The 144,179-nt window shown below is 29.1% G+C and overlaps 2 protein-coding genes across 10 annotated transcripts; both read left to right on the top strand.

Annotated features, from left to right (window-relative positions):
• Positions 1-4,741: 4,741 nt before the first annotated feature.
• LOC142319368 (uncharacterized) lies at positions 4,742-40,557 on the top strand. Of its 2 annotated transcripts, none has more exons than XM_075356581.1 (7): positions 4,742-5,368; positions 15,774-15,940; positions 19,587-19,743; positions 26,605-26,730; positions 32,811-33,029; positions 36,194-36,431; positions 39,579-40,557. In XM_075356581.1, exons 2-7 carry the CDS (start codon positions 15,811-15,813, stop codon positions 40,230-40,232), a joined length of 1,524 nt encoding a protein of 507 aa, XP_075212696.1. In that variant the 5' UTR covers positions 4,742-5,368; positions 15,774-15,810; the 3' UTR covers positions 40,233-40,557. The 2 variants fall into 2 exon arrangements, with proteins under 2 accessions (XP_075212696.1, XP_075212695.1); XM_075356580.1 differs by having other exon boundaries at positions 4,745-4,959.
• A 32,086-nt stretch (positions 40,558-72,643) lies between these two features.
• Positions 72,644-128,760, top strand: LOC142319365 (fatty acid hydroxylase domain-containing protein 2). 8 transcript variants are annotated; one of them, XM_075356573.1, is made up of 10 exons: positions 72,644-72,835; positions 73,843-73,914; positions 87,740-87,968; positions 99,661-99,764; positions 100,833-100,978; positions 106,117-106,298; positions 114,340-114,475; positions 115,208-115,344; positions 117,176-117,390; positions 126,574-128,760. In XM_075356573.1, the coding sequence occupies exons 3-9, from the start codon at positions 87,769-87,771 to the stop codon at positions 117,330-117,332; spliced, it is 1,062 nt and encodes a 353-aa protein (XP_075212688.1). In that variant the 5' UTR covers positions 72,644-72,835; positions 73,843-73,914; positions 87,740-87,768; the 3' UTR covers positions 117,333-117,390; positions 126,574-128,760. The 8 variants fall into 8 exon arrangements, with proteins under 8 accessions (XP_075212688.1, XP_075212687.1, XP_075212692.1 ...); XM_075356572.1 differs by having other exon boundaries at positions 87,737-87,968; XM_075356576.1 differs by lacking the exon at positions 72,644-72,835 and adding an exon at positions 73,002-73,429.
• The last annotated feature ends 15,419 nt before the right edge of the window (positions 128,761-144,179 follow it).

Raw genomic sequence — 144,179 nt, 5'->3', positions numbered from 1 at the left:
TTTGATCATCAAGGCACGATTCATCAGGATTATGCTTCTCAATGACAAACTGTCAACAAAGAGTAATACATAACTATTCTTTGTCAGGTAGGAGATGGTGTTCAAGACAAGAGACCACAGCTTTGGAAGTATAGCAACTGGGAAATTCATCATGACTGCACTTCATCCCATGTATCACAAATTATCTAGAAATTCTAGGGAAAATGTAGAATCAAATAACCTCAGCAGGCTCCTTACTCATCAGACATGCTTTTTACTATTTTTGGTTATTTCCTAAGCTTAAAATTCTGCTTAGAGGAAAGAGATTTGAAAACAGAGAAGGGACCAAAAGAATTGCGAAAGGAGGACTTACAATACTCATCTAAATTAACTTTGAAAAATGCTTCCAACACTGGAAACATCACTAGTATAAGTTTGTTACATCAGAAGAGGCCTAATTTAAGGAGATAAATCATTGAACTAAATAGGTTAAGTATTCATTTTTATGAACCAGTCACATACTTTCTGATTACACCTCATACCTAAGAAACAAGGCAGAGAATCCATTATCACCTCATATATCTCAAAGTTCTTTTGCATTTCCAGAAATCCTACATTTTCAAATTACTTTATTTTTACATTTTTATAAAATCATATAGATATATTTGTAATTTATGTATGTTGGTGTGGAACAGAGGATTAGTGTTATGTAGAGGAAGGAAAACCATGCTTCTGTTGAAGAAAGTTGACAGTTGAAGCAGAACTAGTTGTATTTAACATTATTCTCAATTGGGTTCTAATTAAAAACATATCTAGACTTGCTGACTCAAGAACATAAGAGCTTCAGATGGTAAATATTCTATTAAATTATTCCAAATAACAGAATAAGTTAATAAATAGATTAAATAATTACCTTTATATGCTGACTATGACCTTATGTTTCTTGTCCCAACACTTCTTAGGGTACAGTTTTTTGTTAGCAACAAAATGGTATTAACATATTTTATAATGATTTTACTAACAAAAAAAAAAAAAATACATTTTTTATTCAGTTCATATGCTTTTTTTAAGGAAATTCAAGTCTTACTTTTTGCCAAATGGATTGATTTGGAAAATTTCCTTTGGTTGTCTTGTTTTCAGTATATAACTTAAGTAGAAGGTCTTTTAAAATACAAATTATATTTTTGTATAAATATTTTTCTTTTTTATGTTATAATTGTTGCTTTTTGCTGATATTCAACTATTTTGTATGAAATTCTAAAAATATTAGTTGGAAAACATGGTAAAACTAGAATTATATATTCCTGCATTCTATATAAAGCTTATGGTTATACTCTGTATCATTCTGTTTACGTCATTTCTCTATCATACTATTATTACTTTCAGACGCAGATTTCTACTTTAACATTTCTGGTAAACATCTTTTTTTTACATTGACTCCATTTATTTTTTTTTTTTGTAACCTGATCTATATTTTACATAAAAACTAAAAAAAATAAAAATAAGATTAACTTTAAAAAAGCAACTTAATAATATCACTGCCTGAAAAGTAAAAAAATCCTTAAATTTTGACTTTTTAATCTTTTAAACTGTAACTTTTAGATTTAAGCATCATATTATGTAAATTGATTTTAATCTGGTGCTGACATCAAACATTTCAAATTTAAATATATCTATTTCTTTAAAAAAATTTTTTAAAGTAACTTTATTTCATATTTTAATAAACTACTTTAGACAATATTTTGGTAGAAATTGCAAGATTTTAAAATACTTTAAAATTAAGTCTCAATATTTACACTAATAATGTACTATTTAAAAAAGGTCGTTTCACAGGAAATTTTGGGCTGGCACTTGAATTCTGTCCAGTTATGGTTTCTTCGTCGGCTACAAGAACTTCATACCATGTTCCATGCATAGAGTTTGATCTTATCCAGTGAAATAATAATTGAAAAAAAATAGAAACTTCTGATTTTATAAATTATTATCTGTTAAATAAAACATAAATATTATTAAATATATATTATACAATAATATATAATAATTATAATTAATATAATGTATATTATAATATAAATGTTATATAATATTATTCCCTCTATGAATCATGAGACCTTGCCAATGGTGAGGGGCTTGAGTGCTCACTGATACAGAGTAGCTGGATCAAAGGTGCAACCTTATTGGAGAAGTATCTGTTGAGAGCCAAACTAAGGAATGATTCCTGAAAGAAGGCAGCAGGCTCTTTCAGAAGTTGTTAAGGGCATAGGTCAGAAGGATTTAAATGGCCATATCAACATCACTCAATCTTCTGAGTACTATGCAGCTGAAAGTAGTGAAAAAATTGCAGCAGTTATTTTAACTTAAATTTAAAGAGGGAAATGGGTAGCTTAAATGTAGATGTAGTTGGAATTAGTGAGGTTCGGTGAAAAGAGGAAAACTACTTTTGGTTAGGTGATTTTAGAATAATTAACTCAGCTTCAAATAAAGGGCAGGTTGGAGTAGGTTTCATAATGAACAAGAAGAGAGGGAAGAGAGAAGAGTTCTTGAAAAAGCTTAGTGATAGAATTTGTAATCAGGATAAAATCAAAACCCAAGCCGACAACGATTGTTAACGTCTATATAACTACAAGTGCCTATAATGATGATGATGAAGTAAAGTGTATATATGAAGCAATTAAACACATAAATGGGGATATGAAAATTTAATAATAGTTGATTGGACTGTAAGCATTGGGCAAAAGGAAGCATTGGGATTGGAATGTAAGCATTGCCATATTGTCATGATATACCAAAGAAAGCAGAAGCACAAAAATATGAAAATTCAGAACAATTAACTACTCATGCATCAAATATCTTAACTAGAATTCTTTACAGAAGAATTGAGAGGAGAGTGGAACAAGTGTTAGGAGAAGACCAATTTGTTTTTAGGAAGAGTATAGGGACAAGGGAAGCAATTTTAGTGCTCAGATTAATAGTAGAAGGAAGATTAAAGATAAACAAACCAACATAAATGGCATTTATTGAATTAGAAAAGCCATTTGACAATGTAGGTCTGAATGAAATGTTCAGCATTTTAAAAAGTTTAGGGTTCAAGAAGTATAGAAATAGAACTGCTAATATTTACAAGAACCAAACTGCAACAGTAATAATTAAAGCGCATAAGGAAGAAGCAGTAATAAAAAAGGGAGTCTGACAAGGATGTTCCCTATCCCCGTTACTTTTTGATCTTTATATAGAACTAGTAATTAATTAGGTTAAAAAAATCGCTTTGATATTGGAAGGATAGGTAGATGGGAAAGATTGTGCAGGAAGGCAACATTTGGAATATGTAAAACAAATTGTCAGGGATATATGATGTAGGAGATACACCAAAATGAAACGACTGGCAGTAGATAGGGAATCTTGAAGGGCTGCATCAAACCAGTCAAATGACTGAAGACAAAAACAAAATAATATTAATAAAAACAAATATTATTATTAGTATTATCTGTTAAATTAGTAATTTATTTAAATAATAAGAAAAGAGAATCAATAAATTTAGCATTATAATCTTTATATGTGTCTTAAAATTTTAAATATAATGTTTGGCACAAAAGCTAGTAGTCTAGAAATTTAAGCTTGAAATTTAAGGTTTTTTTATCAGTTCATCTAATTACATCATTACATTGTAGCACCATACCAAAGTTATAATTTTTTATTTTTTTTTTATTTGATGACATCACTAGATAAGGTTGAAATTTTTGGATGGGATATGAAAATGGAATTTTATAGTGCATGAAAAATGATGCCATGCCTGATCAGGATTCGAACCAAAGACCTCAGATTTAAAGGCCAAAATTCTATCACTCTGCCATGGAGATTGGCGAAGTGGTAATCTCCTTTACTTTTCTGCTCTCAAGGTGTAAACATCACCAACATATAAAATATTTACTTGCTTTTATGTAACTATAAAGAAGATATTTTTAGACATAAAGTCATTTTTTTTTAATGTAATTTTTGGTTAATCCTACATTTTATTTCAGCTTTATTTCACCCAGTTCTATTGAGTTTACAACTTAAGTGAATAAATCCGCTTCTTCAAGGAGTACCTTCACCAATCTGGTCTTTCTTTTCTACATTCATACCTTATTTAGGATTTTTTACTCCACATATAATTATTTCACACCCATAAATTCAGTTACATATCTCTTAATATATAAATTGGTTTTAAAAATATGTTAATTATTGTTAAAAATAATTACTGAAAAGTCAATTTTGTAATTAATCTTTTTAATCACTACCACTCTGAATGAGTGTTTTTTTATACTGTTGGAGCATAATTACATGTACTTTCTGAAGGATTTGTTACATTGCTACTAGTTTTTATTACAAAAGAATTCTATGTTATCAAAAACAAAAATATATAAAGAAATGTTCCATTTTATTAAGTAATTCAAATAATTATAAGACTTCATTTCGTCATTAGTATTTTTGAACAGATCGCATAGTGCTGCTGCAGGAACGTAGTATTTAATAAATGTACTAGCCATTCAACGTGTGCGTAATAATGTATAATACAACAAAAAAGGAAATTTTGAGAACAAATTAATTAGTCGGAAATTTAAGATAGAAAATCAATTTATTATCTAAATATCTGAATAATTTAACAACAGGTTTTTTAATGTAATTTTTATTTTCTGATACCACTAGGTTATGGAATATTCTAAAACTACATATTTAATAATTTGTAAATTTTAGTGTCTATTTTTGCCTAATTCACTTACAACATATGGTCATATTGATATGAATTTGAAACTGACGTTTTAGTATCTGGCCTTGGGACTCGTCAGGTCATAAAGTAAAAAAAAAAAAAAAAAAAAAAAAAAATGAGGGAATAGGGCAGGCAGTGTAAAAAAATGATTGTTGTCTGTCTAATGGGTGCTTAGTTATTAAGTCTGTTTACATATTTCCGAAAGTAATGTTTTTTGCCGAATTGACTGATGTGTAAGTAACGATTTAGGTCTGATACCTTATTGCAAATTTATTCTGCTCTAATTAGATTGTAGTGAAAAGTAGGCTACTGTGGCCCAGTTCAAGCGGCAGACCTACTTTAAGGTATGGTTGTGACACGGTGTCTGGTTGGCCCCATTCCTGACAGTCCTTTGCGAACCTTCCTACCTGGAGAAGGAATGTGGGGCATTATACTTTTTCTAGGTTCGGTGGGTTGCACAGCGTCGTGAGTGTTGTTGAAAATGTTTTAACGTTGTGTTCATTTTTTAGTTTAACAATTTGTGCAGCTACAGGTGGAGAGGTTATCCTGGCGTTTTTATTTTTATTAATCACGTGAAATTTGAAAATAAAAATACAGCGGCATGTTTAGAGGAATTGCGAACAGTTGCTTGTGTATTTTAAGGTATGTGACCTGTTATAGATGAAAATAGACAGTTACAAAATTCTTTAATTTGTTTTTCCGTTTATTTATATTAAAAATATACATTTTACATTTAGTTTGTGTTTTATTGGCGAAATTTCTTTTTAATTTTAATAATGTATTGGAACTATATATTTATTAAAAATAATTGATCTGAAGTTTCTAAGGACGTGTTAATTCCTGACCGTGTATTATATGTAGGATTTTTCCGGGAAAAATTATGTTTACTTAAATGTGTAGATCTTGTTAATTGTGACAGAAGTATTATTTATTTCTTTGAGGTTAACCTACATATTAGATGTGTTGTACCCTAGTTTCTTAACCTTCTGTTAACTGTAAATCCTGTTACTTTTCATTACAAATAATTTTGAAAAACATTTATTAACATTAAGGGAGTCAATGTACTAATACTCTAATCTATTTAGAGGACCATTTTTTAGTGAGTTAATTGCAGCTTGTTATAAAAAATATATATAATTTTTTATTTTACTTTTCAAAAGTTTTGAAATTAATTTGTTAATCACTTTTAATATGTATTATCACCTTTCATTACTCTGATAACATTTTATGAATTCATGGCCAGGTTATAGATATTTATAATATCTACTATTATATATGTAAATAATATCTATAATCTTTATTTATAGTAGTCTTTTTAATTACTGTAATCATTTTGTTTCTTTTTTCATCATAACTGATTTTTAAAATTTTGTTTGATTGTTACTAAAACTATAAAGCTTAAGTCTTTCATATTATTGACTGCAATGTATACAGATCTTTGCGTAGTGATCTTTTCACGTGCAGTGGTTTTGTTTTTTATGTAATTCAGTTTTTTTCATGTAACCACAGTTTTTATTGTTAAAGTTACCCTTTATAAAAAAAAGAAAAAATATGTTAAATATATAATTATTTGATATAGTAATTTTTTTTTTAATTGCATACTTACCATTTTATTATTTTTTTTGTCTTTGGTATGGAGTTTGAAAAAGCAATATGACACTAATGTAATTAAAACTTCTATTATTTCTTCTTTTACTGGGCTTTTAATAGGATTAATGTTGTTTGATAATTAAGTATTACATCTGCATCATTATTTTTAGTTTATTAAATACAAATTACAAAAATTAGAATTGTCATTTGGTAAAGTAAGAATTGTAAGGCATTTTTTAAATTACTCGTTTTATTGCTTTCTTTAATCTGTCTTTAATGGGTGTTACATTTAATTTATGCTAGTAAGCTATAAAAGGAGGGAAACATTTTATTACCAGTGTTTTTTATCCATAAAGAATTCTTTGTGTTTGTACTGTAATAGCAACTGGATGTTCTTGGAGTTACTCTATGTACTGGTTGTTACTCCAAGTTTTGCTTGTTTTGGAGTGTATTTCAAACTTCCAATAACTACTTTTACAGCCAAATACCATTCTAATTAAGAGGATTATCTGAAAAAATATTGTCATTTAAATGGTTTGAACGACTGCTAACCTTAACCAAGTGTACAGTTCTTTACTGGATAAAATTAAGAAGGTGCATGTCTCTTTTATGTAGTATGCTGTTGTCTATTAGTTTGTAATATCTACAGAAAGTGAAGTACACTTTCAGAGTTGTAACGATGGCCTCTCAAAAATTTTGCAGCAGTTGTGTACAGGAGCAAAAATTGTAGACATTGTGGATAAAAGTAATTAAAGGGTGTTTATGATGCAACAGAAAAAAACACAAAATTGATGCTTCCATGACAATAGATATTTGAAGAGTTATTTCTGTAATCTTTTCAAACAGATTCCTTAGCATGATAATGGATGCCGTGTAAACCAAGATTAAGCCTGGATATACAATTTATTTTGATTTTTGGTAAATTTATTGTACCAGTAAAATAGAAAGTTTGTTTCCAGAATCCAAGACGGATATAACTATGGAATGAATAAGTATGGTGAACATATATAAAACATCAATAAGTTTTCAGGAATTTCAAAATTGTGAAACACAAGGTTACAGAAAATCATTTTGATTAATATTTAGTAATATTCCAACGATACCACCTGGACAATACTTGCATAGATATTTGTCATGCTATTAACAATTTTTCTGGTCACTGTAAGTCAACAAATAACTTAATTAAATGTCTAAAAACTGAATTGTTACACATATAATCTTCTACAAGTTACACACATAACCTATGGAAGGAGTCAGATGGACAATACACTAAGTGAAAACTATTAACCAAGGTTTTGGCTATACATTCAGGATTAATTCCATAGCAGTCAGTCCAACTTTAATTTTTAAAAGTATTCTATAAACCTTTTGAAATCAGGTTGTTATACACTGAATAATAAGAGATTTATAAATTAAAATTTTTAGACATCTATTTTTAAGATTATAAATCTTAACTTCCTTTTATTTATATTCATTGTAAATGAAGAATAACTGATTTTCATACACACACTGTGCTTGCACACTTCATACTTTGTTACAGAATTTTGCAAAAATATTAACTGTAACATCTGTTTTTCATGTTTTACCCATAAAAAATGGCACAAATTTATATACATGTATTATTTGTGAAAATTTCAATTGATAATATTATATGTAAATTAATTTTCTTTATATTGAAGTGCATTTCAGATTTTCTGAACGTAACTCGTCTAAATATTCCCTGGTCCCATCTAATTCAGATAAATTGGTTCGATCTATATATAATGACCTTATTTCAGAATTAAATTAGAACTTCCTACAGGGTCAATTCATTTTAAGTGACCCAAGGTTGGTTACTTGACCAATTCAAAAAAAATTGAAACTTACCCACTTGTTTCTTACATGTCTCAGGACCTTAAAACCAGATAGGTGCACACACCTATTTTTGTGATTGTAAGGGTTTACAGACAAAATCATAACTAAAAAACTATTGGTCCTAGAAGGATGAAACAAAGAACAATTTATTCATATTTTCTCAAGGTAAAAGATTGGCACAGTGCTTTATTTATCTATCTCTCTTCTTTCTGTGAGAAAATTACCAATAAAGTTAAATATCAAAATTGGTAATTTTTTTTCAAGAGGCAAGGATGGCATACACAGTTTGACTTATTTTTTTATATGTAATTATATTGTAGTAGTTTTACCATAAGTAATAGTAATGGTGATATACTTACCCCTAAATTTTTATGAATTTTTGAAAATAAATTTTTCTAAATTCACATTTTAGCTTCTAATAACTGACGGGACTGATAAAAATGTCAAATTTGTACAACGTACAGTGTTTTTGTAGATGTTTGTGGCAAATAAAAAATTTTCTTGTGTGTTGTACTAATAAAAAAGTTATAACCTCTCAAAAATCATGAAAAACCTGTTAAAAGCAATACCATTTTGACTCGCTAAATAAGTGCTCTAAGGGGATTTCTTGTCTTCTTGGCTGTTTAATATTTTTATACGTATACTATAGTTGAAATAGACTTGTTTGAAACATTCAGCTGCAGTCTTGATGTTGTAACAGGCGCTTGAAGTCATTTCCAGTCGTCAGGAAGATTCATGTTGCAACATGCTCATTGCATGATTTAGCTTTGCAGTAACAGAATGGTCAGTCTGACATTAGTCAGTGACCTGTTCACATCTTTAGAGTGTGTCAAATTTCATCCAGTGTTGGGAAGTGTTTGCAAATTTTAAAATTAGTTAAAATTTTTACATTATTTTCAAGTAATTTCACATAAAACAATGGAAGAACAATGTTCCTTAGGAATTTATGTGAATGAGTCATAAAACAGTGTATGGTACAGTGCCAAAAGAACTAAATAAAATTTGTGAATTTAGTGATAAAAACTAACGATTTATTTTTTTACAATTTAGATGTCACTAGTGTTGGTAAATATCATGAAAAGTTTTTTTCAAGATTCAGTCATCTGTATGGACAGTACTGTTTGACCCTTTGAGAACTCGCAAAAAGGCAAATAACAGTAACAGCAGATTTAAATTTAGTTCCTAGAGAGTTTCTTTGGTTAACTGTTTCAAAAGTATTTTTTCTCAGCAGAACAAAGAACTATATGAATGTGAAGACCAAGAACAATACACTGCCCCACATTACAATATTGAACAATTGGATGCTGCTTATAGCATTTTAGGTATATACCTCCATCAACTAACTAACTACAGTGATGACACACAGAATTATCAGAAGAGATATCATAGTTGTTGGTTAACCACATTAAATAATAAACTTTCATTGCTACAAAAATAGTTATTTCATTGAAGAATAATTAAAATTTTGCTACAATTTATTTTTTCTTTGATAGTGTTTACAAAAATAAACCAGTATAAAAATAAAAATGAATTCTTGAAAAAGATGTAGGCTACTCATTGAAACCTCAGTTCGGGTAAGTTTTACAAGAATTTTTTAATCAAAATTGTGTAGATTACTGGTGTTGGTTTAGTTGTCATTAAATTACAAACTATCATTAATAATTTAAAAAAACTATTTTAAAAATATTGAAAACTTCAACAACATAGTGGCTAAATATAAAAAATGTAAAGTGCAAAGATGACAAGAAACCCCCTTGGACCATTATTTAGTGAGTCAAAATGGTATTGCTTTTACAGGTTTTTAATGAATTTTGAGAGGTTATAACTTTCTTATTAGTACAATACACAAGTAACTTTTTTATTTGCTATAAACATCTACAAAAACACTGCAAGTTGTGCAAATTTGAGATTTTTATCACCAGCTCCATCAGAGTTATTTGAAGCCAGAATTTAAATTATTTTAAAAGAAAAGTTTTCAAAAAATTCATAAAAATTTAGGGGTAAGTATATCACCATTGATATTATTTATGGTAAAACTACTAACATGTACTACGTACATAAAGAAATAGTTCTAAATTACCAAAAGTGAAATTCCGAACTGTGACAAAAATGACTGCTGCAGGTAGACTGCTTAAATAAAAAATTAAAACAAAATATTTTTAAGGTCCTGAAACATGTAGGAAACTAGTGGGTAAGTTTCAGTTTTTTTTTTGAGTTGGTCAAGCAACCAGCTTATGTTTTTTTGGGACTTCCAATGCACTTTTCAAAGCACTTCAAATGGTTCGACTCTATACAAGGTGCATGCATAAATTCTCATATCGTTAAAACTTGTATTAAATTATTTTTAGAAATTAATGTAATAGCACTGAAGAGATTATACTTTGTTATAAGCATTATTAGAATTTTATGTTTTTTTTTTCAGCACTACCACTTTTCTCTAGTTCCTGATTTCCATCCCAGCTGCATCCTCTTGTCACAATAAGGATCTTGTCTTGCGCCTGCCTTTCCTTGGTTTTTATATTTATTTCCCTCTGCTATTGTGCTTTAGAGAACATATATTGTCTTTGTAGTCAACAAGTTCTACCCCTCTTAATTATTCAATTATGATAGGTAATGATTTCCTTCAGAGAAATCATTTACATGTAATGACAATGTCATTTAATGTATTACATACATTAGATTGGTAATGATTTCATGTAGATGTGGTAATGATTTCCATTACCACATCTACATGCTTTTCTAAGTCTGACAGTTCCTAGCAAATACATTGTAAATTATACTTCCATTTTTAACTCATCCAAGGATTCCTTATAACAACTTCCTTTTGAAAGTAGTTAGCAGAACTAACTATGCATGGTTGCATTCTTCCAGTGTCCATGTTTCACATCTATAAATAAGAACGGGCACATTCTGTGTTTTATACAATTTTAACTAGTTTCCCTACCCATTAAGCTTAATGTATGGCCTTTCAGATGGTTAGAAAGCCCAAAATGGCTAATGTTTGCTAGTGTCTTTTAAAAAAATGTTTGCTAGTCTTTTTAAAAAAAGTTCCTTTTTTTTATTTTACTTCCTGAGTGATATTATTTTTTGAATACATTGACGAAAAACACCACTTGATGAAATACAAATTAAAACACCACAAGACCCTTGTCTTGTGGTATTTTGTCCAATACCACTTTGACCTAAGTCCAAATGAGATTCAATCATTACTTTTTTGATTTATTATATTTGTACCCATATGTGCAGCTCTTACTATAATAATATATAATTCCACCTTAACAAGCTGTATCATTATACAAGCTGTATCAGTGCCATTAGCTTAACAGTGCCATCAGTCCTTACTGGCTTACTGGTGTTAAATCTTTTTATGGAATTTACAATCACTTGAAAATTTATTGTATAATTTTAACCTTTTGTTAGGGATAGATAATCTGGTGCATAGTTTAAAAGTTGCACTTTTATGTATCACTTCCTGAATGTTTCTTAAATCTCTCCAAAACTTGTTAATTACAATTCTATTATACGGGGTGTTTACTCCTTGGTTCCAAAAAATCATAATAAATAAAGGAATCTGTTAAAAGCATCTGGTTTTCATATTTTAAGTTCATTATATTAAGTTTTTCATCACAAATATTCATCTTAGTTAGCACATTGTGTGACCACTGCATATCCGGTCAGCAGTCTTGCTGTCAGTCATGGCAACACCACAGCAGAAAGCTTAGTGCATGATTTGGTTTATTGAAACAAGATCAGTTATAACAGTTCTGCGTAATTATCAACATGAATACGGTGGTGCTTGTCTATGAATAAAACAATTATCCAGTGATTCAGTTCACTGAATGAAGGAAAGAGGCAGTGTCTTAAAGAAGTCATCAGGCAGGCTGTTCATATCTGAACAAAATGTGGATTGGATCTAAGCATCTGTAAAAGTAGCCTGAAAAAGTTATTAAGGAGGCTCAGTTTAGATTTAGGAATGCCTAAAATCTGCAGTGTACAAAGTGGTGTGCAAGAGGTTTAGACTAAATGCATATAAGATGCAACTTTTATATGAAATAAAACTCAATGACAAAGTGAAAAGATTGGTGTTTGCAGCTTTAATGCTTAACAGCATTGATGAAAATTAGGACTACCTCAATGCCATCTTTTCAGATGAGGCAACATTCCACGTTAGTGGGACAGTAAATTGACACAATTGCAGGATTTGGGATCAGAGCCACCGCATGAAATTATTGAACATCAGTGAGAGTCTCCCAAAGTCAATGTTTGGTGCAGACTGATGAATAACCATATTCTGGGCCCATTCATTTTTGTAGAAAGCACAATCAATGGGGATGTTTTCTGTTATCTGCTCAAACTTTACATCTTTATACAGATTGATGATACTGAAGAAAAAAAGGGTTAATTTTTTATCCGCTAGATGGCACTCTGCTGCGTTACAGCAACCATGTCCATGCTGCATTAAAATTCAGTTTCAAAACAGGTGGATTGGAAGGGGAGGGCTTATCGCATGGCCACCAAGGAGCCCAGACGTGACCTAACTAGATTTAGTTTTGTGGGGGCGTGTAAAAACCTGTGACATAAACCACCTACATTAGAGGATTGTTGCTGTGGGTCCATTACAACCAACATGCTAGCGAGTACATGAGAAAAGCTGGATTACCATCTGGACATATGCATGGCAGTGAATGGTGGAACACATCGAAGTGTATTAAACACAAAAAAAGTTTCAGAATTAACCCATTCAGAATATATACTCATGTAAATAATACTTTAAGTATAATGCTGTTTAAATAATACATGAGACTGTAAAGTTCTTTTATAAACATTTTTTACTTTCCTTTGTAGATTGTAACCTTGGTATATATCTCTTGTGCCTAGTATTATTGATCTACAGATTTTTGTTCATTCCGATCTCTCAACACCTCTAATTCTTTCAGCTTATGTTTCTCAAGTTTCTTTAGTTTCCTCTTTGCAACTTTTCAAATTTATGTGTTTCTCCATTGCTTCCCAGGTTCTGTTAGATAGCTACATAATTGCGTTTACCTCATTTTTCTCTTATGTCAATTCACACCCTTTATCAATTCATGTGTTATACTGACTCTTGCCCAGAGCTGTCTGGGTAGCAGACATTGGAACATTTGAGCACATTAATACAGTTGTATACATTATTTTATCAGTTACAAACTTAACAACTAATTAGCTGTTTTTGTATCACTGAAGCTTTCAGGTCATAATTTTATAACTTGCTTATATTAAGATTGATTTGGAGGAATGTTGTGGAGTTATCTTGAAAAAATTACCTGATCCTAAATCATTCCTCGAAGCCAATTTTTTAGAGTATGGATTTTGAAAATTTCCAATTATCTTTTAAACATATTGTGAAATTATCTAATATCGATAATTTTTTGTTTTGTAAGTGGATGTTCATTTGTAGTGTGCATATTAGTCATTTTTTTTAAATTGTAACACACAGATTCTATTATTTACAGTTTTGAAATCAATGACCAAGTCCCTTAATCGACCAAAGATTATGCACCCAGTTGTGAATATGATAACTTTTAATATATATTTTAATTCTGTTTGTTGAACATTCCATCATTAATCCATCTCATTTCCTGAATAGCAGTCACACTGTCTTTATGTTGTTAATTCTTTCAAGAAACTATTGCCATTCATTTTCCTGATTTGTTTTCTAATTTGTTTCTAATTATTAAATCCTCTGTTAGCAATCTTAGCATTAATTTCTATAACAGCTTTTTTTTATACAGTTAAGAGGTCAGCTCTATTTGAAGGACTAGATATTTTTCTGTTAAGATTACTTTGCTCTATCTGAAGACGAGTTTTAAAACACCAAACTATTGTGGACTGTATTTTATACTTCACCCTTTTGTATACAAGATCTTCTGGTCATGAAAACATTTTCTATTCAACATTAGTACTGTCAACAAAATATAATAAGTACCTTTATTCTGTATTTTTGCAGTCTTAGTGGTCACAGGCTACTACTTCCTAAACCAGATATTTCAGAACTATCAGGTTTTGGGGAAATGCAGTGATAACATCATGTGAGAAGAAGAGAAGTGTTTTGATGTGTAATGTGAATATTTATGTTGTGTATATAGAAAGGTGTTTAGTATAGTTGTGGTTCATCTTGTGTATAATGAGAAGAAATACTGAAACCAGCTTGGACTGTTGGGGTTACTCCTGTACTCTCAGAAGTATAGAGCACTAGGGAACATTGTTATTGTTATTTAATTTTCAACATCTGATATATTTATATAGGACTATTCTTAAGAACTAGTTTAAACTTATGAGTTAATTTAAGTTACATAAACAATAGACTCCAGATATGTTAAATTTTTGAATAATTAACAAAAATCTCTCCTATAAGCACACCAAAATAGTAAGCTTATCAATTTATACAAAAATCTTTACAATTATGATGTTTTATAAAAATGATTTTCTGAAATTTATGTATCCATCTAAGAGAGCTGTAAGCTTTTATAAAATGATTTTCTTTTCATGGTCACATAAATAGTTTATTACAATTTATAATGAATCCATAGATTTGAAAAGCTTCTTGTGTAGATTGGTATGTTTTTATTAACTTTGGTGTGTTCATTAGTGATTTTTATTCATTTTTGATGACACACTAGACAGTATTTGTAATGAAAACATTATAAAATCTTTCGGTAACCTTTTAAAAAATTTTTCTAAAGGAGTGGAATGTATTTTCCTTTAAATAATTTGGGAAAGATTTTTTTTTAATAATTGTTTCTCTTTACCATTTTCATACTGTTTGGTAGACCGTTTTTAAGAGGATTGCTCCAGCTATTAATGATGTTTTACTAAATAATGTTAGCTGTGGGCCAGAATATCGAAGTTATTTGCTTATCTGATGTAATAGCCATGATTTAAGCCTGACATTATTTTCACATTAGAATTAATTCATTACGAGTGGCAGTGAATTATGATTTAAGATAATGTTTATTTTATTGTATGATTTAAAATGTTTGGACTTGTTTATGTATTCAAGGAGGTATTGGGAAATTAAGAGTAACTTGTTTGTAATATGTAATACTCTTTTGAAGTCTGTTATTTAAAATACTTTATTAACTATTAAGAAACTTTACAAGAACTTCTTTAAATTTAGAATTTCTGCACTGTTGTTACTATTACTTTCTCTGTAAATGTAAAATCAGTAGTATTTATAATACTCGTACACTGGTTAACTATTATGTCATCTTGTCTAATCCTAGTGGCTGTACTTGATGAAATACAGTGGAAGTTTTTGTGGTTCTAATTTATATAAAAAATCTTCTATTTGTTGGAATAATTTATCTGTTTTATTTAACATATATTTATAATACAGGATTTCTTGTGAATTTTTCTTGCTTGATCTGTGATTTGCTTTGTTTTTCTCACTTCCTTCCCATTTGTGTAATGATAATTAAACAATCTGTTTTACATCTGTATGCATTAAAAATTTTAGAAACCAGTATGGTTTCGTAAAATAAGTACTCGTAAAATAAATAAATATGTAAGTGTTACTTTTTCTTAAAAAGTAATTAGTGATATTTAATTTTGTATTACCAATTTTTAGTTGACAGTAAGACCCAATGTAACGTGGTGGATGTGGAATGGCAGATGCTGCAGATGTTGTGGCAACAGACAATAGTGGTGGAGGTGGTGCCATGGAGGCAGAAGCAGAAACTGTGCTCCTGCCTCCTGAGACTGAGGAGAATGGAGAACAAGACAACGATACTTCAGGTTATTTAAAATATTTAAACAATCTATTTTAGAGCTTAGCTGTTTGAATTCAGATACCTAAGCTAGTTTCATGATTATTTAGATGTTTTTTCTTTCAGTAATCTTTAGTTTCTCTTCAGTTGAAGCATTGTATAAAATGCATTTCTCACAGCGAAAAGGGATCTATAGAGTTCTTTTTACTGTCTCTTCCAGTCTTTTTTATGTCAGTGAGGTGTTAACAGCATCTAATATTGATTGGTACCAGCCAAAGTTGGTTTCCCTGAAATTAATAGTTTTCATAAAGTAGCCAGTTATTGTAGTGAACAGTGAAGTTTCCATTAGTAGAGCTGAATAACACCTATGTTTTGGTGGGATGCTCATAACCACTTGTATATTTAGCTCAATAAAGAAGGAACTACTAAAAGCTGTAAAAACTTATGCCTTAAAAACATAGTCCTAATGACTCATTAATGTGTCATGCTGAATTCTCCCAAGGGACTGATGATGCATTGGAGCTTCAGATGTCTGTAATATTTTATTTTTTTATTATTTGAGCTCAGACAGCTGGCTTGGGTTAGTTTTGCCATCACTCAGAAAGGTTTTTTTAATTGTTATTAAAGTAGTACATGGATATCTCACCCTGGGAATTTTTAACTTATTTTTCGAAGTGCTCATTTCTTCCTTGCAGTTTCCATATTTTTGTGATTATATAAAGATCTTTGTTTCTTTTATATAAAAAAGAATTTATGTAAAATAAATATAAAATATTATTTTGACAGTGCTGATCAGATGATGGCCTACAAAAATAATTCAGTAAGAATATATATGTACTGAAAATTTTATTAATTAATTAAAATAATTGTTTCAAATTGGGCTGTATATTGATATATGATTTTTTTCATAAGATACAAGAACAAGAAATGGATGTAAAAAAATACAAAACTGTTTTATAAAAAAAATTAGAAATAGAAAACATAAAAAACATATATCATCACTTGCAAGTTTTTATAATTGTTTTCCCTCAATTGATTGTATAATAATACTAGAAAAACAAAACAAATTTTTCATGTAAGAATACAAAAAATACATGCAAAAACTGAATTGTTTTATTAAAATACAGAAAATTACGAACAAGACCAAAAAATACAAAATACAAAAATTACACTTGCTGTATAAAAAACAAACATTTTTCATACACTTTTTTATAAATGTGTTTTATCCCGGATAGTAAAAAGAAATTACAAATTTAAAAAGTGCCGTAACATTTGGTTTTATACAAAAATATATAAATACATAAAAAAATACAAATTTCTCTTAAAACACAAATATATTTGAGCTGAAGAATATTTCCGGTTTACACCCATTCTACTGCACAGTGTTACAAACCTTTTGGCTACATTTCAGACAAATAGCGCTGAAACACTATATACACCTATACTGGGGTTTCCCTCTTTTGCAGATGGGTATTTACTACTGATTTTCCACTTCTCTAATCGGTCAAAAGGAAATGCCCTTGGTTTGTTGTCTTCTAAAGCAATCATGATATGATGCTGTGTTTTACATCGTGCTATAGGTTAGGTGTTTCAAGCTCAAGCCTTTGCTAAAGGTGTGGTTTGATCAAATCATTTCCTAAGTCTTTAACAAAACGTATAATCAGTGTAGCACATGTACAAAATAAAACTGTTGATACTAGCAAGGTTGAGAAGCCTATTTAATGCAGCCAGAGGTCAGCACCTCATTCTTCTATTAGACAAGTATATTGCACATTTCATATTCAAGATGTCAATACCTCACTTTGTTTGATTATAAAAAGATATTATTTCTGGCTTCTTTTTGTAATCAGTTGCCATAGAGTGATGTATCATTGAAGTCAGTACAACAGCTCTGTTTGATTTTGGTTTGTACGATAATAGTGTCTTTTCTGAATTAAATCCATACAAATCCGATTCCACACGTCTTTTGGTATCAGGAAGGAGCTCTGGGGATACTTCTCCCTAATTCTTTTTCATAATTCCTACAAAGGTTAGATCTCTTTTCTTAAGTTCATCTAGCAATTGGACACCAGTTGTTCGCAGTTACATTTTTATTATTGCCTATAGGCTTGTGTGATCACAAGATGGTATGGCAAAGTTTTTTTAAGTTTCTGTTAGGTCCATTCCGTTACTTTTTTTGTGTGTGACACATTACCTTGATGCCATATTTGTTCACGTAGGCATATACACCTTAAAAGTACACCTCCCTCTAAAAGGAATGAGCATTTCATCCGTTGTTACTGAAATTGACACACAGTTACAACAATTGGGAGTTGTTGATGAACTGCATAAATATCTCTGAAACAGCATCTGTTTTGTCCTGATTTTTACGTTGAGTATGTGTTGTTACATCATCAAATCTCAAACTATTAGAACTAAGGATATTTTTTTTGACATTGCGGCATGAAAAATAGGCCGAGAAGTAGCATCCTGTAAATAGCAAAGAAATATCTTCATCATTCGATTTCAAAACAGATGACATCAATAGCAACCCAATTAGTGTATTAATTTCTAAAACATCGGTGTTCCTATATGCACTTTTATTTTAGGGCCTAATGTTTGTCTAACTACAGCTAGCCATACATTTGTGTGGGTTACAATTTTATTTAGCATATTATTGTCAAAGAGGAGCTACCATACCTGTAACTTTTCTGGCTGTTACCTAAGGTTTATGCAGGTCCTCTAATGCCAGGTAATCCAACCCATACAATATTGTGGCTGGTGTTCTGACATTTCTCTGAGGCTCATGACTACTCCACTGAAAGCCAGGGTTCTCTACACAATTATTTTTCATTTTAGGCTTACCATAGTAGAAGTCAGGTTGTTGTAAATCTACATTATGCTCATCTTGGATATAATCACGGGTATTTTCTAACAATTTGTCATCAGTTTCTAAAGAAGCAGTCTGTTCTGAGTCTATATCTTTATTTGACAAAACAAAATCCAGATCATCAGGGTCATAAATAAAATGAGACTCTCACAAACTGATTCATCACCTGACAGTTTAATATCTTACAAATGCATTCTACAAATTGTTCATCATGCATGCACACAGACTGACTTGTAGAAGGCTGATCCATTTTTTCGCGGAAACTAACATGACACGTTCACACCATTACTGCAGCTATCCAGTATACAAAACCATAAAGGAACTATATGTTACTGGAGCTATCAGGCACGCAATGCCGGTATAGTTTTAACAGTTGACATGTCACTGCTATATGACTAATCACAACCAAAAAAAAACTTGAATAAGGTGATGGGAGGGGGCGAGTCATGGTAAGAAGGTACTGAGACTGGTAGCAATTGTAGCAAAACAGGATTACCACTGCTGCAAAATAAAATTTACCTCCGGTCTTGCAGACCAGTAGCCCCATTGAAGTGTTAAAATAACAGTTCTTTTGTCTTCTTTTTCCTGTTCAAAGCAGTTAAGCTGAAGTTTTTTTTTTATGTAGTTTGTCCGTGTTATTACAGTATGTATCATCAAATGTAAACTTGGTGTTTGAAGATATATTTTATAAGTACTTGAAAGCAGTTAGTTAAAATGCTGTAAAAATTTTAATCTTACCTTTTGATGAATAAAACTGATTTTTAGTAAATTAATTTTTTCTTTACCAATATTAATCTTTTTTCAGGTGTAAATGAAAACAGTAATAATTTTGAAAATTGTGATGGATCCATTCCAGTACACAGGTGTGATCGATGTGAGACATATGAGACGCTTAGTCATGCCGCATTGTTGAATCATTTATCACATTGTCAAGGAAATATTGATAGTGAAACTAATAATAGGTAATTTTTTTTTACAGACAAGGTTAAACTACGTATATTTAGCTGCATATTTTTTAATGCTTGTTTCCTTATGTGTGTGTTGTGATTAATATCTCATAATATGGAAATAAATTCCTGAATTCTTACCAGTGATATTTTTCTTATATAAATTAGATCTAAAATTTCCTTTTATTTATTTTCTTAAAACAGAAGGAACTCTTGGGCATTCCAAAATATATTTTTACACCCTTTGCGCATATGTGTTGCGCAGAGTCTCTAGTATGGCCTTCAATCACGCCGCATCACTTCATTTAGTTCTGAACACGCAGCTAGCACATACACATGTCTACAAAATAGCATCTCCCGCCAAGTGTGAAGTGCGTGTGGTAATTTAATTTCTTCAGGCTGAGAGGTGTAATGTAGCTGAAATTCATCAACAAATAAGTAATGTGTATGGTGAAACTTGAATGAGTGACAGTAAAGTGTGACAATGGTGCAGGAACTTTAAAGCAGGACGTACAGATGTTCATGATGCAGGCGGTTCATGATGTGCTACTGTGTTCTGGGACTGGAATGGAGTTCTCTTGGTGGAATTCATGGAACATGGCACGACCATCACTGCAGCCTCATACTGCGTGACTCTTCAACGCGTCTATGAAGGGCAATTCAAAATCAGCGGAGAGGAATGTTGTCATCAGGCATTGTCTTTCTCCATGACAATGCTCAGCCGCACACTGCAGCTGTATTAAAGAAGCCCCTGCAGCGTTTTCGTTGGGAAGTGTTTGATCACCCACCATTCAACTCGGACTTTGCTCCATCTGATTTTCACCTCTTTGCTCACATGAAACGCTGGCTAGGAGGACAACATTTTGGCACAGACCATCGAGCTGCAGACCAGTGTAGAAACATGGCTGAAAACACAGGCGGTTCCGTTCTATGATGAGGGTATTGGAAAAATGGTACCACACTACCACAAATGTCTAAATCAGAGTGGTGACTATGTAGAGAAATAGCGTAACTATGTAAGTACTTGTTACAAATATAACATTTTTTATTTTCACGGTGGTTTTAATTTTGTGACCAATCAGACCTTGAAAAAAAACAACCCTCATAGTTATAAGTTTTATTGCAGTACAAATAGGAAACTTAACATGTACATAATTTTTCAACATAGTCCCCTTGCATTTCAACGCACTTGGTTCATCATTGCACGAGCTTCGTGATGCCCTCATAAAAGAAGGTTTTCGATTGAGCTGCCAGCCAGGAATGCACCGCTTCTTTCACTGTTTCGTCCAAAAATCGACGGCCCCTTAATGCCTCTTTAAGCGGACCAAACAAGTGGTAGTCAGAAGAGGCAAGATCAGGACTTACGGAGGATGAGCCAGTACTTCAAAATTGAGTTTCTGGAGCGTTTCAGCAGTCTGGCATTGTCGTGCAACAACACACCTTTCAACAGCAGTCTTGGACTTGGGTCTTGAACTTTTTCTTGCAGGGCGAATTTGGATGTTTCCATTCCATACTCTGCTGTTTACTCTCCGGCTCATAATGATGGATCCATGTTTTGTCACCAGTGATGATTCTGTCTAAGATGTCCTGTTCATTACCATAGCAATCCAAATGTTTATGGCAGATGTCCAAGCGCTTTTGTTTATGCAACTGTGTGAGTTGTTTTGGGACCCATCTAGCACAGACTTTATGAAACCCAGGTCTGTTGTGGATGATTTCGTAGGCAGAACAGTGACTAATTTGCAGACGATGTGCCACTTCATCAATAGTTACTCGTCTCTCTAAGAAAACCATGTCACGTGCATGCTCAATGTTTTCCTCATTTGTGGTGGTAAATGGTCGTCCAGCTCCTTCATTGTGCGTAAGATTTGTGCGACCATTTTTTAATTTTTCAATTATACATAGACACTCCATTGTACCAACACTGTTCCTGTACCGTACCGAAAGTATTTGATGAATTTCGGCCCCTGATTCACCTTCCGACCACAAAAAACGGATCACTGGATGTTGCTCTTCTGTGGTGCAAACAGAAAACGGAGCAGCCATGGTTAATGGCAGGGCAGCGATAATGGAAGTAACCTAGCAGCATCAAACCTGCACAGACATAACAACAATTAAATCACACATGTGTCATCTACACAACACGACAGTACTACCAACATAAACAAAAATATAACTAAATTGTGGATGATAATTGACTTACCCTCGTACTTTTTTAATTTGATAGCAGTTTTTTTCAGTTGAAATCTTAACTACATCTATTATCTCCTGATTTGAAGTATTTATTTCAAGGAACCTGATAATTAATCAGGCTCCTTTTCACAAAATATGATTTTTTTTTCATTCATTCATTCATGCTGCTCTTTAACCTTTTCCCATCACAATGATCTGGGGTTGATTAGTGCTCCGCAAAAATATGTTGGTATCTGATTGCCTCCCTTCATAGTCTTATGCTACCCTCTTGTGAAAAAAATTTCAAAAAATTACAATATATTAAAGAGATTTAACAGATTTTGACAAAAAAACAGTTACGATTGAATATTTTTTATGTCTGTAACAACAAAAAATTTGTAACTACAAAAATTACGATAATTTAATTGCAGAATTTTTTTGCGCATTTCTACTGCGTTTTTTATTAGCAATTTTTTTTTTGCTTTGTGTTTATGAAACATAGTTTGCTGATTTTAAAAACAATACTTTCAAGCAAACCGGTTGAAAATTGGCCAAAATATGATGAAAAACCCATGTCATAAATCACAGATTAGTAACATATGTTAGTATAAGTGAAAGTAGATTCAGAAAACTACCTTTTATAAAAATTCCACCACTCAAAAGGCTATTCAGATTGACAAAAAACCATTTTTACTGTATACTCTTATTCATTACGAATCGATATGTGTTACATGTTTACCAATATCATTTGTCAGAAAAGATATTTATAGACCTCAAGTTAAAGTGACGTATTTATGATCACAAATTCCTTCTTTTTTTTTGTGTGCCATATATCATAATTTATTATGTGTTTCAATACATCGATATGTTGCTAGTAAGATAAGCTATTTTTGTACATAATAAATAAATCCGTAACCCTCATAGCAATTATAATACACAAGTCACACACACAAGCACATTTCTGAGAAAAAATGGTCATATTCTTTCTAGTCTAAATAAAACATTTTACATTGTATAAACATCATTCAAATTGTGTAATAAAACTGATTTTTTTTGTGAATATAAAACAAAATAACCGGCTTTGATGCCATATAAAATGATTTTGTAACAGCATTTTAAAACTGACGCCGTACATAGCCAGTTCCAAGGCTACATGATCTGAAAAGGTTAAAAAAAATACATTCTTTTTACAAAATGCTTTTAATTTACAGGAGGATGCATTTAGATAAGAAACTCCAATAATGATAATGCCAAAATGATTCGAAATAAAAAAAATCATATGAATTATAATAATAGCCAAAAATAAATATTAATCATTTCTTCTTGAAAATAATAGATTTTCTTTTTAATTTTTAATTGGAAATAGGGTTAAGCCCTTCTCACAAAATACATTTTTTTTTAATGGTTTAGTAGCTGAGAATTCATTTTAGCAAAATACATTCCCAATTAGATTCATTTTTTGCATTAATAATTAAAGTGTATAGAATTTCTTAAATTCCAAATTTGTTTTCTTAACTCATTTTGCAAGTACAGTTTTCAGTGATTTACTTTTGGTGGGAATGTGCTTCTGTAAAGATTTCAGGGAGCACAACAAATTAAAGCAATAAAAATTAAATAATTTTCTTACTAAACATTTTCTTGGAATTTTTTAGTGTATTCCTTTCCAAATAGTTAGATTGAAATAAGAACTGGTATCTAGAGGAACATTAGATAATCTAGTATGTGGGTTATAAATGATGAAAGTAATAAGCCAATAACTGAAATCAGCTAAAGCTATGAAATTATGAGAATTAAGTGATTTTATGTGTTTGAATTGAAATTCAATTTTTTTTTATAGCCTAATCATTAGTAAATGATTAAAATAAATAATAAAATAAAATATATAAAGTGTGATAAATTTGTTTAAAACATTCCCACTCTCGTTTTCTTGAGATTTGTTTCAGATTAAGAATTTAACAGATTTTTTAGTTTAAATTACCCTTACCCTTTTACAGTTTCATTGTAATTTTTTTGTTGATATCACTGCATTATGTTAGATTATTCTTTTCTTTTTTTTTTATGAATTATTGATTGTTATTTTATGGATTTATTATTAAAATTTATTGCCTTTCTAGAACAAAAAAATATACATTTTTTTGAATTTCAGACAGTGAGATTAAAAAAAAAAAAGTTTTTTTTTTATTAGTCATATCATTCACTTCATCCCATATTTTTCCTTTTTTAAATGACCTTCACGAATTGAAGATCCATGATGTAATATTGCATTTATTACTTTGTAAGTGTAACCCTAGATTTTTATCGAATCCATAGACACACTATTATTAAATAAACTTTTTTTTATTTCTCCATCAATTAGTTCAAATAGTTCTAATTGTAGAGTAAAAATGTTACCAATTGAATTTATTTCTGTTTTTATTTATTCCTTTTTTTAATAAAACTAGTATAATCTCTTGTAAAATAATACTTTTATTTTTTTTAAGAAGTAATGGGAATTAAAACAATTGTTTCATCTTCAGTACTTTCATTTACATAAGAGCATTTACTATATAAACTAGGTGTACTTTGTTTTTTTTTAAATTTTATTATTTCAAGAACATTATCAAGTTTTTGTACACTACCTAGTACTATCAAGTACTGCTATCTAGCGGCGTGATTTGTAAAGTCACCTTTAAAAAAAGAAAAAGTGACATATTCAAGTCCCTTGGTTCATCTAAAAAACATTGTCTAATAAAATTCAAGATACTTTTTGAAAGTATTCTTTATTACAAATCTAATTGAACTGAAATATGTTTTCATGCATATTTTTTTATTTTTTTCCCCATTTTCATTTCACTTTTAGGTTAGGTCATGTTTAGAACTGTAAACATAGTTTGTTGACTTCGCCATGCTGTCCAGTTCTGTGGACTCTTACCAGCGAAGTTCTGACGAACTTTGTGATTAGTGCTAAAAATTACATATAATATTTTTCTAGTGTTGCAGATCTTTACTATTATTATTTTTGTCTAATATTTTTAAATTATTTTCAGTATTGGTGCATATGTTTATTTCATTAAATAATTTGGAAATCAAAGTATTTGAACAACCTGTTGGCTTATTTTTTTGTGTATTTCACATTAATTTTGAATGTTAATATTTTCTTGTTTCTAATTATAATTATGATTTGTGAAATATTAATTGAAAATGTGTGTGGCATATTAAATGAAGCATCAGATGTTATTGACTATAAACTCAAATGTAGAGATACATAAAAGACTGAATTGCCATGCGTATTATTACTCCAGTATTTCATATTCCTCTTTGTTGTAGCAGTTTTGAGAAATGTAGATTGCCAGATCATCAATAATACTGGGTGGCCCAAGATAAACTGAACTGAATGTTGGAGAGGAGAAACTGTAAAGCATTAGTGTATTTAATGTAGCAACAAGCAAAAACATTTCAAATGCCATACAGCGAACTGTGATGCAGATTGACTTTGAATGGCGAGAGGGGAAAATGCAGGAAGGTAGGAACAAGACCTGTAGTTGTGAAGGAACGTAGTTGAGATAAAGCCAACTACTAGTGCATACACATGAATATGCCACTGATGAAGGATGTCAGAGTATTCATTGTTAAGGAATATTACACACAGAACAGATCAATCAAAGGAGTGCAAGAAAATTTCCATGCAGAGCTCAACAGTGATCTACCACCCAGTCATCTATACATAAGCTCATAAAAAAGTTTGAGCAAACTGGATCTGTGTTTGATAAGAAAAATCAATACTCATCTGTGAAAAGGAACAAGGTACAGAAGGAAGATATTCACCAGTGAACAACATGCCAGCGCATTCTAAAGGACCTTAACCTGAAGCCATATAAGATTACGGCTTTACAAGAGTTAAATTCAGACCGTGATAAACATGTACATTATCGCACATGGCTTCTGCAGGAAATTGAAAGTTATTTACTTGATCCAAACCTCTACTTCATAACAGACAAGGTTTGGTTCCACCACAGTGACTATGTTTATTGTAAAATTTGCGCTGTTGATTAATCTTCGAGATATTGTCAATAACCCACGACGTGGTGCACTGTGTTGGGGACAAGAATCGTTGAATCCATTTTCATTTTCATTCCAACTCAGCATATTACATTGCCGACATCTTCCAGCCCTTTGTAGAGCAAATGACACCAGACTAATGACAGTTCTTGTTTTACCAGCAGAATCGCATGACAGCACATGCTTCCTTAGAAGCAATGCACTCGGTTTTCATACTTGACAGGACTGTCTCGAAGAATCTATGGCCTCCACAATCACCTGATTTTTCCAGTTGTGATTTTTATTTGTGGGACAACCTAAGGGCAAGGTTTATCACAACAATCTACAAACTCTTGACACATGCAAAAAATATGTGTTATGCAATCACCAGCATCCAATGGGTGTGTGGACACACACGTTCAGTGTGTCAAGTCACACTGAATGTGACTCACTGGGCCAAACCGTGCCTGGACCATGGCAGTCAACATTTCCAGTAGTATCTGTATCGACAGAGGAACCCATTTAACTAGATTTTATCCTTGATTTACTTGCATAATATCAACTTACAGTTCTTCATGTGTTCTTTGCTTGCTTTGCGTTTGATTTATTTAGGGCACTCTGTACTATATTACATGTAATACAATTATTTCAAACATTTTTATTGTAATTGGTGTCATTTTGTTTCAGGGATGAAAGAAAGATGTTTGAGTGTGATGTCTGTAATATGAAATTTAGCAATGGTGCTAATATGCGTAGGCATAAAATGCGCCATACTGGTGTTAAACCATATGAATGTCGTGTCTGTCAGAAAAGGTATACAAATTAATTAGTATAGATTTATTATTGTATGTATTGATGGAATTGTCATTTGCTTATTTTAACAAAAAACATTAAATTAATTTTATTTGAAAGCATCTATATAAACACTTTAGTAGGAAGTTGGTGTTGGTCTGCATCAATGTAATGAAATAATCAGAATCATTAAGTTAATAAATTAAAACTGATAATTACACTGATAAATATAATTTTTGTTTCGTAACATGCAATACATGATTTTAATCTGTTTTTTATACTGAAAACGAGTATGAACTCAGAATCTTTCTATTGCCCACCATTTTTGAAAAATTTTTAATTTTAATTATAGGATTGTTTTCATTTTTCAATGTATAGTTAGCATTTTAAGCTCCTATATTGTATTTTGTTAACTCATTTTTATTGTTTAACTTTGTTAACATAATTTGTAAGCTATAAATAAACAATACTAGACAAAGAATTAAATCATATCATAGTCACATATTATGACATAATATCTAATTCTGAAGAGTGAGCCTTCATGAACAAGCTTAATCATGTCTGTGCAGATCAAATCATGTAGCTAAAAACACAGGTGTGTTGTTTGTATTAAGCACTGGATATAGGAATGAATTAACTTTATTCAGTTTTGTTGTCTTAAGTTTGTTAACAGTCCAGTGTCATAATGCCTTAAAATTGTGTAAATGATGTGGATGCCTTTTGTTATATATGTGGTTAGTTTACAACAAAATCAAATAGAAAAAACATTACACCTTTAATTAAAAAAGCATATCATTTTGTACTTTCAGTGTAAAATTGGTGATCAGGATAAGACGTGGGCTCCTCATATAGTATGCATTGATTGTTCTGTATAACTAAGAGGGTGGCTAAAAGTTACATGGAAGGCTTTGCCATTTGGTATACCTATAATTTGGCATGAACCAAAGGATCATGTAACAGATTTTTACTTTTGTTTAACAAGTATGTCTGGAATTTCTAAAAATCTAAACATAAAATATCCTTCATTGCAATATGCAATCAGGTCTGTACCTCACAATGAAATTATTCTAGTTCCTGAGCCACCTGTGAATGTGTTTTGAAAGCAGTGATGAGGAATCAGGCAGTACTGAAGAAGACAACAATGATTTTGATTGTGAATTATCATCCAATAAGCCAGCCACATCTTATATCACAAGGTGAATTAAATGACTTGGTTAGGGATTTAAATTTATCAAAAAATCAAGCTGACCTGTTAGGATCAAGACTGCAAGGTTGGAATTTACTTCAAAAAAATATAAAAATTTCAGGCTTGGGCTTCATTTAAAGCCGACAAAAAGAACTTTCTCAGTACTTTATTGATGAAATTAATTTGGTTTATTGCACAAATGTTGATGAGCTTATGTTGCACTTAGGACAACTTCATAAACCTGAGGACTGGCGCCTTTTCATAGATTCGTACAAGTGCAGTTTAAAAATGGTTCTATTATACAATGGTAACAAATATCCTTCAATACAAATTGCTTATGGTATTAATTTGAAAGAGACATATGATGTGATGGAAGACATTCTTGAAAAAATAGATTATAAAAAACATAGCTGGAACATGGGCTGGAACGTGGGGTGATCTGGAAGTTATAGCTATTTTGTTAGTTATGCAATTAGGCTATACTAAGTACATGTGTTTTCTGTGCGAATGGAACAGCTTAGCTAGGGATAAACATTATGTTACCAAATAGTAGAAGAAACGAGACAACTTAACTCCAAATGGGAAAAATATTATTCATGAGCTCGTAGTTGAACCCAAAAAAATATTATTACGCCCTCTCCATACCAGACTAGGACTAATGAAAAATTCTGTAAAAGCTATGAAGAAGGGTAGTCTTGGATTTTTGTACATCAGGCAGAAGTGAAGGAAAAGTTAAAGAAGGAATATTTGTTGGTTCTCAAATAAGAGAGTTGGTCAAAGATGATGTATTTAACTCTGTATTAAATACTGTCGAAAGCGCAGCTTGGGCTTCATTTAAAGACGTTTGCAAAACTTTTCTCGGCAAACAAAAATCCAACAATTACCACGATATTGTTAATCAACTTCTTACTTAATACACTGCTGTGGGATGTAATATGAAAATACATTTCCTCCACTCACATCTGGATTTTTTCCGGACAACCTCGCAGATGCAAGTGACAAATACAGTGAACATTTCCACCAAGACATTTCAGTGATTGAAAGCCGCTATAAAAGAAAATAGAATACTAACATGCTAGCCGATTACTGTTGAACATTAATTCGGGATGTGCCTGAGGCTATTTATAATGAAAAGCATCAATGAAATCATTGTAACACAGATATGGCCATGCAAAATTATAAATTTTACAGATTACTATACTATATTTTCTCTTAATTTTTTTTTAAGTGTAATTTATCTAAAACTAAGGATGATAGAAAAATTGTATTTACAGATCTGTAATGTACGAAAAAGAGCAATTCAAGAAGTTGTATCACACTTAGAGAAACATTAAAAAATTTATTTTTTCTATCAGTGTATTTGTCATTGTAAATATCAATGAAAGATATATTTTGTGATTGATTTACTAGTTAGTGTTTTCTCTTGTTATACATTTCTGTCATTAACAAATAGGTATTTACAGTGCTATACATTGTATAATAATGAATAATATTTGTATGCGTACAATTACCAATTACGCAATTAGTCATTACCAATTATGTAATTATTAGCCTTCCCTTATCAATTGGAAAGATGATTTGTAAGTCTTTGTTAGTTTTATTTTTTACAGAATTATTAAAAAAGGAGTCATTTCTGTAATTATTCAGAACTGATGTTTTGTGTTTTTTTTTCATATAAATTCAAGAACAAATTGTGATATTTTAATAGAATTTTTGTATGACTTATATTCTCAATGAAAAAAAAATGAATTGAAAACTTTTCATCAGCAAATTTCAAAATAAGTGCAATATTTAACTTTACATCATTAATATCTCTATTTGTTGTTTGTAATTTCTCTTTTTATTTCAATCTTTTATTATGAACTTCATTTATTTAAATGCAGTTAAAACAACTGAATTATGGGAGAAATCATTGCAGGGGTTGACTGAATTATGAGCCATTTTTTTTTCTTCCATTAAGGAAAAACACTAAAATGAGAAAGTTATAAATATTGAATGTTAGAGAAGAAAAATTTAAGTTTTATTATTTAAAAAACAACATTATTAATTACTAAATTAGATATACTACATTTTATAACATTGTCCATAAATAAGTGACTACTTTGAAAACTGATGTTGAAAATGCATTTACAATAAGTGCTTAACATGTCAACCATTTAAAGCAATGCAAGCATGAACTAACTAGTTGTGGGTTCATAACAAATTGCACTTTTCAAATATCTCTGGTTTGTTTCATAGACATCAAAACTATGATGGTTTAGTATTTCTTCATGAACAATTGTCTTAAATACATAAATATTATCATATGACCCAAAAATCAGTGAAGTTAAGATTGGGAAAATTAACTGGCCATGGGCCTTTTCTCCCTACCCATGCTTTTTCACCACATGTGTTGTTCAATGTATTTCCTTACATCATTTGAAAAAATACTACATTCTATAAACAAACATTCTCACACTTGTATTGGCTCAATACAAATTGCACTTTTCAAATATCTCTGGTTTGTTTCATAGACATCAAAACTATGATGGTTTAGTATTTCTTCATGAACAATTGTCTTAAATACATAAATATTATCATATGACCCAAAAATCAGTGAAGTTAAGATTGGGAAAATTAACTGGCCATGGGCCTTTTCTCCCTACCCATGCTTTTTCACCACATGTGTTGTTCAATGTATTTCCTTACATCATTTGAAAAAATACTACATTCTATAAACAAACATTCTCACACTTGTATTGGCTCAAATTAAGAGAACTTGAAATACTTATTGTAAATTCTTGTTCATTGTCAGTTTTTAAAGCATATACGAGGGCTGTCCAGAAAGTAACATACGTTTTGAAATAAAAAACCAACCAAATAAGAAAAATAAATTTTACTATATATAGTTAAAATGGACAATCTTAAATTATTTTTTTACATAGTCGCCATTTAAATTGAGGCACTTATAACGACGCACAAGCTTTTCAATTTCTTCTCTGTAGAAATCTGCCGCCTTAGATTTTTGGCACCCATCTTGTACAAAACTTGTAATAACCAAGCTTCCTCGATGCAATTTCATGTAGTAAACTTAGTGAAATTTTGAGGAAATGAAGCAAGAGTTCTGTAATTGTAATGCGGCAATTTTCATGAATTTTATCATTGATTTTCATTGTCAGTTCATCAGTCACATGGCTAAGCCGACCAATACGGTCCTCATCATGAACATTAGTGCACCACTGCCTCACTCCACTTTCACTCATTATTCCATCTCCATACACTTCACAAAGTTGCCGATGAATTTCAGTTGGTTTGAGGTTTTTTGCCAGTGAAAACCTAATCACTGAACGCACCTCATAACTCACAGGATTTTCTGTTGAAACGCATATTTCAATAATTCACAATGAACAAAGTAGAAAAATCACAGTTCACATGCTACGATGGCTTGATGCGTACTGAGAGAAACATTTTAATCCCAAGATGGCGGCTCTGCCCCACCTATCTCCATGACAGGCACAAATGTAAGTTACTTTCCGGACCGCTATCGTATTTACAAACACTATAAATAGTCGTTTAATCGTTATTTAGCAAGGTTATTTTTTCAATAAAAAACTTAATTTTTTAATATTTTAAGTTTGTAAATTTCTTTTTTTAGTGTTATTTTATAATTGAAAAAGTGAAAAATGGCTCAAAATTCAAATTGACTTATTTCAATGTAACTCGGTTTTTAATCTCATATAATAGGTGATGTGTCATTTACTTCATAATAAAATACTTAAATTTTTCCTAATAAACAAAATAGATAATGAAAAAGCACAGTTACAGAGAAATTAATAATTTAAAAATTAATAGGGCCCCTATTTTTAATTTTCTAACAAAAATTGTAACATTTTTTTCCTATTGAAAATGTTTACTGAAGCAATATATCTTGAATTTTTGTCAGATGTAAAACTAAGCATTTTTGATCATACAATTATAGGAATTTTTTTTCTTATTTTGATCTGAGTCTACTTCCAAAGTTTCTCTGTTATCTCAGGAATGTTCTATATTATAAGTAGACTGAAATGCATATAATTTAGGCTGATTATAGACAATCTATGATTAATAGATTCTGAAATTTATAGAGTTTATTATGAAATGAATGAATGTCCTATTAACTTGTGAGTAAAAGTGATAGTTTACTGAATGTGTTTCTGTATATTTTATATTTCTCAATTTTAACATTATCAAATAAGTATACAAATTAGTGTTTTACAGATTTTAGTACATTATTGCATTTTCTGTCATATATTAAACAATTTTTTTACATTTATTTCTATTATAATAAATTCTGTAACTACTGACTCTATATTACTAGATGAACTCATCTTGCATAACTGAATATTTAAAATTTGAATGTTATTTGAATAAGAATCTTACACATATTGTGAATGATCACTTAACTGCTGTTCTTAAATTTATGTAATTAGTTTAAAATAATAAATAACTAATTTAGTCATATGTTGTTGATATTATGTTAATCAGGCAGAATTAAATTACCTCCTTCCTCTTCCCTTACTACTATTACTTATCACTTGAATAACGACTACAGGAATTGTAATTACTGGCTTGTCACATTGTTGCTGAAGGGTGAGGGTGGCAGCTACTGCTTCTTTTTTATAGGATGTGGGACTGTACAGGAACAATGTTTTTCTCTATGAGAAAGAAGATGTGCTGTGAGTCAGATAAAATGACCTTCTAAACTTATCTTTGCAGGAATTTACTGCTTAGGTAAATCATAGGTCATGTTTTTTTGGAATCTGAAAGGGATTTGCTTGATGATCTTTTCCATTTGGGTCTTAAAACCAAAATCTTTGTTTTGAAATTACTTGTTTTAATTTTTTTAATTTAGAGTGTGTTTATTTGTGTTTTTTTATATTATGTTCTATTGTTTCAGATTTTTCAGAAAGGATCATCTTGCTGAACATTTTACAACGCATACTAAGACTTTGCCTTACCATTGTCCTATATGTAATAGAGGATTTCAGCGACAAATTGCAATGAGAGCACATTTTCAAAATGAACATGTTGGACAACATGATATGATAAAATCCTGTCCTTTGTGCAGTTACCGTGCTGGCTCAATGAAAAGTTTACGTGTCCATTTTTTTAACAGGTCTTTTTTTCATTATTTGTAATTTTATTAATTATAACAAAGTAATTTAATTTAGGAATACAATCTTTAATAAATGTGATTTTTCCATGGAACTTTGGTTAAACCTTGTTTATTCATGCTGAATATTTTCATGCAGCTAATTTATTTATAATTTTATTTTGCTTCTTATATTTCTGTCTTACAAATCATCATCATCATCATTTTATCTATTGTTGCTATAATGGCTAAGGACAATACGTTATTATAACCAAGTTAAGTAAGTCATACAAATTTTTTGTGATAGTATTATAGTTTTCTGATATCTATACAAAAATAAAATAAATAAACACCTTAAGTTGTGATAATGAAAAGTATTATTAAAAAAGTAATAATTTAATGACAAATGTTCCTTATATTTTGAATTTTTGGGATTGTGTGGTTGTATTAACATTTAAATTTATTAATTTTTTTGTTTTTCACTAATCATTTTAAAATTTTTGATCCCTTCCCATATGCAACCCACTGAGAAATGGGGAGGTTGATTATTATGTAAAACTTAGTTCTTTTTTTATTTATTTGTTTTCAAAGTAACAACAGGCTTACACCCAATTATGTTTACTTTATGAAAGATGAATCTCATTCTATATGAAAAATGCCAAGTCTGACAGGGGATTTAAACCCAGTACCTTCTGGATGAAAGGCAGAGGTGCTACCATTTGGTCACAGAGATTATTAAATAAGAGCTACAAAATTTTTACTCCTAAACAGTTAAAAATTAAGGTGGATTAAGGGTCTTCTTGAACACTGAACTGAGAATGTATATGAGGTGAGGCTATTAAATAACGAAACCAATGTTGCTACAGAAGAACTGCGCATATGTCAAATTTGTACGACTGACAGGTGTGTAGCACGAAGCCTTCTCTTTCGATTGTTGCCACTCCAGTTTCTGTAGACATTAATCTGGCCGTGGCCTTCGTTTGGATAACGTCTGTTTTTTTTTGTTTTGCCAAAAAAATAATTGTGTTATTAGAGCAAAAAATTGTCATGAAATTTTATATGAAACTTGGAAAAACCACTACCGAAACTTTTTTTTATTAAAAAAAGTATATGGCAGTGGATTTTTATAATGTACATGAGTTTTTATTTGGTTTTAAATGTTTCCAAGATTTCTGAGAATACATTGAAGATTACATTTGCCCGGGTCACCCTTCCACGTCAAAAACTGATAAAAATATTAAAAAATTGGTAATCTGATCCGATCTGACCATCTGTTAACTATTCTTGTCTTTATTCAAGTCCATGTTCAACTTTGTGAAAAAATAAGAAAAAAAACAACCCGAATTGTAGAAGAATAAGTCATGGGTTCTTCATCAGGACAACGTACCACCTCACACTGCATTGTCTGTCAAGATGTTTTTAGCTAAATATAATATTCAAGTGTTAGACCATCCTGGCCTGGCACCATGTGACTTTTATCTGTTCTCCAAGGTCAAATATGCATTAAAAGGAAAAATATTTCAGACCGTTGAAGCTGTGAAAGAAAAAGCAGCATATGACATGAAAGAGCTCACAGAAGAAGACTTCAAGCACTGTTTTGAATAATAAAAAATATGCATGGAGCATTGTAGGGATAGAGGAGGGGTGTATTTTGAAGGAGATAATAACTAAATATGTAGAAATTTAAAATACAATATTTTACAGCATTAATCTCGTTATTTAATAGCCACACCTCGTATGTAGTCATTTAGTAAGTCAGCATAATATCAGATGCAACTGTTCCCTTTTTTTATTAAAACAAAATATATATTTGTAATATCTGACCTTGTTTCATAGAAACAATAATACTTAACCTATTTAGCTCAATGATTTGCCCGCTTCAAAGTAAGGCTCTTCTAATGTAATGCACCCCCAATGATGTTTCATTATTGAAAGCATTTTCAAAGTTATTTTTAGTGAGCATCATAAGACTTCTTATATCACATTTCTTTTGATTTCTTCTCTGTCTTCAAATCTCTTTCCTTTACACAGAATTTTAAGCTTAGAATAGTGTCAAAATTCGCAGGGAATTTTGACTGTATTTAGGGAACAAGTCACTGAACTAAATAGGTTAAATATTTTTGTTTTTATGACACATCTGATAATTTTTGATTGCACCTCCTTTTCTTTTTCTTGTTTCTTTTTTTTACTTTTCCTGGTTAATAATTGTACTGTTTTAGCTATACAGTATGCTACGTAAAGAAAAGTATGCCAATCAGATCAAATTTTGCACATCAGGGTTTTTCAGAGCTACATTTCATGACCTCCTCACTTAATAAAAAATACAATTTTAGCATTGAGAATTCCAAAAGAATGTATATATTTTGATCTGTTTTTGCATGATATTTTCCAGATTGGATTAACTGATTTGGATAAAATTTGGCATGTTAATTTCTTTATATGGAGCATTAACACCATTTAATTTTTGTTAATAATGGTCAAGGGGTGGTGAAATATGGTTACTTTAGGTCCCATACCTTAAAATTTTGCCCAAAGGATAGAATATGTTTTTAGTTTTAGCAAACTAATAACACAAATGCATACCACAGTTGTAAAAAAAAGTACTGAATTTAATTTAATTTTTTGTATAGAATGGTAGATTGTGGTGGTAGACACGCTGTAACAGAAAAATGATCACAGACATGTAGTAACACACAAAAGTGATTTTATGTTATAGATTTATTACTACTTTTAACTTCTTTATCTGAAATCTACTATATTTTTATTCAAAATATCAACCTCTTGCATTTTCATACATAAAACAAAATTATGATAATGTATTTAAACTACAATTTTATAAAATGTCCCTTTATAACGTCTACAGATCAACAACAAACTGTAATGATAGATTTTTAAAAATATTTTTCTCACTTTTCATTTTCAGCACCAAAAAATCTATTGAAATCATTACATAGATTCCAGACAATTTTACCATTGCAGATGATTACCTGTGGTAATCAGAAACATTTCAGATAAGTTTTCCTAAACTTATTGTATGTTTCATATCATTTAATTATGCACTGATATTTTTACTTGTAACATTTATTGTGTCATAATATTTTGTACATTTAATTCATATTTATGCCCTGCTTTCCTCGCAAATGTGAAATCAGTGTAATCATTTAAGTTCTCGTCTTTGTACTTTGTAGACATGGTATTGATCTGGACAACCCAGGTCCCAATCCTGGTGGGAGATCACTAGGAGGTGCACTTATCGAACAGGATAGAGAAGGTGGAGTCATTGGTGGTGGTTGTAGTGACAGTGGTGACTCTACTGGTGCTAGATCTGCAGATAATGCAACACCACCGATGCATTTCTTGACACCACATGTTGAAATATCAATGGCTGATGGACCACCTGCACCCCCATATTCTCCTAATCATCAGGTCAGCTATCTCTTATTAATAAATTTATAATAATTAAAGATTATTTTTATCATCTGCTTTAAAAACTTATTTATTAAATGTAAAAGATGTATTAACTCTTCTTTTTATTAATTTTTCTTTAATAAGATGTGTGGAATACATTAAAAATCTTTTCTTAGGATGTTTCTACCTTTGAATTTGTTGTGAAATTAATTAAAATAGTGGGTAATCATTCTTCTTTCCTGTTAATCAAATAATGACATATACAATATAAGCATTCAACAAAAACATTTTTTATTGACTTTTCGAAGAAAAGTACAGTATTACTTTTGATCGCATGGTGGGGTTGAGGGATGAAAATTAATTATGAGAAGTACGAAAATACCAAATTATGGTTTCCCTATGTATTTATTTTGTAGGTCTTTTTACAAACTTTTATGGCTGAAATATCTTTAAAACTACTTGAACAATTTGATTAAAATTTAGATCTGCTGTTGTAGTAGTGTATCTGAAGTTGTGCATGTGAATATTTGAAAACAGGAAAAAACAATTATCATGTACTAAGTTAGCATTAAACTTGAAAAAATGCCTAGTCAAATGCTATGTCTGGAGAGTACTTTTATGGATGTTAGATGTAGACATTGCAAAAAAGAAACAGGGAAAGGCTTGAAGCATTTGAAATGTGGGTTGAAGAAAATTAAGTGGATGAACAGGGTGAAAAATGAAATGGTATTGAGTGAAAATCAGAGCCTGATGAAAACAATTTGAGAAAGGAAAACAACTGGTTTGGTCATGTCATGAGTGGAGAGGGTTTAGTTAAAATAGTGCTAGAAGGAATGGTTGAAGATGAAAGGAGGAGAGTTCGTAAAAAGTTGACATTTATAGATCTGAAAGGAGAAAAGGGTCTGTCTACAAATAAAATAAAATGGAGATCAACATGGTGCAAGAAACCTGCCTAAGGGTACATAAGCATATTGTCGCGTGGTTCGATCAGGATATTGAGACATTGACAATTTAGAATGTTTATATAATTACAGTTTATTGTTTTAAATTGGTCATAATTACAACCAGACAAATTAATAATAATAACAATGGTGATAAATACAATAATGATTATAATAAGTGACAAGTTAATTAACACAAATATTAATATAGTAATTACAACCACAAATAATAATCAGGATAATAGTAGTAAACAGTAATGTTGCATGTCAATAACAAACAAATCGATTAATAACATAATCAAAACAGAGCATAATACATAACATAATCAGCAAAGGATAACAATCATAATATTACCCATCAAATAGTGATAAATGTCCATAGTAAATAATAAATATAAATTACACACAAGACAGAGTTCAAAATAAATAATCATTCAGAATTTATTCCAGGTAGATTAATAAAAAACATGAATTCAGACCCATAACAAAAGAAACCGCTAGTCTTAATCCTTTCTAACCACTAGTCTTATATTTACAAACAATTGTATAAAGTTCGCTTGCAAATACCTTTGCTGTCTACTCTAACAGTTTATGAATGAAGTTTATTGCATTATTTCTTTCACTTGTACACTTATAGTTGTACTGTAACTCATCGATAGTATTTCCTGTTTACTGGAATTACTCATGGTGTCATCTTACTCATATTGAATTGGATTCAAGACTCTCCTCGCTGGACTCACGTCTCGGAGACTCATACCTGTGACTCTCCTTACTGGACCATCGTCGTAACATCTCGCTGGACTGGTTTGCAGAACTCCACTGTACCCACATAACTCCACACAACTCTCAGACTCTCCTTGCAGACTGGTTCTAATAGAATCTTTTTTAGTTGATCCTACCCTAAATATTTATACTGCTAGCCTCTTACCTGCTGGACCGGACCCAAGTCAAAGCGTGAGAACAGTTGACTGAGGCTTTTGTTCCCATGAATTCCAAACCTGGTCTCTTCTAACCACACAACAGGTGTTCATTGCATGAACACCTGTATAACAAAGGATGATTGTTAAATTGACCTTTTCTTTACAAAAAGGTTCTCCTTTTTCTCTCTTTCTGGATTCTTCCAATTAAATTTTTTATTACTTTCATAATAATTGGTAGGAATCTGTTACTCAGGCCCGCTATACCAGTCTTGTTACAATATGATGATAATATTAAAATTATTTTTTTTTATTTGTGTATAGTTTCATTTTATTCTAATTTGCTTCTTGATTGTTTTACTTATTTCTGTTTCTTTTTATTTTTAATTCATTTTCTGTAAAATTTTTGATTAGAATGAGTATATTTTTTTATAAAGTAAAATAATGAAGAGTCATCTTTTGCACAAAACTATGGAGGAGTTTATTTACGAATATTTTCATTGTTTCAGCAGTCTATCTTGAATTTGATTTTTTTATTTTTGTACTACATAAAAATAAATATTTTACTTTTTATACTGCATAATTTTTTTCTCTGAATAAAGTTACTCTTTTGTTGAGATAAATGAATTTTTGTTAATAAAAATGGGAAATATCTTTCTTAGTTGTTTTTAGTAATGGATGAAATGAATAAGAAAGTGGGTTTAACTTAGAAGAGAAGAGAAAGGTTAAAGGTTTCTACTGTTTCTAGATGACTTTATGATTTTAGGTAAAGAGAAAATGCTAAATCCTAAAACAATTATAAATATAAAATTACTGAATTGAATTAAAAAGAAGAGGTTAATAAGTAATTGAGAAAAGTAAAGCAATTTCTATTACTACCAGAGGATTGAAAAAGCATAAAATATTAAGTTAAAGAAGTCTTGTAAAGTTTTAATATTTGAGAATAGTTTTGCAGCAGGATGTAAAAACTTGTCTTTTAAAATTATAAAAATTAAGTGTGATTGTAGAGTAATAAGTAGTTTTTTATTTGACCAGCGGTGACTGTAACTTCTGTAGACAAATTACTTAAATCAGTACCTGCTTTTTAGATATTCTGTAAAATGATTTAGTGTCTTGTATTAATGAGATAATAATGTAATTTATCTAGATTATTAATATGAGTGAAAATTTAATTTATAATTTGCAGATTAATAAAAATCATTCGCTTTTAGGATAGTGCTTATAGCAACATTCTACATAATCAGTATAGTATTCAAAACATGCTGTTAACTTTTCAGAAATATTAATTTGGTTTATTATCATAACAGATACGTGACCAGACGATTGGGAGTTGCCTTTCTTCCACTGGGGAAGCTTCACTTCGACTAAATGGAGGTGGTGGTGGTAACACAACATTAGAAGGTAATGGAATGGACTGTCCAGGTTCACCACACTCAGCTGATTCAAACGGTAATCCACCCACCAGTACATTAAGTGGACTCAGGTCTGATACTGAAGTAAGTCCGATTACACCTTCAGTGTCATTGATTCCAATTAAACAAGAACCTGATGATGAAAAACGACCAAATGGTCCTGTAAATTTGAGTACTACTAGAAATGGTCAGTCTGGTACATCCAGTAGTCTAACATCATTAATCAAAGTATCACCCCTGAAGTCTCTTCTTCGAGAAGATCTTAAACGAAGAGGCACGGGACTTACAGTCGGTAGATCTCGTCCAGAAGGTTCAAGCACGGATACACCTAACACTCCTCCTGACTGGCGGTGCTTGTCTGTTAGCAAACGTGTACCATCTTCACTACAATGTATATTCTGTGGTATCGGTTTTCCTGATCAAACTTTATATTTTCTTCATAAAGGCTGTCATTCTGATGCTAATCCTTGGAAGTGTAATATCTGTGGTGAACAGTGTTGTAATGTTTACGAATTTAATTCTCATTTGTTAAGTAAAACACATCAATAACAGTGCTGAATTACTGATATTATTCTGTAACAAAAAATAATCATTTTAAAATCAACCCTCCATTAAATAATAATAATTAATTACTTAACTAGTCATACTTTACAAATATTAGACATTACAATTTTTTTTTTTTCAAATATAAGACTTTTAATATTACACAATGAAATATAATTATTTTTATATTTCTAATCACTCAAGGCTTTTTTTATAGCTCCAGATTAAATTTTGTTACAGTTTATACTATTTTTAGTCACTGAGGTTGTCGTAAAGTATTTCATTTGTTTTCTGTGTTATTGTTTATGATTAAATATACAGTTGAGGCTGATTATGAGGTTATTATTTATTTGTTTATTGTGCTACAATTATTATATTTATTTATTTTTTATATATAAATAGATTTAGGATAATGGAATGGAAAAATAATTGAAGAAGGTTTAAATTAAAAATAAGGTTGATAGGAAAAGCTGGAAGTTACACTTTTTAAATGCTAATTCATTCCGCAATACAATTTATGTATTGTGTATGCAGCCTATTTAGATGCTGTATAAATATAGGATCATATTTAATTATTCAAAAGTATTATTCTTGTTGATTAGTATATCCACGTATAGTGGTTAAAAATTAAGAGGTAAATGGAAAAAAGACATAAGGCATGAAACCATTATTTTAAAAATTGCTAATTTATTTAAGTTGAAATAAGATGAATCAACTTCCAAGAGGTAGGAAACCAGCAGTTTATTGAGGTTAATATCTTGAAACATCATGTAAAGAAGTAATTACTAATAACTTACTTGTCTCTCCATTTGTCTTTTTTTTTTATTGTATAGGTTTAAATTAAAGACATTTTGTCAATGAACATTATGTATTCACTTAATGCATTTCCATGATTTTTTTTGTAATAGGCTATTTGACAGTGTGAAAAATAATGTCGTAAGTATTGATATTTGCCGAGATGGGTTTTGAAAGCGATTTTCTGACTAAAAAATTATTGGATATTTATCCAATTTTTTTTTTTTTTTTTTTAGCTGGGACCATTTGATTGAAAACTGTTGATTGGCTGATGGCTGAATCTATGAGGGTAAATCAATTATAAATGGGATTTTATTTTTTAATTTATTTATTGAAAAATAAAAGGTAAATATAATTTATTTTTCTACATAGTTCCCTGCTTTAGAAATATTTTTTCCCAATGAGAAGGACGGTTTTTTATCACAGCTTCGTAGAATGCCAATCAGGCATCAGGAGCGAATTGCGCACAAATCCCTCCATGCTCTCATCATCTTCAAATTGTTGCCCTCCTATAGCTTCTTTAAGCAGCCCAAACAAATGAAAATCACAGGGCGACAGGTCGAGGCTGTAGGGAGGATGATCAAGTTGAGTCCAGTGCATTTGCTCTAGTTTTGAGACTGTTAGAGTTGCAGTATGGGGTCTGGCATTGTCATGGAGGAGGATGGCCTCTCGAATCGGCTGGTCTTGTCTTTTGTGGCGATATGCAGCCCTCACCTAGTTCAACAGCTTCCAGTAGTAAGCAGCATTGATTGTGCGTCACTCATGCAAAAAATCAATGAGCAAAATACCTCATCGGTCCAAAATAACAGTTGAAAGAACCTTTGCAGCTGACAGTTGAATCTTTGCTTTAACTGGGGCTGCCTCCCCTTTCTTCCACCACACCATACCGGCATGTTTCGACTAGTGAGTGTAGTGGTGGACCCACGTTTCGTCACAGGTGATGATCCGACTCAAAAATGTGCATCTTTCACAAACCTTGCTGTAAGCGTCTGACAGACCTCCACATGTCTCAACTTCTGATTTGCGGTCAAAAGGCAAATCAGGTACACACTTTGCGGTACTGTAGGTCTTTTGTGATAATCACTTGACACACAACTTGCCTACAACTTATTCTGACCTATTCTGGAATTTCGGATACTCTCACCTGTCGATTGTCTTCAAGAATGTCTTGGACCGCAGCAATTTTTGTCTGTAATGCTGATCCAAGAATGGCAATCATGTTCCTGATTTTCCACTCGTTTTTGACCTTCCTTGAACTCTTTATGCCAAGCAAATACATGAGTCCTTGACTCATGTATTGACTAGACTAATTGGTTGGGAGTGTGAAATGGCCAACTCTCTCCACTCCTAATGACCCCACCAAAGCATACTAGAAGTGCGGGCCCAGTCCTACCAACCATAGACACTCAGGAACAAAAATCTCGTTTGTATTTGATTTATCCTCATATGATGACACCACACATCAGTAAATATCATTGACTGCCATTCCTTTGGGTTTCATGGTGTCTTGCAATTTTGAAACTATTAATTATTATAATATTGAGTGATATTTTACGATTTCCATGTTACATTTTTGTATATCCGATTATCAAGAGCAACTTCATGAAAGCAGACAGTGGAAACCTACCTAAAGTTGATGCCATTATGGTCAGAGTTTTCTTTAAAAATAAACACAATTTTTATACTGCTGAGCTTAGAAATTTGAAAACACCAATGGTTTCAATTAACCATTCATCTCAGGAATAGTTGGCCTGACTTTGATCAAGACTACATATTTGCTGGTACAGTTACATTACACTGATAAGTCGCTAATGATTAATTGTTGATGTGACTATAAAAAAAATTTTTTTTTACAAACAGATTGTAAAATAGATCATCCATAATATAAATATTATGTCTTTACAGTGAAATACTCATTAATAATAATATGCTTACTGACATCAAAGTGGTCTTCACAGAAGAAAACAGTTGAATTATCCACTATATCATCAGGATTTCTGTGAGCAAGTAATAACCACTTTTTGTACATTTTGACAATTTTTGGAACACATGCAAATAATTTTTTCAATGTTTTTATTGATTTATTTGTACATGCTGGCACTACACACAATTTGTAACTCATTTTCTTGGGTAAATCACAGTAAAAAATAAAAAACAGCAGAATGCTAACTCAACTTGTGACTTTTGATGTTTATTTACTGGCTTGTGACATCACTGAAGTCAGTGCGACACCATGTTGCTCAAGATAGTGTTTTGGCAGCTTATTTAAATAGTGCATTTTTATTTGCTACTTTTTGAAAAAATACATAAAAGAATTAAAAGTAACCATTTTTTGTGGGCTCGATAAACACCACTAAATAATTTGAGATTGTTTCCAGAAACCAGTCAAATAGCCTGTTATATAAACAACTTTACTTTTACCATTCTTCTGGTTTACAGAAATTTTAAGTTAATTAATGAAACTTTCAGATTAAGAATTTATGATTAATAAAACATAAGCCTAGTTATCAGCTGTACTGATTTTGAATAAGGAGAATTCCATTAAAGTATTATTAATTTCACTTTGTTAAAGCATATGAAAAAATGTAATAAGTTATATGTCAGAAACAATCTATAAGTGAAACTGATTAAATGTGAAGAAGGCCTTGATTTGGTATTTAATATTTTGGTCTTTTGTTTATGCTTACAATGCTAAATGTTATAGATGTTTTATGTTATATTGACTATATAAAGTTACACTGGATTGTTTTATTATTAACTTTTTATCCTAATGCCTTATTTATAGTTGAATGTACTAGTAAATGAGGAAGTCCTTACTTCAGGTTCAGATTGAAGCAGAATCATCAGTTCTGCTGTGTTTTTTGTATCGGTGGTGCATATCTTCAAAAAGAATTGATTTTCAATAATAATATATGCATTCAATCCTTACATTAAAATAGGTGTTTGTGTTTTCAAGTAATATTTGATTTCCATAGTGGAGTGGTAGTGTCTAAAATTAATCCAGAGGTTACGGGTTCAAATAAATATTTTTAATTCTCTCTTTGAATTGGTAATGATTTTATTAATTTGCGTTTGTAGGACGTGATATCATGTAAAGGGCTATTGTATGTATTAAATACATTAATTATTTATTTAAATTTTAGGTCGCTGTACTAATTGAAAACATACACTCTCAATAGTGTATAATCTTTATAAATTACAGAATATAGCTTAATGTTAAATGTACTCTACATTTAATAATATGCATGTATTTCTGTTTTATTAATATATGTAAACATCAACAACAACTACAGTAAATAGCAATCTATACATTATATTCAGTAAGTTCTGTTGACAATTTTATGATTATGCAATCTTTTTCAGTAAGTGTTATTAGTAGAAATATTTTTATTTTGAAATTATTCCTCCTCAGAACAGGCTAGGTTAAGTTTTGGTTCTACTAAACATTAATTGAACCCAGACTTGAACAGTATCAGATTTATTATATGGAGAAAATACTAATTGAATTCTAACAACCTATGTGCACTGGCGTTGGAGATACAAATCCAATTAAAAATAATGACTTTAAATTAATTCTCTTGTACCAAGATACTTAAACACTATTGAACAGCTATAACAACAGCAATGAAGCTTTCCCCTTCTCCCATCTTCAAATTAGTTGGGTAATTATTCAAATTCAAAAATATTAAAATTACGTTAATTTGAAAACAGGATTACCCTCCAAATTGTTTCAAAATTAAAGTGGCAGTCTAGGTTTAGTTTTACATGATAAAAATTAACTTTTTTCAAGCATTATCTTGTTTTCCAATTTATTTCAGTAACTGTTTAGCGTAGTATTTGTTTATATGTAAAAATTATGATTCTTTCTACATGCAATACTTATATCTATTATATTTTTTATATGATGTTGATTATTTTCTTATTTATTTCTTCCAAAAACAATAGCTGAATCCCATTTTCAGTTACTTTAAAATAGATAAATTTTTGTGGCAAATGAAAATATGTTATATCTGATTAGACATAACGACTATTTGTAATGATGTTAACATGAAATAATTATTGTTTTATTTTTTTATAATATATAATGAGATGGTGCTGATGAAACTTAAGACATGTTTATATGTCTTTATGCTATTGATCCATTCACTGCCAAAAAAAAAAATTTAAAACCAGACCAACCAAAATTTTATTTTGTAGTGATGTTCTTAGTTTATCAACTCTAAAAAGTAGTTGTCAGAAATAATTACTAGTTTTTTAATTACTTTTCAATAAATGTATATTTTTTAAATATCTGTAGTTGTAGTAGTTTCAGAAAATTTCATTATAGACTGTGTTCTGTAGTTACCATTAGTGAACAGATACTTTTTCACAAAATGTCTGAGAAACATTAGAAGTACTACAACATCTAGAACACATCACAATGCATACTTTTAACAATACCGTATGTTGAGTCCATTGCTCTTTCTTTTTTGAGTATTCAGTGAAATAGAGTTAAGTACTGTTTGTAGTTTGTTTTAAAACTGAAGAAAAATTCCCTGTTCTGGAATTAAAAACTGAACATTATAAATGATGATTAATATTACCAATATGTAAAGGGATTGATGTGACTATCATTATGTTATTGTGCACTGAGATTTGGATGGTATTGTGTCTATAAGCTCATGGCATTGGAAACAATTTTTGTTTCTTATTACGTATGATTTTTTGCTTATTTAGGTGTCCATGGCAGTGAATAGGTTAAGCCTGTAATAATAGTTTTAGTATGTGAAATACAAATATTTGGAGAGTGTTATTATTTTTCAAAACAGCCAGAAGTAAATTATTTCAGATTAATCACTGGGATTATTAATTGTGGAAAATTTATTTAAAAAAATTATTGACCAGAATAATTGATATATGTATGACTAAAGATTTGTATTTTACAAGATACATTTATAAAATGAGAACTTATAAAATGAGAATTTATAAAAAGCCTCTAATTATTGCTTCTTTATATGAAACATATTTGTCATTTGAAAGAAAAGTAGAAAATTATTTATCTGTACAAATAAATATATATATTTTTAATTTTTTTAATATTTCACTATCAGTAAATTTATGCCTTAAAAAGAATGAATTGTAGTAACCCTATGTTAGATGTTTTAAAAATATTGTATTACTTTTGTTTTATTTATTTATTTTCATTAAAAAGTGACTGATGGGTATGATATTAATTGTTATTTTTATAGGCTTTAATATATTAATGGTGTGATATTAAAAATTAGTTTATAAATTTTAATTTATGCCAGAAATTCAATTTTTATTTATTGAGGGATTTTTATAGAGAACGTTTTGGTACCTGAATTTAAGTAATTAATGGATGTTATTATTTACTTACTAAATATGACTTTTTAAGTGCAATTTTTTTTTACTTAACATTTGTTTGAAAAATATCTAATGTATGTCAACTTTCAAAGTAATTATCATCTTTTAATAAGCTTCTTTTAAGTCTGTTTAAAGAAACTCAAAGGCCCAAAGAAACTCCAAATGAGTTTCTTTGGGCCTGAATATGTGATCTTAGAAAAGAAAATTGCATATTTGATAATAAAACCTTAAAATCTCTATTAAAAGTTTAAGTTTTTCTTAAGTGTTGAAATCTAAATCTGTTGAGGTGTAAACTAGCTTAAGAAATTAGGATTACAATGCGCCTCATAACTAGCTATGAGTTCAGTTATTAATTCTCAATTATTTCACCCCCAATCTTGAGCTGACCATTTTGAACAACCTTACTATTTATAAGTAATTAAGACAGAATATCAACAAAGCATATGAGAATTCAAATACAGTTAAAAATAGACCATTAGTAAAAATTCAGTTAGTAAAAAACTACTTTATACCGAATTGGAACTTGGGTCTTTCAACAATACAGAATAGCTATTGCTGTATTTAAAAGAAGTTTTTTTTTCTTTTAAGAAGTGATTCTTTCTCCGCTTACTGATCAAAGAATTGAATGGTTATAAATTAATGACGTAGACAGAATAAATTATAAATACAACATTACTGTAGACATTTCCATAATCAGTATTTTTTAACAGACTTCAAACTGTAAGATTTAAACAGCTTATTGATTAAATAATTGCTGAATCAATGCTGCAACAGGAATGATTTTATGTTTGCTATTGTGAATCATATCCTGCTGTTAAATAATATTCATCTATATACTGCAGCAATCGCATCAGTTTTGGTAAAGAGATCTCACACATTAATGATTTTTCTTTGTTTTCCCAGGCATGTGTTATTTGGGTTTTTCACAAGCAAATTTGAAATATTAGAATTATTAGAAAAAAAGAAAGTATCTTTTAAAAAGTTGTATTTAATTTGGGTATCTACTAAGCTTCTAGACAGTTTAGGAGAAAAGATCAGCTTAATGCTTTATTTCTCTTTATTACATCTTTTGAATTAAGAAATTATGTTTTTCCTTTTATTTATTGAACAGGTGAATAATTAATATGTAATACATATAAAAAAATAATTTATTTTGTAAAAAATTTATTTTCCGTGAAAATATTACAATGAAAAAATAAATAATAAAAATATTACATTGAAAATATTTACAGTGTTAAAAATAATATTATTTTAAGTAAGGTTAGTTATAATTCACTAATCCTCAGTGTAAATTATCATTTTTATTTATTCATTTATTTGTCTAATTTCTTATAATTCTTGTGAAATATTTTATAGGTAAGTATTTCTTTTAATGTAATTTGTGTTCTGATTTTTCACATCTTTTCACTGGCAGACTTTCTGTTTGACAAATTGTAAGGGTAACTGGAGGAGATAAAAACTCTTCTCTGGTTACAGTTTCAGTCCTATCTGAATCAATTAAGGTGAGAGTCTATTATATTTGTAATTTATTTTTAAAAAATAAATTGCCTCCCTTTTTTTAATAATAGTGGTTGAGATCTGTTAATAGTAAGGTGACTATGAGACAGCTTATAATGTCAATATGTAACCTTAAACTTTTCCAGTTCACTCAGATACAACTGAATATTACTACAGCTGAACATTATTTATTAACTGTATTAGCAAAAAAAATAAAAATTACTACTTACTAAGTTAACGAATTTGGTTTTTCATTTACAAATCTTACATGTATGAAAATTTGTATTTCCAGTTTTCATCTATTCTGTACACCACTTGATAGGGAGCAGTAAGTTAATATTTTCCATTCCATATACTTTTTACAACAGCTTTGTTTTAAGATTAGTTTTCCTAGACTGCGAGGTGGTACAATTATTTGAACAAAGACCTGAAATTGAGAATAAATTTAATTTTACATGTATATGATTTTATAAATAGGTTCTACAGCATAATGTTTACTATTTCCTCTCCTCTTATGTGTTACACTTTATTAATATTGTGTTAATGTATGGTTGTATTCAGAAACTTTCAAAAAATAGATAATCTTATCTATTTTGTAGTCTAAAATTTAGTCTTTAAGAAAATTAAATTTTGTTATGTATTTGGTATTTCTTTCTTTATATATCTAAATATATATAGAATATCAATAATTTATTTAAACTTTAATTAGAAACAAGGTTATATTGTATTGAAGATAAGATGATATACTCCTCTAATTATTAATTTTGAAAGTTGATAAATCTTGTAAGCAGAGTTGGATGATAATTATATAAACATTTCTAAAGTTGTATGATTTGCTTGAATTAGTTTGCAATAAAAAAATTTTATTGTGTTTCCCTCTAGCCAACTGTAGAAATAATTTTAAAAAATGACAGTGTAAGAAGTATCTCTGTAAAAAAATGTTCTCAATAGTCATTTTTGTTAATGTTGAAATTTATTCAAAATGCCTGGATTTGAAATTGTTAATTATATAAAATTATTATTTATATTTATAGTATATGTAATTGAAGTGCATCTACTTCATAGTACTGTTAATTTAATTTATGTAAAATTAAATTAATAGTTACTGTTTATCATACTAATAATTATTTTAAAAGATACAGGTATTAAAAAAAAGGTGGCAAGAACTACAGACCTCATTTTCATTATCATATTAAAATACAAATTGACCTTGTTTTCGGTTTATTGTGCTGATGTACCTTAAAATTTTCTATAGTACTCTTACTAATGAAGTTAATTATTTTTCTTAAAATTCTGTTATTTTATTTTATGCTCTAAAATATTGTATACCATATTGTGCCTTGGACTACATAAGAATTACTGTTAATTTTAATAGTAGTTAAAAATACAGCTTTTGCCTTCAATATTTTAAGTTAATAAGCTGTATTAGCCTAATTGCTTTTTGAATCGATTTTTCCCTCCATTATTGGCCTTACAAATTTTAATTATATAAATAATATTGGTATCAGAATATTATAATAGTGATTAGATTATTTTCTAATTGTACTTGCTTTATTTCTTAATTTATTTAACTATATATTTTAAAAATCTATTGTATGATAACAGAAAAACATCTGATTAACACTTTAAGTTTCATATTTATGGTATGTTCAGACACATCAAAATAGTCTTATTTATCATGCCCAAGTGTAGGCCAATTTGTTGTAATAGCATCCATTGTGAGATCATTTTAGGCAATGTTTGCAATTGCTGTTAAAATATAAAAAATTATTTATTATTCAGCTTTTCCAGTACTCTGTTGGAAATTTTAGAAGCCAAAGTAGAACAGAACAATTTCATTTTTTTACATGAATAGCTCAGCATAATTAAGCTGGTACATAATAACTGAAACTATAATCAGGTTTTATATAAAACTCATAATTTTGAGTTTTATATAATACTCCCTTTTATATAATAAAGATCCCTTTAAAGTAAATTTTAAGTGGCTCAAATAATGCTGTCATTAGCCACTAATAAATATTAACAGCATGCAGTTTCACTGCACATTGTTGATCACGTTAAAGTTAAACATTGTTTAACTTTGGTGAGCTGTGGAAACTAGTTTACTAAATATGATATTGGGCTATTGGCAGTTTACTTTTCACCATCTCTTTTAATTTTTAGAATATTATTTCGTGCATTGAAAAACCAGTAAGGTTGTAAGAAAATGTACATATCTTACCTAGCAACAGTTCTGTATTTATAAGTTGTCTTCAGTTATTTTCATATATATATAAATTCACAGGATCTCACAAAAGTTCTTGCATGAAAAATTAAGTTATTTCAATATTCAGTACTAGGAGGTTTATTTAATAGAATTTAAATATAATTTAACAGTACAGAGAAATAATATAAATCTTAAAAAGATTCATTTCAGTTAAGTAATTTTATATATATATATGTCTATCTATATATGCAAGGCTCACAAATATAATATGTATTATATGTAATTCTTTAATTAAACTAGTGATTTTTTCTTCTCTATTCAATAGTCATAGGTATGTCAAAATATAAAATCTTACAATTACATCGAGAAAACCTTTGAAAACACAAGGTTAAACTTCTGTTTTATGATTGTTTTTCTTATGAGTCTGCATATGTGTAGTAAATAATCCCATTGCAGAGTCTGTGAATAATGATTTGATAAGTTCTTCATCCATTTCAATTTTTTTTTATTTATTCACTTAATTCTTTCTTAATTGTCTAAATTCCTTAAAGTAATGTTAATTTTGCTTATTATTGTATTACTCTTGATAAAAATTAAAGGATATTTATTATTGTACTTGAAAAATTAACTAATCCATTTATATTACCTGTGAAAACATGTTTTGAAATTTATCTCTTGTAAGATCCTGTTTCTTCCATTCTGCACAGTGAGAAAAAAATTGGCACTTAGTCCAAGTTTAAACTTGCTTAATATTCTGCCAAAATATTTTTGTCCTTTTTTTTAACTTAGAATTTATCAGTTTCCTAACACTTTATTTTCCATTATAAACTATTTTCTATGAGAATGTGGGTTATTTTGATATATTTTCCCTCTCCTGCAACTAATCAGCTGTATAATATTAATAAATAATTAAATTTAACATTGTAATCATACCATTTACCTTTCAGGGAGATTGTATTAGTGTGTAATATTAATTGTTTAGTAATAATTTCTTATTACATCATTTTTAATTAAACTGATATATCAATGAAAAGAGATTATTGTTGTTATTATTGTAATAATTTTTATTATTATGTAGTTAATAATAAGTAAACATGAGATATACCTTTTCATACATTTTAATTAATCGGTTATTAAGTGAACCAGTATATATCAATTGTGTCTTAAAATTGATGATATTAAAACAATTAATTAGCCTTTTTATCCGTCCAAATTATTAATATTATTATTAATTATTATTAGTATTGTAAATAAGATAATTAAAAATATATACTATGTATGTATTGATAATTATTTTGGATGTGTGTTTATAAATATATATATATATTATTTTTAACATAAACTTATTAATAAGGGTAATTAATATTATTTTAGTTGTTACTATTTTATTTCAATAAAAAAGTAAGAATAAGGTGTATAATTACATCAGAAAGCTTGTTAAAAGGGCTTGTGCATGCTAATTGTTTTAATAGTTCAGCAGAACACTATGTGAACAGTTATTAATTATTGAAACAATAACATTTCTGTGCCATATTGTTACATTTATTTTTTTTAGTTGATTTTTGTATATGTTATCCGTGGATTTATAAAATATTTCATAGAATAATTAAGCAGCTTTGTTAAATATATATCGTTTAACATTTAAATATTAAAAGTCATTTTTTCAGTTTACGTTGAAAATGTTTACATGCATATGTTTCACTAATTTGATTAATAATTAAGTAGTTTTAATGAATCTTACTATATTCTGTGGATTGCTACCTTACATTGGTAATTTTTCACTTTGCTCAAATTGAAAAATTAAACAATCATGTAGTAACAATAAGTATATTGAGTTATGTAGAGTAACTTGTTATTTTATATAAAAGTATACTACAGTTACATTGTACTAATAGTATTGCTGTTATTCTATGAAATAATAAAATGATACACAGGAGCTGTAACATATACAATTAGAACAAAAGAGAAAGAAGAAATAAATCTTATCTTTGATTGCCAAACATGAATAAAAATTCTTATCATGTATGTATAAATGAACTGTATTTCTGAAGAATAACAATACAATACCTTTTCTTAATAGTGTTGACAAATTTTAGATATATTAAACAGCATTTTTTATATTACAAAACTTTTTATATCCAATTGTAAAAACCTTGGCTATTAGCCTTAATAATAATATATATATATATATATATATATATATATATATATAGTTGTTTTACTTATCTTTTATATCTTTGAAAGTTCATCTCTCCTATCAGACTTGCCTAAGTGTGATTCATATTCTAATTATTTAAAGTAATTAGTGAAGATTATAAATAAATCCTTTCATAATCATACAGAAACTGAAAATTATTTTTTACTTTACAATGTCAATTTTGTTACAAACTAAACTGCAGTTTGTCAACAGCAAATATCAAAGCATGTTGGCAGATACAGTCCACTTTTAAGAAACATTTTTGTTCAGTAGGATGTCTTTTGAAGAATTCCAGGAAATATTAGAAGAATATATACAGCTAATCTGAAAACCGTTTACTATTAAAATCATATTATCCAATAAGTAATTAAGAAGATCCCTTCATCTCTAGTCAAACATTGAGATTTGATTATAATTTTAGAGACATTTGAGATTTGATAACAATTTTATAACATTGATATTTGATTATTGTATTATCATTAAAAATAGTTAAAAAAACTTTTTTGAGTATTATAAAACATTATAATTTATGTAACGGCCTCTTGCTTGAATTTGATTTTCATAGATAAAGTACATGCACCTTGATCAAATCAATGGATCCATCTTAAGCAATAAGTAAGATCTTCATAACTTTTCTAATTATTTTTTTGTTCTCTAGAGGAAAAACATTTTTGGTAGGTAGGTATCTCTACATCATTTCATCAGATTCTTATTTAAAATATTTTTGGCAAGTTAATTGACTTATAATATTCTTAGAGTGATAAATTAACAAAGGTTAACATTTTTACATTTAATGTTAAAGATTGGTTGATTGAATTATAGTTTAATATCATTCCTGTATTATAGTGTCATTGATTACTATAGACATTGTAAACCATAATTGCATGTTTTGTTAAATGATTCACTCAATTAAGTAAAATAATACCACATTTATATATTAATTTCACTAATATTATTTATTGCTAGCTTTAATACCTTTATATTGACATGAAATTAAGTTAACATAATGATAATTCATTTTATTATTAAAATTAAATATTAAATAATTCATAAACTAAGACCCAAATCTGTATAAATCATGTTTAAATTTTAACATATTTTATTGGTGTATGTCATGTTATTGAAAGCAGCTGCAAGCCCTTATGCAATAATGTAATTAATGTAAATTTTTCATTGTTAGATTGATCATTTTATTCATAAATATTTTTTTTTTGTATGTTTTGTAACTTATTGAAAAATTAAAAAGATTGTTTTATAAATTCTGTGCATATTTTATGTAACTTTTTTTTTGTTTAATGATTCATGTCAATCGCTTCAAAGATTGTCTTAGATCAATAGGTACCTTATTAAAAGAAAAGCAACTAAAAAATTTTATAGTTGTCTGTTTTAACATCTTTTTTATTATGTAAAATTGTATTTTATTAGTATTTAGTATTAACAATTATGGTTTTTACTTTCTTATTATTAGTGAAGTTTATTTTTACTTTATACACATAGTTCTTAAAAAAATATTAGATTTTTGTTATTGTTACTTAATGAACTTAATTATTTTAACTTGTAAACAAGGCAACTATTAATTTTTTTAAATTCATACTTTAATGAATCCTTAAGACATATTAACGTTATGAATTACACTATAGTTTATTAATTTTTTTGTTTGGTATAGTGTAGTTGAAATCCATGTATGACATGGAAGTACAACAGTTTAGATCACATACAGGAGAAATATCATGATTTTTGCATTTTTTTTGTTTTAAGTAATGCATACATACTGCACAGTTTTAGACCTGTGATATGTATAAGTATGTAATTTTTTTTAAAAAAATAATATATTTGTAAAAATATAGTAAGTAGTATCAAATGAAAATACCGAATACTTAACGTAATTTCTACATTGAGTAATCCTTACTTTTCTTAGCTTAATATTTTTATCTAATGTTGACATGTTTCTTATTTTACTGGTACTTTTAAATTTCTGTTAATCTTTATATAGCGTTTAGTTAACGCCCCCTCCCTATGTTTGACGTCACACCTTATTTGTCCTTGTTTATTTGTTATTAACAGTTATACTCATCTTTTAATTTTATTTATCTATTTCCTGTATTCAATAAATTGAGATTCTTGAAAAGAACATCTGCTTTATTGTTGATCTGTTCATTTATGATCATTTTATTGTTACTTTTTAATTTAAAGGTTTCTAGATTTTCTAAAATATTCATTCTTCTTTCTTTAACACATTTGTGAATTAATTTGTCAAAGAAGAAAGAACATTTTAGTAAATCAAGAAATCTTTAAATTAAAAAGTAAAATTAAAGCAGTCTTAAATGAACAAATCAACAATCAAGTGGATGTCCTTTTCAAGAACCTCAATTAATTGAAAGCAGGAAGTAGATAAATAAAATTAAAAGATAAGTATAACCATTAATAAATAAACAAGAAGAAGACCAGATAGGGCATGACTTCAAATATGGGGAGGGGCATTGACTAAACACTATATAAAGATTAACAAAAATTTAAAAGCACCAGTACAATAAGTTTTGACAATGGTGGTACAGAAATAGTGATCTTAGCAGAAAAGATAATAGTAATTATCTTAATAACAAGAAACCTAACTTGGTTATTTGAAATTTTCTAGTTACTAAAGCCTAAACATCTATAACATAAAATTACATTCTCAACCTGAATATTTGAAAAATTTCACATAGTTTCCATATTCATTACCAAAAAAAATAGAAAACAAAAAATTTTAATGAGAAAAGTTAGACATTTTTTTGACTTTCGTACAAAATGTTAATTGTGTGATTTTTTACACTGTGTGCTGACTGTTAATTTATATATTTCCATAAAAACAAGAAGCACATTATTTAATGGTATTTGAAGTGTAGATAGATATTATTAAGATTCATGTATGATGTATAAATATCAAATTTTTCAAATAAATAATTTTGCACCTGCATTCAGATTTGTTGCTTCAAAGGGGTAGTGCTGAAGTGTTTCTTTCTTGTTTAAAACATTTAAGGAACACTTCTTTTAAGCTACTTAGTAGCTCTGTTTATAAGTTTTCCTTTTTTGATTCAGTTGAAATATAGTTTCCACATAAATTCATTTTTCAATTGATTATCAGGTGCATTGGCACTAGTGAGTCATCCTTCAGTTTATTATTCAAGCATTAGAAGATCTATTTTTACTTATGTCTGCAAAGTTATTTATCATTATAATTAATTTTGTGTAACATTGCTTATAATTTTTTCTAGCCTGCTTCACAGTATTACTTTAATATAATAGCAAAATATACATCCAACTGTTATTATTTTAGTTACTTATTTTTATCTTTCCTGATCCAGTTTTTATTTTGGATGGCTATAATACATGTAAGCCTAGGAGACAGACATCAATCTTAGTTGCTTTCTCTTTATAAAAAGCAATGTCCATTATTCAGCTAGTTCCTTTGATAAACAGAATGAAGTTGCCTCTTGGCTGAATCAATTACATGAAACAGAAAATCATTAAACTCGCTCACTTTTTCTAGTAACCTGATATGGAAATTTTGTTTTTTGTAATGGTTATGTTATATTTGGGTGTGCCTTGTGACTTAATAGGTTGCCACATTACAATTACAGTAAATAACTAACTGGCTATTTTTCTTTTTCTAGTAATCATATTATGTTGTTTAACAGTAATTAAATTTTATGTGGATTAAAATGTTCAAAAAATATATTACCTTTATATTTTTTCAATAAATGGAATGACAGAACCAATTCTGTCTTAATTTGCATTTATTTGAATAGCATAACTTGTTGCTTAACTTGGGTGATTACAGGAATAGGCATATCAAAATATAAATGTGGCTTTCATTATTGACATTTATCCTTACAAATTTACCCTTCAGTTTTCAGGATATTTTATTGGAATTGTCTCATTGAGATATTAGAAGTGTTTAGTAATATTTAGCTATAAGAGATCTAGTTTACCTTCATATGAGCAACCAAGATGCTAATCTCTTGTGTAGTCAGTCATTAAATATATAACACAATAGTTATATAAGTTTAAACTTAGCATATTGATTTTCAAGAACTAGTTTTTGCAGTATCCTGCATCTTCACTGGGTATTAAACTATTTCTACTGGATTAAAACATATTCTTATCTAATTACTGTGTTTTTGTGGTTTCTATTTCATATAATATTGGATTTTATTAACACAGTGGTCAATATGTCGATGAATTATTTGATTATTAAAAAATATATATATATACTTATTGTAGAATTTTATTATTTTCTTTTAAATAAATTGCTTACTCAATTGAAACGAAGCTGAATATAAAAAATTATTTCATTGATAAAATTCAATATCATTATATTGGTATATAAGTGAAATTCTATATTGTTTCTGGGATTCATTTTTATGTGTATTTATTGTTGTTGCTTTGGCTTATTATAACATAATCTAAAAGCTTAGTTAATCATTAGTTGAGAATATGCTTTTGGCCTTTTTTATTAACATTAGTTTTAATTATGTTATAAGTAATCAAATTAACTACCAAAGTTGATTAAGTGAACATTAAATTAAAGCTATTCAAAAATTTATATAGATTAATAAATTTTATTTATTTCTATGAAATATGATTTTTTTTTTAGAGTTTATAGTTTGATTTATAATTAATTATCGGGACCAACATTATATGTTTACCTTTTCTTTTTATTATTAATTTTAAACAGTAATATATATAATACACAGTATGTAACTTAATACTGTATTTATTAGTTAGTTGGTAATATTTTTTATGTTATAATTTATGTATATAATATTATGCTCAAATTATTAATTAAATACATTTTTATTTTATTATTATATTTGTATATTACTGTAACTATAGATTTTAATTAATAGAATTTTTTCTGTTTTTTTTGTTAATTTTTAAGATAATTAGGTGCCTATAGAATTTGTACTATATTGCCCTAACAATTTATTCTTTACACTCAATGAATAACCTATTTTTTAATATTACTGATATCAAATCAGATGTATATATATATATATATATATATATTTAACAAAAAAAAAAAAAAAAAAAAAAAACATTTCATTTATTAAACATAAAAGATATGATTTAATGTGAATTCATATATTTGTTTGTTTAATGTTAGAAAACAGTACTATTAATATAGAAAAATACTTAATTATATGTATTATTCAATAGATCTGGTATAATTTTTTTTTCATACATTTTGTATTTAAAAAATGTAACCATGTTAAGTAACAAACATCAATCATAATTGAGTGCTAGAAAGTTTATTTTAATGAAGAGTATTTTGTAGAAATTCAGTGAACTGATAGATACAAACACTTGCTTAAATAAATTGTCAGTTTACTGACTCTTTTATTGAAAATATCTGTTGATATTGATTAAATTGATTGTAATATTAAAAACTATTGTTTAAGTTATTCCACTTTCAAATGATGGACCATAAACTCACTTTGCTTACATTTATAAATAAATTTTTAAGGCCTTCAAATTTGGTAGTTATAGTAAAGTATTACTTACTATCAAAGTTCTTGGATTATCTACTTTCATGATTATTTAGTGGTTAGCTAGTTTTGCATTCAGCAGCTATGTAACAAGTAGCATTTGTTGGATTTTATTGCTCTATTAGTGGAATATAGCTAATATAACTAATTTGGTAATGAGAAATGGGGCAGATTGTCTTAAATGATTCTCTTAGGATCAGCAGACATGCTGTTATTCAACTCTGATAATAATTTGGCTGAATTAATTTCAGTGATGAAACTACTTTGTGGAAATTGAATTTTAAAATTTTGTGATTCCATTATATACTTAGTTTAAGTACCTCATATACTCTCTTTGTCTTCTTTTTCATTTATTATGAGAGTAATTTAGTTTTGAAATTAGAGTAATGTTTTTATGTCTTGTAGATTACAGTTTATTAATTACACATCATTATTCCTTATTTGTCTATGGTTTTAGACATGACAGCCATAGTATGAAATTAAACATTTCATAATTAAAAGGACCCTGTTACTCTATCCAGAATACTTTAAAAGCCCAAAAAGGAATTGAAATAGTTGTTATAAAAGTACAAATAAGAATTTTACTGTAATTTTTTTCTCAAATGTGCCAGTATGATAAATGAAATTACAAAATTATTCATATGTGAAGATAAACTAACCTTGTCGTATTATAGTGATCATTCTGAGTACTGTTTACTTAAAATATCATATCTATTGTGATATTTGTTTTTTGCACTAACTAGCATTAAGCATGGAATATTTTTTCATGATCTTCTTAAAAATATTACATAACAAAAATGTTTTTATAAAAACTTTTAAATTTGATAAAGCTTACTTTTAATTTATAGTATTTGATTGTTATTAACCTGATTTGATATCAGTATATGTATTACGGGTGTGGATATTATTATATTATTAGTTACATTAATTTCTAACATATATATAATAAATGCAGGGAAAGTGTATATTTAGTAATAATTTTAACAAAAACAAAAACTACAGCATTAATTAAAATATAATAAAAACATTTTAACCAAAGTAAACTAATTTTTACAGTTGATATCTTATTTTACATTATTATTATTATATATAAGTTTAATAATTAACTTTTATCATAGTTATTAATTTTACATTTTCTTTATATTTTATTTTCTCTATGTTAGGGTTGTGACAATAATTCTGGTTATCTAAAGAACAAATGTGAGATTTTCTTAGTAGGCATTTGTATTATTTTAATGCTATAGTTTATCTTATTGTTACAATTTTAAGTTGTTAAGTAAGTTGATAATTTACAATCATTTATATATATATTAAGTACATTAAAGTCAATCCCTGTTTAGCTGTTGTTGTAAAGCAGTAATAAAAATTGTATTGTTGCCTAATACTATATGTGAAGTTGTGCATTCACATTTTTGTGAATATTGAGCCCTTAATATTAATAAAGCTGTTGTGTTTAATGTTAAAAAAATAATACTTAAAACAATAGGCCTTCTGTAAAACTAAAAAAAAAATAAATATATATATATATATATATATATATATATATATATATATATATGTATCCTACTAAATTTTGACTAAAAAAAGGTGTATAAATTATAAAAAATATGTAAAGAGCTAGTGTATTTTCTTACATTTATCCTCCTTGTTGCTGGGTGATAGCTCACTGTCAATCATGATTTTAATGCAAGCATTCTCTTTATTCGTATTAAATGTAATAAATTTAAAAAACTATTAAAAATACATATTACTTACAATGTAGTCCTTAAGCCATTACTTACCTTTCTGTAGGTTTTCTAGTTGCAATTAGCTTTTTTTTTTTAAGAAAAATTGTATTAAATGATGTATTAATTTATCTGAAATTATTTTGCCACTTTCTAAGACAAAGATTAGGTAGATTATCTTCTCTTGTTTGCTAAATAAATGGAACACTAACAACTATATTTATTTAATTTTTACTTTTTAAATAAACTTCACAAAAATATCTGTGATTGTCCCTTGTCAGGTTTGTTTATTATTGTATTATACATGACTAACAAGTTAAATTACTCCTGTAATTAATATTGATTTATTCACTATTTAGCCTGGAAATTCTCGATTTTTCTAGGACATCTGGAGATGCAAAATAAAAAAATGACCTGTTTGAGAGTCATTCAATTATAATATCAACTCTTCAAAAACTAACTGAAAAAATATTGTCTATGATTGAAGAAAATAAATATCCTTAGAAATATCATTAAATTATTTGTCAGTGATTAGTTTATGGCCTTTGTGATAAATGTTTACATTCTAATTAGTTTATATTATTTAAATTTACATTTCAAAGATGAAATCAATTCAAAAGAGTTATTTGATTAGTATTATTATACATTAGTATATATTATACTATGTATAATATATACTGTATTATTATTATACATTATACATTAGTATTATTATATTCAGAACCAGATGCCAGTTATCGCCCTCCAATTTTAGTGTATGTACCTAAATTTTGTTTAATATTCTGAAATTTTATGTAAAAAAAACAGCAAAATTTAAAACTAATTACGTTTATTTATCAGAGGATCAGGTTCATATTTTATAAATATGTGGAAAAAGATATGTAATCCATTTCAGTTGATAGATTATTTTGTTTGTATTGTAATAAACAAAAGAAACATTGGTTTAATGTAAATTTCAAGTTTCATTTTTTTATTTCACATATGTGAAATAATCAGATATAGACAGTTTGATTGCTGTGTTCCAATTAGTCATACTCTTAGCAAATATGTAAATATGCTCTTAAAGGATTGCTTGTTAGCTAATTTGTTTTATTTGGTTCCATGTGTTTTGTAGACTGTTTGCGTTATGTAGGTTTATGTATTAGACCCTAGCTCTTATGTTCTTTTCAATCCCTGGGTAAGATAAAAAACATTCCTGGGTTATTCCAGGCAGTGCATCAGTACTAGCTAAAGAAATAATCACACAAAACCAGTGGCACCAATCTTAAGGTAGAAAAGTAAGGAAAGTCTGAATGATCAGTCCATAGAGGAACTGCTTTTGATTAGGATATTTTTTATCTCTCAAACATTGTTACAATATGCATATTAAGTTTAAAAGTTTATCCATAAATACACTTGATAATGCTGTTAGTAACTAAAAAATATTTTTTTGGTTTCTGTTTGGTCATAGTTTACAATGGACTAAATATACAGTAAATATTTCAGATATCTTTTTTTCTATAAAGTCAGTAACTCGCATGTTAAGTAGCATTGTATGAGGATACAAGTACCTTCTTCAAACAGGCTTAATAAGTTTGATAGGTTTACGTATAAAAATTTTGGGTGACATTTGCATATAAAAATGGTATAATCAACAACAGAATATTAAGTAGGGGTTGGTTGTATAGTAAATTTGAACAAAAGTAGATGAAATTGGTGACAATATAGCCTATGCAGTCAAAGAAAAATTTCCTGCCATGCCCTTTTTCCACTCTACCATTCTACTTTATTTTCTTATAATACTCGCACAGTGTGTAACAATTCTCCCCACCACTATTGCATAATAAAAATCTCATTTAAATTTCTTTTACTCAGTAGGCTATATTATAATTTTGTTATGATAATATATAATTTAATGTGTACTATTGATTATTGCTCATAAATCAATATTGATATTATTTTTATCGTAATTTTGTGTATTACCTGAAATATCCTCGTTTTTATTCAGTTATTCTCATGTGTTTAATCTTTATTCATAATAAATTTAAGAATAAAAATGTTAGTGGCCATAATTATTATTTATTACTTTTTTTAATTTATTTTGTTTTATTAATTTTTCTTTTAATGTAATTGTACCATATTTTTTTATGTATTGTTTAATGAAACTGAACAGATTATTATATCATCATTAAGTTATAATTTATTAACGTTTCAGTTTTTTTTTCAATGATTCATGATTTGAATTCTTGATTCAGTGATTCATTTCAGATTGAATTAGCCCCCTATTTTTGTGTTGAAATTGAATACAAAATTTAGAAATGTTTACCCACTATTGGTTTTCAAAAAAGTTGGAAATTTAAAATACCTATCTGAATTTGTAATGGGATACTCAATTTGTTAGTAATTTTTTATACATCAGTTTTATGTTAATATTAAGTATTGTATAATATGAATTTATCGCTGTTGAGAAGCAAATTTTCAGCATGTTAACAACTTTCAGAGTTTTATATAGTCCGATTAGAAATTTAATCTGACATAGATAACTAACAAAAATCAGCTGACATAATTTAAAAGTGTTCCTTTTGGTGTAGAGAGAACAAAATAATTAGTTTAATGTGTGTATATTTTGTTGTTTTCATTAATAAACTGTTCAGTTAATAAGCAGTAATTTTTTTTACAGTGTTAAATAAAGATTGATCTATTGTTTTATTGGTTGTTATTAGCTGGGTGAAAATTTTAAGTTAGTACAATTTAATTATTACATTGAATTGAATTATGAAATTCTTGTAGTAATATTCTTAACAAGTAAAATATGGTTGTTCTTTTTTTATTTATTAGTTATGTATGATGTATTTATTCAGAATTATTTTTAATTATAGATAAAGTAGTATTGCTGTGAGTCTACATTCCAATTTAAGCATTTTCCTTTTATTATTATTCTGTTGTAAAATAGTTTGGAATTGTACAAGGAAAAGTTGTTAATAAATAATTATATTCCTGTATTGTGATTAATATTATTACTATTATTATTTAATAAATTAATTTCATTGTGTTAACTTTTTATTTACATTTTAATAATTTTCTTTAGATAAGTTTTTTCTTTTACTTGCATTGCAGCATTTCTGCAGTTCATATCTTCCTTTCCTAAGACCAAAGTTTTTTATTTGTTTATTTTTTTAATTTATTTGTAAATCTTCTTACAGTTTGTTAATTTCTCACCATTATACTTGTGTAACATTTGTTACACAATCACAATATTTACTAGCTTATTCAAATCACATTATTTATTAATTCATCAGTGTTATTAGTCTTAGTAAATTAATTAGGTAACATTTGTTACACAATCACAGGATTTTAATTTTAAACAACATAGTGATCATTATTTAAAGAGATGATTTAGATGATGGCCACGTATCACTTTTCTGCCATTTATCACTAACAGAAATCAAATTAGTAAAGGACCAATATTATGTGCTTTAAAGTACAAATCTTCCTACCAAATGGTTAAAGAAAGTTTGAAACTTAGTTAGTTGTTGCTGCTGTTGATTATCAAATAACATACCTAAAAAGAGTAATTCTAAAAACCTAAAAAAAACATACCTAATAAACGGTCCCTTTAATATTGAAAAATTAAATTGAAAACACTGTGAAATATCTACTATTCTGTTGGTGCTGCATATGATTTTCAGTAATCTAGAATATCCAGATAATTTTTTATATAACCATGTTGTTTTTCAGTTTTCATTACAATTAAATATTAGCTTTTTATATGCCACAGTGCCTTTACACTATACATTTGTTAAAGTTGTCAGGTCCAAGAAGCTGAGATGTTTGTGATTTGTTACCTGTAGGCAGCCAGACAGCAGTTAGCAACAACCACCTTGAAGGAACTTCCCATATCTCATATGGTAGCATCAATTTAGATGCCTGTAATTTTTTTTTTTTTTAGAGATTTTGCTATATGCTCAGTTCCCTGCACTGAAGAATGAAAATGCATTTGCAGGGCTGACTATAGTTTCCAGTTAGTTTGATTTGACATGATCCACAATAGTTCATTTAACTCAGTAAATCAGAAAGTGGGAACATTGCTACTTATTTTCCATAATATACAGGTCATGTATTGTATATTGTTTTTTTTTTTTTTTTATTATTATTAAGTTATATTCATGAGTGACAAGTGACTTGTTCTCATGTATTCCCTTCAACCTTAAGGTTATACACATAATATAAATCCCTTACTCGTCATTACAATAATAGATGCCAGGAAAAGTACTGATTACTTTGTTTTGTGATTTGTAAAATCATTAATCTGTTCTAAATAAATTGAGGTAGCTCTAGAATACTGAGTTAAATGTATCATTTTCTCTACTTTTTTTATGAAAGTACACTATCAGTAGGTTTATAATATATAAGACATCTCTTGAATTAAATTATTTTTTCATACAAAAAGATAAAACTATTTTATTGAAAGTTAAAATAATTAGTAAATTATAACACCATGGGAAAATCCACCAGTGGAATTAGGATTTTACAGGGAATTCAAGAAATTTCAAACTACATCCTGTTAAATTAAGTTGACTGCACAGATAGCTGTAAATATGTTAACAAGCTTCAGACAGTGAACTTTCTTAGTCAGTTTCAGGTTTCGCTGCAATTGTACAAGCCATGCTTTTGAAAATTCCCAAAGAAAGATGAAAACCATAAAAGCATAGCAAACACTTTTAACAAGCAATTAAATGCCAACAGCATCACATTTGATAAGCATGTCTATTAAAAATCTTTTAATAGATATTTTAAATCTTTTAACTACTTTTCAAGGCTGTTAAGCTATAGAGACAGATTAACAGTTCTGCTATTAAATAATTTATGTGAAATGTTATCATTATTTACTTATGCTTGATTTTATATTTCTGCAATTGATGATAGTTATTTCTCATTTATTCAATACTGTGATATTTTCCAACATTAATAAACTGACTGGCCACACTTCAATGAAAGATATAGTCCAAATTTCATGATTTTGCGATAATTACTTCATAAGATTCAGGATAGTTTTGAAACTAATTTATAATGACTTTATTTGAATCTTAAATTATTTAAACAAAGCCATATTAGTGAAATTATAGAACCTAATTAATAATGCTTAAAATGTATTTTATGTTGTTTACTTTAAACAAGCTGAATCAATATTTTTTGCACAAATTTCAAAACTAAAACCAAAGTTGAATGGAGGGTAAGGTTTTTTAGTGACAGATTTAAAAAAAATCAGATTTTTAAGGAATTATATAGTCTATAGTATGTTATTATCTTAACCAAAAATATTTTTCTTTGATTTTCTCCTTATACAGCCTCTAGAATGACCCTTTTCAGCTTACAGCAGTAATAATTAACAAGCATATTCAGGCTTCATTTTCACTGGTGTGTTTCCATCATTGATATATCCTGGTGAAAGCATTCAATGTGTTCATCAATTGCATCACCTTGATTAAGGAGGAAGAAGCCCAAATAACAATGCAACATTTGTGTTTTTAGATATATTGTATTCCAGTTCTTGGAAATAACATACTTTCTTAGATTCATTCTTATTAAAATCCTTCATTGGTTCATGTATCTGTTGTCCAACAAATATTCCTTGTTTGATTTTCGCTTTCCTAATCCTGGAAAACTGCTTCTAAGGTACTAGAAAATTTGGCCATAACAATACTCTGATTTGACAAAATTTCATCAAACTAAGTTTTATGTGTAATGGAAGAAGATATGCATTCTTTGGATTCTCAGGAGCTTGACAAATAACATTTTTCTGCCCCATTTTGAGTGCTGGTCTCTTTTAATGTAGTGGTTTTTATGCAAAAGATGTAGCACCACATTGTACAACTGAGCTGCAGTTCTAATATAATGGCAATCACCTTAAGGTCACTTGTGTCAAGAATACTTTTTATACTGTTGTAAAAATTTCATGTTGCATACATCTCCATTTGTGTGTAAGCTAGAGAATTGATGGTTTCACATTTCCACTAAAGGAGAATAGCTTTCAAACTTGTTTAAGAGAAACTTATAAACAATCTCCATTTCATAGGATTGTATGCTATCGTAATAAATCCAATAAGAATTTACATCATTGCATTACAGTATATTATCCTTTAAGAACCGGTGCTAAAATGATTGCTTACTAACACAGAAACAATAGAGAAAGTAAACTGACAATTTTCATTTTTACAAGTAACAATTACCAAAAAATTTACCCTTTACAACAAATGTTAAGGTTATATTTGTACTTAGCATTAAAAAAATATAAGAATAAACTAAAATTATCTCAAGGGTAACAAAAACCTTGTTGACCAGTGTAATTAAACTACAATGATGTTCTTATAAATGACGAGAATTGGTTACAACCAACTTTACTGAAGTTTATTTGTTGATACTTGTATAATTTTCTCTCAGTTTATTATTTCACAGCATGTTATTGTGGAATAATAATGTACAGACTGCAGTGTTTGGCATTATTAAGGGATGAACATGAGAAAAAAAGACTTGTCAGTAGATCAAAGTGACTGATTGTTTGGATATATATTTTTATTTACATTGCAAGATATTTTATCAGCTAGTGCAGAGGAAATTGTAGTCTGTAATTTTGGTATTTTTTTTTTTAAATTCTACTCTGTCAATAATAAACTATAAGTTATATTCTTTCATTACTAGTTAACCACTATGTGAAAAGGTTTTGAAATTTAATGAGTGTACTTATGCACATTCTTCACTATAATTAACTGTGTGTATTTGGTTCAGTGCACAAAATTATATTCATCAGAATTTTAGGGCTTAAAAATTTATGTTAATTGAAGCAAATTCTAGAATTAATATAGAAGGCCAAAGGGAGTTTTATTACAGGGTGGGCGGGAAGTCCCTTTACAATGTAATAAAAACAGCCTAATCGGGCTCTACTGTTGACAATTCTCACTGCTAATATCACCTACTGTTGCTGGGGAGGATAAGTCATAGTGCAGAATATCTGGTGTGTTTATTCGTGGTGGGATGAATTTAGTCATAGTCGAGTATAGAATGAAGGCATATATGAGCGCGTTCACTATCAAAGAGTGTTTGTTAGCTTGTATGTGGGTCAATGAACGTCCACACACTGGTAAAACATTGGAGAACATTATGAATGATCTCTTTATGAGTCACCATCATGGCAAACTTTACTGACATCAGTGAAGAAGGCTTTTGCAATGGGAAGTGTTCTTGATGCATCACACAGTGGGAGGCTGAACACTTGAGCTTAGACATGTGCTGCTGTAGAGGCATCAGTTTAACGATCACCAAGGAAATCAAGGCGCAGAGTTAAGCACTCCAAGTCGACAATGCAAGACCATATGCGGAAGGACTTCAAAGTTAAATGTTCTTGTGCAGCTACAGTTAGAGTTGAGCAAACAATAAAAAGGATGTCATTTTCTCAGACGAGTGTGTGATTTATCCAAGCTTTTGCAACTGAAATGTTTTTTCTGGGCAAAAGACAATCTTCATGTTTTTAAGGAAATTGAATACCATCCTCCTCATGTAATAATTTGGGCTGAGATGACGGATAAACATATTGGTCATTATTTTTTCTATGCGCTGTTAATCGTCACAGTTATCTGAGAATAATCAACGTGTGATTGCTTCCAAAATTAATCACAAAAGAGATTGCTGACAGCAGTAGCTTAATTAACTAAATTTCAGCAAGACGGTGCAACAGCGCATTTTGCTTTGAATATGCAGACACCTCAATGAAATTTTTCCAAATCACTAGATCGGCATAGTTACCAGCTGACCTCACCACACCTGACAATGCAGTTTTGTAGAAGAAGAGATGAAAATGCAGATGCACCATCAATGAGCAGCTCCAAGACACTGTTTGGTCGGCATTTGAAATGATCATCCTTGATATGCTATTGCGGATGAACAACCAAACAAGAATGCACATACAGTTATGCTTTGAACATTATAGAACCCACATAGATGTTTTAGACCCATAGAAGATAAGCTGCACCTATCCTAATAATTTTCATAACTAGCGTAAAGGGACTCCCACTACAGTTTAAAGGGCCTTCTCACTGTCTTATACTAACAAATCAATTGTTAAAATAATTTATAAGGGGCTAAAGAGATTCATAAATATTATCACAGAAAAACTTGCTTTTAAATCACGTATAAAGAAAAGTTATACTCACAAAGTACTTTATTTTGATGAGGCGTAATAAATAATTATAAAAAGAAACAGTTTAAACCTTAAAAGAAAAAACCACAGATAAAAATTATAAACTCTAGCTCTCTAATAAGGAATATATGTGAAATGTCAAAATTTGTCTTAAATGTCCAAAAGATATTTTGAACTAATTCACTCATAAATAATTCATAATGCAAAAAGACTACCTAACAATAATTTAATATACATATTTATGATTAAGGTAATAAAGTTGAAAACATGTAGGATATTATTATGTGAAAGTGAAGTTGTTTGAACAACCCCTCAAAAATACAAAAGGATTCTTTTTGTCTTATATCCCTTTGTAGCAGAGGAGTAAAATAAATACATTTCTTTGTTTCAACAGCAATAAATAAAATTAATCCGTTTCAAACAACTTGGAATAATTTTAACCAAGAAGTTTTGACTTGTATGTCAAAATATGAAGAAAAGATATCTGAAATGCAACTATTGTCCTGGAGAAAAATTTAATTAACAAATCTTTCGCCTTCAAATTACCAGAATGTGCTCATAATTAAAGGTCAAAATTTTTGTTCTAGTTGTTTTCCTTTGAAAAGGTACAATTTTATTAGACATCATTATTTTTGAATTCTAACCCAGGAGAGCAGTCAGTTATAGATCATTTTATGTTGATTTAATTTAATCTTGACATGTAATGGTAGTAACATTTTGAAATTAATGTTGGTCAGTGAAGATGTTGTTTATTCTTTGATATACTGTCAAGTTTATATCATTAAATCGGAAAAATAATGCCACTGCTCCAAATTAAATTTGTATAACTCGTCTATATAGTATAAAAATATTTTCATTGACTCACTTACCCCAGTTTTTTCCTTCCCAGATGCTTGAAGTTAAAACTGGCAAAATTATTTGATTAGGGTATCTTGGATAATTATGTAAAAATTATTTTCATAAACTATCCCTAAACAGGATTGCACCAAGGTGATTGACTCTCACCATTACTATTCAACTGCTCTCTGGAAGTAGTAACAAGAGAATGGCTCAAAAAATGTTCCCCAAAAAACAAATTTGCCAAAAAATTAAAACAAACTGCCTTAGTTTCATCAACAACGTAGCACTGCTAGCAAACATTGACAAAGCTAAACACAGATATTAGAACTTCAAAATGTTGCAAATAAAACTGGCCTCAAAATATCATTTGAAAAGACAGAAATTATGTTCCAAAAACCAATAGAGTTAAAAAAAGTAAACACAAATCGTAATAAAGTAAAGGTAGAAATCCAATTTAAATATCTTGGAGAAATAATAACAAACAACCTGAATGAAAAAACCTCAATCCAAACAACAACAAGCAAACAAGCTAAGGTACAAAAATTAACCAGCAACACGTCAGCAATCAACCTACAGTAAAAAATTTCTATCCATAAATGCAGAAATAAGACACTAAAACAATTATAAAATCAAAAGCAATATAGGCAGCAAAAGTACTCTTACATCTGAATGAACAGTCAAATATTGACAGACTCCAGAAAATCAAAACAAGAATTGGAAGCACCTTTATCAACAAAAAGTACCAGAAAGATGGGCAGTGGTGGATCGTACTCAACATTGTCATGTATAATGAGTTAGAACCCAACATTGATACCATGCGTAAGAGGAGACTAGGGTTCTTTGGACACTTAATGAGGATGCAAAATTCGAGACTTCTGAAACAGCTGGTACACTACAATCTTGACTGAAAAAACACCAAGATAGGATGCAGATGGATCAGAGAAAAAAGAGAGGATCTGAAGGAAATTGGCCTTATACCAGAAGACACCACAGATATATAAAGCCAATTTTTAGGCCATGTATTAAGGCTTCCTGGAATAGTCGCTTTAATATTGGAGGGACAGGTAGAAGGGAAAAATTGTGCAGATAAGCAACGTTTGGAACATGTAAAATAAATTGTTAGGGATGTAGGATATAGGGGGTATACCAAAATGAAATGACTGGCAGTAGATAGGGAATCTTGGAGAGCTGCATCAAACTAGTCAAATGACTGAAGACAAAAAATTTAATTAAATTCAAAATTAAATAGATAGTTTAACTCCTTGGAAATGAATAAGCCTTGATTAACTAAACTGTTAAAGTGCATTTTTAAAATTTTGATTCATGTAGGCTATTTTGTATGGTTTGATTTTCAGGGAGGATTAATCATAATCAGAAACATATTACAAAAATTTATTAAAAAATCATGAAAAATTTGAAGTAAAGATGTTCATTTAAAAGTAATACTATAATCTGCTTTATACATTTACTCTTGACTAGCATACCTGAAAGCCACGTAGAAATCTTTTCATCTATATAATTCTCAATAAAGGAGTGATTTTCATGTAAATCACAGGATTACAGTAAGTGGAAACAAAATAAATTGTGGTTAAAACCCCCTATTTCTGTGAAGTCTGTAGTCTGTGTTTCATTGTGAATAAGAATTTTATTAACTTTTTTTAAATTTTTTTGGCAAAGTAATCTGTTTATAAGAACAAAGTATAGCTCAAAGAAACTTAAAAACAGTTCTGTTGTCTATATTTCAGATTTATAGTTAGGAGAATGGGTAATCATTACTAATTAGTCGAGCCTAATGTGACTTATGGTAGATTAATTTGAAAATGCTGTAGGAACATTTTAATTGAAAGAGTTCCATAACTTAGAGGAATACATGAACTACTTTGAAGTTAAAAAAAATATTTAATTTCATCTCTAAGTAGGGGGTGTAACATAAATAGGTTTTTTATTTGTTTTCCTTCTGACCGCTAAGGCTCGCTCATGTTTGCAAAGTTTTGATTTTTTTTTTTCACAAAAAGCTTTCCATTCTTTTACTTTGCTGTCATCTTTCTTTGGTCCATATATCCAGGTTTACATGCTTCTTTTTCTTTTTTATTGAAAACTTAGATTTTCAAATCGGTTTTCTAAATTTATCTCTATCTTTATACAGATTCTTAGAAATGTTTAATATTTTTAGATCTATTTCTATTTCTTTAAACCAGTTGGTGCTTGTGGCTCTGTTTTTGTAGTGATTAAATATTCATTTTGTCAATCTTTGGTTGTTCATTCTTTGTAAATGACCATAAAACTGTAATCTTCTTTGTCGGGTTTAGTCCCCTACTTTTTCAGCATATTTATAAATTTCTTTTTACTCTTCTCTTTCAATTTGCAAATTTCATTTTCATATTTTGTCTGTAAATTTTTCTTAATTTTTTTTCTAATTTTACTATTCTTCCTCTGAAAAAAACTGCAGACATTCTGCCTCGTATAGTGCTTGTATGTTGATTGATTGGAATTGGACTGGAATTGACTCATTGGAACTAGACTAGACTCACCTGAACTGGTTTGGTTTGGACTGGAATTGATCTGTAAGGACTGGTTTGGACTAAAAAACTTCATAGTTGTTTTAGAATTGTTAGTGTTTTTTGGTGTTATGTGAATAGTTTTTTGGATAGTGTTATCAGCATCAGTATGCAATAGTGTAAAAATCAATATTAGTGTGAATTTTTTTAAAAATGTGTTAAAAATTTTAACATTTTTAAAAAGAAACTGTAATTTTGGCTGCGTGTATAAATTTGTGTGTTTATATTATATTTATTTAGTAATTTCTTTCTTGTTTCATGGTTATACAAAAATAAGTAAAAATACTATTTAATGGCCAGTAAAACGCTATATAATGTTTCTTTTAAGATGCAAGCATTCATGAAGGGTTTTAAATTATTAATATAAACCACCCAAACTTAATTCTATAGTTTATTTTTTGGCGAAAATGGCACTCTTTTTATACAAAAGAATCACTTCAATATTTTCACAAACCACAAGGACCTCGAACATTCAAATTGCTAATCCACCCATAATTTGAACAAAGACGCATACAGAAAGGCCACATAATAAGGTACAGTTATAAAACTAGTTTTAAATTAAATTTTATAAATGTTCTTTTGGTAACTATTCCTAGTAAGGGGTAATTATTGTTGTTACTGTAAGGGGTTGTTATTGTATAACCATTAAAAAGATAAGGATTTACATTTTAATTTATTTTTTCGATTTGATTATATTATATAATTATTTATTTTAGGAGTTCCTCTTTTTTTTTAAGATATTTGTTACGCAATAAATTTCTGAGCAATAATTTTAACTTTTACGTACTTGCACCATGTATGTGTTTACATATCAGTAGTATGTAAAAGTTATAAAAATTACTAAGTTAACAACTTATAAGTTGTTACGCATAGAGAATTGAAAAATTGTGAAATACCGTACTATAAAACGGTCCACCTTTTTTAGTATGAGATGTCACCCAAGCGAGAATTCAGTAGAAAAATCTAAAGTTAAGTAGTAGCTTCAGCGACCGAAAGATACCGCTAAAGTGACAAAATGAAAATTTTATTCGGAATAAACATTATCGAATTATTTTTACTTATCAAAACAAAAAGCTCCTAAAGTTTTATTTTAATATATGAAGTCGACAGTTTGTCGTTTGTACTATCTTTTAGAAAGATTAGGCGATATCCATACTATAAAAAACACGATTGGTGATATTCTATAAAAAACATACATATGATCTCGCTTATTTATATGAAACTTATTACTTTACTTTTACTTTATTGCTTTACTTAGTTTACTTTATGTGAAACAAATTAATAAATAATATAAAAACATATTATTGTTTCCATTACTTCGTATTGTTTAAGCGTTATTAGTGGTTATACACTATCATTAGTGTCTTTATTCCCATCAAAATAGTTCTCTATACATTCTTATGTAGATTGGAATGTAAAATATTTCATTTTAAATACTAATAAAACTTGATAAACTACGGTACACTTGTCATGTTAATATTTTTACAAACGTATTTTGTGTACAAGTTATAATTTTTGTCAAATTGGCTAGCTTGCAAACTTGACAGATCGGGACCTGACTAAAAGGGAAGGGGAGTGTTATTGAAATGATAGTATGATTTTGTGAGATTTATTGAATTTTGTTATGCGCAATATTTGTTTTAAAGGAACGGCTGCACATCATTACGAATTGTTTATAAATAATTACATTGTATACTAACATCTCTTGCGTGGTTATTGTATCTCAGGTAAATTTATTGTTTGTACTATTTATAAAGAATTGCGTTTTACTTTTAGATGATTATTTTTTTTAACATTTTCCGTCTCTATTGTTTATAGACGTATTCAGTTGAAAGTTGCAGATGTTTGCAAATAGATTATAATAACTCTTGTTTACATTTGCTTGTTTACCAATATTTCATTTTGTGGTTAGTTGATTTTTTAACCAGTTTAAAACATATATGATGATTGTTTAAAAGACGCGGTTGTGATTAAAACTAGTTTTTATAACTGTACCTTATTATGTGGCCTTTCTGTATGCGTCTTTGTTCAAATTATGGGTGGATTAGCAATTTGAATGTTCTAGGTCCTTGTGGTTTGTGAAAATATTGAAGTGATTCTTTTGTATAAAAAGAGTGCCATTTTCGCCAAAAAATAAACTATAGAATTAAGTTTGGGTGGTTTATATTAATAATTTAAAACCCTTCATGAATGCTTGCATCTTAATAAAAGAAACATTTTATAGCGTTTTACTGGCCATTAAAAGTCATTACTTATGGATATCACCAAGAAAAGTTATTTAGTACATCATTGCATATCATTATTAAGCAACAGATTATCTGGTAAGAGGAAAAACATTGTATTTACAATTTCATTAAACTTTTGTCTGTTTTGTGGAATTAATTTCCTACTATATTGGAATTTTGACATGAATTTGGTTTTTTTTAAAAATAATATAACATGCGTTTTATTTCTTGTACATAAACATTTATTGGACATCATTATTCTCTTAAATACTTTATGTATGTTTAATTTAATTTTTCCATGAAATCATCCTAAATATTAAAACTTTAAAGTAAATTTTGTTAACATTGTGTGGATTTTTTGTAAATTTAACTTAAATGTTTTAACTTATTACCTTTATCTATTGAAGAAATTTAATTAGATTAATTGTTACGCTTGTTTCATCATATCTAGTTTTATTTATATTTGTTATTTATTCTTTATAATCTTAAAAATGGTTATAATTTTTCAGATAAGAATACATGTACATTTTGAAAGTGTAAAAATATTTCATTCAGTAAGTTAGGAATAAGTGAAGCTATTGGTAAGTCTATTTTAGTGAGATACTTATGTATGTAAAATAGTTTTGCTTCTCTTGATTGGTGTCCTGACATACTATTTTTTTTTTTCTCCTTTGTGGATGTTTCAGTTATATGTTCATAGTTTCCTATGTAGCAATTTGTTCATAGGTTTATATAAATTATGCAGTGATACAGTAACGTTGTTTGTTTAAGTTTTGTAGAGTAGCGGTATTGTTAAGCTATAGACCTAATTAATGTATCTTGTTTGTTGCAATTTTAATTATTTGCTACATGACTATTTGTTTTATATATATTTTTTTGTGCAGGATCAGATTTTAGTTTCATTACTTTTTTACTGATATATTCTGTGAGTAATAAAATTTCATGTAGAATTATTATATAACATTTCTTGTCTGTGTTGGTGTAGATTGAACTGTGTGATTGCTTTCTGTTCTTTGCATAGTGATTTTTAATTTATTATTGTTTATTTGATATTGTTAGAGAAAATTTAGAGGCGGGGTTGGTGAATTCAGTGTTAAAGACTAGTTTAATTTGTGTTCAGTTAATACTGTTTTAATTTTTAAGCTGTGTTTGAAATCCTTCTACATTAAACTGAGTTCTTGACTTCAAGTGTTATGTTTGGGTCTTTCTTAAGAATGAAATGTCTATGAAAGTTATTAATGAATTTTTAACTGATTCTTTTGCAAAATTGTTACAGTTTAACCTTATTTAAAGTATTTAATAACTTTTACAAAATTATTTTATAATAATAATTTAGAACAGCAGTGAGGAAGTAGTTTAGAGTAACTCTGAATTTTTGCCTAAAAAGTATATTAATTTGGATCATCTTTAGGTCTAATTAATATGAACTGTAACTGCTTCCAGTTTATCATAGCTAATTCTATCCAGTTTATCATAGCTAATTCCATCCAGTTTATCATAACTGGAGTGAATAAAAAATCTATCTGTGTACTGTTATATTTTTTTACTAATTTCTCAAGTAATACTAATAGTCTAAAATTATTTCACTAATAATTTCTGATTTTTTTATATATATATATTTTTTTTATTGTTATTATTGAATAATTATTTATTGTAATTTTTTTTACAGTCACGGGGTTAATAATTATTAATAAATCAATATATTTAATTTAAAAAAATAAAAAAGCAGATGAAGTCTTATTCAAACCGATGTGCCCCTTCCCCTTATAAGATCCAAATATTTCAGTAATTAAAGTTTCATATTGCTATAATTCTAGAACCAATGTTATCATAAGTACCACTTATGATATATCTTTGAAAAGCTCTTGATGAGGGCTTATTACTGCAGTTACGAAAAAGTCAGAAATCAAAATATTATTTATTTTGGGTGTTTTTGGACACTTTTGGTTCAGTTAATTGCAATCAAAAGGGGAGGTGCACAATTAGATGTTACAACAGTCCTAAATCCAAAATTTCAACATACTATGGCTAATCGTTTTTGAGTTATGTTCATACATACGTACATACAGACATCATGCCGAAACTAGTCAAAATGTATTTAGGGATGGTCAAAATGAATATTTCCATTGAAATCTGAAAACCAAAATGTTTTGCGATTGCAATACTTCCTTTACTTTGTACAAGGAAGTAAAAATAGCACATCCTATGTACATATTTTCTCAACTTACAGTAACTTTTAACTATTTTATTGAAATCACAATTAAATAACGGTCAAGTTGTAGGTCAAATCCAAGGTCACCATGATAAGTGCCCATTCTTTTATCTCAAAGCACAAGATTTATTTCAAGGACCTTGTTCTGGGTGAAATGGGTTCCAAAAAAAGACTAGATGCAAAACCAGGAACAGGTCTAACAGGAAATTTACCTCTAATCTGAGTAACTTGTATTTAGGAGATTTTTTTTTTTTTATTGTGGATAGTTTATGAGAAAATCGCCTGGGGTGATTAAAATGAAACACTATATATATATATATATAATGTATGCACTGTTATAAATAGTACACATAAGGGTCAGTCACATATAAACAGAACAGACTGTAGTCTTCACAGTTCATAAACAAACATGAGTGAACTAGCCTGGAGGGATACACGGGATATGTGGGAAGGAGGGATGGGTCCTCCAGCCTCCTCTGTATTCGAATCTCTCTAGTCATTTCAACCCTCTGAAATCTTGGTTATGAAGTTTGGAAATATAATATTGCTAGTCATAGTGCCAGCAAATTTAAAGGAGGGTGTAAAGCTGTAGAAAATGAGTCACAGCAGGCATTTAAGAACAAGTGTTATGGATGACAACATTCAATTGATCTGTGATTTCATTAAAGACACTAGTATTTGTCTGTTTGTAGTTGGTAAAATGGCTTCAGAAGGGGGTATCAGTCATGAAAGTGCCCATTCTTTTATCTCAAAGCACCTTGGGTTCTGCAAGGTGCAAGATTTATTTCAAGGACCTTGTTCTGGGTGAAATGGGTTCCAAAAAAAGACTAGATGCAAAACCAGGAACAGGTCCAACAGGAAATTTGCCAAAGATTTTTGACTTCATTTGGAAATAAGTTTTTGTATCAAATAATTGCATATATTGAGATGTGAGTCCATCATTTCAGCTCCAAGTTGAAATCAGTTAGTATGTTATGGTGTAGGTGTGGAGAGCTTTACTCTTTAAAGGTAAAAATACATTCATCACCTGGAAAAATAATATATCCATCTTTTAGGACTGGAAAGGTAGATTGCACAACAATTTTCTCCATGAACATTGCCTTGTGAATGTTGCATACAACTACCATTTCTTAAATAAAGTGATAGCCACCTACAGGAATAAAAGGTGCCACCAGATGTGGTACGGAAATTTTTGGGGAATGAAAATACCTTGTCTGACCAAGATTTGATCTCAGAAATTATCTGTAAAAAACATAGTTGCTACAATTCTATTAATTAGTTGATATGGATTAGGTGGTATAATTCAGCTCAGCTAACACAGCCAGAAAGGGCACAGGAAACTATTTCACTCCTCCCTTTTCATAGGTACTAAGTAAATTATATCAACTGAATGAATTAGTTTTATGGTAAAGATGTGATTGTAAATATATTGCACAGAATCATACAGTGTTTGTGCATGATTTGTGTTTTTCTAAGGATAATAAGAATTAGGTTTTTTTCTTGTTATCTTATTATGTTTATTGTTATTATTATTTTATTTTTATGAGGAATCTCTTTTGTAATAAAATACTTATTTCTTCACCCAGTTCTTAGTGCTTTATTCTATTGTTTGTTAATATAATATTCTGTTGTTTATATATATAATCAGCTTTATGGTTACCCTACATAAATTAGTAGTTTTATGAATGATTGATTATGTACTTAATTATATTCTGTATGCCATTTTGCAGTATATGATTCATATTCATAAAGTAAGGGCCATTAAAAAAAATTAACTTGTAAGAAAAGTTTTTACTTACAGTTTTAGTTTAATACATATCTACTTCACTTTTCCACATAATCGCCATTCAGTTCTAAGCCCTTTTCGTAACACTTCACCAGTTTCTTTAACCCCTATGCATAAAAGTTCACCATTTGGGAATTGAACTAGTTGACAATGGCAGTCTTGAGTTCCTCGTCGTTTTGAAACCATTGTCCACCTAGCCACTTTTTCAAATGCAAGAAGAAGGAAGTATAGTCTGCAAGGTCGGGACTATACAAAGGGAGGTCAAAAAGTTCCCAACGAAGATCTCGAACCTTTTTCTTGGTTAAGGCAGTGGTGTGTGGATGCGCGTTGTCGTGAAGGAGGATTATGCCGGACACAGTTTCCCACATAGTCAATTTTGGATCGATTGCATGTCTCAGTTTTGTGAGTGTTTTGCAGTACACGTCAGCTGTAATTGTTGTTCCACGTTCCATGAAATCAATCAAATTGACACCCTTTTCAACCCAAAAAATGGTAGCCAACATTTTTTGACTAGTGCAGAGATTGCTTAAACTTTTTCGGTTTTGGGAAACTTGAATGCTGCCCCTGCGTTGACTTATTTTGATTCTGTTTTGTGTAGGATATCTATATCTCGTCGCCCGTAACAATGTGGAAAACAAAATCATTTCCATCTTGTTGATAGCAATCCAAAAACGCTTGTTCATTCTTTGCTGTTTCTGTTGGTTGGCGAGCTTTTTCGGTACCCACCTTGAACACAATTTGTGATAGAGCTTTTTTGTGTCTGTGTCGTGTAAATAGAGGTGCTCCCAACATGTGGAAATTCATCAGCCAGAATAGTAATTGTCAATCGCAGTTTTCAGTTCACTTGTTCATATTTCGTTGGTCTGAACACTGGGCCTGCCATTCTGTCGTGTCATGCACATTTGTGCGGCCATTTTAAACACAATTGTCTAACCATTCCTTTACTCATTATTGTAGGTCTGTGCACTAGGCACAAATCCGAATGAATTTCAGCATCTAAAGATCCTTTTACACACAGAAATCAAATCATAGTGTGCACTTCACAACTGTTTGGAGAAACGATTGTCGCAGACATTGCAATCTGCATTCACTGCAGGCAAATTACTACTGAATCAAAACAACTGCAGTGGCCTTGTAAATAGCCGATAGATGGCCCTGCATGCATGAAACTATGTCAGTTCCGCTAATATTGAAATATAAGCTGACAGCCCTTACTTAATGAAAATGCCTCGTATTTAGTACTTTGTATTAATATTTTTATTGTATGTATATCAAAGTATCATTTTTGGTATGTTAAAAAACTCACTTTTTTAATGAGTTAGTTTAATTTTTTAAATCAGATTGTTCGGAATATCTTCTAGTATGTAGCCAAATTTTTGTTGTAATTTAATCAAGAGTTCCTTGATATTTTTAATGCATTACCTTAATATAAAATATTTTGTAAGCGTATAAGACATTTTTTAAGAAATAATTGTTTAATTTTGTGTAATTAATGTAAGTCTTTGGTGTGCTCCTATGTTGTTAATTATCCTAGTGTTTTTCAGAATTATCTTAATTTATCCAATTATAGTTGACCATTTATAATATTTGGTGTCATTTTAAATTGCTAAGTTTGTAGCTAATTATTGCTTATTCTTAAAACATTATCTGAAAATATTTGTATATAAAGTTTGTAAGGTGATAATTACTCTTGTAATTTGGTGTTTATTATATTTGTGTGGTCCTGTTTTGAAAGTGGACCCGTACCGTAATTTTCAGTTTCTGAATTTCTGATATCAGTAAATAAATTATTTACTGTTAAGTAATAATATACAATATTAAACTGCTAATATTTATCTTATCTGTTGTTGTAATTGTATTTCAACCTGTTATTTTATCCTAGTTATATTGCTGGCTATATGCTAGTCAGTTTAGTTATTTTAGTCGGGTACTGTGTGTGTTTGCTATACTTGACACTGTTCATTATTTTCATCTGAAATGGGTTTGATTGACTAAACAGGTGCAAGAAAAACGACATGCCATTCATTTTTTACAAGAAATTGACATAATCCTAGGTTTTGTGTGCAGTCATGAAATGTATCTTTCATTAAGCGATAAGGAAGATAAATGGCATTGTTAAAGGGCAATTTGTCGTAATTTTGTTCATTTAAGAATGATACGTGGCTGTAACACAGCAAATGAAATTGGAAGATGGTGTTTATTTGCTGTAAGGATGTAGTAGAGAATATACTAGTTTTTAAGATTTGTAACTATGAATTTGGTGTGGGTAGTAGTGCTGCTATAACTGATTGGTTCAATTTTATTAGGGAAGCATGTGTGGACATGTTACTCTTTAACCCAGTACTAATAGACAGGAGTGGTCTGATCATGGAAATAAATTAATCTTTTTTTTCAAGATGAAAATACAATGAGGCAGTTTACCTTCAGCAATGGGTGTTAGAGGAGAAACAATTTGTAGAGAAACAAAGAATATTTTGTACTAGCTGATGCTAGATTTGAGTATATATATATATATAGATTAAACAAACACAAATGAAAGTTTGATAAAATATTAAAAAACTGAACGTTACGGAACATCACAAAATTTAATCTTTCTTTTTTTCCTCTTCCAATCTTCATCCCTTCCTCTCTTTCCTTTTTCCCTTCTTCCCTTTTTTGCAAATATATTTCTTTTCACGTAACTAATATATATTGTGAATATGAGCTAAATCGGACCATAAATACAATCTTTTTAAATGCTCTACCCCAGCGCCGCCTAGTGGGTCCATTCTTTGCAAAAATATTTATTTTCGTGTAAGTAATATATATTGTGATTATGAGCCAAATCGGACATAAATACAATTTTTGGAAATATCTCGACCCCTGCACCCCACCTAGCAGGTCCAAACTAATCTAGAAACCTTCACAGGCATGCACACAACAACTCGCGAAAGTTTCATCGCAATCGGATGAATGGTATAGGAATGCAAATGGGACAGACACACAAACAAACATTCATTTATATATATGAATAAGTTGTTTGGTCTTTGATCAAATGAAAGCACATAACAAAAGAGCAGTTACAAAAGCAGTGTTATAAAAGAATGTATTAGAACTGGGACAAAGATAATTTCTGATTGTTGGTGGAGTTACAACGTAACATTGACCTGTTTAAATCAAATTTTATAGGATATCACCTTGTTTTGGCTTACAGAGTAGTGAATATAAGAAGACTTCTTTTACTATTATAATAGCAGTTTAGGAAATGTGTCCACTTTCAAAATAAAACACCATTTTTTTTTTTCAAATATTGTAATAATTATTCTAATTTCTGTTTTCATTAGGTTAAAATTCAATGGTAGTTATGATGAGGTTGTATTAATTGAACAAAACAACTAGTTTTCTAAATGTGTTTTGTTTTCTAAAAGTATGTCTAAGAGTTTTTCTTGAAAATATTTAATCGCTACAAAGTAAAAAGTATGCAGCCTTGCTTTGATGTGTAGATGAATTACTACACTAGCAGTAGTATATCCCATATAATAAGCTAACTGCACTCTTAACGTGTAAATTTACTGTTGAATATTTAAAAAAAATTCATTGCATTATTTCTGTTAGCTCATCATATTCAAATTAGGGTGAAAGAATGATTTCAAAGTACACAGAATTCTCATTGTACCTGATACTTATTCCCAATAAGTCAAATCTCCATTTTGTAGAAATTTGAGCTTTGTCATATATACTAGTTTGATTAATACATACACTTTTGGCAATTAATGACAACAGTAAAGAAATCAATCCAATTAAATGTCTATCACATATTAATGGATACTATCTCTCACTAATAAACATAATGTTATGTAAATTATGGACAAAATTAAAAACCCCACTAACAAAATGCATATGCTAATGTACATTAACCAACATTTTGTAAAAGAAAGTTATTGTTGTGCTTTCAGAGCTACAAAGAAATACTCAAGATCATAAAACATACTAAGAGAACATTCTGATAAACACCCTGGAGTATGCAAATTAAATTATTGCAACTACCAAATAGTACATTGAGCAGAAGATGGGCTTTCAGTTACAAAGCCCAAATCACCTTATAAAACTACACATGCACAAAGTTATTAACCAGAACAATTAGATCTTATATGTAGCAATTGAAACCCATCAATGCACTCATATTATGTGAAATTTACAGACGTCCTCAGTTTGATAAAAACAGCATATTGAATGAATTAAGTCAATGCAAGTGAAGTACTTCAATACATTATGAAGAGGTTTAATAAACACTTTATCTTTTAATCATTTAAAATAAAATTCTTTAATTTAAATTTGTTTGTTTTCTTCACACAATTTTTTTCTGTTTGTTTTACTAATTGATATTGCTTCTATCTTTTCTGTTTAATTGGTGATACATTTTTTTGGTTATTGCTCTTAAAATATAAAATACTCAGTTTGATGTGGATGCCACTAATGACAGCACAATTATTATTAATTATTCATTTATTTGGAAAGATTTCACTTTTTCCTACATTTTTGCATTCATAGGAGTACTGATAATATATGGAGCCAATCATTCAAATGAAGATCATGTTTTTTATTTGTTCAATTAGAATTAATATGTATTATATTGAGTGCCCATGGGATTAAATAGATTTTGTAATATCATAAGAGTCCATTTCAATGATGCTAACAAGGGAACAGCGTTTGGAGGAGGATAAACTACACTGATGCTAAACTCTCTGTCTGGGTGATGCTAAATTCTAAACTTCTCAGCATATATAGATCCACAGAAAATCTTATAGTAGATTAGCAATTATTTGCATACAGAGGAAGGACATAATTAATACAATACGTTCTAAGCCTACCAAATACAGCGTAAAGATGTGTTGAACATATGTTAAGGAAAAGTATTATCCTCTTCCTGGCCAAATGTACACTAGAAAATTAAAAGCTGGATGAGAAGTCAAACAAATATAAAGTTTGTCAAGTAATTACTTACTCCATTCAAAAGCTTAGCTTGTAATATTACAATAAATCATTTTTTCACGACTTCCTTTGGAGCAACATCTATTATCTTGAAATCTGACTGTTGTTGGTATAAAATTAAATAAAAAATGTATTCCAACAGAAATAAAGGAAACAAAAAATTCAGCTCTTCATTTATCATATTTGGTTTCCATGATATCAGTTACACTTTTGCACTCTGTGCACCATTATGTTATTTATGTTAGGGACCAAAAAATAAACAACATTATTCACTTCTATAATAAAACTAAATCTGGTATAGATGTGTTGGTTAAATTAGTAGGTAAATATAGTATTAGAAGATTGGCAAACAGGTGGCTATGCTGGTAAGCTCTAGGCTATACTGAAAGAAGAATAGTGTGGTAATCAGTCAAAAAATGGGTAATTTGTTGTAAAATTTTGGGATCAATTATGCCAGGGGATGGGGTAGATAGTATTTTGGGGTTAATTTTTTAAAAAATTTTACAAGCATAAACCCACTTATATTAAGTTCAGTACATGCGTTCATGCTTATTTTACCTTTTTAAAAAAAGTTTGCCTAAAATTTACCCCTTCCCCAGTAATAAAAAAAAAGCTGTCTTTTTATTAAATGCATATTTCTTAATATAAGAAATATGGCATAGTAGTAGTGAAAGTGAACCAAAAAAATATTTTAATATAGTTTTATAAGTTCTAAATTTAAAAATATCAATTTAAAAAATTTTTTAAAACTTTATTTATTTATTTTCATGAGTAATGAGTAATTAAGAATAAATAACCAGTACCAGGAAAGTATTTCAACTTTGTCAGCCTTTTTTTTTACAACATAGTTGGACATTACTGCATTTGCAGCATATGTGTGAAGAATTTGCAGCATAAGTGTTGAGAATAATAACACTGATAGACAAAAAAAAAATTCTTAATGTATCTAAGTGATACCATTTTTTGAATTGCTTTTTTTGCGAACATTACAGATCTGTAAATACAATTTTTTTATCACCCTTAGTTTTAAATAAATTACGCTTAAAAAAAAAAATCAAGGAAAAATGTAGTTAAAATCTGTAATTTGATCTAATTTTGCATGATCATACCTGTGTTAGAATGATTTTCTGATGCTTTCTTTTATAAATAGTCTCAGGCAGATCCAAAATTAATGTCCAACAGTAATTGGCTAGCATGTTAATATTCTATTTCCCTTTATAGCGGATTTCCTTCACCGAATTGTCTTGGTGGAAATGTTCACTGTGTTCGTCACTTATGTCTCTGAGGTTGCCTATGAAAAAATCCAGATGTGAGTGGAGGAAATGTATTTTTAAAGACATATTACATCCCATAGCTCTGTATGAAGTAAGAAGTTTATTAACAATATCGTGGCAATTGTCCAATTTTTGTTTGCCGAGAAACTTTTTGCAAATGTCTTTAAATGAAGCCCAAGCTGCACTTTCTACATTATTTAACAGTGAGTTATATACATCGTCTTTGACCAAACTATCTTATTTAAGGACCAACAAATATTCCATCTTTAATTTTTCCCCTACTTACATTTGGAAATTTCTGCCTGATGTATAAAAATCCAGGACTGCCCTTCTTTATCACTTTTACAAAATTTTTCATTAGTCCTAGCTTGATATGGAGAGGGGGTAAAAATATTTTTTTGGGTTCAACTAAGGGCTCATGAATAATATTTTTCCCATTTGTAGTTAAGTTGTCTTGTTTTTTCCACTCTTTAGTAAAATAATGTTTATTCCTAGCTTAGCTGTCCCATTCACAAAGAAAACACATATACTTTGTATAGCCTAACTGCATGACTAACAAAATAGCTATAACTTTCAGATCGCCCCACATGTGTGTGTTCCATCTATGTTTTTTATAATTTATTTTTTCAAGAACATCTTTTATCACATCGTATGACTCTTTTAAATTAATACCATAAGTGATTTGTATTTAAGGATATTTGTTACCATTGTGTACTTGGATGAATCTATGAAAAGGCACCAGTCCTTAGGTTTCTGAACTTGTCCTAAGTGCAACATAAGTTCATCAATATTTGTGCAATAAATCAAATTAATTTCATCAATAAAGTACTGAGAAAGTTCTTTTTGTTGGCTTTGAAAGCCTGAAATTTTTGTATTTTTTTGAAGTAAATTCCAACCTTGCAGTCTTGATCCTAACAGGTCAGCTTGATTTTTTGATAAATTTTAATTCCTAACTAAGTCATTTAATTCACCTTGTGATATAAGATGTGGCTTATTGGAAGATAATTCAAAATCAAAATCATGGTTGTCTTCTTCAGTACTGCCTGATTCCTCATCACTGCTTTTGAAACATATATTCACAAGTGGCTCAGAAACTAGAATAATTTCACTGTGAGGTACAGGCCTGATTGCAGATTGCATTGAAGGATATTTTACAGTACGTTTCAATATTTATAGAAATTCCACACACTTGTTAAACAGAAGAAACAATCGGTTACATGATCCTTTAGTTCACACCAAACAATGGGTACACCAAATGGCAAAACTTTCCATGTAACTTTCAGCCACCCTCTACAGAACAATTAGTGCTTGCTATATGAGGATCCCACATCTTATCCTGATCACCAATTTTACACTGAAAGTACAAATGATGTGCTTTTTTAATTAAAGTTTTAATGTTTTCTCTATTTGATTTTATTATAAACTCACCACATACATAAAAAAAGGCATCAACATCATTTACACAATTTTGAGGCATTATGACACTGCACTGTTAACAACTTAAGACAGCAATAAGACTGAATAAAATTAATTCATTCGTAAATCCAGTGCTTATAGCCGTGTTTTCAGCTATATGTTTTGACCTGCACGGACATGATTAATCTTGTCCATGAAGGCTCACTCTTCAGTATTAGATATGATGTCATAATATGTGACTATGATATGATTTAATTCTTTGTCTAGTGTTGTTTATTTGTAGCTTACAAATTATGTTAACAAAATTGAACAATAAAAAATGAGCTAACAGAATACAATATAGGAGCTTAAAATGCCAACTATAGTTGAGAAATAAAATAAATCCTTTAATTAAAATTTAAAAAAATTTCAAATATGGTGGGTGAGTCTCAGTTCATATTCGTTTTCAGCATCAAAAATAGATTAAAATCATGTATCGTGTTAAAAAAAAAATTATGTTTATCAGTGTAATATGTTCAAGAGCAAGATAAATTAGCACTGAATGTTTTCAAAGCAACTAGGTGAAGAAGATTTATCTTCCTGTAATCAAAGATTGATTGCTAAATCAATAAGTTATTAGGAATTTACAAAATTAGCAATTGAAAGTGTTCTAAATAGATCTCTTACTGCCTCTCCACAGCAACTCCCTTCATTTCTGAGTTATTAAAAGTGATAAAACTGATCTGAAAATCATCATTGAATCTTGTAGTGTTATTTATATGGCGTCTCCACAAGAAAAGAAAGACTCGTCATGTTTTCAGTGTAAAACACTTTTAGGTGATGAACATTCATCTATGTGTTAACTAATTGTAGAAACTGCCTGTTGCCATTTAACAAATTATTTTGAACTCTTATGTTTGTTCAAAAATATATTTAAAAAAAAGTGTGTAAATTACTATTTCCTTTTGATTTATGTATTTATCCTCAAATTAGAATGTCATGTAGGTATTCAGCTATCCTGGGTAGCAACTAGAGGACTACTCAAGATTAAGATTACATAAATATTTAGAAAAAAATTAAATTAAATTAGATATGACAAGAATCTTTTTGGAATAATTCAGTTAATGGAGATCTGAGCTCATAATAGAATCTATTGTTTGTAACAAAATGATTCCAGCTGAACTTAAAAATGGCTATCCAGTTAGTAATATAAGGAGGGTTAAGCAATAGAATTAGCTAATTATTTTTCATTAATAAATAATTTTAGTAATACCCCTTGGATGTTGTAGGGTATACTTTTAGAAACATAACTATTTTATAAATGTAAGTTTGTTTTGTTACCCTGATTACTGAAATGCAGCAGTTTTGTCCTTAATATCCATTTAACAAACTTTTATTAATTTAATTTAAAATTACCTGAATAAATCCTGTGGCAGAAAGATTTTTAATTAGTTTGACCTCATGAATGTGAATCATTCTGTAATAACACTGATTATGTTGTAATTGTTGGTACAGAGTACTGCTGTGAATAATATCCTGTTTTCTAGTATTCATGTGCTTTCATGAGCACATAAAAAGTTGGCATGTGGTATTTGGTCAGGAATCATAATTTAGATCACTGTTGTTTTTAAAGAAAAGTTATATATAATATTTCCGCCTAGCAATATTACTTTTGGTTCAAAATATAAATTTACGGTTTTATTTATTTAACAGATTTATCGGTCTTATGTAACTTATTAATTTGTAGTTAGGTTATTAGTTATATAGATACAATTACTAATTGTTGTTTTAAATGTTCACATAATATGAATTCTCTGTTTGCAACTTCAGAATCACAGTTTTTATTGGTTACATAGCACATCTGACCATAACTCAGTGCCATAACTGAGTTTGTAGGGAATATCTACTACAGATGTCAAACTGTAGTTCAGATCGTAGAAACAGGCTTACATATTGTAGTTACTAAATTCTATCTCTGGATTTTAAATAAATTTTTTCATCTTTAATCTCCTCATTAAGTTCTGTTCTTACACAAGCTTCAAAATTTTCCATACCCTTTCAACTAAAAATGTACAAATATTCTTACATTAAAATACTGTGTACGTTTTAATTATATTGAACATCAAGGAGAGCTGAAATGGAGTGCGTTTAGTTTTTTTATTTTGGAACCCGATCAAATGAATTTTCATAAAACCTTTATAATTTGTTATAAATATTCAGTACTAAAATGTTTTACAGTTAAGCACTGTCAGTTTTTCTTAAATTTATTTAATTTATTCCTTTATGTGTTAAGTACTCATATTTAAGGAAAACATTTGGAAAGTAAGTTTTTTTGTACTCCAAACGTCAGCAATCAAATGAGAATAAAATTTTAAAGAGAGAGAAATGGTTAAAATTAAGTTTTCAAGTTTGATATAAGTGGATCTTGTATTGATGTAGATTGCTTTTATAATGGCTGATAAGCCACAGTCCTAATCACTTAGACTGGTTTAACATTTTTAACCCATAATGAGAAATGACACCCAAGTTTTGTATATTTATAATTAGTGTATAATATTGAGTAATATTGTTTATATTTTCTATTTGTGTGTGCATTTTTTGTTTGTTTATACCATCATATTTTGATGTTTTGTTTGCCAAAGTCAGTTTATTTTAAGTATTTTGTTCAGTTTTTGTATTACCAGGTAATAATTAAGTTTATAATATTAAGGTTCTAATATTAGATTTTTAATACTATGCTATTATGCCGTATTCTTATGTTTTAGTAGTATCATCATCTTCAGGAACATCAGCTGCAATGTCGGATAGCATGGTGTCATCTGATAGCTGTGCTAGTGCTAAGACTAATAATAAAAATAAAAAGTTACCATCAGGAGCTACTCCGGTTTCTGGTGTTAGCTTACAAGATTACACATTATTATCACTTCTAACCAGTGCTTTATTTCTAATCAGTTCAGCACTTATTGTGTTTGCTGCATTTCGTAATACTTTAACATGGTCAGTTACTCAGATTATATAAATTATATCAGCTTAAATGTTAAAATTTATATCTACAAAAAATTAAAATCAATTGAAATACTGCTTGAAATTGGTTTTGTAAGTCTTGTTTATTAAAACAGAATCACGTTTCTTTTGATAACAGAATATAAACGTGAAATTTAATGCAATAGAATCAATTTTTTAAATAAAAAAAATTTAGAATTTATTTGCTTCTATATGTATTTAAAAAATCTGATGTGAACATCGCATGACTTCCTTATACGCCTGTTAAATTACTTATACACATATTTTTAAAATGAAAAGTATATAAAATTTTATTTCATTAATAACTTCTGATAATTTTTCTTTTTTTTTTAATTCTAATTTTTTTATTATTTATTGTAAAACTTTTTTACCCAGAGGTTAATAATTATTAATAATTCAATATATTTAAATTTAAAAAAATGAAAAAGAGATGAAGTTGGGTTTGAACTGATGTGCCTTTCTCTTGTAAGATCCAAATAATTCATTAATTAAAATTTTATTTGACTATAACTCTGGAACCAATGAAAATAAGTACCACTCATGATATATCGCTGAAAAGCTCTCAATGAGGTCTAATTACTGCACTTAAGAAAAAGTTAAAGATCCAAATTTTTTGAGTTTGGGCTTTTTTGGACACTTTTGGTTCAGTCGATTGCAATCAAAAGGGTAGGTTAGGTACACAACTAGATGTTACACCAGTTCCAAATCAAAAATTTCAACATTATACGGCTAAATGTGTTTGAGTTATGCGAGATGCATACTTATGTTCATACAGACATCATGCCAAAACTAGTCAAAATGGATATTTCCATTGAAATCTGAAAAGTGAAATTTTTCGTGATCGCAATACTTCCTTTACTTCATACAAGGAAGTAAAAATTGAGATAATTTTTATAATAATAACAAATTATACAGAAGTTCTTACAGAAGTAAGAACTTTTTATATACTTTAAAACCATATAAAATTTATTTTGTTACTCAAAGGTGTTGACAAGTAATGAAGCCAATAAAACTGCTAAAACACTATTCCTTCTAACCGTAAACAACATATCGAAAAATACTGATACTATTTATTTTATTCAGATTTTAAAAATTACATCTAAACTTATTAGAATGATTAAATTGATAATTAATAAATAGTCAATTACAGAATGATAAATAATAATTACAAAATGATAAATTATAATAGGAAGTTGTTCGATTCACTTTTACCTTATTTTACTCCTGTTAATCGAAGTTACGAATAAATCTTGCACTTTTTGATAACAAACTTAGCTAATATAATTTAGTGCTGCTGCCATTTTTTTATTGAGTAGAACTGATAATTATAATTCCTCATTCATCTTTGGTGTAATGTTGTGTCCTCTTCCAGTAGTTAATAGAAAAAGCTCTGAAGGCATGAGAATCTTTAAAATATTTTTCAGTTGAATCTATGTTTGATTATCCCTAAATGATTTCTTGAATGAAGTATCAGGACCCTGTGGATGGAAAAAATGGGTTTGATATTCCTTTTCATTTTCATGTAATTGATTTAAATGACTTCGTTTAACCACCACTTGCCATCATATACACAGCAGACATAATTTTTACATTTTGGCTTTTGTAAACCTATGAGGCAGTCAGAAACACTAATGTCTCCTTGTGTACCAATACTAACGTAACTTTTTCTGATTCAGAGGTCGCCTGGACTTTCAGAGTACATTTCTAACTTGTTTGAACATAATTGTGAAAGGTTCTTGTTTCTGGGACTGTTGTGATTACCTGATAACAAGAACTCGGGTATTATTCAGGCTTTTGAACATCTTTATTAGAGCAGAAAATAAATGTCATATTTTTAATATTGTCTTTGCAATAAGTGTACATTTCAGGTGTAACAATTTGATTGTTGCATGTCTTTTGAAGGCTTACTGTAGTCAGGCCCTTTTACATTTCCACTAATACCATCATATGGTCCTTTTTCATGGTTTAAGGGAAAAATGCTATTCAGCTGTAATTTCAAAATCTTCTTGATGGTAGCACAAAATTGTGAAATTTTTTTTATTTTTATACTGGGCTGAGGAGCCATCAGAAAAATAAAAAGATTTTTTAACTTGTGGTATTAGTGTTTTTACTTTATTTATAACTTGCTTTTGGAAGCAGAAGAATGATGTAGAATTGTGCTTCAAGTACTCAGTAATCACACAGTAGCTTTGGCTTTGTAATTTTCCTTCTTTTTTTTAAATATATGAGAAATGGATGTATTGTGGCCTTAGTTTATTGACCATTGATATAACTGGACTACATCCTGCATCACAAAAGGAAAATTTTGAGATAAGTCTCCTATTATAATACATTCACCCTCAACAAGTTTTACTTCTTAATATTGAGGAAATTAGCTTGTTTCTTTGCAACAAAATTATACCTGTTTATTAGATTCTTTAAATTTTCAGTAAGTTTACTTTTGAAATTGAAGAATTTAAGTGGTTAGTGCACAAAAGTGAACAGAAACCCACTGTTTGAAGATAATTTCAGAATCAAAATCATCCCAGTAATCTGAGCACTTCATTAATGCTAAGCACTAATCCAGGCATTAGTAATGCCTGGACACTTTTCACTCTGTGACAGCATGCATGTTTCATTTTCTATATCACACACCATGGTTGAAAGGAGAAATTTATAATCAAATTTCATTTTTAGAGTAGATACATAAGTTTTACATTTTGGTGGATGTCGTGCGCATGTGCATACACACACACACACACACATACACAACACACATGTTCACACACACACAGTGACAGAGAGGGGGGGAGTGAGTGAGTACCTGACCCACCAGCCAGAACACAAAATTTAGGTCTTAAATCAGCAAATTTTGAAAAACTAATTTTAAATTATGTTTTTGTTTTTGATGGCTGTGTGCAATTCTTTTAAGTTACATAAGATAAGCCTTTTTTGTATATTAATATTCTTTCCATCAGCTAGTCTTACAGAGACATAATCCTTCTTGCCTGGCATCATTCGGCTGTACTCTCATTCAGTAAACTCTAAAATATAGTGCAGTACTGAAGATCTATTATAATTCAATTTGTGACATACTATTTCAGTGTGAATGCCAACTGAACACTCCATAATCTGTTTTTATAAAATGCAAGGGTTCTTACAATAACAGTACAGTTAGTATAAATTATAAAACTACCAATTACACCTCACTTTGTCTTATTACAGTTTCTCTACAACTAAAATAAAAATTTCGCTAATTAATAAAATGAAAATTAAAAGATAACGTATAAAAGAGAAGTTCACTGCTAATAAAACTACTTTATAAACAAGTGTACATTACCTAACCACAGTATTAACACTAGCAACAATACAACATATCACATTGAAATCAAAACAATAATTGAGTCTTCTACAATGTTTACATTCAGGATTATGCAAACATTCATGTCCATGCATGTCTATTCACTTTCATATTTAAACATGAGTTGGTGTGTTTGAGTCTTACTTTAAGTAACAAACTATCTAGAATATAAGCTATCTGTCTCATTATAGATGTATCAAAATATTTTGTATACTAGATCTACATTATTATCTTAAAAACGACATGCTGTGAACACAGTTGAGTGGCCAGCATGGTCTCCTGATCTTATACCACTTGACTTTTTTTTGTGGAGTCATTAAAAATTACTTTATAAAGGAATTCCTGCTAACATACAAGATTTGAGAAATAAAATTGTAAGAGTATGAAGGGGTGTAACTAAAGACAGTTTAATAAAAGTAAGATTTAAATTTCAATAATGACTATTATTGTTTACAGGAAAATGGGAATCATCTTGAACAAGTGATTTAAAAATTGATACTTTTATTTTATTGAGTTACAAAAAAATGTTTTGTTATTTCTGAAGGACTGCTATTATTTAAAAAACCTTCATTACAAAATTAGCTAACGAATAAATTTATATTTTTTGATTAAAAATTATTCATTTACCAATTAGTTTTTATTTAATTTTGAATCATTAAGTTTATCTGGTAGTCATCTTTCAACATGTTATCAGCAAAGAAGTAGGTATAGTTTGTCCAAGCTGAATTGGCACAGATCTGATGAACATCATAGCTGTGTATCTTGCTGCCTAACAAGAATGGGTTTACTCGAATAAAGACAGTATGTATATGGTACTACTATCGTTCATTCCAATCAATGAAAAAATTCACGTCTTATAATTATTAGTTACTTATTTGATCCTGAGTTTATATATTATTAAATTAATAATTAATTTCTTAAGATACAAAATAGATATGTTATGCAATATTATGCAGACTAATCGGCAGACTGATTATTGTTTAGGCCTAAATGTATTTATTTACAGTTTTATAATTGTATAAAATATCCAAGCCAAACACGCACAAGATTGCTTTCCACTGATTACGCTACACTCTTCGCCCTTTGTTCTGGGTGTGGTGAACAGCTGTATTCTAGCCTAGGCTATGAGTCATACGTAAAAAGGTTTCTTTATTCAGGTTTGTGTAAATAATAATCAAAAGATGTACCATTCTAAACATTCAAATGAAACATTAAATCTGTATTTATACAGACCATTCCTGATTCATTCAGACACTAGCTTGTTTTTTAAAATGATTGTGTTCTAATTTATAGTGTATTTGCAGTTAAAACTTGTCCAGTTAATAGTGTGTATCAAAAGAGTATAAGGTTATCGTCTGATTACAGCGTTCTTTGAGTTTCAATTATTGAAAGTAGTTAATTGCAAGAAGTAATTATTGAAAGTAATAATTTATTTGCATTAAATTACTAAATTTTTGTCGGCTCTATTCTTATGGTAGTGAATTGATTTTATTATTTTGCATATTATGTCTAATTTACGTGGAAAAGGCATTCACTACTTAGGGAAAAAATTATACATGACATATTTTTAATTACATGGCAGGAGAAGCTACATTTGGGACGTTTGTTAGTGACCCCATAAAAGCTGTAGAACGTGTTATATCTACCACAGGAGTCTCAAAAAAACAGTTTAACGAATTATTGGTGAAATAGCTTCTGAAAAAAATTCATTTCTCCTCGCAAAGGAACAGGGGGTGTTCATGTTTGCACTCCAGTGTCTAGGCCATTCATCACGAATATGAAAAAAATTGGCAAAAACATAAAATTTTTAATTTGAAGCTATGACTTTCACATAATCTTATAATATATCATCATCAAAGCTTATTGTCAAATCCATTCTGAGATACCATCGTAAAATTATTATTTTTTACCTTTTAGTGTGTTTAATTTAAGACTGGTGTTTTAAAAATATTTTTACTTATTTTTTATTTTATACTTTGTAGTCTTCATAAGTTAATGCTTTACAACTGCGCTAGCGCATAGGTTTGAGCGTATTTAGCGAAGATCGGATCGGTACGTTTTACGGTGGGTGAATGCAATCAAAACAGGGCTAAACGATTTAATTTCTGGATAACCAAAATTCAGTCGATCAAGAGTGTACATGATGCGTTAAACAGTTAGCGCTCGATTTGTTGATACATACATCGTTTGAATCGTAAAATCGGACAAGCGGTTGCCTAAATATTACAGTTGCACCTCCTCCCCAATTTCAGAACAGTGCCCAGAGACACGTGAAAATATCATCTGTCAGGTACCACAGGGAGCAGGTGGGGTACCATCGTGGGGGAGAAAAGAATTTTTCAGAGCGCTAGGAGATATTTGCGATTTTCATTCAAAAATTCGAATCTAGTTAAAAACTATTTAATTTTCCTAAAACTTTGGTCGCTACAGTACAGAATTTCCATTAGCAATTGTATACCGTAATATATATCTCACATAAATTTTCTTTCACTAAACAAAAAAAAATATGCATGTAAACGAGGTTGCATAATTTCAAGGGGCATTTTTTTCACTTAGCAACTTAGGGGCATCTTAACGACTTGAAAATGTTGCTAAAATGTGTTGACATCAGGAGCAAACATGCATGCAAAATTTCAGAGTGACTGGATAACCAGTCTGACTGATTTTGAAATGCTTCAAAATTCGACTGAAAGGTTCCTTACCATGAATATCGCGTACGAAGTCCAAGAGGGAGTTAATATGAGTAGTAAAAATAAGTTATCTAAATATTTGTGTAATGTTTTATTCGGTTATAAATTAATTAATTTTTTTATCTAAATATAAGACTAAAGATAATTTAAAAATTTATGATATGAATTTATTGGTTGGAATAAACATTAGTATAAAAAATATTAAAAAAAAAAATTATACTGCAAATTAGTATAAAATAGTTAAACTAAAAAGTTACCATAAGATAAAAAATCTCATTATAGACATTATTATCATAAAAAAATACATGCTGTGATTATTTTGGATACATTGTTTACGGTTAGAAAGAACAATGTTTTTAGTGGTTTTGGTGGCTTCATTACTAGTCAACCTGTTTGAGTAACAAAATAAATTTTATATGGTTTTAAAGTACATAAAAAATACTTAATACTGTAAAAATTTCAGATTTTTGCCACCTTTCCCACATGTGGTTTTTGGTTCTCAAAAACGAGACATTTTCAAAATATTATGATTTGGTGGCCATTTTTTTTAATGAAGGATACTCAGTAACAGTTCAGTTTTTTTTTTATAAGTATTACTAGTACTTAAGAGTTAAAAGGTAAAAAACAAAAATTTGTAAACATAACTTTAGTAAACATTATAAGATTTGGTTATGTAACAAAATGAATTTTGAGTACACGAAGATGAATTCCATCTTTACTCTTTCCAAAAAGCCTTTTTTGACTTGTGTATAATGTAAACTAAGAATGCTACAGCTCATGGAAAAAGTGATAAAAATAACTGTTTTTACATGTTGCCAAGTTAGAAAATAGTTTATTACTTAAGAAAAATTTTTTTAAAAATAAAAAAAAATATTTTTTGGGTACTACTTATCATACACCAAATATCATTAAAATCAAAAATAGTGGTGTGCAATAAAATTTTTGAAAATTGTTGAATTAAAATTGAAATACCTCGTCTGATAAATTTTCATTACTATTTTCACATAAGTTAATTATTATTATAACTATAAATTGTGGTCCTGTAATACTTCTTTGTGAAATATGAATTTACTATTCTTTTTATACTATATTTTCAGTGGCAAAGATACAAAGAAAGATTCTGCCATTTCCCTGGTATAGTAATTTGATTCAGTATTTATCCTGCGTACTATTAACACTGATAATGAATATTAGCTGCTGCTACTTGTTATGCTGCATTAAACTGTTATTTAAGAGTAGTATTAGGTTTAACTTGTATTTTTTCCTTTAATCTTTTTTACCTACGTGCAAAATAAACTGTTTGTTTATCCGGATGCTTGACTATTTATAGACATTTTTCTTAAAACAGTAAAAAAAAATATAAAATAAAAATAAACTGAAATCACAACTGAGCATTATATTTGAAACATAGATGTGTAACATATATTGATGTCAACCAATCTATAGTTGACATCAACCATATTTAGAATTATTTATTACCTATTCATAAAAATAATATATATATATATATATATATATATATATATATATCTTATCTAATTACTAATTAGATCTGACAGGGTTTGGTGGAAAATTGGCAAATGAACACGATGAGGATATGTAAGAACTTGTAAAACATGATGATTAGTTCCTAAAGGTTCTGGATAACCACCTACAAAAATGTTCTAAATTATGCAGACATAAAGTATGAAATTCTGTTAGGGAATTTGTTTGGTTGGTTATTTTCTTATTGTACAGGTGCTACTTTCAACACAGTTTTCATAGAAAATTGAATTCTACTATCTCATATAATTGTGTCTGTGTCTTTATGGACTTGAGGCCATGCTCTGAAATAGCTCTTGGCTCTTTCTTTTTGTAGTACCTAATTCGCAATAAATTTTATTTGGCTATAAACAAACTTGTATCATTATAGTAAACTTTATTTTAATACCTAGTGAGATTATCTATCTATATACAGAATGATTCAAAGAAACGGGAAATTTTGAAAGTTGTGTTGGTAGCCGTGGGCGATTGGTACCACTTGATAAGTGGCGCCAGCCTCTCTAACCTAACCTGCCATTTAGTTGTCATGGATCCTTGGAGTGGTGCGCAACGTGCATTTGCTATAAAAGCATTTTACAAAAACAATGACAGTGTAGAGGGAGCGCGTAGAGAATTTCGCCGTCATTTTAATCTGGGACGGCATGACCATGTTCTATCTGCACATGCAATTAAAACATGGATATCTAATTTTGAGGAAACTGGTTCGGCAATGAAAAAGAAACCTCCAGGCCGTGAGCGAGCCGTCCGTACACCACAGAATGTTCAAGCTTTACAAGATGCTGTCACACGAAGTCCACATCGGTCAATCCGTCGTCTCTCAGCATCTTTACAATTGCATAGTTCAAGTGTTCGAAGAATGTTAGTGAAGTACTTGCAATTCCATCCATACAAGTTGCAGATCGTCCAGGAACTGAAACCGAACTATGCAGTTGTGCGAGCCCAATTCCATAATGTAATGCTTCATGTGTCATCCAAAGTTCACGAACTCTGGATGTCAGACGAAGCGCATTTCCACATCAGTGGATTTGTTAACAAGCAAAATTTGAGATACTGAGCACAAGAAAATCCGACGCAGCTACACCAGCGTCCGTTGCACAGCCAGAAAGTGACCGTGTGGTGTGCTATGTCATCTTACGGTGTTACAGGCCCTTATTTTTTTGAAGATGACACCGTTCTTGCAATTACAGTGACGTCGGCTTGTTACATCACCTTCAAAATAGTTGTCTTGGGAAGCCATGCAACGCTTCAAACGGTTTTCCCACTCTTTATAGCAGTGTTGGAACTCAGAAACCATAATATCCTTCAGATGGTCGGTTACATTTTTTTAATGTTTTCTACTGTTCCAAAATGGTGTCCTTTGTGGTGTTTTTTTAAAGTCTGAAACAGGAAAAGGTTACAGGGACTCAAGTCAGGTGAAAGAACCTGACCACCTTCCTTTGGGAAGTAAGGTGGTTGAGGAACTACAGGAATGTTTTTCTTTGCCTAAAATTTATTAATTGAGAGTGGAGTGTGACAAGGTGCATTGTCTTGATGCAGCATCCAGTTGTCTTTGATGGCTGGTCTCAAGCGGGTAACTCTTTTCCACAGTCTTTCAAGAATTTCTTGGTAAAAATATTGATTTACAGTCTGTAGGCAAAAACTCGTTATGGACAATGCCATTATTATTGAAGAAACAAATTAGCATAATTTTGATTTTTGATATGCTGATTTTTGCTTTTTTGGGACGTGGTGAGTTTGAAGTGTGCCACTCTTTGCTCTGGCATTTTGTTTCTGGGTTGTACTAAAATATCCAAGATTCATCACTAGTAATAACATTTTTTAGAAAATTAGGATCAGTTTCAATTTTCCCTGGAAGATCGCTGCACACTTCCACCTGGTTTTTCTGTTCAACAATGAGGTTTTTTGGGAACAATTTTGCAGTTATTTTGCAATCATTCTGACAGTTAATCATCAGTTATACCGCATCAAGTCTGATTCGTTCTACATTGTCATCACTTTTTGACGTTAATGGTCTTCCAGAGCGTAGATCGTACGCAACTGATTCCCGGCCAACTGAAAATGCTTTAAACTACCTAAAAACCTGGGCTCATGACAGAGCGTCATTTCTTTTCAATTTTGAAAAAGTTTCAGTAGCATTTTCACCAAGTTTAACACAAAACTTGATTGCATAACCTTGCTCAACACAGTACTGAATTAACATATTGACAACATGTTAAAGGAGATTTTAAATATTATAACATCTAAACTTAAAAAAATATTATTGACTGAACAAATATTTGTTCTATAAATTTTAATGTATTAGATGTATTCTAATGTGCAAATGTAAAAAGAAAAACTTAACACATTACTGAAGATGGACTTTTGCCCAGAAGCACTTTAATGAAAAAAGAGTAAGGCAAGAATGTTCTTTGTACTTTGTGGAATAGCTGAATAAGTTTATAGTATATATAATTAGCTAGAATTTACATACAGAGGAAATATGGACTATAAATAAATTATACATATATAAGAGTGAGCAAGGACTTCAGTTACTCTTCAGCTATTTAAATGTGATATGTTTAGGATAAATTTTTTACAGACTAAACAGTTATGTCATGTAACATTTTATGAATGAAATGAAAAAAATTAAATTTAAATTAAATTAAATTTTGTATTTACATTAACAAAAGTTTACATATTTACTATATTTTTATTAATGTTTGAAGTGAGCACCCTGTGCAGCAATGCACTTTTGTGTTGGATTGATCATATTAAGAGATGCGTAACATTATTGTCAGTGCCATTGAGGTTTCTTGTTGAATGTTTATTTTCAATTCATCAAAAGTGTGAGAATTTGATTCATTAATTCTTTATGTTCTCCTTCAGATATAACTAGATTATTTGTTAATTTAACATTCAGTTAAATATACAAATTGCATAAATGTTTTTCCCTACTTCAAAATAATCTTTCACAAAGAGGTTTCTATAACATTTTGAGGTTATAAAAAAATATGATTTATTTAAGAAGTAAATAAAATTAATGAAATAAAAACTTACTTGTGACAATGTTTTTATAAAACAATAAATTAGAGTATTTAGTGAATGAGATATTTAATTAGTTTGAGTAAGTCATGTATTTATTGACATTGTGATCCCTTTAATTTCCCATGAAATTGACTTAACAAAAAGGTAATTGTGTTTGGATTTCCTGTTTTACAGTTATTATCTATTTAGAATATTTTTGTAATCCATTTGAAAGAAATTAGCACATGTTATATTAACATAAAGAGCATAAAGAGAACAGGATATTCATATTTTGTCTAAAGAACTTCTACTGTAGATTTAATACTTTATGGGCAGGGGAAGAAAAATTTTATCCATACCGATTAATGTTGGCAATTTTTTTTATTTTAGTTGTAACAGTAAACCATGAAACAAAATTTAAAATAATTGTGGAAGTTCATCAAGTTAATCAATTTGTAAAATTGTTAGTTATTAAAAGAAAATGTAATAAAGAAATTTCAAAATGTTGAGTGTGTCTTGAGTATCAAAAGAAGATTCTCTATCTGCCTTACCATTTATCTATACTGTGCATTAAACAATGCCCTCATTTATCATTCAACTGCTATACTGCTATTCAAATTACTAGTTTGCATTCTGTTCAAAATCAATAAAAATCATTTAATTATTTTATTTTTAAATATAAGCTTTTGTTGAAATAAATGTGCATTATAAGTATTAAAACTGCAAAAAAAAAAATACTAACCAGATTTTATTTCTGCATAGTTATCACTACAAAATAACTGTCAATAATTATAGAAAATACTTATTTTGAACTGATCTGCTTCCCTAGTATTTATTAAGGCAGTTATTATTAGTAATGTGTAGTGCACATTATGACTATATCATGACACTGATTTTGCTCAGATTTTACATAAAAATTTTTGTAACATGTAATTTTCATACTATCATTTTTGATTACTATTGGATATATAACTATGTTTCATAACTTTTTTTTGGTACCTTGTGTTTTGATTTAACATTTATAATATCATTTTTACTTTTTTGAAAAAGACTATTGTAGCAAAATTAATTTCAACTTTATTGTTTTTAGGCACTTACAAAGATTTTGGGGTGCATCTGGTGATTTTTGGCAAGCTGGATGGGACAGAATATTGGACACAGTGGGAGAAGACCCAGTAACATTTTGGGTTTATGGTCAGTTATGAATATTTATTTCTTAAAAAGCATATTTAATTTATACACTTAAATTGTTTTATATATATATATATATATATATATATATATATGTAGAGAGAGAGAGAGAGAGAGAGAGAGTGTGTGAGAGGAAGAATATGTATGTGTGCATGGATGTGCTTGCACTTGCTCATAATGAACTCATTGTAATAAATTCATCATTCTGGAGCCTTTATTTTTATAAAACAACATGAAACCTATTAAAATGGATACAGTAAAACTATCTTAAATTAAAGCATTATTTTTTTGATCATGTACTGAACAAATGTATAAAAATAGATACTTTCGAATAGTCTTCCATTCTTTCCAGATTATTTATTTATTTCTTTAGCATACAACTTTAGTGTTACTATTTCATAAAATGGATAATAAAAGATTTATTTCTTATTTAGTTTATATGTAGTTAACATATTGATGTGAAAATTAATGAAGTTATACTTCCCATTATTAAGAATTAAATATTTAACAAATAGTTTTCATTTTGGTAAATATTCTGAGGAAGGATTTATTATGAAATAAAATAGTTTGTGCAGTAGGGGATGTACAAAAACTTAATAATCTAAGCTATATTTTATTTCTTTTTTTGCAATAAAATGAACGATTTTTCAACTTGTTTGTTAAAAAAATAGTCTTTATTTCTTACCTCATAAATATTTGAAATCAAAGTACTTATTTATAACAAAATGTTATTCTTAATTTGAAAAATAAAGAAGAGATAGGAGGGTAAAAGAGATCAACTCTCTTGTCATATAATCATTTATGTTGATTGTGTTGAATGAATCATCGTTTCATCTTTAATGATCAATTTTTGTATTTTTATTTTTTATTCACAACATGTATAATTGAAAATTTCATTCTATGTAGATATTAGCAGGGTTGTTATTTGTAACTGTTAGTTGACAAATAGAAGGGAACAAATACCCAGTAAAACGTTAAAATTTTCTGATATTCATGGAGAAGTAGTTTTTGAATAGTTTTGGATCTAATTAACATTTTTAAATGTGAAGTTTGTTCTTTTTTTATTTTTAGGTACTGTCATTTTAACAATCTCAGTATACTGGATTCTGGGTGCAATATACACATTTTTGGACATTATTAACAAACCAGCAGCACTTCGTAGGTATAAAATACAACCAGGAACAAATGAACCTGTTGATACAAGTAAACTTATTAAAGTGAGTAAACTGCTATTTAATGCTTACATACATTCTATTTATGTTATTAAAAAAGAAGAGAATTTTCCAATTATAGTTTTTTATTACAAATTTGGAATTGAAAAATTATTAATTTTTTTTTTTTGTATAGATAATATGATCAAACATTGGAAGTTATCATGATAAACTTCACAAGTTGCATTATATATTGGACCTGAGAGACTTAGTTTAATTACCCACTTCTTGTCAGTTTTAGAAATTTTATAGGTGTTCTTTTTTGGATTGTATTAAAATCTTAATCTCTTTTAGTAATGAAGTATCATCTGCATAAAAATTCAGTTTTCTGTATTGTTACATACGTAATGCCATTTATCTGCCTGCAGCTTAAAGAAAAATGATACTTATATGGAGCTTGAAGTATCCCTTATGATATAACACATTTATAATTAAACAGCACACCTTCCCAGAACTTATATGTACATTACCAGTTAAAAGTTTATGGAACAATCCAATCTAGAGCACATTCCCTAAACTTCATGTTAATTCTGTTAATGATATGTACAATACACACACCATTCAAGTAGATGCCTTTTAGAAGTAAAAAGAGGGATGTTTTCCTTAAGGAATAGTGTTTACTATTTCCAATTTTCTGCACAAGTTTGATTATAAAAATAAGCCATTTTTGCTTAATTTTCATGATAAAATCTCATGTATCATATGAAATAGAATTTTATCAGTATCTACATACATAAAAATACAGTCTTTTGTAGTTAAGTATTTTTGATTATTTCTTGTTAAGCAATTTTCTCCAAGCCGTCTCGTATGGCTTTTACATTTAAGAAAATACAATGAGACTTTGGTGAAGTAGGAAGGTGTCATGAATTACAGATTCAAGAGCAACTACAAGATTGATAGACGATCTGCCTTGGCGGAAATCACATTATTTGGGGATAATTAGGGTATTTCTCTCAACCTATCATCCACTAGATAATTGTTTACTATTCATTCCATCAACTTGCACAGGGTACTTGTCAAGGAGATAAGACGATAACTTGAGGGGCATGATTTATCTTTACCAGGTTTCAGTATCAGGAATAACCAATGCGTATGACCAAGAATCTGGAAAAATCTGATCTGAAAAAAATGTATTATAGATATACAAAAAAGTCATAACGCAGTATCCAGGTGTGATGACATACTGAGCCTTATATTATCATTTCTGAGGGAAGTGTCATGGGAACTATTCAAGGCATACCTTGGAAAGGTGGAAAGTGATGAACAATCCCTTTTGAATAGAAGGAATCAATGATTTGTACTTATATATAGCTCGTATTAAAGTGAAATGAAATCATCCAGCGTGATGCGGTGTTCTCTAATCAATGTCTGGTTTGATACCAAAAACAGACGACATCTACAGGTACACTAGGCATCAGAGCTCACAGCCGTTTCTTAGCTCTAAATATACAATTACCTCCAGTCCTTACTGTTGTTCCATGTTATTATCCCTCTTCGCAGCCTTCTCTTGTTAATTACTGCTTTGATCTTTGTCAGTATAATAAAAAGAACACAAATCTGGTTATCTTACAAAAGGAATTTTATAATATTTTAAATAGCATCAATCCTAATGTTACAGTTTATACGATCGGCTCTAGAAACGTTAATTCTGTTCATTATGGTTTTGTGGTTGGCAACATAACAAACATGCTCAGCCTTCCCACCATCATCAGTATTTTCATTGCAGAACTGTAAGCCATTAATAATACCTTTACGATTAGTCCAAAATTTTGACTTGTTCTTGTTTGCTTATTCCATGAGTACCTTACAGGCAATTAGTGAAATGTACTGTATTTTTCTGTTTAGCCTCCAGAATCACTGTAAGGTATTACTTTAGAGGATGAATGAGGATGATATGTATGAATGTAAATGAAGTATATAGTCTAGTACATTCTCAGGTCAACCATTCCTAAGATGTGTGGTTAATTGAAACCCAACTTTCAAAGAACACCAGTATCCATGATCTAGTATTAAAATGCGTATAAAAATAACTCCCTCTACCATGATAAAATCTTAAAACGCTCAACTTCAAAATCAGCTGATTTGCAAAGACAAGTTCACTACTAGACCAACCCGGTGGGTTAAAGTGACTTGTACTTACCCTGTAGGGGAAGAGATCCACCACTACCCCCTCTGAATCTAGCACTTATGGGCTTTACCAGAAACTGTTTTCAAAACCTCAGCATTTGACATATTTCAGTCTGCCTCAGCCAGGATGTCAGTGCGAATAATTCCCAAAGATGTACTAATATCTATAAAAAACTCATAAAAAACACATCAACCAAGTCTAAACAAGACTGAATGGACTAAATTACATCAAAGGAACTGAACTACCTACCTGAAATAAGTAAAGTTGAGTCCTGCACACAACTTCAGCGCACAATAAAAACATCAGAAATGTGAAAACATAAAACAAAACAACACGAATACAAGAAAGGAAAACCCAAGCAGGACCCTAGCAACATAATGCTGTTGCCTTTCTGATGCAATAAAATAAATTGGTTTCACAAGTGCAATCATCAACATCGCCTCCTGTGAAATTGTACAGTAGCAACCCATCACCATTAACAAGATGTTGAGCCCTCAATAATATATCCCAATAGCTTTTAAATTTTAACCTATCTGTCCAAATAGGCATCGCATATAGCATAATTGCCTCTCACATATTCTTATACAGGATACTCATGGTCTTAAAATTAGGACCCCAGTCAGGATTGACCATACACACATTAAATACCAAAGAAGGCACTACCGGGCTACACTCAAGCAGCCAGTAATCTCATATACAATCAATTGATCACTTGAGCAATCATATCAACCACCTTCCGGATACAGATATTGGGGAATAAACCTACCAACAGTGACATTGATGTTTGTTCCACTACATGACCGACGCCCATCAACCACACCTGCTGCGTATGTGAGCAACTCACCAGAAACATTGAAAACTTACAATCCATGCTGGGCTATGAAGCCCTCAATTAACTCACCACTCCTTATCAGTAAGTCTGCTATGCCACAAGTAAAACTTGGCATTTACGTTTGTACCAATTATGATGGGATCCAGACCAGAGAATCTGAGGATCCTGGCCCAGGCCTCAATATGATGATCAGCAGGGTCTTGATTCTGGAAATATGAACTTGCAGCATAAAAATGTAAGTTCTGAACATTACTTTAACAACAACATCATGACTGTCTGAGAGCTGCTGCACGAAGACACAATCAAGTTCCTTCCTACACAGAACAGTAGACGTACCGTTGGAACCACAATAAAGTCTTTTTGAGTGGGAGAAACCTGGCAGATCTCCTGACACAGGTTACAGACGTTGAAGCAACACATCTAATCATCTTTGCAGGGCGACCTCACCTAATTCGAGTTGAGCAATGTAAGCACCCTGTGCATTTAACTGCCCAAACTTAACCATCTAATGAATTGAGGTACATGTTGACAGTCCTCAATAACATCCACAGTCCTTACTGTTTACAGGGTGCTTATTGTCCTTGCCCAAATATTTACAGTTCACACATGTAAGACTGTCCAACTTCATAGCGCAATCATCATCTCCAGACACCCTGTTGTTTGTGAGATTCAGTGTTATTTCATAAATGGGTAAATTTAATACCACAGTCAGCTTCTGCTGGATCCCCAGTCATATAGGAATTTTAGGCAATGAACACGTAGATAGTGTGGCAAAAGAAGAGCTTGTTTTCAGCCTACTTTTACCAGTCATGTTGCTTCAATGATGTCTGTTTGTTTGTCACAATGAGTGGTAAAGTGAATGGGATAATACCATGAACAATAAACTTCGCCCAATTAAGAACACTATTTTACCATGGAGCTCTTCATGCAGAAATAACTGTCAATAGGAGGTTATTATCTGCCGTTTACGAATAGGGCACACTAGGCTCATTCATGGATATCTGATGACACAAACAAATATACCTCTTTGTACTCGCAGTGACTGCCAACTAACAGTGCACCACATCCTTGTTGATTGTATCTGTTATGCGGCAGTGCGTCACAAATTTAATCTAGGGGCTAACATGCAAACTATTCTAAGTAATAATGAAACTAAGTTATCGTATGTTTTATGATTTCCATTTATATTCAAATTCCATTTATATTCAAATATTTGAATTACTGTAGTATGTTTCAGCTATTTATGCCACTCTCCATAAAGCAGATGGTAATTTTATTATCTTAATTGAGATATATCTTTGTTTTTATTTTGATTTTAGCGTACACTATGGGTGTTTTTCATTTGACAGTGTATTTTTATGTTGCTGAGTTTTAATTTTTAGTTGTGAATTTTTAACATTTAGTTTCTTATAACAAATACATCATGTCTGGGCAATGGTAATGCAAAAGTGTTTTTCGCCCTGAAAAAAAAAATCAAGGTATACCGTAGCTTATCAAAAGAAAAAGGATTGTTTTATTAATTTTGTGAATCTCTTGATAACAAATGGCACACTTTCTACCTGCAACTTATGCCTGATAAACTCGGGACAATATGATGATGTAGGTGAAAGTGAAATAAACATACTTCCAAAGGTGTTTGCCACATCAATTATCATCGTTATGAGGATACATGATATCATGTACTTTTGTCTGTTCTCTGATCCATTCACAGGTCTTTCTATCTGTAATTCTATGGTAATTCCAGGTATACATCATTCTATATTTCTTTGTGCTACCCACAACTGTAATGAATGAACAGTTAACGTCCAAGTTTCACTTTCATAGGTAAGGACTGGCAGGATGCATTGATCAAAAACTTTCTTTTTAAAGCAAAAGGCGAATGTGTTTTTTTTTTTAAAAGATGTTCTGCCTTTCACCCAAGTGCAACTCGTTGTTCAGCCTCTTTGATTGTATTAACCTCAATTGACATACTTTGGCCAAAATATATGTAATCACTTACATGTTCTAGTTCTCCAGATGCAAAAATCTTTCTTTCCTTGGCAAACATATGACTTGGTTCTTTTTTTTTAAGGTTCATCCTTACACCATAGGATTCACCAGTGTCCTGCAGTAACCATTTGTTTCTTTGATTTCCGTATTGATATCGATTCATTTTTAAATATATGTTTAAAATATTTGTTACAGGTTATTGGATCTGTAGTGTTAAATCAAATAATTGTTGGATTACCTGTTTCGTACTTCAGTTATCATTTAATGAAATGGAGAGGATTCCCTCCATTAAGAGAATTGCCAACATTTCATTGGGTACTTGCCGAATTAGCATTGCATATATTAGTTGAAGAAATCAGTTTTTATTATTCTCACAGGTGAGTGTTTGTATTATATCTATTAATTTTAAAGGTTTATCATATGATTAAAATATATGTTTGTTTAAAAATTAAGAAAATTGATTTTGTGTAATTGCATCTATTAAACTATTCTGTTAATTTGTGTTTGTATAAAACCTTTGCTTTGTATCAGAGAGTAAATTAGCTTTAAATAATCTTAGCAGTATAATATATACAAATTTATAAGTACATAATATACATATACTAGCATTCCCATCATGGCTTTGCCCTCTCTGTACAGGTACTTGCATCTCCAGTTGCGGTGAATTTTAGCCAAGTAATTTTATGTTTTTAGTCAAGTAACTGATGTCAGGTATAGCCAGTCGCATCAGACATACACTACCAGTGGCATTGGCTGTGTTGGTTGAGCCGCTGCACTGTACAACATCGCACCTTTAAAAGATTGAAATTCAAAAAACCCGGAAATTTTTTTTAGATATTTATCTGAACAGCATTTATAAGCCCAAATCTACTGAATTTCTTTCTCATTTTGTATAGTAGAAAATGAGGAAAATTTGCAATAATTTTTCAAAATTTTTTAACTTTCCTTCATCTCTTTCAATGTCGAATTTCAGAAAATTTACAAATTTGTTTTTAGATATTCACAAAAAGATTACACACACCAAAAATCAAGCTGGTATCGTAATTTTTTAGCATAAAATTAGAAAAAATAGTTATGTTTCAAAAAAATTAAAAACTCCATTTTAATCTTTTAAACTGAGAATTAAAAAAAAATCCTTTCTTAGTGTGCACTTACACTGTAAGAAGAAGCGGTGTATAAATTTTCATCTTTAGTACTTTTTATGCGTTTATTATGAATGACTCATGACATGTTATTTTACATGTGCACACGCACACACACATACATGCATGCATGCATGCACACTCACACAGAAAACACAAAAGAAACATGCACACATAAAGTGTACTGGTTAATAAAACAAAGTGTCAAAATAGGAAATTATTCACATTGTTAACTAGTGAAGATATATATGTTCAGCTATGTAACATCTCTTGAACGATTGTAAGTGAAAAAAAATCATTTATAAGCTTTAAAAGTAAACATGAAAATAATCTTAATGTATAAAAAAAAATAATAGTAATAATATAGAGTAGTTATTAATAGTGAAGTTCTGTGTAATAATTGATCAATACTTCTTTGGGAATGACCATGTGTTCTACAGAAAAAGCCATTAAGTATAGTTAAGAATAAGGATATATGAAACCAGTAGGCAATTTTTTTTTATCTACTATTGATCCTTCCCTCAATATTTATTTATTAAGCAGGAATCAGTTTAAAGCAGGTAGATGTTAATAAAAGTTTATATACCCACAATTATAACATATGAAATGGAACAAGTAGGTTTGTAGTATTTGAATGTAAATTACTTTATGTGGAGGCAAAGTAAATGGAAAAATAATCTATGATGTCTGTTTAAAAAGTGGACAGAACATAGGCTGTGAAAAATAAATTAGCTTACCTAATAACTTTAGTCTCTCTAGAAGTAATCTCCTTGTGACTCCACACATTTAGCCCAGTTCCATTGTTGCAATTATTTGTCATAATCCCCTTTTGAAATGGGTACCAGCTGTGTTACTGCCAAGCTCATTATATCTTCCGGGCTATCAAATCTTATCTTTCTTAACTGTCTCAGCAGTATCTTCAGCTTGGGAAATAACCAGAAGTCACAAGGAGCCATATCTGGTGAGTAGCCCAATGAACTGTGGAATTCTATGCTTGATTAAGAGAGATTAGTTGTAAGAATGAGTGGAATATAACCTGAGACATAAACTACTACATATGTACTAAATTAGGAAATCATTTATTTAAAATAAGTTCATAAATTTGTAACATAAATTATTAATATAATCAATTAAATAAACTCGAAAGTAATTAATGTTCACTTATAAATATGAACAGAGAAAAAACACAGGTTGGACTAACCTAACCCTTTACATAAATGTAAACAAGTGAGCTGACTGATTGCAGTATCAGTGAGGTACTACTATCCCTTTAAATACTTTAGAAAACTAGCTTAATCAAGTAATTTAATCTCAAGTTAACATTATAGTAATTTTAAGGTTTTTTTTGAGATAATTACTTATTTCTGCTTATTTATTCATTAACATTCTAATAAAATAAAAATTAAGGAGAAATATAATTATTTTTTTCCATCATCTAATTTGAAAACTTCTATCTATTAAACTAATGAAAATTAGATTCAAAAACATAATACATCTGTAATAAGGTTTGTAGCTGTTATTTGAATGGAAATATAGTCTTTAATATATCTACAAATAAGTACTTAGATGAGTTTCCAAAAATTAGATTTATAAGACCAGTTTATTAAAATTGGCTTGATATTTTTGAGTGAAACATAAATAAATAGATACAAATCAAGATAATAGGCAATTCACTGTAACAGTGGTTTTCTCAAAGCTGCAGTTTTTAATATCTATAACAATGGTGAAATAATTTTTTTGTGAAAAAGAATTTCACCAAAAAAATTTATGTCAATGCCTGTGAGGGATAGTTGATGTACAGTGTGTAAAATGATTTTTTCATGTTGATATAACCATTATATTTCTTCTATAACAGAGTATACTTTTAATATGTACATCATCTGTAGATAATGTGTAACTGTACTTAAAGGCTGTGTGGTAATTTTTTTTCTCTTAAAATATGAAAAGCATATTCATTATTTTTTAGAACTTTAATTTTTCATATATTGTATACTAGATGGAAAATACTTATGAATTAAATATTCTGATATTGTTATAAAAATTATAATTAAATTTTGAAAATTAGAAGATAATTTTTTTTTTGTTTATCATTGCCCATTTTCCAATTTTGTAACATAATTTTAATATGTTAATTTTCACTAATCTTGTTTTTGTTTCAATACACAAAAAATGTTTATTGATTTGAATTTTCTATGTATTCCATGAAATGACTATTATGTGAAAGTAATTATAAAAATTAGGCAAGGTAGGTTGACAGAATGAGTTAAAATAAGGCAACACCATCTGATATCAATTGGGCTCTTACCCTACAAACATTTGCAGTTGATTGCTTGTTGGCTGATGTTTATTTCTTTTCATTAGTGTTTATGTTTTATTATTATACTAGCTTTTACTCGCGGTGAACCTTTAAACAAAATATGCGAGCAACTATGTCATGTCGATCAGTGGCTTTTTGCCCGGGCATTAGCTCTTTAGTTACATCCTGCCACAAAGGATTACAGGTAAAAGTTACAAAGAGGTCAGGCCTGCCTTAAGTTCGTATATAAGCAAAAGCATCTTGAGTGTATTCATGCAGATAACAGGGACTGTTCACAAAAGTAGAAGGCAGAATAACCATCTTGTCTATGTCATTAGGTCTAATATTACAATCTGCGCTAATCGCATCTTGTAGATGAATGTAATTTTCAGCTTGTAATTTAGTCTGGTTTATAGAAATGTAACGAAGGCGTTTGCTCTCTCCTTTAATATACATATCTACCAAGAATTGATGAAAGAGTTGCCTTGACCGCGAAAGGAGATTGAAGTCGTGCTCTCGAAGCATCATCTGATACGCATAAAAATCCATGCAGGAAACTTTTTTATTGGGAACTGGCTGCCTTGTTATTGGATTAATGACTGGAATATTGAAATGATATTCTGGCTCACCTTTACTGAAAATTAACAGGTACTGCAAAGCATCATAAAATTTATGAGTATCGGCTACGCATTACAGTGTATTATCATGTGCCCGTAACACTATGTCTTGTGGAGAGCATGGGTCACCAGTAACCAAAACAGCAACTTCACTGATCATTGGCGCATTATAATGCCTCTCATGTTAGCTACGTGGAGTCCGATCAGCATGAATGACCACTATGTAATTATTCGGAGGCCAGTTTTCTATTGCACTTTTAAAGGTATTTACCAACAAATTGTGGCTGTGTAACATTCGTTGAATTTTTAATACTGTATCTCTTTCAACTCCATCAATATATTGACAACGACGGTTTACTTCATTTTCTTCATCACCCATAAAATACACCTGCAAAAATTTATGCTGTTCATTATCTGCTGGAAAAAGTGATCCAGTTTGGTGATATATCTGTCCTTGTACAATAAAAGTTGGTGAAAATCCGGGCATTCTTATCACTTTATCTACTCCAAAGGATGATATTTGGAAGCAAGAGTTATACTTTCTGATTTTATTTAAAAATTGCTTCGATTCATCTGTAACACTTAAATATAGAGTTTCCAAAGGCTCCTCTTGTTCACCAAGTAAAGGAAGTGAAACTTTACCACTGGAACAGCACATTCCAGCAGTTTCATCTTTCCATTTCAAAACATCGCAATGCTGATATTTTCTATTCATTGAGCCAATACCAATTAAAGAATGCTTATGGTATTCAAGTGAAGGATCATATTGAAATCCAGAATTATGAAATACAGACCAATTGTTACACATGAAATTTTGACGGCGTGTGATTTGCATTTCTGCATGAACGGCTCTTCTTGCCTGTGATTGTTCTGGAGTTTCTCTTGCTCTTATAGCTGCCTGCTGTTCAACTTGTCTTTATAAAAACAAATTTTTATTTGAATTGGTGTTTCAGCTGCTCTTAAGGTAGCTTGGCGTTCAGCTTGCTTGTCTAACCTTTCCTGTCTCTGAGAAGTTTTTTCACCAGCCCTCAAAGCACATTGTCGCCTCGCTTGTTGTTGTCATCTTACTTCTGTGTGAGCGGAAGATTCTTGAATTCGAACAACTTTTGCTGCCCGGGCCCGTGATGAATCTCTGGGCAGGTTAGATTTGCACTTCCGAGGCATTTTAGAAAATGTTTAGTATTGCTTAGAAGTGACAGAAGAATAACAATAAATATAAAAGGATTCGAAACAGCAGAAGCACTATACTCAATTGAATAGTGACTTGACCGTCGGTATTACAGTGTTGGATTGGCACTTTATTTCATTTACTTACTGGAACGCCAGATGGCGTTGAATTTGGTCAAATTTTTTGTCGGACGATCATACCTACCAATATAAATTTTTCTACCCTCCCGAAAAAATGTTGTTTTTTTTTTTACTGAAAAGTGTCCTATGTCCTTCGCAATACCTTTGAGAATATGTGTACGAAGTTTCATGATGATCGGTTAGGTAGTTCCTGCATGAAAGCGTAACAAACAAACAAACTCACATTCACATTTATAATATTAGGATTGTAAAAAATAATATACATACTAATAGTAACAAAAAAGATTTCCATTGAAAAAGGTTCACTAATTCTAATAAGGTAGAAAGTTCTTCTAAGGTAAATAGTAAAATAAACAAGTATAAAACATATTTAAGAATATTGTATAAAAAAAGGGATTAAAACTATTTCACTCTTAGGTACATTTTTAAAAAAATTCTAAAAGTATGTATGATTGGTATAAATTACATTCATAATTACATATTGATAAAAGCATTACTTTTATTTACAAAAATTAATAATTATCAAAATATTTACTCAAATCTATTTATAATATAATGATTATTATTAGTATTGAAATTTCATTTCCAAGCTGTAATCTTAAGGAAAAAAATATTTGAAAAATTTTTAAATAAACATTAACAAAATTTATGGAGGGAGAAATGTGTTCAATAACCATAAATTAGTAAATACTAACTTAGTTTTTCTTAGAACCTAAAGTAAATGTTTAAAAATCTAGCTAATAGTTTCAAAATTGTTGCTTTGAAAATCTCCTTTGAAAAAAGTATGTTTGTAATTTGTTTTTTTGTTTGAGGTGATCATAAAATATCATCTGAAACATTCCAACATGCAAAAATTTGAAACAACAGTTACCATATTTTTCTTTATATAATATATAATGTACTGTTTAGTTACACAGCGTAAATATATAGTAGGAAAGTAAAAAAATGAAATTTAGCTCTTGAATAAGTAAAAAAAAAAATTTTGTGCCGTTCTGCAAAATACCAACTTTTCGTTAATTTAATTTGGTTTTAATATTTTTTTTTTAATTTGGTTTAATATTGCTATTAATAGATATTGCGGATAAAGAAACATCAATGTTCCAACTTGCAGTATCACAACAAACCAAACTTCTAGCTTGGCCAGTTCAGATTCTTTTGACTTTGAGTATAACTCAAGAATGACTCAACCAATCTTACTTAAATTTTCATGTGCACAACTTCAGATATACTACTGCAGCACATTTAAATTTCAGTAAAATTGATCTTGTAGTTTTGGAGATTTTAAAGAAACAGAAATTTTATACATTTTGGTTCGAGGTGATCATAAGACCAAACTTTTATACCCAGTCTGTATGTATGTATGTATGTATACATATTTGTATATTTTAATCTATCAGGTTAAGCTCAATAAAAGGTAAGAATACTCACCTGTCTGTCTGCAGCGCTTTCAGAGCTTTAACTTCATCATAAGCAGACCAGTTTTATAAAATACTTCTAATTATAAATAAGATATATAGTTAAGAACATATATATATTTTTAAAAAAACAAAAAAAAACAGTTAAATTTAAAATCATTAGTATATATATTTATATATACATACTATTTAAAAACTTCCTACATACATCTTGGTAAAATAAAAATACTACCTTATCATGGATAAGTAGATAGTCAGATTCTATATCTTACCATGGTGGAAATAGGAAGTTTTTAAAAAACTATTTTTTTAACCTATATTTTATATATAATCATGTATATTTTATAAAACTGGTCTGCTGATGATTGAGTTAAAGCTCTGAAAGCACTACAAACAGGTAGGTGATTGTTTTTACCTTTTATTGAACTGTGTCTGGTGGATTTAATATATATATATATATATATATATATATATATATACCAAGTTGGTGGAAAAATTGAAGTGAACTACAATGTGTAACAATTCATTTATATCAAGTTCTTTAACAAATTTTCAGTTCAGTTTACACACATGACTAAAGGCCTCACAAATTTGATTGTTAATATAAAAACTTTTGGAAAATCAATGACTGGTTTCTGTTTAAATAATAAACACTGGAAGCCTTTCCTTCTTGACATATCAATTGCTGCCATTGGTTCAGTGTATTATGCTCACACAAGTTATATAATCTGTGTTCCACTGTCCATCTGAAACACTTACATTTTGTGAAACAAAAATGTTTGATTAATTAGGGGTAATTGGTTGTTTAATGAAAGTAATTTTTTTATTTTAAAATTTATTCTCTCTTGTTCCCTGTCATTAATACATAATCAGTGTAAATAATAGTAAAGATATTTTGTTTGAATAAACGGATCTTTAAGAATATTGAAGTAAAAATGAAAAAAAAAATGTTTTTAAGTGATCCTTTAAATGCTGTTGTAAACATTTCTTATTTATTAGTACATTTCACCATTTAAGCAAACTGAAAATGTCTATATGTATAATACACAAAAGTAATTAAAACTACCAAATAACTATAAAAATAAGTGTATTATTTATAATTATCATATTAATATTTCACTTACTGTTACTGAAGTAAAATTGCTAAAACATATCACATCAGCTATACATCACATTATGAAAAGGTTAAAATAATGTTGACAGCTTATAAGTTACGCAACTTAATGATGCTTTAATGAATGTATTTTGCAAAGCAGATTGATTGTGTTATCATTATTTATATTTAAAAGTATATTTCTTATTCAAGATTATTGAATGATTTTCATTATTTATTACAAATTTTTGACAAATGACCGGCTGATGATATTTCATCACTGGTCTTTTATGCTGTTTTTTCATTGAAATTTGCAATCAACTGGTCTTCTAATGATTAAGTTTACCTCTTCATATTCATGATTCTCTCTTTTCTATCCCCTCATTTTAATCCTCTTCTTCATTTGCAGTTTGTTTAGATTGCTAAACCTAAAAAATAGGTTACATTTTTTCATAAAATGGTAAAATTATCCTTTTTTATCTTATTTTTTTTAATAAAAAATGTTAAACTTTTGTTAGAAAATAATAAATATTTCATTTCATCGCAGGTTACTTCACAGTAGAATGTTATACAAGCATATACACAAACAGCATCATGAATGGACAGCTCCTATTGCAGTCACTGCTATTTATTGTCACCCTATTGAACATATATTTAGTAACCTGTTACCGCCTTTCCTAGGAGTAAGTATTATTTCTACTTTATACATTTTTCTGTTGATTTTTCTAATATTTAATGGTACCTTGTTAAATTTTGATTTTTTTCTACTAGATTTTTATTTATTTATTTTTTCTACAATTTTTAGATGTAAGTTGCTTTTTAACCTGAAACAACTTTGTTTTTTCACTGCAAGAAAAAAGTTTTTCTCAGTACATTTTTCTCCAATTAGGTACATTTGTGTACTAAGTTAATTTTTTGCACTTTGTGTGAGTACAAAAACTCTCAATTTTTTAATAAAAAATAATAAATGCTGTTCTAATAAGTAAAAAAAAATGTTTAGTCGGTCACAATATTTTTTTTTTTTTTTTTTTTTTTTTTTTTAAATGACACCTTTTTTCTGTGGAATTATTAATTTTTTTTTTAGGAGTGTTCTTTAAAACATATGCATGTGTATGGTTTTTTTTTGGAGGAAACAATTTTAGAATTGTTATTTAAAAGTATTTATTTTACAGGTACTCAGCTGTAAAATTAATGTGATTTCCTCAAAGAAGAGAGTTATATTATAGTTCCTTATTATTAATCGGCCAGTGATTTGCATTCTTAAGAAGTGCATTTAAATAATTTGGTTTTTGAGTTTATTGTCAAATGACCAGTATCATTCAAATATGTTTCTTTAGATTAATCTTCATTGCATTCAGAAGTTATTTATATTTTTTTATGTAAAAAAAATTTAAATCCATTTTTCTCTATTTCAGGTATTTATTGCTGGGTCTCATGTTGCTACTGCATACCTTTGGTTTGCTATTGCAATTATTTCTACACTAAATGCACATTCTGGTTACCATTGGCCATTTTTTCCTTCACCTGAAGCACATGATTTTCATCATTTGAAGTTAGTAAATTTTTACTTTCATAATTACACGTTAATGGATTTGCATGAATTGGATAGGATACTTAATTAAAATAAAAGCAGTTTATTGCCTAAAGCAATGAAGTAACAAAAATAAATATGAAAAATACTATTTATAGCATTATTGTTAAAGTTGATAATGTTTTTACATGAGATAAAAAATTATGTTTAGAGCTAGCTGTAAGTTTGTAACAATGTTTTAAGAATTGCACACTTATAGTTTTTCAAATTTACTTATTATTCTTAATGAGTGGTTAGTTAATATACTAAGTGCAATCTCATGTTTCCTCTGATGTTTAAAAAATTTCTGTTTGGTCATGCTATTACTAATTTTGAATACATTATTACTATTATGGCTCCTTTCTGTTTGTACTGAAGGGGATGTTTTAATACATTTTTAGAGCTCAGAATCGGTTAAATTAAAAAAAAGGGATATGCAGAAAAAAATTTACAAGTAAATATTTTATTTTAGTAATATTGGCCATTTTATTGAAATTATGAGAAATTCTTGAATACTGTCTGAATACTGTAGGTTAGGTGACACTGAAAAATTTGATATTGCAGCTTGCAGCTGCAATATCAGATTTTTCAGTGTCTTTGTTAGTTTCAACTTCCTTGTGCAATTTTCACTCTTTAAAAAATTATGAGATTACTATACTATATATTTTGGAACATGTAATTTAGTAATGATTACTTTCAAAACAGTATCTCAATATTTTACTCTTATTCAAAAATAAACTTCTATAATTTAAAAATTATAAAATTACATTAGAGTTTATAAGATATTCAAAAATTATAAACAGAAATATCTGGCAGATTTTGAGATTTAATTTTTTTTGCTACCTTAGGTGCATGAACAGTAATTTAAAAATTAAATGTTAAGTTCTAGGATGATGTGTCTGACTTAAAAGATACAGAGAATTTTAAATATGTAGTTAAGGTTTACAGCTTTAGAAAAAAATTTCTAAATCGGAATTTTTGCTTACCGGTTTTCAAGTTGATTAAAAAAATTTTCTTCACAATGTGGAAAGCCATATTTATTGAAATTGTGAATGTTTACTGGAATTAACCAAATTAAATAGATTTCAGTCACTATTTTTAGAAACTTAGTTTTAATCTATTTGCCATTTCTGTTTTATTCAGCTTAGCATTAGAATTTATATTGTTGTATTATTTATATTCTTATCAGTAATTTTATTATTTTATAGCATTTGTTGCTTAATCTAAATTGTTTGTAATGTAATAAATATATATATATATATATATAATATGTATTTTGTGTGTGTGTGTGTGTACATGCACGCATGCATGTATTTTATTACATGATATTCTGGAAGTCTCAACATCTTGTGTAGCTTTCTTGATTTGGGGCTATCTCTTGTTTTATAATCAGTATACCTAACTATTATATCCGTGAGTTGTCAAGCCACATATATTGTTAATTGGATCCCAACAACAAAATGGTGGCTGGGGAATAGCGTCAAGGAGTTCTTAATGTTAAAAATATAATGGTTTGAACTATCAACTTTGTACATAAGAATGGTAATTATATGCTCCAATCTGATGTGTTTTTTTTTGTGATGAGCATAAGTATATTTTTTTAAATATTTTACATAACTGCAAGCTACATAACATGTATAATTCTTTTAAAATTTGTTTCTTTTTAATTTTTTTTCTAATAAATAATATTAGATATCTAAAATTGAACTTTTCTTATTTTAGAAGTTTAAAAACTGATACAATTTAATTGTTGATGATAAACAAATTTATAAATATAAATTATTCATAATTGGTTATCGATTTGTTTTTTTAGATTCAATCAATGTTACGGTGTGCTCGGTGTGTTAGATAGATTGCACGGTACAGATACTGTTTTCCGTAGTTCACGCAACTATGCCAGACATCTTACAATGTTAAGTTTAGTACCAGCACGTGAAGCTTACCCTGATGAACCAAAGTGGAAGCAATAAAAATTTAATAGATTTTGTTTACCTGCTGTAGTTCAGAATCAAAAAAAAAATTGAACAGGTAAATGGTTTTATGTATATTCCAAATAGTTTGTAGACACAAATTTAAGAATAATATCCCATTAACAATGATAAAAGTCACTGATTGCAGTTATTCGTTCTTAAGAATTGCATGTCAAAATTTCATCTGATATATATTCTATGGTATTAGTGTCAGTGAAAATTGAAAAATTTAAATTGTGTTAAACACTTTAAAAATAAACATTTCATTTACATGAACAAAAAATAGCAAATCGTTTTAATTGGTTCCAATTAAAACAAGATGTTCTCAACAATTTCTTTTTAAATGTTTATTAATTAAAAAGTAAATACAGTCCTTACTTTTCTCCAAATGGATCAATTTTGATAATTCATTGATATAGATAGATGTTATTTGTTTATTTTGTACAAGTTCCTCTGATTGTCTTGTTGTAGAATTTTCCAAAGTAAATGGAAGATTTTTAGTTCAGAGATATTTTTAATTATTATTTATTATTTTTATTTTATGATTGGTAAGTATTGAATTATTATAATACAATGATTTGCTATAATATATGATCAACTTGTCATTCCGATATTTAAAGTACTTTTGTTCAAATTTATGCAAATTGCAGTGTCTGAGAGAATCGTTTCTCCGCTAGTTGTGAAGTGCGTGCTGTGATTAGATTTTTGTGTCCAAAAGGATATTCAGCTGCTGAAATTCATAGGGAGTTGTCATAGTGTATGGACCTACAGTAATGAGTGAAGAAAAGGTTAGACAATGGTGTTGAAACTTTAAAAATGGCCACACAAATGTGTATGACGAAGAGCAGAGTGGCAGGCCCAGTACTCAGACCGATGAAATCGTTGAACAAGTGAACTTAAAACTGCAATGTGATTGGCGATTGAAGATTAGTGTTCTGGCTGATGAATTTCCGCATGTTGTACGCACCTCTTTCTACACGATTGTCACAGAAAAACCCAGATATTACTTACTGTGTACAAGGTGGGTACCAAAAATGCTCACCGACCAACGTAAAGAGCAAAGAATGTACAGTGGATGAGCGTTTTGGAGCGCTATTGACAAGATGGAGATGATTTGTTTACCCAAATTGTTACGGGCGACAAGACATGGGTATCCTACTCCAATGCAGAATCAAAACAACATTCAATGCAGTGGTGCCATTCAAATTCCCCAAAACCTAAAAAGTTAAGCAATCTCCGTACTAAAGTCAAAAAATACTGGCTACCGTTTTGTGAGACAAAAGGGTGTCATTTTGGTTGATTTAATGGAATGTGGATCAACAATTATAGCTGACGTGTTCTGTGAAATGCTCACCAAACTAAGAAGTGAAATCCAAAATAGACGACGCAGGAAACTGTCGTCCGGTGTAATCCTCTGTTACAAACAACAATACGCATCCTACACCGCTGCCTTAACCACGAAGAAGAAGAAGATTTAAGATTTTCATTGGGAACTTTTTGACTATCCTCCATATAGTCCAAACCGTGCACCTAGCAACTACTTCCTCTTCTTGCATGACCAAACGACCCTTACTTTATGAATACGCCTGGTATATTTCAGATAAAACTAAAGATATACCAAATATATATTACCAAATATATATTCAACAAAACAAATTTTAATTATACTTTTTGATGTGAAACGTCTTTAAAATCACACCGAAACATATGATTACCAGAACAGAAATTTGTAGTGTAATGAAAAGGTCTATATCATCCTACCTTAATAACTCCCTAACTATTAGTCTCAAGAGACGTAAGTGCGGTGTCATTTTATAACTTACATGGTCAGCCGCCAATACAACCTTGAGTTTGCATCACTGGCAAGAGGGTTGGGAGAAGGCTCAGTGCAGATCGGCCAAACTGGTACTTTCGCTCATTTCTATTCAGTATAGCTCACAACTTAGACCGGAAGTGTGATGATTCGTGTGTTTATATTTAAAGTTTGTTGAGATAGATTGATTTAAGTAATAAGTGTATTTTGGACAATATTTAGATTGATTTAAGTAATAAGTGTATTTTGGACAATATTTAGATTGATTTAAGTAATAAGTGTATTTTGGACAATATTTATGTATAAAAAATTAAAGTAAACATTAAAAAAAGTATAAAAATCCAGTCAGCCTCAGCCCATGAAAAAGTCAGCAGGAAATATAAATTACACATATTGTTGGAAAGCTGAGGTTATGGGCATGCACAGTGGAAAGCTGAGGTTGTGGGCATGCACAGGTACACCAGTATTTGGTGCCGAGACTGTTTTGGGAGTGTTGCAAAGCTGGCACGGTACGCTCAGTGAACGATGCTGATAGCGCGAGCACCTTTATTGCTGCTTATTATGCCTTACATCTCTTACTTCTCATGTTGCAGACCAATGTTGAACAAAATTGTCGTCGATTATTAGTGGAAATAAATATGATGTACCCTTTAGTGTCTGTTTTATGTTAAAATTAAATTTAGTGTAGTCACTGTCTCGTTTTTATTTCACTCCAATACACTAAAAGTGACTCGCTGATATACAGACCAACCAATTTATCTGTAGGGTTGGCCAAATGAAGGAACTAAAATTTTCCATTTGAGACTTTAAATTTTGTTATTAAAAAATACGATGGTGGCTCTCTCATTTAACTCTACAGATAAGTTGGAGAACTTCATCTAAGGTCAATAACATTTCATGGTTAACCAGTGGCCTTGCACCCCGACACAGTCCCACCTGTTTTTTTTTTTTTAACATATGTTTAATACTGCTCTCTTTAATTGTGTTTTCGTATTATTTTCTCAATATCACCGTCAACCACACGATTTCTATTCAATTCTTAAGTTTGACTTGAAGTTGATGTTATTTATTTATTTTTAATTTGGTATAAACTTTAATTAAATTTTTTTTTTTTATCTGTTGTATTATTTTTTTAAATAGTTAGTTTTAAGAGTGTAATTCAGAAAGTTATCAGACTGACAAAGAAAACACCAGATTTTTCAGAAAATCTTTTTCAGCATTATCACCTTGCAATTCAATACATTTAGATCAACTACTTTCCAACTTTATAATATCCTTAGTATAATGCAATTTATCCAGCTCTGCATTTGAAGCAAATTTTTATCCTGTGAGCCATTTCTTTAGGTTTTCTAAGCAAATTTATTTGCATAGAAACACTTTGAAATATAGATCAGAGAATTTTGCAACAACCCAAGACGTGTGTGCAGGCACATTGTCATGGTGAAAGAGTTCTTTCTTTTTGGACAGGTGTGGATATTTAGCTTGAATAACACCCTTCCTTCAGTCTAGTGGTGAAGCATAATACTTCCTGGTGCTGGTTCTGCCTTTTTCCAGTAGTCTATGACTACTACACCACAAGAATCTCAAAAAATGTAAGCATGACTTTTCTTGTATATGATATCTTTGCTTTTGCGCACTTTCACCTGCTCCTACCCACTATTTGGTTCTGGTATGTAATGGTGAATTCATCTTTCTGCTGTTATAAAACATTGAAGAAACTCATTGGAATTGCGTTTAAATAAATTAAAACCCTTTGAAAAGTTTCCAGTCAAATGCATTTTTGATAGACTGTTGACAAGTAAGGCATACATTGAGAGGAAATTGGAGGAACTTATATTCAAAACATTGTATAGAATATAATGAACATGATCTAGCAGGATGTTTATGATGTCGGCAAGTTGACATATATTAAGTTATGATTATTTAATACAGCATTGTAGATCTTTATGATTTTGTTGGTTGTAGTGGTTTTTGGGTGTTCTGAGTATTCATTATCTTGATTAAATATGTGATCATGTATAAATGCAGTAGCTTATTTTTGTTTTTTACTATCAAAAATGAAGACAAAAATTCTTTAAAATTGAATCTAACTCTCTTGTAAAGTACTTTATAACAATTTAAAGTTCAATTTTATCCATTTTTAAAAAAAAATGTCAAAACTTGTTTATTTTACTTGATCACCGCTAGCAAGCAATTAAACGCACATGTCTGTAACTTTGTAGTTAAGCCATCTTAAGGATCATACTAGATAATATCATTGTCATTTGGTCATCATACTTGTGGCTATCTTTGTGTCAGGTTGAGAACTTAACGAATAACCCTAATGTTAGCATTCAGTTCTGAGAGCCTTATTTATTAATTTTATAAGTCTATAAACCTTTGTTTTAATATAGACTAAGTTACTTAGCAAAAGTATTGTATGGTTTTAAATTTGTATTAAATTTCAATTTCAGAACATTCCATTTTTTTATGTACAATGCTTTCTATTTAGGATTTATTTATTAGCTCTCGTAAGTAGAAGACTGTTAGATCTCATTACTAATTTATTAGTTATAGAAAAAAAAGTTTACCAAATCCATATTGAACCATTTTTTTATTAATCTATGAATTGAATATGAGAATGAGAAGTTAAGTGTTGATAATTGCAAACTGATATAATTTTTGGGTAATTATTAATCTGAAAAGTAACAAAAACTCTGTATTGTCCGGAAGGCATAGCATGTGTGAATAAATTCCAACACTACTAAAAAACATTCTTGCCGTAGAAGTGGTAAGACCTGATATTTATCCTCACAGTTATTCTTATTTATCTAATGAATATGAAAGTTTTTTTTTAATTTGAATGAATATCTTTACAGCATCCCATAAATTACTGTAAATTTTAAAATATGATAAATTTACAAATCTTCTTAGATTTTTTCAATACATTGGTTAAATAATAGCATTTATTTCTGTAATCTTGAATTGAGTTTTTCAATTCATTCCTTTCTTTAGATATTAAATTCTTCAATTAAAATATTCGTTCAGCTGACTGATAATGTTGATAGAAAATATATATGTATATTATAAATATATATATATATAAATAAGCAATTATGAAATTAATTTAGGTGAATTTTTATCAGAAAATGATTTTCTTATATTTCTGCCCTTTTTATAATGCAGTTGTAATTAAATTATTATTGAGATGTTTCTTCTTCCACATTTAAACTAAAAAGTAATTTTTTATTGCTCATACAATAATTATATGTGAAACAGTTTGTTATATTACCAAAAGTCATTAAAGTTAGTAATGAGTAGTGGTGCAAAGAGAATATTCTTATATGTGAGGTTAATCAGTGAAAATTTATTGGTATAAAGTTAATATATAATAATGTAACTTAATATTTTTTATTTTTTTATTTACATATCAATAATTTAAATACATTATATAAGTCATTGGTAATTGAGAATCATCTGTCATAATCTTCTTCTGAGTGTAGACTGTGTCTTTTTCAGAAAAGTAATTTTCATTGAGAAAACCTTTCAAGAAGGAATTCTAGTTAGTAGTTAAAACTGAAAAAATAATTTTGTATGCATTATAAAAATAGTCTGTATAAAAATTAATGTAGAAAAGGAAATAAGTAAATGAAATGAAAGTGACGATAATTAGAAAAATGATGAATATTGGAATGTGTAAACTTCTAAGAAAAAAGTTATCTATATGTATAAAAAAAGAGTCGATTTCTTTGAAATGCAAGATTAAATGCAAAATTTGTATACAAAAAAATCTAATTTGGCAGAAAGCTTCTATTTATTGCAAGGGTGGTTTTTATGTTTTTCTTTTTTGATGCGAATGCTCATGCGGCAGTAAACCTCACATTTCTATTGCACAAATCTGGCTACAGAACGTTTTTTTCTGAAATAGTAAAAGATTAATTTTTTAATTCATCAGTATGCCAAATAAAAAACATATGTTGTCGATCATTATTTAAAGTTATTGGTTATCAAAGATTTTTAAATTTCTGTTTTTTTAAATAACTTTTAAATAAAAACATCATATAAAAATGAAATTCAAGGCAGTGGTAAATCCTTTTGAAATTTTTACAACTTTTCTACACCCCAATATTAAGGCTGTAAACTGTGAAAATTTACTGCGCAAGTGCTATTGAGTACAGAGTTTTTTAAAAAATTGAAGAAAATTTTCTTGAAAATGTCTTATTGAGATGATTTTTGGTTCCACAAGTTGCAGATTGATAAATGGAGCTGTAGCTAAAAAATCACTACAATAAGTTCATCGTGCCAAAATGTTAATAAAACATTGAAATATTTTATGAAAGAATATTTTGTGATCATTTATGATCAAATAATAATATCAGATAACAATATCAGTAAAATGTATTTATGTTAAATGTTATTCTCACAAAGATGAGGATACGAAAGTGTTGAGGCATAGCCCCTGCCCGGGGCTAATAAGAGAAATAAAAATCATAAATATGATTGATTTATTTTAGATATATTTTAATTCATACAAAACAAACCTATGGATGTAATATTTATAAACAAAATTATATAGTAAAAAAAAATCATAAATTTTTGCTGGAAAATAGTGAATAGCACAAAAAAGCTTGAAAATGAAATTTAAATCTCTATGTTAAGGTAAATTTTTAATTTATAAATTACACTGCTATGCTGCAACAATGGATTTCAGTAGTATGTTTGTGTACATATACAAATAATTCAAAATTTCAGGGCAGTAGTTAGGTGATTGATTTCTATTTTAAGTTACAGTTAATTTTAGCATTGTAAACATTTTTTCCAATTTTGGTCCGTTTTTGTTTTGAATTAGTCACATTTCTGAAATTTTTCCTATTTTTTTTTATTTGTTTACTGACAATTTAACGAAGTTAATTTATGGCAAACTTAAAAAAAAATTAATTAATTTCTACACCAATTTGATGGCTTTTTCATATATGTGTTCTAAAAATGAATATCACGTGTTTAAAGCTACTTAATATCTCTTAACTTTAACTTACAATAATGAATCACAAATAAAATGAAAGAGTAACTCTTACAGTTTTCCCTATAAGTGTTCAACATGAGCACCTTCCATCATGCAGCACACATATCCAACCAAAGGAAGAGTTCATCCTGTATTTTAATCCCTATATCTGGAGCAATGGAAACGAAAGCTGCTTCAATCCTGTGCCCAAAATTGGATAGATCAGTAAATAACAGAACCACATATACATGATCCTTTATATAACCAAAAAGGAAAAATATAACAATGGGTCAGGTCAGATATAATGACCTTACCGGCCACTGCAAATAAGCTCTGTCATTGGTTCATGCTGATTGATTTAGTGGTTAGGGAAAATGTCATTCAACCAATCTCATATAGAGTTAAGCCTGTGAGGTGGCACACCATCTTGTTGCAAAATAAAATTTTCTGGTCCATCTTATAGTTCAAGAAAGAGTATATATGCAGCAATTCCTGTTATGCCTGCTTCAGCAAAAAAGAATGACCCATAAACTTGCTGTCAGGATATTCTACAGAAAACACTTAACACTTATGTGTACTTTAAGTGTTTAACTAAAGGGGAGTCCCTTTTGCATTTTAAGAGTTCATCGAGATTTTCTGACCCCTAAATACAGACATTATGTGTGTAGATGAAAAGTTGACTCATCACTAAACACAATACGATCAAAAAGGTTGTCCTCTTCATGCTGTAACAATTTGATTGTAGAGTCGGCATGCATAGTGTTGTCTATAAGCCTGTAGCAGCTGTAAATGGTATAGATGCATATGTAATCGTTTCCTTAAAAACTTTCCATACTGTCAACACTAGCAATGCTAGTTTGCGGCTGTTCTTCCTAATAAATTTTTTAGAACTATGTAAAAAAGACTCCTTGATATGTACAACATTTTCTTCACTTTGTCGTCCCTATTCTTCCCTTTACACAGATATCCAGTCATTTTAAATTGATTATGCCATCAACAAATATTATTATCATTTGGAAATCACAACCAAACTTTCTGTGGAATACTCATTAACTCGCAGCACATCTGATTCTCATTACCAAACTACAGAACACAAATGCTTTCTATTTAGGAGTCACCATCTTTGCTAGAGGCACTGTCAACTGGAAATATGTAGACCTTAATAGGATATGATGCTGAACTCTGATTCCTTTATGAAGTTTACACAGGATATTGAATTGTGTTGAAAAATGCATTGGTTTCTAATTAATGCATTAAAATAATGCTTTTTGTTAATTAATATATTAATCTAAAACTGAATAGATTATATTACTTATGTGTGACAGCTTTTGGCGAAAGATCTAGTTTGGAAAGTTAAAGATCAAGTCCTAGGCACTACATACTAATTTTTCTTACAATTCTTTGATCAAATTGAGTTTTCAGTAATGAAAATTAAAAAATTGCTGGTAGTTAGTCAAATAATTTGTTTAATCTGCAAATCCCACGTTCGTAGAAAAAACTTGAAGTCAAAAAAGATAATCATTAAAAGAATTTATTATCATGAATTTTTGCAGTTTATATGTGTTTATTTTTTCTTTCAATAAACTTAATTTTTTACCTGTCTTATAAAGATGAGTTAAATTATATGTAAATTGTCATAATCAATCAAAGTGTTTATTTCAGTGTTGAAGGAGAAAATAAAGTAAAGAAATTGATATGTTCATCGATGTTAACTTCAGTAGGTTTTTGTTAAATTCTTTTATTGTTATATATTTTTTTTATCACTGTATTTATTATAAAAATCAAATATAAATGAAGTGAATCCAACAATTTGCTTACTTTTGTTTAGGTATTAATTATTAACGTAGTCTGTCTATATATTTAGTGTTTAGGTAAAATTACAGTCTGATCCATGAAAACTACAAGTGATCTAAAATAAATAATGCAGCAATCTGGGTTTTAATTGGTCTTTTGGGAGACCAGAATACTATTGATTTCAAAAATGGAAATTATCATTGTCAGTGAACAATACCCTGCTGATATTTCAGCTCCTTTTGCTTTGCTATAATTAGACATTTTAGCATTAATAAAATTACTGAATTTTTTTGCTACATTGGAATGTTTTAAAATTTACAAATTGATGTTTTTATTTTCTTATCGCAGATTTTTTAGAGAAGTGTTTTTGTTTAATTTTTTTCTGTGTTTTAAAGATGTTTGATGTGATAATAGCAATATCTCAGTACATTATCTATTAGTGGTTACATTTTCTGTTTCCACATTTTTTTAAGTTTTAGAAGGATAATTATTAAAACAGAAAATTGGTACAAAAGTTGTTTTTAAACTGCCCATTTTTTAAAGGAAAATAAAATCTTCATGGTAAAAAATTTAAGAATGTCATTATATACTTAAGCTAGAAATAAAATAATATATTTGTTGTTGTAGATAATAAATCAGTACTCTTTTTTCAGGTGAAATTTGTGTTTATCATTATGCAAACAATTAATGTGGTACAATATATTTATATTAAATTATTAAAAAAATTACGGTGCGGTGTTGTTATAATTATAAGTATAATTAATTATATTATTAATTTTATTGTTGTCTTTCATATGATATGTGATGTGATACATGTTGTCTTAAGTTTGCAACATGTTATTGCTGTTGGCTTTAACTGCTTGTAATGACTGACTTACTACACAGCTTTAACTGAGTGGCTAGATGAAGACTGGTTTTTTTTTTTCATTTTAATAGTTTGTTGATATTATTTTATCATTATGTATTCCTATATTACATATGTAATATTTTTAGTATTATATTATTCTTATTACTAGAAATTTTTTAAAGCACTATTTTGTTTAGAACTTACATATGGTATTTGGTTTTTAATTTATAACATAATGATTCATTTCGCAACTAAATGCAAAATATTACACAGAATTATATATATTTAATACTTAATTTAATTAGGTTCAATTATGTGTTATTATTTTGGTATAATTAAGTGCTTTTTACCATTATTGCAACGGTGTGGTTGAGTGTGCACATTCATTGTAGATGATTTTGTGGATTTAAAGAGGCTCTCATATGACATTCAGAAAATATAATGCTCTATATTATTATTTATATATATTGTATTATTCTATAAAAAACCCTTTTTCTATTAAAATTGTAAACTTTTCTGTTAAATATTATATAAATGCTATATGACAATTTTATTTATTTTTGTTATTCTTTCTTGTATGACGTCTTTTGGCTAGTTGTTGATAGATTAAAACTTTATTCTTTGTTACATAAGAACAAATTAATTGAAGTGACTGTTTATAGAAAAAAAAATTGATGTTACCCACATTAGGCTGATTTCTTGAATACATTTTTTAATTATTTAGACGGATCACATTCTTTCATGTCTTATTCTATGCAATGTCCATATGACGTTGATTTTTAAGTAACTATAATATCTTTTTAAAAGTTGTGTACTAGTTATTAAGAATGTATTTTTTTGTTGCAGTTTAGTAATATTACACTCACTTAATGTTTGTACCTGCCCATTCATACAAAAACACCATGTAAATACATTAATACACATAAATGTGAATTGTAATATGCAGATTTGTTGTTTGTTGTTAGATAATCTACATATATATATATATTTTAAGTAATAAAAATAATTTTATCATAACATTTTCTGTGATTTATGTTAGATCGGTGTAAATAATATGGAATGGTATGTTACGTAATGTTTAAGTTTTAGGAAGTAATATAATTTTTATTGCCTTATTATTTAAAATTTTTTAAAAATAAAGTATTTCAAAGCTCCGTGTTAAAGATTTTTATTCTTGTACATGAAGTTTGTGTTATCTTTAAGGTAATTCCTGAAATTATAAACCCTAATTATATAATTGATGGTAAATCTACTATTTTTATTGTGTTTGTAAAAAAAGAATTATCTTATTGTGATATGTGTGTGTATATATATTATACATACATCTTAACTCCTATTGGAATTTTTAATATTACATCAATAACATCATCATTATCATTTTCATTTAAAACTTTAGAAACAATGAATCACTGAATGAGTTAATCTGTTACTAGCTGTTAAATTTTCTGTTTCTGTTAAATTTTCATCATTGTTCAATGTTTAAAATTTCAGCTGAGGTTCCAAATCTTAGCAACCTCTGTTTCTGTACTGTATCCTTATCTTTTAACTAAAGGGGTGTTATCAAATTATTCCTTTTAATGCATATAATGCATTATTTCCTTTGTTATGTTTTTCCAGTTTTTTTACCTGTACTTGAGATTATAATTTTTTTCTTACTCTTTCTATTCAGTGTTTTTAGTGTTTGTATTCTACCTTAATTTTCTAAGGTAGAATTTATTATCTTGACCTATTTATTATTGCCAGATTAATCTGTATCTTCTTTTAAATAACTTACTTTATAAAACGTAAAAATAAAAAAAGATTAACATATAATTTCAGAGTAATAAGAGAATATCTTGTTCCATATCTCTTTCAGGTACAAAGGCAGAATTGGTTTTTAGACGAGTAATGCACAAATAGATTAAAACAGCGCAATATGTTTAATTATTTTATTTAACATTAAAATATGTACAAAACATCAATACTTATTTCTTTTTTCAAAAATTTGTATATTTACAAAATTTACAATGGTGGTACATATTTTGTCCCGCCCTATCTCATGGTCAAACTTTATGGTAGTCATGGAAACAGGTTTTATTTCTGTATCCTCAGGATTTAGAGGGAGATGTCTCTGAATCACTTTCTGAAGACAGATCAAGTTTCTAGAAGCAGACATAACTGCACTTGGCACACTGAATGTACCCACATTGTTCTAAATTTTGTTTTGGTGCTGCATTTTGTACACCTGCGCCTTGAAGACCTTTCAGGTTGATGTGCAGAGCTCTTTTCTAAAGTTGATCGATAAAATGCAGATGTTTCTTGCCTTTTTTTTTCAAAACTTTGGCAGTTGTTGCTTTTTTGTTTATTTGTCTGCAGTGTACTATGTCTTATCATATACGAACGCATGTGTCATCATCTTGATATTTCTCCTCAGCAGTCTGTCATGGACATATTTTTTTTTTTGTTTAATGTGTTATAAACAAAGAAAGTATTGACAACATTCATGTCAACGATGTACCAAAAAATTTGGTGCCACCACTTCTTGCTTCTATGATCAATTTTGCAAGTTCCTTGTAATTGATCAATCTGCCAACACAATTCATGTCTGTTTACAACAGGGTGTTGAACAACTACATGGGATCCATCTTTGAGTTTTCTTGTAGTTGTTAGTTCTTTGGGATTATGGTAATTTAATTTAACAACAATTGTTCAGCTGTATTGTCTTTCTACTTCAAAACTGCTAAGCTTGTATTGCTTGTAGCCCAGTGGTAATCTCCATGTTCATTATTTTTTTCATTTTGCAAAACAGACATATTTTTGCAGCTAGGATTGACTGTATTGCATGAATAAATATTTTTTTGATTTTAGATAATTTAGTAGTATGGGGCTCATGAAATAATTATCAAAAAATATTTTATGATTGTTAAGCTGAATTTCTTCTGTCAAAGATTTTAGTACATTTCCCCTTTAGTTTTTTTTCTACTTTGTTACCTTTTTAATCTGTATATATATATATATATATATATATATATATATGTACACAGATAAAAATTTCCATGCTCAACTACTTTTATCTGCTAAAATCCATATTTTAATCCTCTTTCGATCAGTTTTTGAAAGTATTGCTTTAACAATGACCTACCGTTAAACTTTGTCATGGCTTCATCCACTGTCATAACTTCTGATGAATGAAATGTTTTTTGAAAATTTCTGACAAATAGAATTAAATGGTCTTACCTTGTAGAGTTTGTCATTGTTCAGGTCATCTCTACAAGGCATTGTATCATTGTCATTCAAATGAATGTATGACAGTAGCCAGCAAAATCAATGAACAGTCATTGTTTTACTTACATAACTGTCATGTAAATCTAGAGATGAGCTCCAATAATTTCTGTACTTGGCATTAGTTTAATTCCCATTTACCCCCATTACTCATTACCCATTAGTAATTGATAGGTTTTTATGGTTTCCCTACCTTTTGCTGGTTTTGCTGGGCATAAAAATTCATTAGAAATACTATTAAATCTATAACCTCATTGGAAATAACTGAAAAAAATCTACTGATGACAACTCTTTCCTTTCTATTATTAAAACCGATGGCCCACTTTCTGAAACAAATTCTAATGGTTGTTCTGGGTGTACACACATTTACCCCAATGAATTTCAAGGAGCCTTCTTTCTGCATCTGAAATTAATCTGTAAAAAGGGATTTGTTATCTTGATTGTTTTCATTATCTTCATTATTTAAAATCCTTTCATTACAGTCATGATTTTCATAAGGGAGACATAGGTCCTCATTGTTGGGATGATCATTGGCCGAGCGAGATGTCTCTGAATGAGTTTCTGAAGACAGATTAAGTTTCTAAATTAGAAGGGATACCTTCTATAAGAAGGTCATACAGTTCTTTTTTATCAAAACATTTATTGGAACTCGTAATGAAACTTGCCTACAAAAAGAAGAAAAATCATTACTAGGTTATTTTTGTTATTTATAAACCTCTATACTTGAAATATCTTCCAAAACTTGATTGTTTTCTTTTGGTCTAACAATACGGACTGTACTTAATTTATAAATACAATAAAAAGGGTAAATTGAATGCAAAATTCAAAGATATGAACATACAGATGGATTCATCATAAAAGTGAGGTTATCTTGAAACAGAGATTAGACTTATATGGTGGAATATTTTTTGGACTTGAAATTAAATAACTAAATATAATTTTACAGATTATTTACAGGACGGATAATAATAATTGTAGCATTAATGAAGTATAAAGTAGTAACTCGCATAAAAAAAAATCACATATATCAGTAACACAGATAATAAATCAAGTAACTAAACTAGCACCATGCAGAAAAAACAGAACTCACAACCACGCTAAATGACATAAAAACGTTGATTTCTGAACAGGGAACCCTGGTGGCAGTATCACAAACTATATTGGAAAGTGCCTGTTTCAAATGGTTCTTGGAATGACCCACATTACAGCACTGAATAATATTTTTTTAGGTGGAACACTTTTTGTACTACCTTACAACAAAAGAAAAACCATGATGGGACAGAAAATGGCACACCATACCTGAAAGAGTTATGTACAATTGTTATTTTCTACATTAATTTTATTTCATTATTACAACCTCAATAAAGCAGCAGATAACAAAGTAAACATTTCAAAATTAAATTTTAGTTATTCAATTTGAAATCGTGCTTTTTAATTATTTTTTACCAAACGTAAAATAGTTGTTAAAATTAACATAAATCATTGTTTTTCTTAAACTATAAGTCTACCTAACATACAACTGTAATTCAAATAAAGGATAGTAAAACATAATTGAATAATATTACTTAACTATTTCAAAACATTTTAGAATTTATATGATAGAAATAGAAAATAAATAGAATATAAAATACTCAGATCCAATATTCTCACAAGGAGTAAAAAACCACCATGTTTTCAGCCATCCTGATAGTTTGCAAAACCTGTTGAAAATCCAGTTCTATTAATGTGAATGGTAGAATTATTATAGAAAAAGTAGGCTATGCTTTTTAAAGTGATGTGTTACATGAAGTGAATTGACAAACCTGTCTTGAAAATACAATTTATGAACCAAGTTTCAGTCATAACAGATGCAGCTGTAAGTTGGACTGCACAACATTTAATTATTAATAGTTGTGTAATAAAGCATAAGAAAAAAATTGAACATTCCATGCAGTCAAACAAAACGGTTAGATAAAAACACATAGTATTTTACAAATTTGCTGTTAGAAACTACCGTAATGTTATTTTCATTCAAATCAGGTACTATTCCAAACTAAACCAGAACTTAAGAAATCGGCTTAAAAATTGGAAAAAAAGAGTTTAGATGTTACATTTCCATTTTTAAACAGTTAAATACTTTTGTATACCATAGAATACAGAAATTATTATTACCTTAGTTTAATATTTATTAGAATTCAGATTAAAACAATCTTCAGTATATTGTATTTCATTATTATATATGACTATTTCATTTCAATCTAATATGTTTTTATTTTGTATCGAATTAAAAAAATAATAAAATCAGCTGTCATATAGTATGTGTTTTATTCATTCAAGAAAAATTAACATTTTATATTGTAACATTAAGTTTGCCATTATTTATATAAATAATGGCATTTGCTGTATTGTAAGTCTGTTTATTGTAAATAAAAATATAAAATTGTTAAACTTCTGCCTGTTATATGTATATATAATTGTAATTAATAAACATTTTTGATTAAATAAATGATGCCACTTTATCAGGATTCCAATTTTTTTATAACTTATAAAACCTGTAAACTTAAATTTGTTCACATAAGTTTATCAGTTAAAATAATCTGATAAATACATTAGAAGTAAAAGTTGCATCCAATGATGACTTAAAAACAGACGTATTATGTGCTTTTTTTATGTTATTGTGTTTATCTATCATAATTAATTCTCTTTGCTACACTAGAGAAGTTATCTAAATCACATTACAATCACAGTTTTTAATTTTTATTTCCTACCATTTGATTGGTTTGATATACTTCCTGATAATTTCCTATTTTACACTTTCATAAACTCAGCATAATTCCTACATCTTCAGTTGTAGGAATTAATTAGTAAAATACAGATTCGTTTTAAACAGTTTAGCTATAAGTGTTTGACTTAAAACCCCTTTTAACATGTTCAAGTTACTTTTGATGTCCCTTTTTTACTGATCCTTTAATTTTATTATCCAAGTAACAGTATTTTGCAACTTGTAATTGTAACTTTATTATCCAAGTAACTGTATTTTGCAACTTTTAGTTTTGTATTCTCTCTAAATATTTTACTCTTCAGTATTGTTTGTTCTTTTATATTTCCATTTGTTTGTTTTTGTTTACCTTTTTCTTAAAAGTGTAAAATATTTTAAAATTACTTTTTTTTGTAAGTAATTGACAATTTATTTACAAAGTTCTTATCTGGAATTAAATTTAACTTTTAAATAGTACAGAAATTCTCAGCATTAGTTGAAATTGTAGTTATTCAGCATTGATCCTTTCTCATTCTTATATTCTGATTATTTCTCATTATTTTAATGTGTATTTTTTTATCTTTAGTGATAACTATTTTGCCATGTTATAATATTTGATGCTTTTATTTTCTGAAAATCTATTTTTTTACATTTAACAACTTGTATAAACTTGTTGAACAATAAGATAGTATTTATTGAAAAAGTTTATGTTTAGTTACAATTGAGTGAATTTTTAATGTTAATTAAACTGATAATGTTGTAAATTAAAATGATGGATGGATGGTAATCAGTTTTTCTACTGTTTATATTAATTAGAATTTTATATTAATAAAGGAAGTGTGGTTTGTTTAATAAATCAGTATTTTGTATATGTACACTTGCAAGGTGCTTCCTGATTATTGAGAAATAAAAAAATTGCTTTACCTTATTCTGTATTTGTTAGCATCCTCCATACGAGTGACTAAAATAGAGCCTTATGATTTAGTTAAAAGCCATAAATCAGCTCATTAATTGTCCCTTCCAGTTCATGTTTTATCTCCTTAATCAAGTTGAATTGTTTTCTCTTGAACTTGAAGAAATGACTGCGGAAAAAATCCATATTTTTTTCTACTGCCTGCTGCCACTTGTTAAGACATCACATAAAACATATTAACATGTTCATTTAAATTTTATGATATTACAAATGAGTATTATGCTTCTTTATTCCTACTGTTAATGATGGTTGCTTAAGTACTTGTCTTCAAGTACCCTCTTATCTTGAAGCTTATAGTTTTTATGATGTAAAGACCATTTCTTCTTTAAATCTTTTCAGTTTCTGTCCAAATGGAACTATTAGTCACCATGCTCCTTCTTCTCTCATCAGTCCATGTGGTTGATGACCACATGGACTGATGTGGACCATGACCACATGGACTTTTATTTAAAATAAATTAAAAATATTTTTATGGAGTTTGAATAAATTTTTCCAGTTTTAAAGTAATGAAACTAATCATGGACTTTCTTACCACCCAAGTGATGTTGTTTAACTATTTTCTGTTTTCTAAAAATATCCTTTATAATTTAAAATGGAAAGGATGGAACATTTTGTTTACTAGTATTCAGCTTTTATTTGGATTTATATGTAGTGTTATAAATACTACATTTAAACAATACATTCGGCTCTACCTATTAAATTGTTTTTTTGTTTATTCACTTATGTGACAGAAACTTCTATAAACTTAATGGTGACACCTTGAATATTATGTATACATATACTTTTTATAAAATTGAAATTATTATTTTTAATATTTGTAAGTTAATATTTATTTGTAGATTGGTTTAATTTATTTGTGCATTCAGTGCACATAAGATTCATTAGTGGTAATTAGAATGTGTTATTTTATTTTTTAATAATTAAATAGTTTTGCATTGAAGTATTATTTATATTATTAAGACTATTTTGTTATTCAACGGTTTTATTATTTATAATATGGTATGTTACATAAATATAATATTCTATCAGATGTTCAATTGGTATTATATTTTTAGTTCAATTATTAATAAAAATAAATTGTAAATTATTTTACGTATAGTCAAAATTTTTTTCATCTTCAGTAACAGTCAGTGGTGGCTCGTAGCTAAAATTAGTGGAGGTGCTGCTCCAGAAAATTTTTTTCTGGGTCTTTTCAAGGCCATGGTTAAACTTATCTGTAAAATAAAAGAATTGACAAAAAAATGAATCAAGTAGAATAACTGGAGACAGGATAATAATCTAATTCTACACTTGTATCACATTCAAGAATATGGTACACAATATGAATATCACATTCAAGAATATGGTTTTTAAGCACAATGTGCTTAAAAACCGTATTCACTTTAACTGAATAAATAATAAAATGTCAATACAGATAATACTTTTTAGTATTATTAGATAATAACTTAAAATGTCCACTTAAAAACACTATAGTCCAATGGTGCTTAATTTAGATTTCTATTTACATAGAAACAAATATATAATTAGTTTTTACTAATTATCTTCTATTTTGCCCTTCCAGTGTGTTTTTGGACAGATTTGGCAATTGAAGAGTCCTTGATTTCTGCCATCTTCTGATCACTACTGAAAAAACAACTAAACCATTTTCATATTCCTTCCACAGACTAAACTAGAAAAGGGAACAAACAAGGAACGTTCCATACACATGCAGAGTACAAAAAACTACCTTCTACCAGCACGCCATAATCAACAGTGCTCTCTCCCTCACAGCCTTGCGTACAGCTTCCTATGTGCACACGTGCACAACAGTCAAATACCACGCTGCTGGAACTGTGACGTGCACAGTTCCATACAAAGAGTTTTGTATATTTTTCATAAACTGGGGGATGGCTACTGAAATTAAGCTTAGGAATTTATGTATTCTACAAGTATAAAGAAAGAAAAAAGGACTCATTATATTAAATGTTATCGATAATATCAATTGGAAATAGGGGGTGCTGCAGTTCCACAGTGCCTATACATGAGCTGCCACTGTACGATATTGTGTAAAAAAGCTGTTGTGAATTCTGTCCTATCATGCATTTTGTTTGAAAGTTTCATTTAATTTAAAGGTCTGAAGAAGAAACCTTTTAAAAATTTAAGTCCTCTGTTAATGTAGATAATATGTCCCCATCTTTAACAGCAATTTATGGATTAATTTTTTCCAAACTTGTATGTACGATAAGAGAACATACTGTCGGTCAGTATTGTATATCAACTATTTGAATTGTGTATTGCTCATTGCTTGGGTAAACATATCATCAGCATAATTAAAAAAATTATATTGATTTGATGAATATATTAAGAAGTGATTTTATTATAAATATTTTCTGCTGAATTTCATTATTTATACCAACTACTAGAAAAGTTTGGTCAGCAAAATAATGTTTGCTTGACTAGCAAATATCAATAAATCATTTTAATACTACAGAGCTGTGAAATAAATACTGAGAAATATTTTTAGTAGAAGTCAAGGATTTTTATTTTTGCTACTTAGAATTTGTTTTAAATAATATGCTGGATGAGAACATTATTTTAAAAAAAACACTTCACTGATGAGAATATTTTTCTTTGTGACCATCATGAACAGAAAGAATTAATTGATATTACATGTTTATATTTTAATTTAATGCAGTACAGACTTTGTATTTGCATTTACATATCAAAAAGTTTCTTATCTTATTAACCACTGAATTTTTATATCTCAATACATCCTCAGGAGTGTATTAAAAAAAAAAATTATTCCAAATTTTAAAAGATATTTCTTGAAAGGTAAAAGTAGATGTACTTTGTGATTTATTTATTAGTTGAATATTGAAGATTTAAAATGTAATTTGAATTCCTACTGTCATCACTTACTTCAGTTTCTAAAACTGAAGTTCACTTCACCACTTAGTTAAGTAGTCATTTATGTCATCATTAAAACATTGAAGTGTCATAATAAAAAACCCTATACACCTATGCGCTCTAAACAATGTAACAATAACACAACAGTTTACAATAAAGTTATAATTCACTTAGTAATTTATAACACAGTATCACTCCCATAGTGACTCATTATTATCAGTGTAACTAAACTAAGTAAATAGGTTGCAGAACGTAAAACAATGATTCTGCGAATATACTTGTATGAATATTTTGATGATAGCAAAACTGTCATAAATTTACATTCATATTGTGATATTTAGTTTAGTGAAATTGTTAATATATAAGCAATATTGCTTACCAATTTTTTTTTGTTTTAATTCCCAGTTTTTCTGAGGTTAGACTAGTGGGATCTGGCACATTATTATCTCCAGAGACTTTCTTAACACTAGCCTACTAGAGGGAATAAAGAATGATATTTTTAGTAAGGGAAAATGACTGATGTATTTATGTGGCTGTGATTTAACCATTCTACTGCTAGACCTAAAATGAGAGTTATGATGCTAATAGTGCTGAGTCTAAAATACATATTTTCACTAACAGTTTTAAAATAGCTTTAAATATGTTTTTCAATTTCATCTTTATTATGTACAAAGTTTGTACAAGCCAAATATATAGGTATCAACTTGGATATTTCTGCAGGATTAAAAAAAGGAAAATATGGAAATATGTTATGTAGTTGACAAAATGATATTTCTTATATGTAAAGTTAGCAGGACATAAACAAATTATAGTGGTTTAATAAAAAATCAGACATAACAGTTTAGCACTACTGTTGTATCCAATTTCATTAGATGTAGGATTCAGGGGATTCATTTTTTCTTTTGGTTTGTATATTTATTTCATTTATTGGTAATTTTTATGGTACTGCATTGATTTTCATTATACATTTTACTTTATTTTCATACATTTTTCCAGTTAGCCCTGGATCGTAAAGTTATTCATTGGTTCTTCACGGTTAGGTCTCTTTGTTACCTGTAATCATTCTAACAGTTTCTTCTCTGTGGAGGTTAAACTGTGATTAAAAGATGCTGCACTGTATATTGTGTGTGTGTGTGTGTATGTGTGTGTATATATATATATATACAATACAGAGTATTGAGATTATATATCTTATCTCACTCTTACTGTGAGAGTACTTACTCTCACTTATTGTGTGTGTGTGTGTGTGTGTGTGTGTGTGTGTATGTGTGTGTATATATATATATATATATATATATATATATATATATATACACACAGTACAGAGTATTGAGATTATATATCTTATCTCACTCTTCTACTGTGAGAGTACTTACTACCCTCAGTCATGATTGCACCCTCAGTCTCAGTATCTTGCACTCTCAGTCATGATTGGAGTAACTGAGTTAGACTGCATAATAAAAATACTAAAATAATGTAAAATTGCATATCAGTTTATTATAAAAGTGCTGCTGTCTGTTAAAGTTTTTTTTTTTATGTAGGAAGATAGTCTTGTGAAAATTGCAAAAGAAAATAGCACTTGTTTAAATTAATATGTAATTTTCATTATTTTAGTATTTTTATTTTGCAGTAATGGAATTACTTCAATCAAGACTGAGGCTGAAGGATCCTGTAAAAATACTTTCATAAAAAATTAAGGTAAGATATATCTTACATTAATATTCTGTACTAGCTGGTTTCTTTAATAGATTTTAAATATATAAATGCTGTATTTTTGGTTTGTTAAAAGATTTTCTTAATAGTTTTCTGTTCTGTGGATTAAGCCTACCTTTTATAATTTTAAACATATTAAAAATAGCTACATTTATACAAAATTATTCTTGGATATAGTAACTAGTAACTAGATTTTCTCTGTGCTTGTAAAATCAGTTTGTTATTAGATGATCTTTACTTTGTACGAATATTTACTTTCAGGTACGTTTATGTCACATCTGCAAAAAATAAGCACTGTAAGCTATAGAAAATAAATAAAGTTGTATTTCATCAGCCATAACTTAATATGGTGGGTGCATGGATGTTTTGTTTACCTGTTGCTATACTGTAGGTGTAACCAATCAGTGCATAACTACTTTTTTTATGCAGTTTTGTATAAACATGCCTTACAAAATTTTAATTCACATTTTTGTAAAAGATCATTCAATTTTTTTATGGAATATCCATGGTAGGTTTGATTATTTATTCTTTACAGTCAAGGTTTTTATTTTTGCAACTCTGATTTATAGTTTTAAAACAATCACCCAAGGAATTAATATGTTTCATTATCATGGATTTTTAAAAAAAAAAAATACATGATTTTTAATTGAAAATATCTAAAATAAAAGAAATAAAGTTCTCTTAACGTGAAACCATTTTAACTACCAGTTCTATGAAGTTAGTTAAAATTCTTAATTAAAATAGTTTAACCTCCTGAAAATAGCGATATTAGAAATATGCTCATATTGTTTAAAATATGTCATCTAAGCAAAAATTTAATTGTGTACTTTTAATCAAATTCAGTAACTTTTGGTCCAGTTAATTTTTATTTGAAGTTTATTCCTTTCGGTTAAAATTTGTGAAGGTGTTTTTCTGTCAGAAAGATATGAAATATTTAAAAGTAAATTGTAGAGAAATACTTAAATTACAAAATGTACATGTAGCATATAGATACTGTATAATTAAAAACTTGTTCTCTCATTTTTGATTACCTGTTTTTCCATAATTTTTGTTTTTGCAAACCATTAAACATCTGTTTATCATTCATTTTTAAATGTTTTTTTTTTTTGGGGGGGGAGGTGAAAACTGTCGGAGAGGACATACCAAACTCACCTAATTTTTTTTACAGCATAGGAAACTGGCTTTCTGTTACACATGCAATTGTGGAATTGGTAAATTACATTTCTATTGCATTTATTTAATAGAATATTAATTTTTGTGTTTTGAAGTTATACATACTTTCTCTCATCTACAACAAGTGATGGTATAAGTTTATACCTATCAAAACAACTAATTCTGCTCTTGTAATGCTGACCGTAAAGGAACTTCATATGGTGTAGATAAATGAAAATTACATGTAGTATTAAGTCTAAGCTAAAATGGGATCAAAACCCTGTCGAATAATAGTTTTCCAGTTAAATCATTTGTTCCCAGTTAAGCACCAATGCACAGCTGACCATTATCATAAAACTATAGGCAATTTCTGAAATTTAGCATGGTGTATTTTTATTCCAAATTGTTTGGCAATTTCATAAAGAATGGTCCGTGAACTTTCCATTTTATGAAAAGGGAAAAGACAAGACAAAACATGTATTTGTAAAATGTCTGTTCTCAAGAGGTTTTGAGTTTACAATCTTCAACCAAATCATTACTGATTATAGACAGCTACTGACTAAATGAAACATTCGTTTAATTTTTCAGTGTGCTCCCTGACCTATTTTTCAATATTCCTTCATTCATGTTTTTTTATCATATTCTTCATCTTTCAGATTAGTTTTAACCAGTTTCACATTTCCTGGATTTAAAAAAATGAGTAATTGTCTATATTTCACAATTAGTAGACTTCCTGATCAACTTCAACTCTTAACATAAAAAAAAAAGATGTAAGCATGATTTATTGTTTTAATGGTATTGGCAGTTTCCTAAAACCACAAGGTCGGTACACGTATGAAATGAGGATTGTAGCATTGTTGCAGAGAGGTATACAAATAGCACTTAACTTTCCAAACTTCCTTTTTTCTGTACAGAAAAAAGGATGAGGATGGCGAAAAACCCAAGTTGGAAATAAAATGTAGCACTATTTAATGAGAAGTCAACATATTTACTACAGTACCAAATAAAATGATCACACTGGCTTTTGCACCGTAAACCATCTTGTTGCCATAGTTACAAGATCAAGATATTTAAACATTTAAATTGTTTGTTGAGCTAAATTATTAATGAGACTGAAATTAGAATATACATGTAGATCACCATATTGATTATAATTGCTCATAAAAATTATATTTTGCTTAATGATCTTTTTTTATTTAAGTGTATGGTATTAAATATTTATTTAACCCATGAAAATCTTTAATGGGTTCAATTAAGTTAAAAAAAAATCATTTTTTAATGATGGTTGTAGCTTCATTTCTGTTGCCAAGATTTTTGTTTATTTAAATAAATAAAACTATAATAAATTAATTATGATGTAAAAACTTGCCTTGCTTTGGTTGCATAAAGAATATTACTTCTATATCTTTGCTATTAACCTATCCTATTTCAGTTTCATTAACTATACAGATTTGTGTAATATTTTCATCTTACCTAGACAAGTAATGATTGTAAGATTAGTTTTGAGAATTGGCCTTATATAAAACAACTCTACACAAAAATACAAGATAACATAAAATGTGTTCAGTGTTTAATCAACTTTAAATTAAAATAAAAAAATATGTGATCCATTTAACAGATTAACTATTTACTCAAATACTCAGTCTAATTTTAATCAGCAGCTTTTTTGTCACCAGTCATTTTACTTATTTAATGTACTTCTCACTTTATATCTTGGAAAAGCCTTTTGATCAGAGCAGATTTGCTTTGTCTGTTGTGTCTTCAATAGTAGTTATTTTATGTAATTGCTGACTGAAATTATAACATTAACAATAATTTTGACAATGATTAAAATTTTTGTACCAGAATCTGTTATTAAATTAATTGACTGAATGTCCTTTTATGAACTACCATCTTTTTGTGTCACGATTGTAGAACAGTTCAATAGTGAAGTTACAGCTTTTTGTCTGAGCAATAAAACTCAATTGAAACATTTTTAGACATACGAGAGATTATTTCGAAAGTTAAGACCGTTTAATTGTAAAAAAAATTATTCTGAAAACTTTATAAATATTTTTTATTTCTCTTAAACTACATACTTATTCTACTTCTCTAAATGAAGAAGATAATATATAATCTATAATCGCCACATGAATTAAGACATTTATCGTAGCGATATACGAGCTTCAATATACCCTCGTATTCTTCTGCCGCCAGTGGGTTTAGCCACCGATTAACAACATTTTTAAGTTAATCGTCACCCACGAATTGGTTACCACTCAAAAATTCTCTCAATTTTCCATTCAAATGTTCTCAGTAAATCACGTGTCGGACTCACAACATGTGGACGTGCACTATTGTGCAGCAGGACTACGCCGTCGGTCAGCCGCCCACATCGCCGAATTTGAATAGCGCGCCGTAATTTTCATAAGGTTTCGGAGTAGGCTTCTGCATTTATAATCGTTCCATGTGGCATGAAATCAATCAGCAGTATGCCAGACTGATCCCACAAGGCCATCAGTTTGCGTCCAAATAGGTGTGGCTTGACTTTTGTTGGTCTGGTTGGTGATTGAGGATGACGCAATTCACTCGACTGTCGTTTTCTCTCTGGAGTGTAATACGAAATCCACGTTTCATCGCCGATAATTAAATTAAGGAACCCATCACCTTTTTCTGTGTAGCGCATCAGAAATTCCAAACCAAATCCCATTCGGTTTTTTTGTGATGTTCCGTTAAGACGTGCTTAGGTTCTTCATTATGTAAATTAATTCTGTTATTTCTAAACCTTTCACACCATTTTTGGACATTTCTTTCATTCATTACATAATTACCGTACACAGCAAGAAGCTGTTTATGAATTTCAGCCAGCTTAACGTTTTGATGGTTTAAAAAACGTATTTCACAGTTGGTGGCAACATCGATTTTCCTATTTAGTTTATAACATAATAACTCACACGTAATCAAAAATACTACACGCGACAACTTATAAACAACAATGCAGTGTGTACATTACTAACGTGGCCATGAACGACGCAGGTTCGCCAACCTTAAGGAGAGAAATTTTCCAGCGGTCTTTACTTTAGAGATATACTTTGTACATTTATTTTTATTTTTTTTTGTCTTCAGTCATTTGACTGGTTTGATGCAGCTCTCCAAGATTCCCTTTCTAGTGCTAGTCGTTTCATTTCAGTATACCCTCTACATCCTACATCCCTAACAATTTGTTTTACATATTCCAAACGTGGCCTGCCTACACAATTTTTTCCTTTTACATTTATTTTAACATTTTTTATTTATTTTAATATCTCAAATTGATTCTAAAAGTCATGTTTTTATCCACCTGTTTTTTTTCTTTTGTTGTTAAATATAATAATATAATTTCTATTGTAAAGTCTCAAACTATTTAATAAAAACAATAATATTTTTTGCTACAGAAATACTTTGATTTTTATATTCATCAAACATTTCTGTTACACATGTTTCTGTTACACATTCTTTTATAAAATGTTTCATAGTCATGTAACTATCAGTGATAATATCCACTGCATGTCACATTGAAAGGCTTTATTGCAAATTAATAAATTATTGACCAATTTATTTGTATTTAACATATTATTTTTCATAACTACAGCAATAAAAACCACAAATTAATGGTATCTTTAAGAATATTAATTCACTCAACAGAAGGCTGTTAAAGTACTCATAATGTTCAATATTGGCTTGCATGTTTTTCAAGAATTTTTCTCTTAATATAAAAATAAATAAAAAATAAAAGCTTTCACTGATTTATAATAATCTCTTTTTTATTAGCTGGATATATTTAAAGATTAAGAAAAATAATGATATAAATAATCGCCTTTACAGTATTTTCTAATAATGATTTATATGCTTTGATTTTTTGTTTTGTAAAAACAATCAAACAGTAATTGTAATAATGATAAAGATAAAACAATAATCATATCAATGAAGTAATTTTAATGATGCATAGAAAATTACTATTTTTTATTAGATTTAATGAAGTGTTATTTTTGGCATTCACCATTGGAATGGAATGTTTTAGATTAAAGATGTTTTTCTACGGATATCCCAAAATAATATCCACAGTAAATATCATTCCTTCCTTTTTTACTCACTTGCTACATACAAACTTTATATTTCTTTCTCACTTCAATATATACATTACATTATTTATATATATATCTTTCTTCAGTAATATCTGTTCTTCCTGTTTGCATTTGCTATGAGACACAATTTTACATAAACATTTTGATTTATGAAAAGCAGTGGACTCATATGTATGATAATACTTAATACTAGGATTATTTCATATTTCAATTGTTTAATACATATAGTGCAAATTGAACATTATACATTATACATTTAAACATATATATATATTATATATATATATATATTTGTATATTTTATTAAACATTATACATTTAGTATAAAAACTTGAAAAAAAAAATGGCACATGTACAATTTTTCTGTCCCAGATTGATTTAAAAAAATCAGAATTGGCTGAAAATTGAATTTCTGATATGAATAAAACATCTAAAACAACAGGGATCATCATTTCCCCGTTATTTTTCTCTAAGGATTTTTTTTTTATTTTTGTAAGTTTTTAAAAATTGGATCTAAAAGATTTCCTCATTTCATACTCTTGACTGATTAAATAACAATTTTTTACACTTATTTGGCGGTATACTTT

This window comes from Lycorma delicatula, chromosome 2 (assembly GCF_047948215.1).
Source record: "Lycorma delicatula isolate Av1 chromosome 2, ASM4794821v1, whole genome shotgun sequence".
NCBI lineage: Eukaryota > Metazoa > Arthropoda > Insecta > Hemiptera > Fulgoridae > Lycorma > Lycorma delicatula.
This window is presented reverse-complemented; position numbering and strand designations above follow the sequence as displayed.

Bases quoted from the DNA above. Each gene is read 5' to 3' on its own strand.
- LOC142319368 (XM_075356581.1), top strand. From the start codon at position 15,811: ATGGCAGATGCTGCAGATGTTGTGGCAACAGACAATAGTGGTGGAGGT. The intron at 19,744-26,604 runs GTAATTTTTTTT...ATTTTGTTTCAG, and splicing joins GATAGTGAAACTAATAATAG to GGATGAAAGAAAGATGTTTG. The intron at 36,432-39,578 runs GTCAGCTATCTC...TTATCATAACAG, and splicing joins CATATTCTCCTAATCATCAG to ATACGTGACCAGACGATTGG.
- LOC142319365 (XM_075356570.1), top strand. From the start codon at position 73,363: ATGGATATCACCAAGAAAAGTTATTTAGTACATCATTGCATATCATTA. The intron at 73,430-87,736 runs GTAAGAGGAAAA...CTTATGTTTTAG, and splicing joins ATTAAGCAACAGATTATCTG to TAGTATCATCATCTTCAGGA. The intron at 100,979-106,116 runs GTGAGTAAACTG...TATTTGTTACAG, and splicing joins ATACAAGTAAACTTATTAAA to GTTATTGGATCTGTAGTGTT.